Below are 144,179 nucleotides of genomic sequence, written 5' to 3'. Positions count from 1 at the left end.
GTATCAACAGCGCCACCAGGAGCAGTGGCCACTGCCAGTACTGCAAAGGCCTCGGACCCAGGCCCAGCGTTGGAAACCCAGAGCCAAGGTAGATGAGGCAGAGTTGCCAGGAAGTTGTCTGGAAGGCCCCGGCGAGAGGGGGGTCGGGTGTGGGCACTCAATCCAGGGGAAGGGGGATCCCGGGGGTAGAGTATTTCTCAGTGAGGACTAAGAATTGCCCATGAAGGAGGGATTCCCCCGCCCAAGCCCGCAGGGAGGGTGTCTTGTTTTCCAAGGTGTCCTCCCCGCATGTTGGAGGCTCCCCCAGCCACTGGTATGATTCCAGTGGTGGAGTGAAGAGGCTCTTAATTGGCCATCAATAGGCAACTTAAGGTCCTCAATTGGCCTCTGGACAGGTAGGTCGATATTGGCCTATCCCACCCCCGGGAAGATCAGGTCTAGCAATCCCAGCATCGGGTTCCATGGTGGCCGCTCCTGCTCCAATTCTGCGCCCCCCCCCCCCCCCGTCCCCCCGCACCGCCTCCCCACTGCCACAGAATCTGACGCCGGGACGCCCTTTTTTATTCAATCCTGGCAAATGTGTGAGTAGGCCATTCAGGACCTCGAGCCTGTTTTGCCATTCAATTAATTCATGGCTGACCTGTACCTTAATGCCATTTATCCACCTGTGCTCTGTGTGTCTTCATAGCGTTACTTAATTAAAATGAGCATACAGATGTGAAACTTTGGGTCCTGACATCTTGGGCTGGATTTTACAAGCCCCTCCGACATCGGGGGTCACGGCGGGGGAGCCCAGAAAATACTTCTGGGAGATGCCCACCATGGGCCTAGGTGCCGGGTAGGCCCCACCCCATTTTACCGGCGACAGCAATGCCTCAGGGCAGCCCACCCGCCACTCAGCAGTGAAGCCTTAATTTAAATATTTAATTAAATTATAATGACTGCAGAAGCATCTACCTTGTCCCAACGGCCGTCCCATGCCGATATTCGAGCCGGTGGCCGGAAGTCTCGCGCCTTCGGATCTCCATTTGGAGATCCAAGGCATAACACTGAGCGGGAGGGGTGAGGAATGAAATTTTCAGGGCAGGGGGCAGGGAGAGCAGGGAAAACTGTTTCTGTTAGCTGAGGGGATGTTGGGAAGGGGTTGAAGGGCAAATGTAATGAAGTTCGGGGGGGGAAAGTTTGGGATGGGAACAAAATTTTGTTGAGTGGGGAAATAATAAGTAAAATGTATGGTCATTGGGGGATGGGAGGGAGCCTTCAATCTTTTATTAAATGTATAAATTTTCATGTTACATCCATTTCACTTTAAAAAGTAAAAATACCGGTAAGGGCTTGAAGCCCTTTAAAAATGGCGCCAGCGCCTTTGCGGAGGACGCCATTTCTGGGGATGAAGCACCCACCCCCTCTACGTCATCGGGGGCGGGCAGTCCACCCTCTCCATGTTAATGAGCCGCCACGCAAACTAGTACGGCGGCTCCATGGCGCACGTCTCGTGCGTGTGCCGCGTACTTATTGAAGCTCAGCTGATAAAGATCTCTGGTTGAATATTGGTATTGTAAGAGTGAGAAAAATAACCTACACAAGAAATCCAGTTTGATAGGACATTTATTTGTTGCCGTAATTAGTGAAACAATGCTATCAATTGATTAAAATATCTAATTTATATTGGCTGTAGTTTTACCAGGCCACTTAGAATGAGTTCGGAGGCGGGGGACCATAAAATGGGAACAGGACACATTCAGCTGGAAGTCCGACATCTTTACATTGCTTCCGAATTTTACCAACGGCGGCGACCATCAATGTGGTGGGAGAGCAATTAAGTTATATAAAAGGTCAATTAACCAGAATTTTACAGCACATTTTGGATTTTACTGATGGCATGGGAGCATGGGCCTTCAGAGCCTGGCCTGGTTAAATGAGGCAGCAGGAAAGCAGGATCTCAGTGCTGGCTCTTTCAGCCAGCCATCAGGAGACCCAGCATGCATGGCAGGAAGCATGCTGCACAAAGGGCATTGCCAAATAACAGCAGAAGGGGAAAAAAGGTTCCAGCATGGAGGGGGCATGCTGCCAGGGTCACATCAGGATAGTGGCACTTGCTCCAAAGAAACGACTAACGGAAGGGATTAGGATGGGTTTGGACGGGTAGGGGAGGGCATCTAGATAAAAGGCCTTGTACTAGGAGAGAGAACACCTGCCATGGGCCTCATCCACCCAAGCTTTGGGCCCCCATTGAGGACGAAGTGCAGCTTAGAGGGAGGGAGCTCCAGGCACAGGTGGGGGCACATAAGGAACCTCAGGACCAGCAAGAAGGCCAGCCTTGGAGTTGGTCATGCCAGAGAAGGGCACAGAGGGACATGCCAACAGCCTCTTGTGCACCAAAGAGGCTATCCCCAGGAGAGAATGTACCACCAAAGGCTGAACTGTCTTCAGTTCTCAGAGCAGCAGTGTCAGCGAAGACTGTGGCTCTCCAGGGAAGCCATCACTGATCTCTGCTCCATGCTGCAGGACGAGCTGAGACCCTTGGGAGTTGGTGGACACCCATTGCCAGTGGCGCTGAAGATCCCTGTGGCACTCAATTTCTATGCCTCTGGGTCTTTCCAGGGATCCACTAGGGACACGTGTGGGATCACCCAGTCTGTGGTCAATCAGTGCATCAAGGAGGTGACCAATGCCATGTTCCAGGTTCTCTGGATAATTCCACAACTGCTGTCCTCCTCTACAATCTCCATCCAGGCTTGCTTGGTCAGGTGGGCCGGTCTCCTCTTCCCATCCTTGGCAAGTGGACCTCCCGCCTTGCCCTCACAGCCTGGAGGAGAACCTGCAGGGAGGCATTGCTGAACTCTGGGGCCTCCCAGGGTATTCCTTCTGCCATTCTTGCAGCAGGCTTCTGGTCAGCTCCTTGATTGGAGGCAGCAGTCAAGCAAAGGAGTCGTCTGAGCAGGCAGCAGTGAATGCAGGGCTGGCTGCCCTTTAAATATGGCACCAGTACCTGACACGTTATCTGCTGATGCCGACTTCACCGCCTCACTTCCCGTTTCTGGCCTTCAATGGGACGGGCCTTGCGTCTCCTGTAAGTTAATTGGCCGGTTGCTGTGAGATCACATGCAGTTGGCTGCTGAACGCCCAAGTGGAAATGGCATGCCAGGACCTATGGCCTAGCAGCAAAATCCAGCCCATTAATTCATTTACAATCTTCTGAGTAATTCCTTTTGAACTGCTCAGTTTGCATGTATTATTAATATTACTTTTTAAGAGCTGGTTATAGATTATTTTATAGTAAACTGAGCAATGCCACATGCTGAGTTATGCCTGAGAAAATGGAGTGTTATTAAACTTTTCTTGCATGACCAACACAGGAATATTGTAACTAATCTCAGGTTAAGATGGAGTTCCAGGGTTAATGCTAATTTTAAACTAAGTTTTGGTAACTACACTCACAACTTTGTAATAATCTTATATCTGGAACATCAAAGGATCTGCAGGATAGAAAGTCAAAAAAGATGGCATTTCACATTAAGGGAAAGTGATTTTTTTTGCTACAATGTATCAGTTTTAAAGCTGTCAACAGTAAAGCTCTAGTTGTATTTCAATTAAACTCATTTCACACTTGTCATAGTGTTTGTAGCGTCCTTGACAGATACATCAGCTTAGTATTTTCAGCTTTCCAAATATAATCTTAGAGATAAAATAGAGTAAATGTATACCTTATGGCCAAATCTAAAGTTGTATCATATCATTTCTGGGTAAATATTGGATGATGGACAATAAGAAATTTTGCATTTGAAAGTTGAATCTAAGCATCACAACACTGACTTTGCTTTGCACCATAAAGGATATTGGAAATCTGGAATTCTCTTCCCTCAAAAAGCTATTGAGGCAGGGTCAATTGAAAATTTCAAAACTGAGATTGATACATTTTTGTTAGGGAATGGTATTAAGGAATATGGAACCAAGGCAGTTGGATGAAGTTAAGATACAGATCAGCCATGATCTAATTGAATGCTGCAACAGGAGCTGAAAGGCCTACTCCTGTTCCCACGAGAACTTTGGCAGTCTATAATTTCTATCCACATCAGCTGATACCCAGGATTTATTTTATATAAGTTATATAATTTGGGGAGCTTATGGAGATATTTCTGATGCCTCCAAGTTTCTAGTATTGGGTTAGTGGGTGGGTAGGGCTGGGGTTGTAGGGGTGGGGAGGGGAAGAGAATGCTTATTGTGTCTGTCTTACCTACCAAAAATTTCAGTAATGTCCAACCAATTAGACTAGGCAAGGGAATACTCTACATTTAAACTCCCACAACACCCACACTCCCTGACACTTCCTTAACAGCACTGGATATGGGTTGGAGGGATGTGGGGTCAGTGCTGCATGGTTTAAAAATAATGTTTCTAACATCCAGCATTGCTAAGATGCAAATGAGAGGGAAAGAACATGATATGACATGTTCCTGTCATTTATCTTTTAATATGCCCACCCACAATGGCACTGGCAGAACAGGTCCCTAACTAAAATCAGATGGAATGGGTTAAAAAAAATTGATCCCCTTTTTTTAAAAACATGTAGTTTAAATGCACATTACTTCTGATTTTAAAGAACTTCAGCAAATCTTCAGGAATAAGCTTTGGTTGTTATGTATAACATCATCAGAAAATTCTGTTCGATTTCTGCTAGATATCCTCTGGTCAGTATATCTAGTAAAATTGTAATCATATCTTCAAAAGGAAAGTTTTTATGATTTCACTGGAAGTACCAGTCAAAGAAAATCTTCCTGAATTTTAGGATGTTGCTGTACAAAGAGGCGAGGAAATCGCCCCAAAAGGTCACTTCCCATTTTATGGAACTTAATGAACACGTACCAAAATTGGAAAGACAATCTAACGGAACTGTCTTCTGTTCAGAGGAAAGAAAATAATAATTAATAATAATAGCATAAATATACAAAGGAAACTGATACCTAAAGGAAACTAAAACTGAACAATCTGAACTAAAACAAAAAAACAGTTCCAGAATTATTCTATAATAATTTGTTCAACAACCATATAAAATATAACTACACTTATTAATTCAGTTATTTTTGCTCAACAAATGGATTATCCACAAATTCAAATTAAGGAAATTAAATAAAACACAGGAGACGCTTATTGCCCCTAAAAATTGAATTAACGGATAATGCATAATAAGGAAATTTGATTGAAATGGGTACATTGTGATAGCTTTTTGACTCCATTGTAGGATGTTGATTTTTTTCTTGAATGTCAATGTGTGAAGCATGCTGAGAGTCAACTACAGGCAAAAAAGGTTACAAATAGAATGGTGGGGTGGGGGGGTGCAGGGGGGAAACAAATGGATTCATTGGCAAAACTCGATCTTGTGGTATATGAGCTCCCCTGAACCTCTCAATTAAATTACATTGCTGTTGTCATGTAGACCCCCACCTGCCAAGAATGAGGCATATTAATTTTGTCATATGAACATTGATTTTAAACTGTTGTTGGAATGAAGAAAGGACTTGTTAAAAAATTCACCAGACACTTGGCTGGAAGGACATTTGCATATTAACAGACAGTGCTTATGGAGACAAAGGACTATTCCCTGATCCACTTAAAACACAATGGACTTTGGTCACCAGACATTGAAGGTGAGGCAGCTCACATTCCAGGATGTCTGCTAAGATGGCAGAATCCACAAACAGAAGTGGTCAAACCAGCTAGTCACGTGACTAACCTTCTGGGCAGTCTGGGGGTTTGTAGAATTTTGCCATAGAGAAAGAATCAGAAGGCTGTTTGAACTGGAACCTGGAACAAGGAAGCCTCTCTCTCTCTCTCTCTTGCTTTCTCCAAAGCCACTGGACCCACAGAAGACATGTAAACCTCAAGAGAGCAAAGACTCCGACCTCAAAACAAGTTGAAGTGTGCACTGGGCCCCAACGATTTTGCTAGTCTGACCATCAACCAAAGATTTCACAGCAAAAGTCAAAGGACAGTAAAATAGAAACCCATCTATTGCCTCAAACTTTTCCCCTTTATTCTTTTCTGTCTCTATCTGCATGTGTGTTTATCACGTATGCATAATAGCATGGTTGTATGGCATATTCATAGTCCGCAACTGGATTAGAGTTTAAGATTAATAACTTCCACCTTTCTTCTTTAAAATCTAAGAAAACCTGTCTGACTTGATTTCTTTGCCTTACAACTTGAAAGCGGTGATCAAGCATTCACTGAGGGGGAGCTAAAACACGGTGTTTTTAAAAATTAAACCCTGTTACGGTTGAACCAGGCAAAGGCTGAGAGGAAACCCCGAGACTCCTCTCACCTGGTCCTAACAGAAATTTGGGGGCTAGCATCCAAATTTGACCCACAGACAAATGAGAAATTGGAACTGTGAAGCCAAATTGTTCCCGATCAAAAAAGAGAAAAAATTTCAATACAGGTTTTCTTGTGGTTGTGTGTGCTGGAATACTATCACGACTGAAGCTAGTAGCTCCCCAAGCCAGGGTGAAGTAACTTGGGATATGTTAAAAGCACTGTCTATGGAGAAGTTGAGGAAAATGGCTGAGCAGTGTGGGACTACTGTACGTGGCAAGGCTAGGAAGTCTGAACTCCTATGACTAGTGGCAAATCATTTTTCCCTTGAATCTGAAGAAGCAGAAACAGGGTTAGAAGTAGACTCTGACAGGGTATTGCTAGCAAAGATACAATTAGAACAGAGGAAGCTTGAATTAGTAGACAGGGAAAGAGAAAGAGAGAGAGGAGAGAGAAAGAGAAAGAATCTTCCAGAAAGCATGCGAAGAAAAAGAGCTAAGGCAACTTGAGTTAACTAGGGGGCGACAGAGTAACCCAGTGGAAGCATGGCCAATATGGAGGAGCATAATTCAGGGCTGGGTACAAAATTGTTAAAATTTTCCCAACTGATCCCAAAATTCAATGAGGGAGACGTGGAAGAGATTTTTGTGTCTTTTGAAAAACTGGCAAGGCAGTTAAAGTGGCCAGATGAGGCTTGGACTCTGTTGTTACAGAGCAAATTAGTAGGAAAAAAGCCCATGAGGTTTATTCCATGTTGCCAGATGAGAGTTCATCAGATTATGAACTGACCAAAAAATGCTGTCTCGGGGCCTATCGGCAAAAGTTTAGAACCCTCAAGAAGAAAGCTGATCAAACTTACCTGGAGTTTGAGAGAAATAAGCAGCTGGCTTTTAACCAGTGGCTGAGGACTCTTAAAATACAGCTCAGCTATGAAAATCTCAGAGAAGTAATTTTGTTAGAGGAATTTAAACAGTCTCTCCCGCTCTCTATAAAGACCCATGTGGAGGAACAAAAGGCTCATAAAGCCCAGCAGGCAGCAATCCCAGCTGATGAGTTTGCTGTCATTTATAAGTCAGTTTCCCAGAGAAAAACCTTTCCTAATCACCCCCACAAATCCTAAAAGTACAAGGTGTGGGAAGGTGATAGAAGCCCAAGCAGTCCTGGGAAGGCAAGAAAAGTGGGAGACACAGGGGACCCTCCTCCAGCCAAAAAGGATGGTGCTGCAAGCAGGAGTGAGACCCGGAGACCCGTGTACTTCCATTATAATAAAGCAGGGCATCTAAGAGCTGACTGCAGGAAACTAAAGGGAAAACCTGTAGGGTTAATCAGGGCACACCCACTGAGTGAAAGAGAAGGGACCATGATGGGAAGCACAGCAGAACAATCTGTGGCTTTAACTGCAGTAAAAGTGAGACCCAGAAAGCTTACGGCTGCAAGTGCAGGAAAATTTAATAGGATTCCTGAGGGTTATTAGGGTTTTGTGCCTGAAAGGAGAGCAACCCCATACCCCTCAAGTGGGGCAAGCAAGCCCATAGTAATCCTCAGGGACGCAGGGGCCACTAGATCCCTTTTACTGGGAAAAGGTCTGACCTTTTCCCCAGAGAGTGCAGTAAACTCCAGAATGGTGGTGAATGGTTTTGGAGGGCAGTGTATGCCTGTACCTTTACACCGGGTGCACTTGGAATGCAACCTCGCTTCAGGACTGGTGACCATAGGGATTGTCCCTAGTTTGCCTGTAGATGGGGTTAACCTGCCCCTAGGTAATGATCTAGCAGGGATGAGGGTGGTAGCTTTCCCAGTAGTGAAAGAGACACCAGAGGAGGTCAAAGAAACAGGGCAGTGGCAGGAGATGGTCCCTTGCAGTTTCCCTGAATGTGTAAAGAATCAGGCCATGATCAAACCAGCTCCCCCAGAGGAGACTCAATTGGCACTGTAGGCAAATGACCATGAGGTCTGTCTGTCCGAGACTTTCTTTGGAAAGTTAGAAGACTCAGGGAATGAGTTAAATGAATCTTCCCTAGCGGAGGCTCTGCGAGCTTACCCAGTATTGAGAAAGTTAGAACAGGCTGCCCAATCTGAAATTGAAGCAGAGGGAGTCACTGATAGCTACTATTTAAAGAATGAGGTACTGATGAGGAAATGGAGTTCTCCTCACAGACCTGAGAGCAAGGAGTGGATAGTGGTTCACCAGTAGGTGATGCCGCAGAGGTACCAGAGAGAAATAATAGGAATGGCCCATGAGACTACAGTGGCTGTACATGTGCCGGTATACAAAAGAACAAAGCCCACATAAGACAGCAGTTTGACTGGTCAAAACTCCACAAAGATGTGGGGGAGTACTGCAGGAGTTGCCACACATGCCAGGTTGAGGGGAAACCCCAACCTACAGTGAAATCTGCACCCTTAAGTCCTGCATCGGTGTTTGGATGACCCTCCAGCAAAGGACCGCTGAACTGTAAGGGACCCCTGCCAAGAACAAAAGGGGACAGGCAGGCACAAGGCTGGAAACAGATTAGAAAGGAAAAGGGACCAAAAGGGCAGGTTAAAGGAAGTCAGGACGGAATCCCGAATGAAAACCCCTACTGTCCAGTCAGCCAACCCCAAAATGTTTGAAAAATTAGACCCCACATCCACCTAATTAAATGCAGACACTAGAAGCACCCCACCAGAGTTGCTAACAGCATTTACAGGCACCTGTAGAGACAAAGAAAGTCCTTAAGAGGGCAGAGAAATCATGAGAGTGAGGCCTCACCTAGTCAAATTACCGCAGGGGAGTGCAGCAGAATCTGGACAAATACCTGCAAACAGGAGTGTCCCAGAGGACAAAGAGAAGATTAGCAAATAATTCTTCCACACAGTTAGGAAAAAAGGGAACCAGTCATCCCCTGAGGTGAAAAGCCCTTGCATGACTCATCAAAGCACTGAACGAGAGTTCAGAGTGGAACCACCCACTGCCGCTGCCCCTGAACAGAACTCCAACCTAGGGCTAATTAAACCTAGCCATTCCTCACCACCCACCCCCTCCCCCCCCCACCCTGCACTGCAGACTCAATAAGAACAAAGCCCCCTTAGACAGTCATGGAAATGTGCAAACTGAAAAAATTGCCCCAAAAACCTTATGTTTATTGGGATGCCAGAAAGGGACGTTTAAAGCAGTATGGCCACCAAGAAAAGACAGGCTACAACAATTGTTAGGATTCTGAATGAATGAGAGAGATGCATTTGTGTTTTCCTGTCCTTATCTTCTCTCTAGTCCCTTTTAATGAAATGCTATTTTTAAAAATCACATTTCATTCTGCTGGGTGTGGAGGTGTCATGCAAACCCACACCTGCCAAGAATGAGGCATATTAATTTTGTCATATGAATATTGATTTTAAACTGTTGCTGGAGTGAAGAAAGGACTTGTTAATAAAAATCACCAGACACTTGGCTGGAAGGACATTTGCATATTAAGAGACCGTGCTTGTGGAGACAAAGGACCATTCCCTGGTCCACTTAACCCACAATGGACTTTAATCACTATTGAAGGTGAGGCAGCTCACTTTCCAGGATGACTGCAAACAGATGTGGTCAAACCAGCTAGTCACATGACTAACCTGCTGGACAACCTGGGGTTTTTTGAATTGTGCCACAAAGACTCAGAAGGCTGTTTGAACTGGAACCTGGAACAAGGAAGCCTCTCTCTCTCTCTTTCACTTTCTCCCAAGCCACCAGACCCATGGAAGACACGTAAACCACAAGAGAGAAAAGACTCCGAACTCAAAACAAGTTGAAGCGTGCACTGGGCCCCAACAAATTTGCAAGTCTGACCATCAACCAAAGACTTCACAGCAAACTCAAAAGACAGCGAAACAGAAACCCATCTATTGCCTCAAACTTTTCCCCTTTATTCTTTTCTACTTTTCTGTCTCTATCTGTGTGCGTGTTTATCACGTATGCATGCTAATGTGGTCACATCACATATTCATAGTCAGCAACTGGATTAGAGTTTAAGAGTAATAAACTTCTACCTTTCTTGTTTAAAATCTAAGAAAACCTTTCTGAATTGATTTCTTTGCCTTACCATTGGAAAGCGGTGGACAAAGATTCGCGAAGGGGGAGCTAAAACACGGTATTTTTAAAAATTATACGCTGTTAGGATTAAACCAGGAAAAGACTGAGAGGAAACCCCTAGGCCCCTCTCACCTGGTTGCAACACTGTAAATTCATCGTATGTATCTTTATTCTCTATAATCGACAGGTATGGAATAAAAGGGATGGCAGCAACATGGACACGAAATTGGCTGAGTGACAGGAAACAAAGAGTAGTGGTTAATGGATGTTTTTCGGGCTGGAGGAAGGATTGCAGTGGAGTTCCCCAGTGATCAGTTTTAGGACCCTTGCTTTTCCTGGTCTATATTAATGACCTAGATCTTGGTGTACAGGGCATAATTTCAAAGTTTGCAGAAGATACAAAACTTGGAAGCATTGTGAACTATGGGGAGGATAGTGTAGAACTTCAAGAGGACATAGACAAGTTGGTGGAATGGGCAGGCAGGTGGCAGATGAAGTTCAATGCAGAGAAATGTGAAGTGATTCATTTTGGTAGGAAGAACATGGAGAGACAATATAGAATAAAGGGCACAATTCTAAAGGAGGTGCAGGAGCAGTGGGACCTAGGTGTATATGTGCATAAGTCATTGAAGGTGGCAAGACAGGTTGAGAGAGCGGTTAATAAAGCATACAGTGTCCTGGTCTTTATTAATGGGGGCATATTACCAGAGCAAGAAAGTTATGTTGAACTTGTATAAGACACTAGTTCGGCTTCAGCTGGAGTATTGTGTCCAATTCTGGGGACCACATTTTAGGAAAGACGTGAGGGCACTGGAAAAGTATAGAAAAGATTCACGAGAATGATTCCAGGGATGAGGAATTTCAGTTATGAAGATAGATTGGAGAAGTTAGGACTGTTTTCCTTGGAGAAGAGAAGGCTGAGAGATGATGTGATAGAGGTATTCAAAATCAAGAGGGGTCTGGATAGAGCAGATAGAGAGAAACTGTTCCCACTCATGAAAGGATCGAGAACAAGAGGGCACAGAGTTAAAGTATTTGGTAAGAGAAGCAAAAGTGACATGAGGAAAATCTTTTTCATGCAGCGAGTGGTTAAGTTCTGGAATGAGCTGCCTGAGAACTTGGTGGAGGCAGGTTCAATTGAAGCATTCAAAAGGCAATCAGACAGTTATATTTTTTATTTTTTATTTTTATTTAGAGATACAGCACTGAAACAGGCCCTTTGGCCCACTGAGTTTGTGCCGACCATCAACCACCCATTTATACTAATCCTACACTAATTCCATATTCCTACCACATCCCCACCTGTCCCTATGTTTCCCTACCACCTACCTATACTAGGGGCAATTTATAATGGCCAATTTACCTATCAACCTGCAAGTCTTTGGCATGTGGGAGGAAACCGGAGCACCCGGAGCACCTTTTATATGAAAAGGAAGAATGTGCAGGGTTAAGGAGAGAAGGCAGGGGAATGGGACTGAGGGAATTGCTCTTGGAGAGCCGGTGTGGACACGATGGGCCAAATGGCCTCTGTCTGCACTGTAGCGATTCTGTGATTCTGTAAAATTATGGGGCAATACATAGAATTGCACAAGATACTTCAGTTCTAGAATTAGAATATTAGTCGTAGAAAATTAAATAGTTAATGAGTTTCAAAGGGTTTTGTTTATTTTGTGCTACAATCCATTTCCTCTGTTAACAGAAGAGTTGGTGCCGTATCGCACTGAGACACCTGTTCCCCCAAGTCCGACTATGTTCATCCTATTTGTACTTTGTACTATACTCATCGGTCCCTTTTTGGAAAGATTCCTGTACATAACTAATGAGGCCATGTGAGATAATTTTCTACTTTTTTAATAATGCCATCATGCCACAATTAAAGCTATCTTGAAGGATTTTTCTTTTCCTTTGGGCATCGTAAAGGCAAATTTATCTAAGATCATTTTCCGTCGTGAGAATAGAATTTTCATTACAAATCTGATTACAAGGATAAAATGATTCATGATGTTCAGAAAGTCAGCAAATTTTTAAATCTGTAATTAACCATGGAAATATTCTGTGCCCTGAATGAAGGTCAGGTTGAATCTGGAGAATCTTAATTACAAATGGTAGGGAGTCGCTGCCTTATGGTACAAAGGTGCCCTATTGCCTTCCGAAGCTCCAACATAAAACTTCACATTTTCACTTTTATAACCATTGATTTGTAATATATGCAATCTGTGTTATTTGGGACTGTTTAATTGAATTAGTTTTCTTCTTCATTAGAAGTAAACGTAGAAATGATCTGCAGTCAGGTATAAGGTCATGAAGCATTAACGTTATAAATTTTCTTCTTTAAGACTAATCACATTTAATTTTACACCAGTGTAGTTTTAAATTTGAATTACATTTCCCGAATGGCCTCAGTCTCAGAATGGTGTTGTAAGATGCTTCCTTATAACTTATAGCATTCAGCATTGCAAATTAGAACACCTCTTGGAAGAAGTTGCACCAGAAATGGAGATTTTGTCCTTGATATTTAAGGGGAGCTAGGGAGAGCACATGTCTGTGACTGGGAAGCCCAGAAATACCAGGAGTATGAATGTGTTGCCAAATTTAATGGCAGGACGTAATTAGAATTTTCTTAATCTATTTCCAGCCCAACAGCCAGCCAGATTGAAGGCACCTGGCAATCAGAGAAGATTGAAGCTTGTTACTGGGGCTCACAGCATGGCAATGAGGGTTAAGAGAGAGGAGAAATCACAAGGTGGTGAGATTGCAGATGGGTAGAGATTGCAGAGAGAGAGGCCCATCATGGGAAGTCTGTAGGTTGTGTTTGGCGGGGTGCTGGCTGGTCAGTCAATCGCTAAGAGAGGGAGATTGCAGCAGGTTTTCTTGAGGGACAGGGAATCACTGCTTTCTCCTCTTGACCCACAAGCAGTGCCAGAAAAGCACTTACCTGCTCACTCTGGCAGCTCCTGCATCCCTTCAGCTGCCAGGTTTCCTGAGCCATGGGTAACCTGGCCTGTAGCCATTAAATGCAAATGACTCCCAAAATCTGAGGAACGGAGCCTTGTTTAAATAGAGCGGGTTATTCGTGCATCCCCAAAACCAAAATAAGCACATTTATCGTGAGTTGGAGTCTGGTTTCACATATTTACAAATTTACCCCTCCGACACTCTGTCACTTGTTGTGACAGGGTGACAATTACTCCATTTATCTCTCTCCTATGTCCCTTCTGTTTGACTATAATTTTTCTTTCCGTGTTCATTTGCCATGGTTTTCTTGTGAGGATCTCAATGAGATTGTTAAGGTGAAAAGAATGAGATATGAACCCCCAAACCAATTTTAAAAATTAGACAAGATTTCACATTTTAAGACTTTTATTATAACAACTAAATTAAAAGAAATCCCCATGAACTAAATCATACGTTGTAAGTAGCCGATACCCCAAATTACAAAGAAAGGTGTTTTCTTTACTTATTAAAATACTTGGGAACCTCACATCACACGTATACGTTACACAGTCCTCTTTAATGGCAAAATCCTTGAGGTGAAAAGTCCCAAACTTTGTTGCCATGGTTTGGATCTCCTAAACGTTTTCAAAAATTAATGGCCCTTTGCTCACTTCTCCAAGCACTTCTTCCAACTTGGACATCCGTGAATAAGACGATTCCTGGTGATCCTGCTGATCTTCCACGTCTCTGCAAGTATCAACTGTCAAAACAGGTTCAAGTCTTCACAGCCTTTCACTCTATCAGCCGTCAAAAAATCTGTGAAATGTATCTGGACTCAAAAGTCAACAGCTTATTGTCCTGTTCCAATATGCAAAGTCCAGAAGTCTGGTTTCACTGAGCCACATGGACCTTCCATTGTTCCCAGGTGTTAACAGCTGTTTGGTACATTTGCACCTTCAGAATCACTGACTCATTGGGCTGAATTTTATTAGTGCACTGCACAGCATGGCGGCACGCATTGAACTGGGTGGCCTTCCGACACGGAGACACTGCCACTGAGCCCCCGCAATATTTCATGCAGGGGCTCATTTAATTGGAGTGGGCGAAGCAGCCGCCCCCGATGACATAGAGCGGGCATCCGCACTGTCCCTGGCAACGGCCTCCGGTGCCACCGCGCAGGCACCGGCGCCATTTTCAAAGGACTTCAAGCCCTGAGCAAAAAATTTAATTTTTAAAGGTATATAATTTCATCTGCTTATAAAAAATAATGAGAAAATGGAGGCCCTTTCACAACCCCCCAATTGTTTTGTTAATTGCCCTATATTCAAAAAACTTATTTTATTTCCAATGCAAACTTGCACCCCTCCAACCTTCTCATATTTGCCCTTCAACCCCTTCCCACCATACCCACAGCCAATAAAAACTGTTTTCCCTGCTCCCCCCTCCCGCCCTAATAATATCACTCCTCCCCCCTCCCCACTAGTGTCCTGCCTCGGAACTCCAAATGGAATGGTGTTGGATGGCCGCCGGGACCAGGTCAGTTCATTTGCATTTTGTTTTAATTAATTTAAATGAAGACCCCGCCGTGGGCTGCACCGAGGCCTCGCTGCCACAGGTAAAATGCGGCGGGGCCTTCTCAGAATCAGGGGTCATGGCGGGCCACTCCCGCGAGTATTTTACAGGCCCTCCCTGCTACGACCCCCGACATCAAGGGGCTGGTAAAATTCAGCCCATTGTTTTATCACCTGAAAGTCTGGGAGGGCGAAATACATTATTCTTCAGGTGCTACCCAGCAGTCTCTTTTTTTTTTACAAAAAAATGTCTTTCATCTGTCCTGTCCATTAGCAGAGTGGAAATGAGATCATCTGACTTTCTGGACTCAATCTTAAACCTTTAAAAATCATACTTTTTAACACATAATCATGTTACAAAGTGCAATGTTCACAACAATGTTACTTTTTCTTCTTAGTTTTATTACTATCTATAGTTAGTCACCTGATTCTGTTCTGTGATCTTTTGGTTCAACTGCCAGGCATATATTATTTATAATTCCATTTCTTTTTACAGTATCACTAGCAACATACTTTAAAAATATGACCCTGTGGGGCTGATTTCACAGCAGGAGTGGAACGGGCGCTCAAACTGGTCACAAAAATCAAAGACCACACCAAGAAGCATAGTCAGGAAACAGAGCAGGGAAAAGAAGTGTGGGCATTAATTTGACCTGAGTGTTACAGCTGGCGCATGTCCAGTCATATTAAGGGAAAAATTGCTTTGTGTAGCAAGATTATAAATCCATTTGAAAAGAATATATTCACATTACTACAAATAGTGACTGGAGCAATTCTTCCCCATTTATCAGTTAGTGTTAATAGAATGGTGTGAACGTTTGTGCACATTCCTGGGCAGAATATGTATTAACATATTATTGAGGCTTCAGTGACTTTTTTATGCTTGTTAAGTAATTCTTAAGCAGAAATTGATGCAAATTTACTCAGGATTCAATTGATTTGCATATCACATTAATTTTGCACAGGAGGTTCACCAGCATGTGAGAGGGACCTTCAGGAATCAAAACTATCCAGTGCTCTGTGAGTGCTATCAAACTGCCCTTCACTTGGATCTTAGTGAGGAACAGCACTTAAGGAGGCTGCTCTTTGTCAGGGACACAATCTCTGATTTGGACACAGCTCCTGAAGGCAGCTGTGTAGTTCAAGTATAACATCCAGCCAGCACGCTCAGTGGAAGTGAAAGTCATCATTGAACTAAACTTCTGCACTACAAGACCCTTCCAAGCACCAGCAGGAGACATCAGTTAGATGAGCCAGTGTACGATTTACAGCTGCATCACAAAGGTAACAAACGCCTTCTCTCACCACATGCCTGCATATATCACTTTCAACATTGGCATGCAGCACCAGCTGAAGAGGCAGACTCAACAGAAACCCTGACAAGGTAGCACTCCTCAATATTCTAAGGTCTAGGAGGGGCGCTTGAATCTACTACCTTGCAACTCAGAGAAAAGAGTTCTCCCAGCTGAACCAAGTTGACACATGCTGTGTTTAGAGCAGAGAACACTTGCTTCACAACATTGCTCAGCTGGGTGGCAGAATTCAAAACTTTACCCAGACCGTCTCTCAGCATCTTGGGTAATGAAACAAGTAACTTGCTAATCAATGCATTCTAGAAATATCTTCCATTTTGTTGATCACCCCATGAGGCTGGAATCACAATGTGACACAACGGGGCCTGTAGCCATGTGGTTACCTCTAAACAGCAACAACCAGCCTTCTTAAGTACCATTTGTGTTGGTTTTTCACCTGTGTTCAGCAGCTCACCATGAGTTTATCCCTCAAACTCATGGACATTGTCAGGAATCATAGAAGCTTACAGTACAGAAGGAGACCATTTGGCTGAATGTGCATGTGCCAGCTCTTTGAAAGAACTATAACTAGTCTCACACCCCCTGCTTTTTCCCCATAGCCCTGCAAATCGTTATTTTTCAAGAGTGTATTCAATTCCCTTTGAAAGTTTCTATTGAATCTACTACCACTCTTTCAGGCAGTGCATTCCAGATCATAACAACCTGCTGTGCATAAAAAAAATTCTCCTCATCTCTGTTCCGGTTCTTTTGTTGAATATCTTAGATCTGTGTCCTCTGGTTACAGATCCTGCTGCCAGTGGAAATAGTTTCTCATATTTATACTATCAATGGCAGCCATAGCCGTATGCCATCAGTGGTAGCACTCTTCCCTGTGAATCAGAAGTTTGTGTGTTCATGTCCCACTCCAGGACTTGGGCACAAAAATCAAGGCTGACATTCCAGTTCAATACTGAGGCAATCTGTACTGTTGGAGATGCTGTCTTTTGGATGAGACAGTAAACTAAAGCCTCATCTGCCCTCTCAGGTAGACATTCAAGATCCCATAGCTCTATTTCAAAGAAGAGCAGGGTATTTATCCTCAGTGTGCTGACCAATATTTATCCCTCAATAAACATCATAAAAAACAGATTATCTGGGCATTATCAAATGCTGTTTGTGGGAGCTTGCTGTGTGAAAAATTGGCTGCTGCATTTCCTATAACCATTGGCTGTAAAGCTTTGGGATGTCCTGTGGTTGTGAAAGGCATGATATAAATTCAAGTCCCTCTTCCTTTCTGTCAGAAATGCTCATAATTTTGAATGCTTCTCTTAAATCTCCCCTTAATCTTCTCTGCCCTAAGAAGAACAATCCCAGATTCTCGAGCATCTCCATGTAACTGAAGTCCATTATATCTGATAAAATCCTGATAAATCTCTTCTGCCCTCTCTCCAAGGTCTTGGCATCCTTCCGAAAGTGTAGTGTCCAATACTCCAGCTGAGGCCTAACTAGTGATTTATAAAGGTTGAACATATCTCCAATACTTTAGTGGTCTGATGTGTACTCCTGGGATGTTGTCTGCTTTAAGTAATGTAGAAACAAGTGACAGTCCCACAGGACTGGTTTCCTCCACCTTGACTTTCTGTAGAAAAAAGGATGAGCATATGGAAACTGTTATGCATAGTTGTCTTGCAGTGACATTACATGCTGTGTTTCATGCCACAACACAAACGCTGCTTTGAACCTGATGGCTCCGCATGTTGCTGAAGCCTCCGCTTAATCATGGGTTTGCCTTTCGAACTGGTAAAGAGCAATTTTGCCATCTCCTTCCACCATTCACCATGATCTATCGGGTTTCTCCAGCTATCCTCATGCTTTCTCCTTTGTTGCTCAAATTTACACATTCCACAGTTGGATCAATGTACTGACTGCTCTTTATAGCATTTGCATGCCGACTGACAGGTTTCCAGGTGATTCAGTAGTATTATTGAAGGTAAAATCTGAAACAGTCAGAAAAAACACCCTAGGGTGTTCCTCAGAGTGCAGTAAAAAAGGGAAAAAATTAACTCATAAAGTGTATAAACAGTGCCAAGAGCGCAAAGAGGCCCTTCCTCCTGTGTAAAAAATGGAAGGACAAAGTTCTGGGTTAATAAAAAGGAAAAGGACCTGCAGGAGAAAAGGGAGATTAATCTTATAACCATAGATTGGCAGGAACTTACCCTTGTGGTGTTACTAATGGATCTTTATCCCCTGCTTTGAAGTAGAATAACGTTTAGAATGTGATACATTACCAGTTGAAACCTTAGTAAATTTTATTAGAATGCTGACACTTGAACACCACATTCTGAAAATCCGACAGTCATTATACTGGATAGTACTACTGATGTAAATTGGTGCATCTACTCATTATGAACAGTTTGTTTTGCTATATTGGCACTGATTATTCTTAATTTTTAATGAATTGTGCTGAAATTTAATAAATGTAAAGTTAACTAACAACACTGAGTCTTAGAATAAGAAGTTATCCATTTAGGACTGAGATAAGGGGAAATATATTCACTCAAAGCTTTGTGGATCATTGGAATTCTCTAGCACATCGGTCATGGATGATCAGTTGTTGAATATATTCAAGATGGAGATTGATAAATTTTTGAATACTAAGACAATCAAGGGATATGAGGATAGTGAAAGAAGTTGGAGTTGAGGTAGAAGATCAGCCCCGATCATATTGAATGGTAGAGCAGACTTGAAGGGCTGAATGGCCTACTCCAGCTCTTATTTCTTATGTTCTTGTTGAATCGGGGGAAAGTGTTTTTAAGTGGAATAGCATGTTGATATCAGGAATTCAATGTCAAAGAAATGAGTGAGAAAATATCCATATCTGGATAAATCACCATTAAAAGTGAAATGAAATATATTAAAGTAATCCTTCATCACTCTCCACACCCAAAAGCAATATTTTTATTCTTTACTCCATCAAAGCCTTAGTTTATATTTGGTCCCCACCCTCAGCAGCTCATTCAGCTCCATATTGAAATATCTCCACTTAGAATTTTGTCTTTTAAAGCACCAAATAGTTTCATCAATGATCCCAGATCTTCTGAGAACATTTAGCTCTGTGTTTACATTCCCAAATGACTTCAATGGACAAATAAGATATTTGGTATAGTACTAAATAACATGGACTCAGAAAGTCCTAGGTTCAGTTCATAATATGTGCTAAGTTAACTGATCTCAACCTGGGCAACATTAGGCATGCTAAAATTAGCCTCAACATATCTGAAGTAGAGAGGGGTGGAAGTCGGCCAATTTTTCTGCTTCAAATCACTACTCAATGGCCAGTGCTTTAATATCGGGTAGGAGTTTGAAATGTAAATTGGGTTCAGATGTGATGTCCTCCATGGTGAAATAGACAGCCAACACTCACTGGAATAATAGACACTTGGAAAAGTTGTGAATAGTCTGTTTTTAAAGGAGGTGTCAAGAAAATTGTATATAAAAATAATTACAAGTTTTATTGCACAGTGCTTCACAGGACTCCAAATATTTGGTATCCAACATTAGTTTTGTTAGTCTGATGGAAATCAAGAACAAACTTATGCATGTAACAGAATTTCTTTTAATGAAAACCTTGTAAATGATATAACTTTTATCAAAATAATCTTCAAACAAGGATTCTTTGAGATCATCTCATCGGTAAAAAAATAAATCTAACAGTACAAATTTAGATTAGTCACATTTCTCTCTTCCTCCTTCATATATGTCAACTCTCTGTGGAGTTCCAATTCTAATTTCCAGAATTCAATGCACTTCTTTGCTCATGCACAGTCTTGTCACAGTAAATAGAAAGTGGGGTGTTTGTTAAGATTTTCTCGATGCTTGCATGTTTTCCCTTGAAAATGTAATCACTAATCAGTTCCAGTTGAATCCAAAACTAATTATTTGTGCAGCCAAAATTTCACCCACGAGGTAGGATAAGTTAAAATGTGTAAAATGACAGACAAGAGTATCTCGGCTGCTTACAGAAACCTCCTGTGGGAGGTTAACCAACAGATCGGAGCGAGCAGTTGCTACATAATCAAAGGTTCTTTGGGGAAGAAAGCATCAAATTCTAACAAGAGCGCAGATAAGGTGGAAATACCCTTGAGCTAACCTCAGTGTTCCAGATGTTGCACAGGGAGGAAAAGAGTTTGAAAAACTGATTCAGCTTAAAGGATCCTGGCAGGCAGATCAGGGTTCAAATTTCTTTACATTTTAAAAATTAACAGCAAAGGGGAATGCCAATCTGCTAAATGCAAATCTTCATTATTTCATTTAAGGTGGCCTTTAGTCATTGTAAGGATTCATTTGTCCTACAATAAAACCAAGCTGCCACATTTACAAGATTTCAAACTATATTTGATACATATACATAGTTTTCCCGCAATGTTGTAGAATGTAAGAGGGTCAAGTCAAAAAAGTTTACATTTTTAAAAGTCTTGATGTACAGCTGAGGGGGGAGGGTGGGCAGCTAAGTTGGAGAGTTTTTATCTCCTTTACAAAATATAATATTTGGGCCAGCAAGTACAATCATTGCCAAATTAAGAGTAATTACAGTTTGTATCTGGTTCCATGAAATTATAGTTCTTCTTTGTTTGAAAGGAAGTATGCAAAGTAACTGTAAGAGTACCCTGTTTACAAGGACCATTCTTTTTCTACTCATGGCTATATTTAGGGGATCACAAACTTTAAAAAAATGAAAAATGAATCACAAATAAGTTGTTTGTCATGCAATTTGAGACACTGAATGGAGCAGATTTTTGTCTTCACTGCCTAGTTAGTCATCTGGCAGAAATCAATGGAAAAGAAGATTGGGTGGGTTTGATAAAGAGTGCGTGATCCGCTCCAGCAGATTACAGTCCAGGCACTGAAGGCAAAAGCTACCCCAAAGAGTCTTAAAGTAACAAAACAAATCCTAGATATAACAGCAAAATAATGCAAATAATTAGTGAGCAAGGAAAAGGTCGGGTAACCACCTGGATGGGTGCAGCTATAAAACACTCCAGAAGCTTGAACAGTATCCCTCCTGCTGGACTCATAAGCCATTCTTTCTACAACTAGTGCAATATGACTGCAGTATATATCTACAGGATGCACTGCAACAACTCATTGATCTTACTTTGAAAGCACCTCACTGTGGTACCACCAAGAAGGACAAGAAGACTAACACTATTGCCTTCAAGTCACACACCATTCTTTCTTATTTTATTCATTCAAGGGATATGGACTACAATGGTAAGCACAGCATTTATTGCCCATCCTAACTGCCCTTGAGAAGATGGTAGTGAGCTGCCTTCTTGAACCACTGTAGTTTGCATGATGAAGGTACTCCCACAATGCTGTTATGGAGGGAGTTCTAGGATTTTGACCCCGTGACAATGAAGAAATGGCGATATAGTTCCAAGGCAGGATAGTGTGTGACTTGGAGGGGAACTTGCAGGTGGTGGTGTTACCAGGCACCTGCTGCCCCTGTCCTTCTAGGTGACAGAGGTCGCATGTTTGGGAGGTGCTGTCTCTCTCTGGTCTCTGAGCAACCAGGGATGAGCAATAAAAATTTGGCCTTGTCAGAATCACCCACGTCCCAAGAACATTTTTTTAAACTTATACAAGTACAATTGCTTATTGTACATTCAGTGCCAGTGGGTGGACCTGACTACTTATTTCATAAGCATGTTACAGCAGCATTCTTTTCTGTCTATCTCATTAATTATATTTCAGTCTCTGTTGCATGTTGTTTTTCCAAAGGAAACTATATGGAAAATCTAAGAGATATGAGTCTTGTATGATATGCCAAGCTTTATAAATTAAATTGAAGAGCACTGGTGGCAATTTACAGATAATTATCCCTTCCAGCTGTATATATTAAGCTTTTTGGTATTTGCTACTGATCACAGTAACTGCTAATCTTCTTATACTTAAGGTGTCAGGTTTTCTTTTGATGTTATAAAACATGTTGACTCTCGTTTTTGGTTGGACCAACATTCTAGGTAACACAATTATACTGTTACATTTTTTAAACTGCATTCCCCACAATTTATAATTTTAATTTGTGGTGCATTCAATAAAATAATAATGTCTTGAAAAATTGAGAACAAAAGCAATACAATTTTGAATGGGCAGTCCACTATCTTAAAATATTTAAAGTGTGCTAATGTTTTATTCAGACATTGACTGATTATGTCTATCCTGAATATATATAGAAGAAAACTTTATATAAGAAACCTGGAATGAGAACGGCTAGACATGTCCAATTGTCCATTTGCTGAATTCAAATGAATGTCTGGTACTAATATGATCCCACCACAATTATCACTTATGTATAAAATATCTAACTTTATATCTTCAGAGCTGCATTTTTTTAACAGAAATTCATTACTTCAATTAATATTCCAAAAATAAAATTTAAAATGGTGCCATAATGTACCATTCAATGAGGCAGGAAGATGTACAATTTAAAACAACAATTCCCCACAGAATGAGATCCCAATCTCTACTGCAAAGGCAAGATTCTTTCCCAACAGTAGGGAGAGAAAATTGGAGAATGGGCACCTAAGAACCCACTAACAAACACCTCTCATTGATGACCTTTTGAACAGCATTCCTGGGGCTCTGAGAATGTCTAGACTGGTGATAGTGTGAGGTAATACATTTGGGGAAGGCTAACAAAACAAGGGAATAAACAATAAATGGTAGGATACTGAGAAGTGTAGAAGAACAGAGCGACTTTGGAGTGCATGTCCACAGATCCCTGAAGCTGGCTAGACAGGTAGATAAAGTGGTCAAGAAGGCATACGGGATACTTGCCTTTATTAGCTGAGGCATAGAATATAAGAGCAGGGAGGTTATGCTGGAACTTTATCAAACACTGGTTAGGCCACTGCTGGAGTACTGCATGCAATTCTGGTCATGGAACTATAGGAACAATGTAATTGCACTAGAGAGGGTACAGAAGAGATTTACGAGGATGTTGCCTGGACTGGAGAATTGGATAAGCTTGGGTTGTTTTCTTTGGAACAGAAGAGGTTGAGGGGAGACCTAACTGAATTTTATAAAATAATGAGGGATCTAGATAGAGTGGATAGAAAGGCCCTATTCTCCTTGGTTGAGGGGCCCATAAACAGGGGGAATAGATTTAGGGTAAGAGGGAGGAGGTTTTGAGGGGAAATCTTTTCACCCAGAGGGTGTTGGGGATCTGGAACTCACTGCCTGAAAGAGTGTTAGAGGCAGAAACCCTCATAACATTTAATAAAGTACTGGGATATGCACTTGCAGTGCCTTAAACTACAAGGCTACAGACCAAGTGCAGGAAAGTGAGATTCAGCTGGATAGTTCCTTGTAGACCAGTGTGGACACGATGGGCTCAACTGCCTCCTTCCGTGCTGTAAATTTCTACAATTCTACTGGGTGTGCACCTTGCCTTGAGTCTGGAAAGTTGCTCTGAAGTATTAGAACACCCTCCCATGCCATTCATGATGCACTTTATGGCTGCTAGTTTCTCTTTGCTATTCTTCTAAATATTTGTAGCTATTTCAACGAAAGAGATTGCACAAAATTAATTTGTAATTTCTTCCTGGGTCTTGGGGGAGGAAACATGATTGTTTATTCAAGGATCATTAATCGACTTTGGGCATCCTTCAAAAAAAAAAGGACTGATCCTTCAAATACACTTTCCTAATCCTGCCAGCCCATATGGATCTTAAGTGAAGCAGTCGTGCTACTTTCCTCCAGCATAAGTGGCAGCTCTCACTTTAATATAATTAATGTTCTTTATAAGGGGTTTCTGTGCACCTACACTCTCAGAACCACACTGTAGCATAACAGGTAGCAAATCAAAAGCTTGATTGACTGTTTTAATGAAGTAGCAGAGAAAGTTAATGAGGGTAATGCAGTTGATGTTGTGTATATGGACATTCAAAAGGCATTTAGCAAAGTACCACATAATAGACTTGCTAGCAAAATTAAAGCCTCTGGGACTAAAGGGACAGAGGCAGTGAGTTCCAGATCCCCACCACCCTCTAGGCACAATATTGGCTGAGGAACAGAAAGCAGAGAGTAGTGTTGAGGAATTGTTTTTCAATCTGGAGGGAACTACACAATGGTGTACCCCAGGGTTCAGTATTAGGACCATTGCTTTTTTGATATATATTAATGACCTGGACTTGGCTATGCAGGGCATAATTTGAAAGTTTGCAGATGATATGAAACTCAGAAATTTAATAAACAATGAGGAGAACTGTAATTGACTTCAGAAGGACATAGATAATTGGTAGATACATGGCAGAAGAAATTTAATATAGTGACATGTGAAGTAATTCATTTTGATAGGAAGAATGAGGAGAGGCTCTATGAACTAAATGGCACAATTTTCAAGGGAGCCAGAAACAGAGAGAGCTGGGGTGTCTGTACACAAATCTTTGAATGTGGCAGGACAAGTTGAGAATGCTGTTCAAAAAGCACTTCTGATCTTTGGCGTTATTAATAGAAGCATAGAGTGAAAAATCATGGCGGTTAAGCTAAACTATTATAAAACCCAGGTTAGCTTCAGCTAAAGTATTGAGTTCACTTCTAGGCACCACACTTCAGGAAAGATGTCAAGGTCTTGGAGAGGGTGAAGAAGAGATTTACTGGGGTGGTACCAGGGATGAAGGGCTTATGTGGAGAGGCTGGAGAAGCTGGCATTGTTCTTTCAAGAGCAGAGAAGGTCAAGAGGAGATTTGATAGAGGTATTCAAAATCATGAATGGTTTTGATAGACTAAATAAGGAGAAATTGTTTCCAGTGGCAGAAGGGTCATTAACCAGAGGACACAGGTATAAACCGATCGGCAAAAGAACCAGCGGTGACATGAGGAAACATTTTTTTACGCAGTGAGTTGTTATGATCTAGAATACATTACCTGAAAGGATGGCAGAAACAGATTCAATAGCAGCATTTAAAAGAGAATTGGATAAATACTTGAAGGGAAAGAAATTACAGGGCTAGTGGGAAAGAGCATGGGAGTGGAATTAATTGGATAGCTCTACCAAAGAGTGGCACAGACATGATGGGCCGAATGGTCATCTTTTGTTCTCTTTCATGCTATAATTTTATGATTCTAGGATAATGACAAATCAAGTCCAATTATCCTTTAATTTGTTTAATGCATGAGTACAGTGGTGCTCTCTCAAGATCAAGCCTTAGATGCAAAATAAATTGTCAGTGCTTTGTTTTCTTAACAACTTTCCCTCTGCTTTTACTGTAATAATTAAACTACAAAACAAAAACCCTTGAAGCATGTTTCTCACTTAGGGAGTCAAATTCCTTTTCCTGATAATTTCAGCAAAAACAATTAAGGCTACAAATTGGGAAATCTGGTTTTGTGCTAAAATTATCAAAGGTGGAATTTCACCCTTTGGGTTTCATTAGTTCATTTTGTGAATATTGTATTCCAGAGACATCTAGTGACAGTTTGTGGGTACAGCACCAATTAAGGCCTGTTAAAAGCACAGACGGATTTTGCAGATATGTTTATTTTTGGCACATCGCCTTTGCCAGTCAAATGCATGTATCCTAGTTATGAAATTATTATCCATGCTATTCACACTTTACTTTTACATTAGCAGCCCACAGGTACTGGATAGCAGTTTTGTTATATCGGTTACATATATGCATTTAAGCATTAGAAAAATTATAGCTTACAATTAGTATTTTTGTTCTGAAAATATGAGCTATTTAGCTATCTTAAGGACTTATTGCAGCCATGCAGATGTATTCACAGAATGATTTAACTAGCACATTATTGTGGTGCAGAAAGCAGAGCAAAGAATTCAATTTTAAATATGTCGAAAAATGTTGGTGCCCATTAAATATGTAAGATTATTCATGAGGGAACTGGACTTCATAACTTATGTGTAACAAGCCATGAGTACCAACACAAAAATATATTTTCCTTATTATATGGACTCCAATGCAACATTTTACTTAGGTCCTATCTGTAATTTTAGTTTTCTACTTTATACTACAGTGTATCACTGCGATTTGATGCTACAGTTGATCATAAAAGTGGATTCTCTGTCACCTTACATAAATATATCTTGCTCTGCTTTACTGAAATATTTTGGGCCAGCCATAGTCATGCAGTTATTTTCCAGCAGACGCTGTCATATTATCCTACAGTATCTTTGGGAGATTATTGTGCTTGGTTCAAACCTCTCTTTGTGCTAGTTTGATATTTAACTAGCAACCAAGCACCAGTAGTGAATGGTTCTTTCAAACATGTTCCTCATTTTTGTTTTAACTCCACTGAAATACCATGATCTTATTCTTCTATTCAGAACACCCTGTTCTCATTTATTTAGGTTGTGTAGGTTGCCACTGACATCTATTCTTCCTACCATGAGAAAACAATGTCACCTTGGACATACAGTTCCTATGTAAAGTCAGCCCCTATTACGTCATTCTTGTTTAAATAATGAAACTGTTAAGTAGACTTCACACACAACTGTCACATTATGATTATTCTTATGACCTCCAGTCCTCCGATATTCAAGAGCCTGACTCTATTTTAAAGGGCAAGCAGCATAAGATTAATACTGTGAAGCAAAGCTGCGCTCATTCAGTCATAATATTGTATCACCTTATATGTTACAGATGCAGTCATACTGCAACTACTGACTTTACACTGGTATAATTTTGTGATCAGTCTACGCCAACAGTAACAATATTACCCATTTACAATACTCTCAAAATGGGATAAACAGAGCTATACATCTGTGCCTAAGTGCCTGCCCAGCTCTCTGTTTACTGGTTGGTGGAATTCTTTCCTGTTAGCAAATAGCCGACATTTCTGTCAACTCTTTTTTTTAAATAAGAAACATGCTCCATATTTTCTTCTTCACTATATTTAACAGAATAGTAGAATGGTCTAAGATAGTTCCTCTGCTTGATAGACACCTTTACTTTTTTGCTTACAATAAGTGAACAGAGGAAAATAAAGCCTTTAAAAACTGCATTTTTAAAATATATTAAAGCCACTTTCACTGCAGCCGAAGCTGAATGGGCTGAATTTTACCAGCTCTCTAGGGGCAGGCAGGATGATGTGGAGGCCCATAAAATAGCGAGGGAAGGTGGGGGGTGGAGCGCCGGGCACCTTCCCGATGCCATTCAAAACCAATCAAAAGGTTTTTCCCTGCTTCCACCGGCTCCCGCCCTGAAATTTTCACTCCTCCCCCCTCCCCACCAGTATCGGCATGGGACAGCTGCCCAGTCCAGGTAAGTTCATTAACATCTTTTTTGAATAATGAAGGCCCCGCCGCTTGATGGCGAGGGGTGCGGGCCGCACCAAGGCCTCACCGCTGCCGGTAACATGCGGCGGGGTCTTCTTGGCATCGGATGTTGTGGCAGGCCTCTCCTGCAAGTATTTTATGGCCCCCCCACAACCCCCAACGTCAATGGGCTGGTAAAATCCAGCCCTATGGCTCTGAAGATGCAAGGCCAGTGCAGTTAGAGAAAGCAATGGCAAGTAGAATACTAGGATGAACAGCATGAACGATCAGTATGAAGCTAAAATAACTAAAGTATTATTGTACATGATTTCAGTTAGAGCTCATCTGGAAAACTTTGTTCTGTTTTGGTCCCCTCACATAGGTAAGGTTTAAAGGAGAGCCACTAGAATGATTCTTAGTTTAAAATCCCTTAGTTATCACAATAGGTTTAGGGAGCTGGGTCATTTTGCTCTAGAAAAGTGTAGGCTTTGTGAATATTTAATTAAAGTGTTTAAAATGATGAAGGGACTGGACTGTGTCTGTGTCTGTATCTATGTGGACCAACTATATGAACTAGATAGGTGAGGGAAAATGAGGGGTCATATGTATTTATATAAGCATTGGTCTAGGTTCGATGTCATGAGGTTTTTGTTTACACAGAGGGCTGTTTATACTTAGAACAAGTTACTAGCTCATGTGATGAGTGCAGATTCACTGCAACAGTGCAAAAGTAGCTAGACATATTCATTACTGCGACTGATACGATTGCATGAAAAAGGTAGATGGAATGTTGGGTATGTGCTTCATGTTCAATGTGATACCCTAGAATTTGCTTGGATTGCCTCCAAGGGATTGGAGAAGGATTCCCAGCTTTTTTTCTTACTCTGAATTGGCCCAAGGTTTTTTAATCTGGATTTTAGTCTCTCCCAGCAGATGACATGACTACAGGTGGGAGGTAGGAATCATGATGTTTAATTGCATCAAAGATTTTGTGTTGCTGCAACACAAACTTTACAGTAACTGATAGCATGAATTGTATGAATAGCATGATTGTAACTGATAGCATAATTCAATGGCATAAAATATATCAGGTATTTTGAAGTTGACATTATTGAGTAATGACATTATCTCCTCAAAACTGTTCATCTATGATATATGAAAACAAGGACCTACCTTGTATTAAAAGGATATTATTAAGGTCAATTTCAAGCTTGAAACTTGCGCTGTCTTCAAATATATTGGTATTCTGTCCCTTCAACAGAAATTTTCTATTAAAAAGGTAAATCAAAATCAATTTATTTTTAATCAATCAAAATGCATGATGTTGTGAGCCCTCCTACTCCCATCTCTAATAGAGATTCAATCATTCCATATCTTCTTCTCAAAATGCAACATCTTTTTTATAGTTGTATAGAAAAAAATCTTGCTTTTTCTTCTACTCTCTTTGCCCCATGTATCTTTTTTAATTCTGTTTTATAATAGAGTCAGTAACATTTTATATTTGAAGATAAAAGTCCCACTTTTCATCAAATGAAGCACAAATCAGATTTATCCCATTTAGTTTCAGCTACTAGACATGAAAAAATACATTGTGGTTTTGTCCATTTCTCCTTCATGTAGAAAAAGATGCAATTTGCAATGATGATGATAAAAAAAATTTAAAAATTAAAAAGGCTTCATTGCCTTAAATAGTTAATGATCCTAAAGATACACTCTAATTTATAGGTACTGTGAATTTTTGCAAAAGAAAGATTCAATTTTTATCTGCACATCATTGTATTATTTCAGGCTTTTTAATTGAATAAACTGCAATTAGTGGTATTCCATTGCTATATACTTTACTGAATCATTGGAATGCATTGTAATTAACAGTACCATTAAAATTTTTGAGTTATTATAATGTTGCAATTATAACTGCAGCCTATCTAATGTTTTTGTATGTTTCAGATTTCATGGTCATTCTCTACAATTACTCCAGTCAGTTATAACACTGAAGATGATATAGATTCATGTGCTGAGAACAAAGTCTTTTGCCTGTGATGAAATTATTAAGAATGGATAAAATTGTACAATGTAACCTATTGAGATAAAAGGATACTATTATTGTGCTGGATAATTACATAAATTAGAAGAGGATAGAAAATGGTTTCCATACCACAAAATCAAATGGGATTTACAGTTGGACATAGATTTGTACCTGAGATTCTCTAGGCTACATCCTAATCTTAGCCGAGCCACTGAAGGAGGGATGTGTAGAGGTAAATTTGATTCTCCAAATGGAGAGATAATCTAGATCGTTGGCCATGCCCACTCTCTTGTATTTGCAAGCAGCTATTTCTGGCGATCCATTGATCAAAGCCAAATTCTCATTAGAATGATGCTTGGAACTTGGGAATCAATCAGTGGAAAAAATAAGTTTTAAAATATTACAAATATAGTAAAACACTGCAATTATTCGTTACAGATTGCTTGAAAGAAAATATTCCTTTTTGAAACTGTAATTCAACAGCTTAATTGAAATCTCTTCTAATTATATATTATAATTTATATTATAAAAGAAAAAGACTTGCTTTTATATAGTGCCTTTCATGACCACATCCCAAAGTGCTTTACAGCCAACAAAATACTTTTAAAGTGTAGTCACTGTTGCACTGTAGGAAACACGGCTGTCAATCTGCACACTGCAAGCTCCCACAAACAGCAATGTGATAATGACCAAGTAATCTGTTTTTGTGATGTTGATTGAGGGTTAAAAATTGGCCAGGACACGAGGAATAACTCTCCTGCTCTTCAAAACATTGTTATGGGAACTTTTACACCCACTTGGGTATAGAGAGGACCTCAGTTTAATATCTCATCTGAAAGACAGCATAGCAGTCCTTCAGTATGACATGGGAACGTCAGCTTTGATTTTTCTGCTCAAGTTCTGGAGTGGGACTTGAACCTACAACGTTCCAACTCAGAGGCAAGGGTGTTGCCAACTCAGCCACAATTGACCTTCAGTTATAAAATACTATCATACATTTAAATTTCCCAAACTCTGGAAGTCAATATTGTACAGCAAAGAAATAAGTTTACAAAGTTGGCAGCAATAGAGATGCATATTCTTATATTTGATTCCAGCTTCTGATCCTGTTTCTGCAGTTCCATATATATGTTTCTCTGCATATCAGAAAACACAGATTCAATCCTCCTTCCCGGAACACTATTAGTAAATATGACATCTACTCACCTTTTCACAGCACAGACACTGCTCCTCTAGGTCTGAACAACTTATCTATACTCCAGGGAAAATGTCAAGACCCATCTGCTAGATTGCCAAGGAAAATTGATTCATACTGTGCCACTAGAGCAACAGCAATGACACAACCCTCTGAAACCATACCATCTGGAATCAGATGCTCTCTATTAGATTAACAAATATATTAAAAATATTCAATGTGCCAATACATCTTCCAATCAAATGGCAAAGCATTGAAAATTACACCCCTGTTGCTCCCTAAGTATGTCCAAATCTGAAGTTACTCAAATTAGGCAACTATGGATCATGCCAAATGTAACTGAAATGGCAACAATTTGGCCATTTATATATACTTTCCTTTGCGTGAAAAGGATAGTTGCGTTCCCATTTTAGACTTTTCTTGCCATAAACATTTGAGAAAATTATAGATCCTTGCAACTAACTCTACACTGTGCAGCATTACTTAGTACTATCAGAGAGAACATTCGTACTGTTTCTGGTTAAAACTGAATAATAATTTCCTTCAGTCAATGTTCTAACCAATTACCTGCCAATCTGATAACCTAGATAAGCAATTAACCTTTTGCCATGCCGCAGATGAGGATATTTGTCTACAATTAGGTATGAGGAGCTGATAATGACCCACATTTTGCAGTGGTAATGACAGCTAAACTGTCAACGTTCACCATCATTACTCCTCTGATACTGAAACCAACTTCTGGAGTCTGCACGTGTGCAGGTAAATATGGAAATTCAGAAGTTGCTGGCAGTGATTCTATGCTTCTCCCTATGCTGTAGTGTTGACTGCAATCAATTAGAAATCACCTAACTGACAAAAACTTGCCCTTTTACATTGTTCATCTCACTGTAAAAAGCACTTGAAAAAGTTGAAAAAGTCTCCCTCCACCTGGACCCCTCTCTCTGACCGATTGCCCACTCTTAATCTTTTCATTGAAAACTGTCGGAGAGACATCAGCCGTCTCAATTTCTCTGCCCCCCTCACTCACTGTAACCTCTCTCCCTCTGAACTTGCTGCACTTTGTTCTCTCAGGTCTAACCTCGACATTGTCATCAAACCTGCAAACTAAGGTGGTACTGTTGTCTGGCGTACCGACCTTTACCTTGCAGAGGCTCAGCGCCAACCCTCAGACACTTCTTCCTACTTCACCCTGGACCATGACCCCATCACCGAACATCAAGCGACTAACCATAGGACTGCCACTGACCTCATCTCCTCTGGAGATTTTCCCTCTACAGCTTCCAACCTCATAGTCCCGCAACCCCGGACAGCCCGCTTCTATCTCATTTCTAAAATCCACAAACAGGATAGTCCTGGCAGACCCATTCTCTCAGCCTGTTCCTGCCCCACTGAACTTATTTCTTCCTATCTTGACTCTATCTTTTTTCCCTTGGTCCAGTCTCCTCCCACCTACATCTGTGACTCTTCTGACGCCCTATGTCATTTTGGCAATTTCCAGTTTCCTGGCCCTAACTGCCTCCTCTTCACTATGGACATCCAATCTCTCTACACCTCCATCCCCCACCAGGATGGTTTGAGGGCTCTCTGCTTCTTCCTTGAACAGAGGCCCAACCAGTCCCCATCCACCACCACTCTCCTCTGTCTGGCTGAACCTGTTCTCACATTGAACAATTTCTCCTTCAACTCCACTCACTTCCTTCAAGTAAAAGGTGTTACTATGGGTACCCGCATGGGTCCTAGTTATGCCTGTCTTTTGGTGGGATATGTCGAACATTCCTTGTTTCAGTCCTACTCAGGCCCCCTCCCCCAACTCTTTTTCCAGTACATTGATGACTGTATCGGTGCCGTTTCCTGCTCTCGCCCCGAACTGGAAAATTTTATCAACTTTGCTTGCAATTTCCACCCTTCTCTCACCTTTGCATGGTCCATCTCTAATACTTCCCTTCCTTTCCCTTCCTCGACTTCTCTGTATCCATCTCTGGGGATAGGCTGTCGACTAATATTGATTATAAGCCCACTGACTCCCACAGCTACCTCGACTACACTTCTTCACACCCTGCCTCCTGTAAGGACTCCATTCCATTCTCCCAGTTTCTCTGTCTCCGCCGCATCTGCTCTGATGATGCAACCTTCCATGACAGCGCTTCTGATATGTCTTCCTTTTTCATCAACCCAGGATTCCCCCCCAATGTGGTTGACAGAGCCCTCCACCATGTCTGGCCCATTTCCCTCAGCTCTACCCTCACCCCTACCCTCACCCCTTCCCCTCCCTCCCAGAACCGCACGTCCTCACATGTCCCCACCAGCCTCCACACCCAAAGGATCATCCTCCGCTATTTCCGCCACCTCCAGTGTGATGACATTACCAAATGCATCTTCCCCTCTCCTCCCCTGTCAGCATTCCAAAGGGATCATTCCCTCAGTGACACCCTGGTCCACTCCTCCATTACTCCCAACACCTCATCCCCTTCCCATGGCACCTTCCCCTGCAATTGCAGAAGGTGTAATACCTGCCCATTTACCTCCTCTCTCCTCACTATGCAAGGCCCCAAACACTCCTTTCAGGTGAAGCAGCGATTTACTTGTACTTCTTTCAATTTAGTATACTGTATCTGCTGCTCACAATGTGGTCTCCTCTACATTGGGGAAACAAAACGTAGATTAGGTGACTGCTTTGCAGAACACCTCCACTCAATCCGAAAGCTTGACCCCAAGCTTCCAGTTGCCTGTCATTTCAACACACCCCACTGCTCTCATGCCCACACATCTGTCCTGGGCTTGCTGCAGTGTTCCAGTGAACATCAATGCAAGCTCGAGGAACAACGTCTCATTTACCGATTGGGCAGCTACAGCCTGCTGGACTGAACATTGAGTTCAATAATTTCAGAGCATGATGGGCCCCCCTTTTTATTTTCAGTTATTTTTTTCTTTTTTCTTTTATTTTAGTTTGGTTCATCATTCTTTTATCTTACCATGTGCCTGCCCTCTGTTTTTTTCATATTTGTGCTTTGGGCCAGGGCTATTCATTTTTCTGTCCATGAACACCCTCTCTGCACTAACGTTTTGTTTTTCAATGCACCATTCACATACCGTTTGCCTTTGCACCATGGCCTTCTGGTCAGTTATTCTCTGTGACCCTGTCCTATCAACACCTAAAGCCCCACCCCCGCTTTATTTGCTTTAAACCTTTTATATTTCTAACCTTTGCCAGTTCTGATGAAGGGTCACTGACCTGAAAAGTTAACTTTGCTTCTCTCTCCACAGGTGCTGCCAGACCTGCTGAGTATTTCCAGCATTTCTTGTTTTTATTTCAGATTTCCAGCATCTGCAGTATTTTGCTTTTATTATTATGAAAAAGTTACACCTTGTTGACTGAGATGTAACTGGGTTTTTAACAATGTGCTCAATTCATAGTTATTGCTGAACAGCCTCATGATCCTTGAAAAACTAATTTTATATTTGTGGAATGTCAATTTTTTCAATTATGATCAAAATAATTCACATCTTAAAATAGTTTTTTAAATAATTTGTTTATGATATTTCAGCTTCTACCTTAATGTGTATGTCCCAATCATTTATTTCACTCTCTAGTAAATTTTAATTACAAGCAAAAAATTCAATGCATTTTACATCCTGGTTTGCTGTCTATGAGAATATTTCAATAAGATTGGCTGCTTGCCTTGCTTGATAACATCATTGTTGCTGGATGCCTGAGATTCCCTTGACTTGGCGCACCAGAGAGATCACTAGATCTTTATGGGCAGCTTTCTTCAAGATTAGTAGCAAGCGCTGTCGCTTTGCCATTGACCATGAAATCCCAGCCAATAAGTCCACTCTGGGTTGAACATATTTTTACACATCAAAGATTGATCTGTTTGAGTCTTGAATGCAAATGTCAACAACTTTCCAATTTTTGACTTTCCTTTGGCACACAAATTGTGGTTAGTTTATTCTCAATGAAATCCTAGATTTTTGTAAATCATTCTAATGTAGATCTAATAGGTGGGAGAAGAAAGAAAATAATAAAATAAAATTGTTCTTAGAGGAACAAAAGGGGTCAAATTAGATAGATTAGGCTAGATTTGACTTAAAAGTTAAAGTAACAAAAATAGGAGAGAGAAAATGGGGAAAAGGAAGAAAGGATGCCAGAACATTAGGGGAGCAATTTGTTTGCATAGCACTGCTTCTAGCAGCACTATATAGACTTAACGTCGATTCCCTGATGGCAGGCAACTTTCTTTGGTATCATTGAAAAACACTGCACAGGTAACTGCCCTGTCCAGAGAACAGAGGTGAGTCTGCATAGCGCCACTCGAAGTGATGCTACATGAACAAATTTCTCCCATTTAATGTTTAAAATGGATTTTAAAAAATTGTTATCCAATGTATATCTTTGTAAGTTTCTGTTTATATCACTATACTAACGCCTTTATTACTGTAATATTAGTGCTTGCTTCAGCTTCATGATGTGTAAGCTGAAAATTGAAACAAAAATGATGGACCCTGGGGCATTTGCCACCCTCTTAAAGCAACATGATGCTTATGTTCGTAAATATGGCTAACTATCAGAAAGTCCATAATTGAGCCATGGCTGTGTATAATCTGTTCTAGCGTATGTAAAGATGAGCAAAGTGACAGGCACATTTTCTAAGAGCCTTGGGGTAAAATCCACCTGGACCAGTGTTATCAGTGGTATAATAAAGTTGCTTTATACTTTGAGCCCCGAAGTAGTGGTGAATGGTTGTTTTTTGGACTGTTGGAAGGTATACAGTGCGGCCCTCAGGGGTTGTTACTAGGACTACTGTTTTTCCTGATATATATTAATGACTTGGACTTGGGTGTACAGGGCACCATTTCAATATATGCAGAAGACACAAAACTTGGAAATGTAGTGAACAGTAGGGAGGATGTAGTGAACAGTGAGGAGGATGGTGATAGACTTCAAGAGGACATAGATTGGTGGAATGGGCGGACACATGGCAGATGAAATTTAATGCAAAGAAGTGATACATTTTAGTAAGAAGAATGAACAGAGGCAATATAAAATAAGGGTTTGCTTGGCATGGTCCCCGTGTGGCATCCGCTGCTGGGCTAATATTAGCGGGGGTGGGATGAGGCCCTTAATTGGGCATTAATTGCCCTCTTAAGGGCCTCAATTGCTGGTGGGGTGGGAAGGGCATTCCCCCCACAGACATAATTGGGGTGGAAGTGCCCCCCGCCACCATCCCACCTGATCAAATGCTCTCCTCACTTCCAAATTCACGCTGGGGGTGAGCATTAAATTTCCTCACACTTCCCCCCCCCCCACCCCCATATCCCCAATATGTGTCCAATTCTGTGCACCACACTTTATGAAAGATATGAAGGCCATAGAGAGGGTGCAGAAAAGATTTTTGAAAATGGTTCCAGGGATCAGGGACTTCAGTTATGTGGATAGATTGAAGAAGCTGGTTTTGTTCTCCTTAGAGCAGAGAAGGTTGAAAGGAAATTTGATGGAGGTGTTCAAAATATTGAGGGGTCTAGGCCGAGTAGATTGAGAGAAATTGTTCCCATTGGCAGAACGAGCGAGAACCAGAGGACACAGATTTAAGGTGATTGGCAAAAGAACCAAAGATGGCATGACAAAAACCTTTTTATGCTGCAAGTGGTCATGATCTGGAATGGACTGCCTGAAAGGGTGGTGGATGCAAATTTAATCGTGGCTTTGAAAATGGTAAGTACTTGAAGGGAAAAATTTGCAGGGTGACAGGGGAGTGGGACTACTTGGATTGCTCTTGCAGAAAGCCAACATGAACTTGACAGGCTGAATGGCCTCCTTCTGTGCTGTAACTGTTCCATGATTCTATTATTCTATGAAGAATGTTCTGATTGGCAAATATGCCCTTACTGCAATAAGAAAATATTTGCTCAACTGAAGACATTAGACTTGTGATTTCATCACCTCACTTTTGACACAAAAAAAGTCTTAATCACTGCTGGTAATTTAAGAACATTTAATAATAAATAATGTAGCATTAATAAAATATTAATAAGTAAGTAAATCCCTAACCTAACAGTCCTTTTTAAAATCTGATAGTTAATGGATCCTCATTAAAATCTAATATTCAAATGTTCCATATCTTGAATCTAAACTATTCCTCTTTTTGTCTGAACTGTTTCACTGGTAACTCAAGGGATATGATTGAGATTCATCGCATTACATTACCAGTAGATTGACTGAACAATGAACATATATTTGACAATAAAATTGAAGGGACAATGCATGCAGTATTCCGAATTTAAAATATTCTAACAAAACGTTTTAAATAAGGGCCCATACTTATCAGAGTGTAAACAAAAAAGGCTGTTAAAAGTGTTTAATAGTGATTATGGTGCAGGAATACACAAGTTCAACTCTGTAATAACAGACCTTGAATTAATTACAATGCAAACAATTAGTTCCTTATCTCCTACTACAGCAGAGAACTTTTGTGTTTCTATCTACTGTGCAGACATAAAAAGAAAGTTACATTTATATAGCAACTTTCATAACCTCAGGACCCCCAAAAGAACTTTACAACCAATGAAGTCTAAATCTAACAGGCTACAGGAAACGTGGTAGCCACTTTGTACACAGCAAAGTCCCAAAACAGCAATGAAACAAATGACAAGATCATCTGCTTTAGGTGTTGGTAAGAACAGTGGGAAAAATATAGGGCTGAACTTTACCAGCTCCTCGACACCGCGGGTCATGGTGCACGAATAAAATTAAGGCCATAGAAACTTCTCATTTTGCTCAAATGTCTTGGCCGGTGTGGTATCGAATCATATCTATAACATATTAAAATAAGTAAGTGGGTCAAAACATTCCATTTCAGAATGAAATGAAAAGTCATTTTCAGAATCCAGTGAAAATGCAATGACTTAATGAACTAACCCACTGACCCTGATATTTACGAGGAGTCAGGAAGGGAGTGAGGGCACACCATAGTAGGGAGCAGAAAGTCATAAATTCTAGGGTTGAGTAGGTCCTGACAATATTATCAGCAGGACCTCACTATTGTTTTCTTAAATATATATATATATGTATATATATTTAATGGTCTAAGGGCGGCACAGTGGCGCAGTGGTTAGCACCGCAGCCTCACAGCTCCAGAGACCCGGGTTCGATTCCTGGTACTGCCTGTGTGGAGTTTGCAAGTTCTCCCTGTGTCTGCGTGGGTTTTCTCCGGGTGCTCCGGTTTCCTCCCACAAGCCAAAAGACTTGCAGGTTGATAGGTAAATTGGCCATTATAAATTGTCACTAGTATAGGTAGGTGGTAGGGCAATATAGGAACAGGGAGGGATGTTTGGTAGGAATATGGGATGAGTGTAGGATTAGTATAAATGGGTGGTTGATGTTCGGCACAGTCTCGGTGCTGTATCTCTAATATATATATATATATATTCTTCTTCTGTTTCCTGCCTGCCAGCTGGCCATATTGACTGGTGGGCAAGAGAGCAGCAGAAGGCCACATCGAGGCTGTTGATGGTGGTCTCCAGCAATCGGGAGAGATCAGGGGTTGATGGGGTGGGCGTCAGAACCCAGCAATGGGAGAGAGAGATAGGGGCTTGGTGGGGGGATTGCTGATCACAACAGCAAGGAGAGGCTACAATAAAGCAAAGAGAGAAGTGAAGGCTTCCTTGAGGGGCCAAGGTGATGGGCTCTTGCTCCTCCTGGTTCACTGGAGTGCTGTAAAATGCACTAACCAGCTGGGGCCAGCAACTCTAGCCTCCCTTTTGCTGTCAGGTTTCCCAAGCTATGGGAAACCAGCACAGCAGCAACTATTAAATTTAAATCAGACATTCAGCTACACTGTGGGAGCCTGATTTAAATATGATAATCAATTGTCTCTCCAAGCCGTGACATACGCACACCAGGCAACCCGTTGTCGTAAAAATTGCATGTATGCAACGATTGAAGATGCGTTCTCCGATTATTAATATTTAACATCCCTCCCAAATCTCTTCCACCCATCATGCGGGTATTAATATCAAAGCCATTATAAAAGTATCAGATTTTTATCTGTTACACCTGTTCATGGCATTGTGATAGGGCGTTTAATATTGCCTGTCACATAATGTTAGCTGCTAAAACAACAGTTGCTTTATAGTATATTGAGGGTTAACACCAAAATAACAGGTTTACATGTAGTTACAGCTCTGGACACTAAGTGAAGAAGCTAGGTTTGTGTTTGCCGGTAAACTTGTTAACACTGGAAAGTAAACCAGGTATGTTTTCAAGTTTATAGGTAAAATTTAAACTTTTTAAAAATTCTTTGTCCACTGACACTGTCTCTGGAGTTGCTTACACCTCACCCCTATGTTTCTAATGTCGCACCTTGATCACCTCATTGAATCATAGAATGGTTAGAACACAGAAGGAGGCCATTCGGCCTGTCGTGTCGTGCCGGCTCTCTGCAAGAGCAACTCACCTAGTCCCACTCCACTGCCTTTTCCCAGTGGCTCTGCAAATTTTTTTGCTTCAGATAATTATCCAGTTCTCCAGATAATTATCCAGCTCTCTTTTGAAGGCCTTGATTGAATCTGCCTCCACCACACTCTCAGGCAGGGCATTCCAGATCGTAACCATTCACTGTGTAAAAAAGTTTTTCCTCATGTTGTTACTTCTTTTGCCAATCACCTTAAATCGGTGTCCTCTGTTCTTAATCCTTCAGCCAAGGGGAACAGTTACTCCCTATCTACTCTGTCCAGACCCCTCATGATTTTGAACACCTCTATCAAATCTCCTTTTCATCTTCTCTTCTCTAAGGAGAACAGTCCCGGCTTCTCCAACCTATCCACTTCTAGGGATGAAGTTCCTCATCCCTAGAATCATTCTCCCATTTTCTGCACCCTCTCTAATGCTGTAACATCCTTCCAAAACTGTGTTGCCCAACACTGAACACAATACTCCAGTTCAGGCTGAACCAGTGTGTTATACAGGTTTACCATAACTTCTTTCTTTTGTACTCTATGCCCCTATTTATAAAGCCCAGTATCCAGTATGCTTTATTAACCACTTTCTCACGTGCCCTGCCATCTTCAATGATTTGTGCACATATGCCCCTGTTATGGCCAGGTGAAGAGTGGGTCCCAGGCTCTCCTCTTTGACCTTCCTCTTATTTGACTGCAGCAGGGCTTATTCCTTTTTTAAATAGTGATTGTGCTGACCACCTCAGTTAATGTTTTACCTTTAATGTGATTGTGAAAGAACCAGTTGGACAGGTTTTCTTGAATTTAAACAACAAAGAGGTGAGTTTATTATACATAACACTCTAAAATCGATCTAGAAAAAAAAATTACACTACACATTCACACGTGTCTCACACACACACACAAATAGATTTCAGAGGGAAAAATAGATTTTGTAGTTGGATTAGAGTCCAGAATAAATGGAAATTAAAGACATGGTCTGTGAAGTTAGATGATTCGATGGTATTCCAGCTGAGATTGTATTCTTGAAGTCCTTGGCTGGTCAAAGTACACTTTATGGCTGGCCCGCTTGGCTCATGACTTCAATTAGAGCAAGCTATTGTTCTGGGTCCATGCTACTCAGACCTTTGTCTCTGGGTGGGTCTTTGGAATGTGAAAAGGTGTTTCAGATGCAAATTGCGGTGGCCATCTTGGCTTCCAGTTATTTTTTTTAAAGTTAACTGCAGGATTTTTCCCATCAAAAGTTTAATGTAAGTTTCCAACCGATTAATTAATATTCCCTTATTTGGCGTATCGTTTTTCTTGACACCTGCACACCATGTGGAATGAAATGTGACGATAGGAACATTTCATTAAAGGTGGGGAAAAGAAAAAGAAAACACACATACATTCTCAACACTCACTCCTCAAATTCACTCATTAATCTTAGAATTTCTGCATCTGGCTTTGTCTGCAACAGCGATACCGATTTAATTTTTTTTTTGGAGTTGGTCTGGGATGGTTCTGTGTTGGGTTAGACCTTGGTCAATGCGTCAGTGACTACATTGTTTTTTCCTGCAATGCAGCTTTAACCATCCAGGTTCCAGCACCTTGACAATTTTTCCCGCTATAGTGGCAGTGGGTAATAAATTGGTTTTTAGCCCCTGTGAGGTGTCTGAGATTTCCTCTGGGCCCTTGTCCTTGCTGAATTCTCAATTGAAATTGTTTGGGTTTGGGACCTGATCAATGGGTTCTTCAGTGGTAGATCTACAATGACCTCACTTTTAGTTTTCTGCTAAGTCACACAAGTGCTGTTTAATTTAAGGCATTTTTCCTTCACTTTTCCCTTTACTGTGGGGAAGCCCTCTTTACTAATCTGCCTCATGTCCTCTGGGACATTACCAGCAGGTGTCTGTCCGGCTTTCACTGCACTCCAGAGTGGCACTTCAAGTAGGTGAGGCATCTCCCTCATTGTTGGTTGGCCTTTGTGGGAACTTTCCTTGTCCCTGCAGGGTTCTGTGAATGCTGTTAGCAGCCTTGGTAGGGTGCTTCTTTGGCCTGCATTTACATAGGGGAGTGTGGGGTCTAATTTTTCTAACATTTTAGTATTGTCTAACCAGGCAGTAGGGGGTTTAATTTGGGAATCCTCCCAGCCCTCCTCTAACCTGTCCTCACTGTCCTTTCCATCCCCTTCCTGCCTTACTGTCCAACAGACTGTGCTTGTCTGTCCCCTTCCCAGCTGTGATATTGTTTTAATATGTTAATGTGGCACAGCCTTTTTTTTTTACCTCCATCTGGGGCGTCAATCAAATAATTTGCTTGGCTAATCCTTTTTGCAACTTGGTGTAGGCTACTGAACCGGGCTTTCAGGAGTTCATCCTGAATTGGGAGCAGTACCAATACATCGTCTCCAGGCCGAAATGTTCTGGCCTCGGCATGCTTGCCTTTTGGGTGCTTCTGAGCCACTCCCGGAACATGGAAATGGAAGACTCATCCCTGTGTCCCAAAAAGTCTCCTTAATTAGTTTAAGAGGATCTCTCACCCTGTGTCCATAAACCAATTCAAAGGGACTAAACCCAGTGGACTCATTGGGTGAGTCCCTGGTGGCAAACAGGAGAAATCCCAGCTCTTTGTCCCAGTCATGGGGCTCCTCATAGCAGAATGCCCTGATCATTGTCTTTAGGGTCTGGTGGTACCGTTATAAAGCCCCTTGTGACTGTGGGTGGTAGGCTGAGGACTTTAGCTGGGCTATGCCCAGGTTACCCATGACCTTTTGAAAGATCCCAGACAAAAAATTTTGTGCCCTGATCCGATTGGATCTCAGCAGGCGGCCCATATCGGGTAAAGAATTGGGTTAGCCCCTCCACCACTACCTTGGCAGAGATAGTTCTTAGGGGAATGGCCTCTGGGAATCAGGTAGCCACAACCATAACGGTTAGAAGATACTGATAGTCCCTTTTGATTTTGGCAGGGGTCCCACACAATCCCCCAGCATTCCGCTGAAGGGTTCCCCAAAAGCCGGTAAGGAATTGGGGATGCAGGTTTTATTGCAGGTTGAGGCTTCCCCACAACCTGGCTAACGTGGCAAGTTTTAGAAAACTCCACCATATCTTTGTGGAGTTTTGGCAGTCAAAATGCTGTCTTTTGTGGGCTTGGGTTTTTCGTATGCTGACATGTCCAGCTGTTCGAAGTTCGTGGGCTATTCTTAGTATTTCCTTACGGTACCTCTGTGACAACTATCTGGTGAACTGTTGTCCACTCTTCATCTGCAGGTCTGTGAGGAGGTCTCCACTTCCTCATCAGAACCTCATTCTTTAAATAGTAGCACTCTGGGACTCCCTCTGCTTCAGCTGTGGCTTGGGCAGTCTGTGCTAACTTTTTTAAGATGGGGTCGGCTTGCCGAGCCTCAACCAAGGAAGTTCTGTTTAACAAATTCTTTTGCCATATAACCCGTCACTTCTTCCCCTTTCTCCCCTTCCCATCAGTGACATCATGGCCCATTCTTTATCTCTCACTGAGCAGGATCTCGGTCCTTTTCATCCCCTCTCCACTGAGGAGCAAAGTAAGTTGTTCCAGATCACATAATTTCCACGGTATTGAGCATGGAATTTGTTGCTGGCCCACTGCCAGCTAAGCACCAACTGGGAAGAAAAATTAAACTTGCCCCATTCTAATGCCACTGCGCACCCACACACCCCCCTATACTGAGTAGAGAAATCCTCCCTAGCCTATTGACCCAACCTTATCCAAAGAACATTAAAATGAGGCCTATAAAACTGTTTTCCTCCCACCACTAATCATTCAAACATCCTACATCCCTCCAACTCCATCTATGAACATTATAATGTAACACATAGTTATCCTCAAACAGCAATTCAGATGCCTTGACAAGTCAATGATGTGCTCCAATACACTCCAACACAAGACACTTAGATCATCATGCTCTGCTGTATGCTATACAACTTTGCAAAGCAATGAGACATAAGCCTGAAGCAGGTGAAGGAGGAGGACAACCAACCACAAATTAGGAGATGAACACTAAGCAAGAAAAAACAGATGATATACATGCAGAAGCAACTTTGCAGGCTGTTGGTGCCACTCTTAGGTTCTTAGAAATGAGGGGCTGAATCTTCTGTGCCCGCCGCTGATGTCGGCGGCGGGTGAAAAAAACAGCAGCCCGCACATGTCGCAGAGCCACCGCAATCTTCCATGCGGCAGCTCATTTAAGTAGCCAGGGCGGGCTGTCCGTCCCCGGCAATGGTGTCAGCTGCCTGTGCACAGGTGCTGATGCCATTTGAAAAGGGCTTTCAGCCCTACCATGACATTTAAATATTTAAAGATAAAGTCAATAAGAATAGAGACATTTCTTCTGCCCCTCTCCCACCCCCCAATAACATTTAAATTATTATTTGCCCTCCCTTCAAAACATTTACCTTGTTCACCTGACCTTCCCTCCCCCACACCCCCCCAGCTGCATAAGCTTTAAACTCCTACTGTTCCCACCATCCCCTACACTCATGATGTTACTTTGACCCAATTCACCCCTCTCCCACATTGATAAACTTACCTTCTCACCCTTCCCCCCAGTATGGTGCCATGTTTCCCCGGACAGGGATCCAAAGGCACGGGAGTGCCGCCAGCAGCACGAAGAGCACAGCAAGACAGCAAGCGGCATGTAAGTATTATTTATTCATTCATTTTAATTTATTTACATATTCAAATGCGGCTCCTGGCTCTAAGTGGCGGCAGGGCCGCCACAAGGCCTTGCCGACGACGACAATATCGGGCCAGGTCCTCCTGGTGTTGGGGTGCATGGTGGCCCTCTCCCACAGGCATCTTCAGGCCCCCTCCCACCACACACCCCAATGCCAGGGGGAGAACAAAATCCAGCCTGAGATCTTTTCATGAATACCCATCCACTCAAAGCATTGAGTAATCTCTACTTCTTCACTGTGACATGCCCAAATACGCCCCTACTTACATTGCTAGTTGCTACATCTAAACTGTCATGGGTTACATTACTTCATTCTGCTGAACTACTATCCAACAGCACACCAAAAATACTACCTGGAATGCAGTTAAACTGAAGTGTGTGTGTGCGTGTGTGCGCGCGCACGCCTAATATCCTGAAGCTTCTGTTTGGTGTATGACCTACACGCTTTAGTCCTTTTAAATGACATATATTGGGTACTGCTGTGAATATTGTGAAAAATGGTCTCTTGTATCACTTGTAGTATGACAGCATCCATTGGGAGTCATCAACTTGATGAGGTTTGGTACAGACAAGCTTTCACGTTCACAATGGACAGCAGTTACTTTCTGGAAAAAGTGTCAATCCATTTTAATACCTGACTATCCACACATTATAACCCCTCCCAAAAAGATGGCACTTAATATTTCACAATTTGGAACCTTAGACAATGATGTGCTTACATTAAGATTTTTTTAAACTACACAGAAATGTTGTCCTATTTCTAATGAAATTTTGGGGGTGAAGCTTTTCCTGGGTAGTAGCATCAAATGAACGCTTGCACATCAGCAGCCTTTTTAACACGCCACCTGATTTGATGCTTGCATGGTTCTGGGTTTCTGAGGAAGGTTCCATATCTAAAACACCTTGTCCATCCTCTCCATAGATAATGCCTGACTTGCTGAGTGTTTCCAGGAATTTCTGTTTTGGTTTAAAATATTTTGCATTGCATGTGAACGGACAACATGGGGGTGGAGGAGGGAGAGGATAGGGGAATATCAGCATTAATTCTTTTGCAGAATTTTCACATAATCACAGCAGCATTTGTTCTAAAGTGAAATTTACTGTAGCTAGTAGAACCACCCATCATACTCTGTCCTCCAATTTCACAGTTAGCATCTATTCTGCACAGCTGCAAAGTGGTGGCTCCTTGGGACCAAAAATTGAGTGAGACTAAAACAAATAGTATCTTCAGTAAAGAATAGGAAAATAGTTTAAATGGATTTAATTTCTTTTACTGCCGAAGTTCACCACTGCATAAAATGTGGCATTTATCATTTTGGTGCAGTTATGAAGAGGAGTAAGGGGTAGGCATATCTTTATTAATAGAACTCTGAATAAACTGAGTATCACAGATATGCTGCTGAAGGCAATATTACGTTCATTCATTCATATGCAAATGCTACACTTTTCATATTCTTTGCAATAAAAGCACACTCATTTGAAATGCTTGTAGTATTGCTTATCCACTCATGGCTTAATCAACTACATTAGACACCCCACTACCATAACTTAAACTCAATTAATGTTTTATACCAGACTGCATCATTCTCATTTGGCCTCCAAAGGCTCTTTCATAAAATAAGAATATCCACTAGAGTCTGGTTGAACATGCTAATCTTAGAAAACGTATTCATCTTTCTTTAGAATTCATTTTTTTAACATCTACATATTTTTCTACAGAAACTGGACAAAAGCATAAACCACATAGCCAAAAGCTGCTCTGCATCTGTGTCAACTTCACTGATAACGTTAGTCTGCAGAAATGAAAATTGGGGAGTTTCTTTTCTGGGCAGCTGATTCACACTGGCTTTAGGCCCAAGCGCTAAGTGTGTCTTTCTTCATGTAATGTTACTTAAGTTTTCAAAAAAAATGAATGTTGAAGCCAGCTATTTGTCTCACTTGTGTTTTGCTGACTGTTACAAAATGTCAGTGTTGATGGCTTACACTTGTGCGAGAGAAATTCTAATTTCAAACACATATGATACATAGGGGAGAAGAGAGAGAAAGAACATACGAACTAGGAGCATGAGTAGGCAATTCAGCCCCTCGAGCCTGCTCCGCCATTCAATACGATCAAAGCTAATCTCATCTCGGCCTCAACTCCACTTTCCTGCCCGTTCGCCATAACCCTTCAACCCATTGCTAATTACAAATCTGTCTATCTCCTCCTTAAATTTACTCAATGTCTCGGCATCCACCGCACTCTTGGGTAGTGAATTCCACAGATTCACGACCCTTTGAGAGAAGTAATTTCTCCTCATCTCTGTTTTAAATCTGCTACCCCTTATCGTAAAACTATGACCTCTCGTTCTAGATTACCCCACAAGAGGAAACATCCTCTCTATGTCTACTTTGTCAATCCCCTTAATCATCTTATATACTTCAATTTGATCATCTCTCATTCTTCTAAACTCTAGAGAGTAAAAGCCTAAACTGCTTAATCTCTCTTCATAAGACAAGCCTCCCATCTCTGGAATCAATCTAGTGAACCTCCTCTGAACTGCCTCCAATGCAATGACATCCTTTCTCAAGTAAGGGGACCAAAACTGTACGCAATACTCCAGGTGCGGTGTCACTAATGCCTTGTACAGTTGCAGCAACACTTCCCTACTTTTATACTCCATTCCTTTAGCAATGAATACCAAAATTCCATTTGCCTTCCTTACCACCTGCTGTACCTGCAAACTCGTTTTCTGTGATTCATGCACGAGGACACCCAGATCCCTCTGCACTGAAGCACTCTAAAGTTTCTCTCCATTTAGATAATATATTGCCTTTCTGTTCTGACCAAAATGGATAACCTCACACTTATCCACGTTAAAATCCATCTACCAAATTTTGGCCCATTTATCTAATCTATCCATAGCCATTTGCAGATTTCTTATTTCTTTATTGCAACTTACTGTCCCACCTATTTTAGTGTCATCTGCAAATCTGGCTATAATACCTTCTATCCCTGCATCCAAGTCATTTATATAGATTGTAAATAGTTGGAGCCCGAGGACCGGCATGAAGAGAGGGAGACAGAGCCAGGGGGAGAAAGAGAGAGAGAGACAGACACAAATAAAAAGTCAGACAGGTAATGTGGGGGGATATGAGCGATTGCAGGAAGAGATAGGAAGAGAGCAGCTGAGATAAACTCCACCCACTCCACTCCAGCCTGCACTGAATGATGTTTCCTTACCCTGTCCCACACTTTGCCTCCATCACCCAATCAAAAGAAAGAAAAAAGCAAAAGGACGGAGAGAAAAACAGGTGGGCAGAGAACAGAATCACACACAATCGTTACAGTGCAGAAGGAGGCCATTCGACCCATTGTGTCTGCACTGGCTCGCTGAAAGAGCAACTCCTTCAGTTCCATTCCCCTGCCTTCTCCCCATAACCCTGCATATCCTTCCTTTTCATATAACTGTCTAATTCCCTTTTGAATGCTTCAATTGAACCTGCCTCCACCACATTCTCCGGCAGCACATTCCAGATCTTAACAACTCGCTGCGTGAGCTTTTCCTCATGTTACTTTTGCTTCTCTTACCAAATACTTTAAATCTATGCCCTTTAAATCTGTGCCCTCCCGTTCTTGATCCTTTCACGAGTGGGAACAGTTTCTCCCCATCTACTCTGTCCTGACCCCTCATTATTTTGAATACCTTTATCAAATCACCTCTCAGCCTTCGCTTCTCCAAGGAAAACAGTCCTAACTTCTCCAATCTATCTTCAGAACTGAAATTCCTCATCCCTGGAACCATTCTCATGAATCTTTTCTGTACTCTCTCCAATGCCCTCATGTCTTTCCTCAAATGCGGCACGCAGAATTGGACGCAGTACTCCAGCTGAGGACAAACTAGTGTCTTATACAAGTTCAACATAACTTCCTTGTTCTTGTACTCTATGCCCCTATTAATAAAGCCCAGCATACTGTATGCTTTATTAACCGCTCTCTCAACCTGTCCTGCCACCTTCAATGACTTATGCACATATACACCTAGGTCCCTCTGCTCCTGCACCCTCTTTAGAATTGTAACCTTTATTCTATATTGTCTCTCCATGTTCTTCCTACCAAAATGAATCATTTCACATTTCTCTGCATTGAACTTCATCTGCCACCTGTCTGCCAATTCCACCAACTTGTCTATGTCCTTTTGAAGTTCTACACTATCCTCCTCATAGTTTACAATGCTTCCAAGTTTTGTATCTTCTGCAAACTTTGAAATTGTGCCCTGTACACCAAGGTCTAGGTCATTAATATATATCAGGAAAAGCAAGAGTCTCAACACTGATCCCTGGGGAACTCCACTACAAACCTTCCTCCCGCTGACAAACATCCATTAACCACTACTCTTAGTTTCCTGTCACTCAGCCAATTTTGTATCCATGTTGCTATCGTCCCTTTTATTCCATGAGCTACAGGTTTGCTCACAAGTCTGTTGTGTGGCACTGTATCAAATGCCTTTTGAAAGTCCATGTACACCACATCAACAGCATTACCCTCATCAACCCTCTCTGTTACCTCCTCAAAATAAACTCCAGCAAGTTAGTTAAACATGATTTTCCCTTAAGAAATCCATGCTGGCTTTCCTTAATTAACTCACATTTATCCATGTGACTATTTATTTTGTCCCTAATTATTTTTTCCAGAAGTTTTCCCACCACAGAAGTTAAACTGACTGGCCTGCAGTTGCTGGGCTTATTTTTCAACCCTTTTTTGAACAAGGGTGTAACATTTGCAATTCTCCAGTCCTCTGGCACCACCCCTGAGTCAAAGGAAGACTGAAAAATTATGGCCAGTGCCTCTGTGATTTCCACCCTCACTTCCCTCAATATCCTTGGATACCTCTCATCTGGCCTTCGTGCTTTATCCACTTTAAGTGCAGACAGCCTATCTAATATTTCTTCTTTATCAATTTTAAACTCCTCGAGTGTTTGACTTACCTCCTCTTTCAACATTGCCTGGGTTGCATCTTCTTCCTTGGTAAAGACAGATGCAAAGTATTCATTTAATACCTCATCTATGCCCTTCGCCTCCATGTGTAAATCCCTTTTCTGGTCTCTAATCAGCCCCACTCCTCCTTTTATCACCTTTTTACTATTTATATGACCATAGAAAACTTTGGGATTTCCTTTAATGCTAGCTGCCAGTCTCTTTTCATGCTTTCTCTTTGCTTCTCTTATTTGCTTTATTACTTCCCCTCTGGTCCTTCTATATTCAGTCTGGTTCTCAATAGTATTTTCTACCTGGCATCTGTCACAAGCACACTTTTTCTTCTTTATCTTAATCTCTACCTCTTTTGTCATCCAGGGAGCTATAGATTTGTTTGCCTTACTTTTCCCTTTTGACTGTGCCTGAACTATCTCTTCTTTGAAGGCAGCCCATTGTTCATCTACCAGTTTTCCTGCCAACCTTTGACTCCAATTTATTCGCCCCAGCTCCATTCTTACCCCATTGAAGTTAACCTTCCCCCAGTTAATTATTCTTACCCTGGATTGCTCTTTGTCCTTTTCCAATGTCAGCCTAAACCTTATGATACAGTGATCACTATCCCCTGAACGCTGTCCTACTGATACTTGATCCACTTGGCCCACCTCATTCCAAAGAACCAGGTCTAGCAGTGCCTCCTTTCTCGTTGGACTAGCAACATACTGTTGTAGAAAATTTCCCTGAACACACTCTAGGAACTCTTGCCCCTCATGGCCCTTTACACTACTACTATCCCAGTCTATGTTTGGATAATTATAACTACCCTATAATTTTTGCACCTCTCTGTAATTTCCTTGAAAATTTGTTCCTCCACGCCCTTCCTAGTGGCCTATAGACAACACCGAGCAATTTAACTGCACCTTTTTTTGTTTCTTAGCTCTAGCCAAATTGATCCTGTCCTCGACCCCTCTGGGACATCCTTTTTCTCCAGCACTACAATGCTCTCCTTAATCAATACTGCCACCCCTCCCCCTTTTTTCCCTTTCCCAGAATGAAAGAACTCACATTCATATAGTGCCTTTCACAATATCAGGACATCCCAAAGCACTTCCCAGCCAAGTCTTTCTTTGAAGTGTAGTCACTGTTGTAATACAGAGGAATGCAGCAGCTCAGAAACAATAATGAGATAGATGACCAGATCATCTGTTTTCAATGATGCAATATGCAAACTGTCATATCTTCCAAGGACTTGCCATTGCATTATGATGGCATGTAGGTATAATAGGCTTGATTAAATAGAATTTGAAAATAGTGTATTATACCTTTTATAGTTAAAGATTGAATGGATGGTCAGTTTTCAGAACTCACTGATATTTCCCTTTAAGAAGGTAGAGTTAAATATTTCAAGGTCCCTGATAGGATAGAATTTCTGTTGCCAGGGAATCGGGAGATAAATGCACACATTGAAATATCCTGTGCGACATCAGTAAGAGGTAGCAATAAACTTAATTAGTTTATGGGGTTGTTGATGCAGACAAATCGGCTCTGGATGTTGCTTTGGGGTGCCATGGAAAGGGCATTTAACAATAAATGGAATGGACTTACAGGAACAAGAGGTCAAGTAAGCACAATTATAAACATTTTGACCAGATAAAGGCTCACAACTTCAAAAAAACAGCAAAAAGTTTCCAGTAAAACATTAAGTGGCGAGTTAGTTCATGATACTGTCAAATATGGATTTTAAAAGGAACACAGGAAGGTCACATCTAAATGCAGAAGTCGGATGACACTTCAGAAATAATATAAAAATAAGAGGTTTTGAAAGCAAAGTTTAGAGGTGTTGTATCCTCAAACAACACTTCTCATCCCAGGCCTTATTCAGGGGATTTAAGGCAAAAGTTTACTTTAAACTTTGTTGGATATTCTGGATATTCTAAGATAATTTTGCTGTAACATTAGCAAGGTTAAACTTTTGGGTTCTATGATAGAAATAAGAATATGTGTTACATCTCTAGTAATATTTGATATTGTGATATACTTATCCACTTGAGAAGTTTACTGCATGTTAAATTCTTTAATAAATGTATAAAAGTTAATAAATCATCTCACGTAGTATTCTCTATACAATGACAAGAACCCCCTCTCTATGTCTCTTTAAGTGGAGAGATATGTATTGAAGAGAGTTTCCCAGACCCTATAATATCTAGGATATTTATGACTTAGCCATAATATTAAAAATCGGCTATACGAAAGATGGTAATATTCTCTGTTGGTTTTCTTTCTTTGAGGGAAAGCTAATACAATTCTTCAGAACCAAATAAGTGTCTGAGAGTGTGTCTGGTTTGAACTTGATTAAAGGAAATTCATAGGGATGTACTCTTGATTTGGTTTAGTCCCTATAAGAGGTTAAAGTCATAAATCACTTCAGCATCATTTCTGCTATTTTATTATTGTCCATTTTTTGGTTGCAATAAAGCAGTCAAATGATGCAAATGAGCAGTTAAATTACTAAATTGCATCATTATTCAGTACAAAAGCAAAATACTTCAGATGCTGGAAATCTGAAATAAAAAACAGAAAATACTGGAAATCCTCAGCAGGTCAGGCCTGTGGAAAGAGAAACAAAGTTAACAGCCAGAATTTTAAGGGATCATTGGATTCAGGAACAGAGGCAGAGATGGGGGCATAAAATAGGGAAGTCTGACGTCTTGATGTCCCTTCCGGATTTTACTGTTGGCGGCTGACATGGAGGGCAGACTTCACACATCCACATGACGGGTAGGCAATTATGTTAGTTAATAGCCCAATAGACAGCAATTTTATTCACTGGGTCTGATTTAACAAATGGCACCCAGGAACCATGTGATTACAAAGCCTCGTCTGGTTAAAGGAGGCAACAAGGAGGCTGGAGCTTAGTGCTGGCTTCACTGGGAAGCCATTGGGTGAGTCAGCATCACTTTGCAGGGAGGGTGGAGGAAGGAGGGCATCACTGTCATGAGCGAGGGGCCAAGATGCCAGCTCTGTGGGGGAGCCACACCAAGGTGCCATTGGGGCTGTGCTACTTCATCAGAGGTGGCAAGTGAGGGAAAGGGGTGGGGAGGGATGTTTGCTGTGAAAACCTTGCAGTCAGGGAGGAGCAACTTGTCATGGACCTCATTTACCCTGGCTACGAGGCCCCCATTGAGGAGGAGGAGCAGCATAGAGGAAGGGATTTTTAAATTACAAGATGAAGATAGAAAGGGATTTGAGAACAGTATAGACGACTATTTGAAAGAAACACCAAAGTGGATGGTGTTGACAAATGCGCCACACAAATGTTGAGACATGCCGAGTAAAGTGGAATCTAAAATCAACAAGAGTGGCATCAGCTTTCTTTTATTTGCAAGATGGAGTTTGAATATTGCATCCAGTTTCAGCTAATATACCTCCAATGGGCATTGATGAATATAAAATGAAGCAAAGGGCAGCTACATTTTCAGTAGAATCTATGTTTTTTTCAAAAGGGAATCTGATTAATTTACTTTGCAAGAGTCTAGAGTGGAAGAAATTTAAATCTAAAGGAAATTTTGAACTAGGATCCAGTTTCAGGAGAGCAAGTCTGTGCTGCATTCTCCAACTTTTACATTTTAAGAGGGGAACCAACCTTCATAAGGTAAGCTCTGTTTTTTATATGAAGATAGCAAACGTATGGTTACATTGCCCTGCGCAACCAACCCCCCGCCCCCCTCCCCGCCACCCCCCCACCTTTAGCCTAATGATGGAATTATAGACCCATATTTTCCTGGGTCTGCAACGTCAACAGGACAAAGAAGCCAGGCTTGTTTACACTATAGAGTGTTGCCAATGGAAGGAGCCTCAGCTCAGTTGGATACATTCATATAAATGTAAATTTACCCATCCTGCATTCCAAGCAGAAATCAGCACTCAAAGGAGAATGGATTGGAGGATTGGCACTATAATGTTGTTGCCCTGTACCAAATCCCATGGCCTCCTTGAGCATGGCTCCTTATTGGAAGCACAGATATATTTTCTTTTTTTTCAATTCATTTTGAGAACGTGGGTGTAACTGGCAAGTCTGGCATTTATTGACCATCCATCATTGCCCTGAAAAAGTAGTGCTGGGCCTTTTTTTTGAACAACCGTATTTAGTATGGTGAAGGTTCTTCCACAATATTGTTAGGTGGAGGGGTTCCATGTTTTTGTCCCAGCAATGATGAAGGAATGGCAATACATCTCCCCATCTTGCTGGTGTGTCACTTGGAGAGGTACTTAGAGATGATGGTATTCCCATGCACTTGCTGGCCTTGTTTTTCTAGGAGGTCTATCAAAGATTCCTTAGAAAGTTGCTGCCCTGCACCCGACACACTGCAGCCATGGTATACTGGTGGTGGAGGGGGTGGATATTTAGGCTTGTGGATGAGGTGCCAAACAGGCTGCTTTGTCCTAATGGTGTTGTTGCAGGTAAGTATTCCATTGTAGTGTTGTAGTGTTTTGAAATTGCATTGTGCATTGTGTACTCTAGAGGCTGCTGTAGAACACACATGCTAGCAAAGGAAAGTGAAACTAAAACAAAATAAAGAAGCTTTTGTGTTCAACAACATGCTGTGCCTGTCTTTGCCTCATACCTTATACTAAACTCAGCTAAACCTCACTCCAGTTCCCAGGACATCACACCATCATACTCCAGATTTGTGCCTCTAACCTATGCATCACCAACTCGTTCTTTCACACTAAACCCTGTCACCAGGTTTCATGGAGGCACCCAAGGTCGCGTCGTTGGCACCAGCTAGACCTCATCGTCACAAGGCGAGCCTCCTTAAACAGTGTTCAAATCACACGCAGCTTCCACAGTGCGGACTGCGACACCGACCACTCCCTGGTGTGCAGCAAGGTTAGACTCAGACCAAAGAAGTTGCATCATTCCAAGCAGAAGGGCCACCCGCGCATCAACACGAGCAGAATTTCTCACCCACAGCTGTTACAAAAATGTCTAAATTCACTTGTAACAGCCCTTCAAAACACTCCCACAGGGGATGCTGAGACCAAGTGGGCCCACATCAGAGACGCCATCTATGAGTCAGCTTTGACCACCTCGGCAAAAGTGCGAAGAGAAATGCAGACTGGTTTCAATCTCATAATGAAGAGCTGGAACCTGTCATAGCCGCTAAGCGCATTGCACTGTTGAACTACAAGAAAGCCCCCAGCGATTTAACATCCGCAGCACTTAAAGCAGCCAGAAGCACTGCACAAAGAACAGCCAGGCGCTGCGCAAATGACTACTGGCAACACCTATGCAGTCATATTCAGCTGGCCTCAGACACCGGAAACATCAGAGGAATGTATGATGGCATTAAGAGAGCTCTTGGGCCAACCATCAAGAAGATCGCCCCCCTCAAATTTAAATCAGGGCACATAATCACTGACCAACACAAACAAATGGACCGCTGGGTTGAGCACTACCCAGAACTGTACTCCAGGGAGAATGCTGTCACTGAGACTGCCCTCAATGCAGCTCAGCCTCTACCAGTCATGGATGAGCTGGACGTACAGCCAACTCAGTGATGCCATTGATTCTCTAGCCAGCGGAAAAGCCCCTGGGAAGGGCAACATTACCCCTGAAATAATCAAGAGTGCCAAGCCTGCTATACTCTCAGCACTACATGAACTGCTATGCCTGTGCTGGGACGAGGGAGCAGTACCTCAGGACATGCACGATGCCAATATCATCACCCTCTATAAAAACAAAGGTGACCGCGGTGACTGCAACAACTACCGTGGAATCTCCCTGTTCAGCATAGTGGGGAAAGTCTTTGCTCGAGTCGCTCTAAACAGGTTCCAGAAGCTGGCCGAGCACGTCTACCCTGAGGCACAGTGTGGCTTTCGTGCAGAGAGATCGACCGTTGACATGCTGTTCTCCCTTCGTCAGATACAGGAGAAATGCCGCGAACAACAGATGCCCCTCTACATTGCTTTCATTGATCTCACCAAAGCCTTTGACCTCGTCAGCAGACGTGGTCTCTTCAGACTACTAGAAAAGATTGGATGTCCACCAAAGCTACTAAGTATCATCACCTCATTCCATGACAATATGAAAGGCACAATTCAACATGGCGGCACCTCATCAGACCCCTTTCCTATCCTGAGTGGCGTGAAACAGGGCTGTGTTCTCGCACCCACACTTTTTGGGATTTTCTTCTCCCTGCTGCTTTCACATGCGTTCAAGTCTTCTGAAGAAGGAATTTTCCTCCACACAAGATCAGGGGGCAGGTTGTTCAACCTTGCCCGTCTAAGAGCGAAGTCCAAAGTATGGAAAGTCCTCATCAGGAAACTCCTCTTTGCTGACGATGCTGCTTTAACATCTCACACTGAAGAGTGCCTGCAGAGTCTCATCGACAGGTTTGCGGCTGCCTGCAATGAATTTGGCCTAACCATCAGCCTCAAGAAAACGAACATCATGGGGCAGGACGTCAGAAATGCTCCATCCATCAATATTGGTGACCACGCTCTGGAAGAGGTTCAAGAGTTCACCTACCTAGGCTCAACTATCACCAGTAACCTGTCTCTAGATGCAGAAATCAACAAGCGCATGGGAAAGGCTTCCACTGCTATGTCCAGACTGGCCAAGAGAGTGTGGAAAAATGGCGCACTGACACAGAACACAAAAGTCCGAGTGTATCAAGCCTGTGTCCTCAGTACCTTGCTCTACGGCAGAGAGGCCTGGACAACGTATGTCAGCCAAGAGAGACGTCTCAATTCATTCCATCTTCGCTGCCTCCGGAGAATCCTTGGGATCAGGTGGCAGGACCGTATCCCCAACACAGAAGTCCTCGAGGCGGCCAACATCCCCAGCTTATACACACTACTGAGTCAGCGGCGCTTCAGATGGCTTGGCCATGTGAGCCGCATGGAAGATGGCAGGATCCCCAAAGACACATTGTACAGCGAGCTTGCCACTGGTATCAGACCCACCGGCCGTCCATGTCTCCGCTTTAAAGACGTCTGCAAACACGACATGAAGTACTGTGACATTGATCACAAATCGTGGGAGTCAGTTGCCAGTGTTCGCCAGAGCTGGCGGGCAGCCATAAATGCGGGGCTAAAGTGTGGCGAGTCGAAGAGACTTAGCAGTTGGCAGGAAAAAAGACAAAAGCGCAAGGGGAGAGCCAACTGTGTAACAGCCCCGACAAACAGATTTTTCTGCAGCACCTGTGGAAGAGCTTGTCACTCTAGAATTGGCCTTTATAGCCACTCCAGGCGCTGCTCCACACACCACTAACCACCTCCAGGCGCTTACCCATTGTCTCTCGAGATAAGGAGGCCAAAGAGAGATGGTGGAGTGGCTTTGGGGAGTCGTAAATGAATCACTCGGTGCTAAATGGCCAGCCTCAGACCCGCTCCAGTAGTCACAGCATTTATGTGGCTGGTCCAGCTGAGTTTCTGGTCAATGGTGATCCACCAGACATTGATGGTGGGGGTCTTGGCATTGATAATGCCAGTCAATGTTATGAAGAGCTGGTTAGGCTCTCTCTTGCTGGAAATGGTTGTTGCCTGGCACTTATGTAGTGCAACTGTGACATGGCTCTTACCCCAAGCCTAGATGTTGTCCAGGTCTTGCTACATGTGGGCACAGACTGGCTAACTTAGTCAGTTACAGTACTACTGAGCCATTCTTGATGATAAACATTGATGTCCCCCACTCAGAGTACATTCTGTGCCCTTGCTTCCTTCAGTGCTTTTTCCTCATGATGGTTAACATGATTCATTAGCTGATTCTCCAACTTCTGATGGGACAGGATACACCCAAGACCAACCACATCAGCGTGGAACTGTCACATATTGGCTACACCAGGTAAGAATGCCAGGTTTCTTTCCTTAAAGGGCATTAGTTACCGAGTTGGGTTTTTACGACAATCCGATCGCTTTAGGGTCACTTTTACTGATTCAGCATTTTTGTATTCCCAGATTTTTTTTAAATTGAATTATAATTCTCACACTATCATGATGAATTTGAAATTATATTCTCTGGATTATTCGTGCAGGCCTCTGCATTGTTATTCCAGTAACAGAACCATTAGTCTATCATACCCCTATAGAGTAAAAACACCTTAAGCAAGACCATGCCTGAGAATAGCAGATCTGAGAATAGCAATGGATGGGTCTTTGATTACTTTCCAATGGACTAACAAGCCTGATGTACTGAATGGCACATTCTACAAAATCTTATTTTTAATGAATCATTGGGATCCTGTAGCATCAAGGAAAATCCATAATTTTTAAATGAGAAATACATGGAGCAGAGAACAGTAAGTTGCTGAAAGTGTACCAGGATCATTAGATTTAGTATATTTTCTACAAATAGCTCCACTATTTCTATTCACGCACATCTATGTTTATTTGGGAGGGGGTACATACCAGTTCATGCTTACTTATAATTCTTCTGCCAAGCATAATTTATGCATTGACTAAATGAGCTGCATAAAAGCACATCTGAAAACATTCAAATTTGTTTAGAAATGACATTTATCAGTTAAAGTAGCCCTAGCAGGTTTATTAATAAGAGCTGAAAGCTTCACAACCAATATCCACAAACCCCCATATCATTTCCAGTTTTGCTTATCGAGCTTTCTAAAAAAAAACGTGGATGGAAGTAATGCAAAATATTGTTCTGATGGTCTTCAATCATTTTCAATATACTTAAAATTAGAATAATGTTTAAGTTGTATGTGAAATAGTACTACTGTAGTGGGTGTAAAACAGCTGTTCTTATATCTAGTAATAATGACAGACACAGGTATCAATACATTCATCTTTGCCACTTTAATCTTTGGTACCAGCAAAGATTACTCCTTCATGTTGGTTTAAAACATTCTGCAGTGACTGTATTGGTCGTGTCTCAGTCACCAGCACTGCGTTCCTGCAGTTGAATCGTGTGTCATTTTATTAACATAGTTCTATTGCTAATGTTGGGTTGGTTTTAATTACCCATAATGATCAGGTGAAAATTACTGAAGATATTGAAGGTATATAACAAGGACATTTGTAAGCTTTTTCCAAGCTGTTTGTCAGTTTCTGCTAGCCTTTGGGGTTGTACTTATGTTTACTTTGTACTCCTCTGGCTGCACCACTGTTATACTTTTGATTTCCTATGTTATTTGAGTGGACTCCCATTTAGTTATGAATTATGGGCAGTCCCAAAATATGGACTCATGCTTCAGGCTAATGATTTGTTATCAATCAGATGCCAATATTTTCACTGCACCTGAATGTTTTAGGAGAAACTCTTATAGTCAGACAGTGCATCACACATCATACATGAAGTGTAGAAATTTGCAGCATTTCTTATTGGATGACACACCTGTCATGAGTTTCTTTGTGTTATCTTAAGCAACACAACCAAGTATGTGGATTCCAGTTCCTTGAAGATCTCTAGAAGGTTTATTAACAGCTAAGCTAATATACACAATACACAACAAACTATCTACAGGACCTTTGACCAGGGTATTACACTGCAAAGTGACCATGGCTTCTGGTCACATCACTACATCCTGGTACTTAGCTCATTAGCATACTGAGTTCTTAAAGGGACATCACTCTTAAAGTGATCATACAACACTGATATTCTTACTCAAACCCACTGCAATTGGGTGGTGACTGGGAAATTGTATTTTTTTTAATGCAGAGTTTTCCCCACTAGCATATTAACTCACTTGCAGAAAGAAAGCATGCAGTTGCTTGTTCAGTGAATTCAGATATCTGTTCAAGTCACACAGTCAGAAGGTCAATTTAGATACAACAAAAGGCAAAGTACTTGAATTACATTTTCTTTCAAACATTTCCCTGGCTTCAAATTTTCTGCTGGCACATTATCTATCAACTATTACCTTAAGCAGTATTTCAAAAATTCCCTTTTAGAATCTTTAGAACCAAAATCTAATACAGGTTTTCTTCAGGCAGTTTGATATTGTCTGCTAATAGTTCAAATGGTGTATTTCATATGCAGGATTTTTTTGGTAAGTGGGGAGAGAGTTACCAAGATAATAATGAAGTACAATGTAAAGTAATTGCCCAGTTTGAGATCTTGGTTTCCAAGTAGCATTCACAGTTATTTTAAGACTTGGAGCTTTAAAATATGCTAATGAAGCTATATTGGCAGAAGTAACTGAAACTCTTTCAACATTAATGCAAAATATGTTAGACAGAATCATCTAGTTTCAGAGGGTCTTGACACATTGGCAGACCTCTAATTTATTTACTGCACCAATTAACACCACACAGATCAGTGCCTGCTTTGCAAGATAGTCTTTTCTTACTTTAGAATCAATCACTCCCTATTTTTAAACTTACTGACAGCCCTGAATGTTGGCATATGAGTTGGTGAGCTGCCTAAGGACTCCAAATCAGAGGGATAGCATGAGAAAATAGAACTGGACAGAAATCAAAGATTGTGCAAATACAGTCAAAGGATGGAGAGCAAAATAGAAAGTAGATTTTAGGGATAGAGCTTTGATAAAGAGAAACAACATGGACCAGAAGATTGTGAGTTTAGACACAGGAAACGACGAAGGTCATCAGCAAGAGATGGAGATGGAAAAAATAGTGCACTGGGAGTTTGAGAAGATAATAAACCATGAGGAAAGAGAGATAGAGAGAAAAACAGTGACAATGGAGTAATAAAAAGAAAGGATTGACATAAACATGAAAAGATTAAGAGATGAAGATAAAAGAGAGAAACTAACAAGGAGAAAGGGGAGAACAGGTAGTATCAGTAAATAATTAGAATAAAATTGAATTTAAAAAAGAAACAAACCAGAAATATTTTTTTTACATCATATCATTTCATCACAGAATCACACAGAGACAAGAGCCTCAAAAACTTAGCGGTAGTCAGACAACCTCTATAGGGGATATAGACTATTGCCTTAATTGTTGGGTATATACAGGCTGCTAAACAGTATTTGTATTGAAAATCATAATATCCATAAAGTAATTTTCCTGAATGCTTACAATAACCTTGAATTGATGATTTTTTTTCCTTGAAAACATAAAACAAGGAAAATGTCAAAAAATGCAATATATAAGTTGAATATTTACACCAATTCTCTGTCTTACAACCATAATAAAGTGGCTTGTACACTTTTCCAACAAAAATACATTAAAATACAAAAGCAATTTATTCATGTGTAATTTATTATATAACGTTACAAAATAATATACACATGCAACACATTCTGGTAAGAAAACTTTGCAGCTATCAATAAAGAGATAATCAATATAAAAATAAATACAACTTGATAGCATAAAAGGATACTGCATTTCGTGTCATAGCAAATGACTTCTTCAAGGTTGAATGTTCTACTGTTTGATCAATATGAAGCTACTTACAAATCACATGCATTGATCACTGTAATCATCCAAAGGAATGTAGGGCAGTCACTAAAACGACATGCACTTAGTCTTAATTGCCCACATTAAAGCAATTATGCCTGCAAACTATTGCTGTCTAACATTATGCTTATTATTAATACCAACTCTACTTATATTGACATAAACTGTATTTACTGGAAATCAATCAAACCCTGCTCTCTGCCACACATTCAAGCTGCTGATGTTCTGAAATATTACTGCAGTAATAGCAAAAATGCCTTCTTCCTCTGAATGTCAAAATATTTCTGGCAGTTGCAGTGATAGCTCTGTTAACTGATAATGCACAAGCATTTTTATGAGCTTCTCCTATAACTCTTGCTTTCTGCGATAATAGCACTACCAGAAACATATGACCTTTTAATGAACAGACTGTAAAACCATTTAAAATTTAGAGAATCGTTTAGTAAATGAACTCTTCTATATTTCTTCCAAAAAGAATGATCCTAACCTTAATAGGCGCTCCTGTTTTGTGTATATGTGTGTGAGTGTGTGAGTGTGCAGGGGTTAGATTTGTCTGAATGAGATGAAAGATGTCGGTAATGCCATTTTAAAAATTTTTTGCATTAATTATCAGCATCAGCCACTCCCTATTCTGGTACAGCATGACCCTCTATACTCTGTAAAAAAATGTGCCTTCATCCCAATATCAGAGGAGCACTGCCCTATTGCACCAATGTACTTCTCACAGCTATCACCATTGTGAGCATTCCCAAACTAGACAGCAGTGTTCTAAAGTTATTGGAGCACTACTGCTTTTGGAAGCGCAAGGGACCATCTCAAGAGGTTCCTATCAAGTCAGTTCCAGCAGTGGTCAAATCAGAAACATATTGGTTCATTTGGCTGGCTGTATTGGTCCATACTATAGAGCTCAAGGGCCATATATAAATGCTAAATTAATGTTACTATTATTTTGCATATCTCCAAGCTGTTGACACTAATATAACTGGGTTTTCAGATTTTGAATTTAGCCACCAGTGGGTGCATGTGCTAAAAACAGTCCTTTCTAAACTTCCTAGTACATAAAATTTAAACACGACAAACCTAAAAAATAGAAGTAAGTACAAATAGGTTGGAGTTTCCTGGGCTTTGAGGCCCAGATTGGAGAGCACAAATGCTGCAAGTGGTTACAACATGACTGGTTAGACACACTCCACTAATGCATGCTGATCAAATCTTTATTGGCAAAAATCACAAAAATTTAGCTTTTTTTAACTTTAAAATGCTATTATTTATACAATGTTGTCATGAGCCAGAAAACCACTTACAATTTCTGAAATCTAAAGTAACATTTTCTCTTTTGACAAATGACATAAGATCCATATCAAGTCTACTGAAAATAGTATGTACAAATCCTTCATGTTAGAAAATACTCCAATGTTTTCCCCTTTATTTAAGCAATAAAACTGCTTTCTAACAATTACAATTGTAGTGGAAGTGCAGCATAAGTGTATATTTACACAATATCCTTAGTGTTGCAGTGAAGCACTTCACAGCCACACTGAAGATTGTGCATAAACAGAGTAGCTGGCAAATTGAATTGCTCTCCAAACCTATTCCTAATACATGACATTTTCAAACCTGAACTGCAGGTCCCAGACTCCAGCATAATTGAGGTTACTGCATTTTGAGTTCAACAGAACTAAGAGGGAAAAGAATTAAATTAGAAAGAATCCTCCATAGTTCGTCCCTCCTGAGGATTAATCAGCAAATAACTTTAATTTTTTTTTAAAATTAACTCAAGTGTTTGGTGTATGAAAATTGTGACATAATGGCATCACCATCAAAGGAATCCCCACAAGCTATCACGTTTCAGTGGTGCTGATGTGATTGGAGAGAATTTGGGAGTGAATGGATATGAGTTCCACAGACAGAATATAAATGCATTCTTGGTGTATTACAGGGTAACACAAACTAAAGAGTTATAATAATGACATAAACAGTGAGAGCAGAACTTGAGCAGTTAATTCTTCATCTGAAATATTGGAACACTTTCCAGCATATTATTCTCTGCAATGCAATGGAACAGTTAGTTCTTACCATTTTATCTTTTTTTCATTTTTTTGCTGGCAGTTGTATCATAGCAGACTCAATTGATGGCAGGCTGCTGTGAATAGATGACATAATTGGGCTTGAAGTAATGTTATATCATCTCATTAGATAAGAAGTGATATTGGTATTTATTTTGCTACCTGAAACAGACAAATATCATAACTCCACATCATAGAATATTTATTATATCATGTCCAAAACTATACTGAACAGTGTTTATCACATTATGTTCTAAATGCTATGAAATTGAAATGTATTTATTTAAGCATGCTTTGCTTTGTTGAAAATGAGCAGCAGTGCTTGCAAAGATAATCAGTATTTCTTCATCTTTGATACATCTGACCTGCCTTCTGTTGTCACTTTAGTCATTTTTTAAATTTATCGCTTAGTTGTGCCTTTTCTATTTTAAACCTAAAGCCTTTTGTCAGTTTGTCTTGCACCTTATCCTATTACTTCATTTAACCACTTCAATAGTCAAAGTGACTGGGGGCCGAAAACTGAGCAGATCTCTCCCTGCAGCACCTTTCCTCACGTTTCTCATTTAACCTCCTATCAAATCATCCTTTGTATCACTAGTCCCCTCATGTTGCCTCTGTTATATCTAAAAAATTAACAGGTCACATGGGTCAGAAGGAATTAGAAGGAGATCATACTAGAACTGTTGAATTGAGTTTTTAACATCTATGAATAGACCAATGCCACCATTTGTCATTACCTCATATCACATATACGACTCAACCCAATGATATCAGACAAGCTTCCATTTAAAATAAAGTGTATTTCCTTCTAGCTTTATTTTCTATGCAATTTCTAATTCTCTTTGGAAATTTTATCTTTTTTTCTCTTATTCTTACATTTTGCCATGTTTCCTTTGTATTCATTTTCCTTCAGCTAGTCCCTTTAGGTGCTGCTTTGCTTATCACTTAATTTTCCCAATTTTGTCTCTTTTTCATTATCTTTCTTTCTTTGTATTCGGCATAGTCTTTACTTCTCTTTCGAATCATACTATTGCTCCACTTCAGCTGAAATATCATTGCAGTTATTGCACATGCCCAATGGATGTTGCAACATCTTGTGTTTTTCTTTTGGCTTTCACTGGGTTTGAATCTGACCCAACCAGCAAAATGAATGGGGAGATTTAAAAGGAACTTTAAAGTGGCTGAAAGAGAGAGGGTCTAAGATAAGTGGATTTGAACAGAGAAGGTTCAGACAGGCCACAAACATCTTCAATCAGTGGGGGAAGGGGTTATGACACAGGGTAGAAAGGACTTAAAATGCCAGAGCTGGAACAACAGTGCTGAAAAAAATTCTGTGAGTAACAAGGAAATGGACAATAAATTCAGAAGTAGAAGCAGTTGTAAAGTTTGACTGCAGAACCAAAAATGGTTGCAGGAGGCATAAATGCACAGAGCGACTGAGAATGAGGAGAGGTGAGTAAGGATATAAATGGAAAAGACAAAAATTGCAAATAAAAAGTAAAACACAAGGGCAACTGGTATATGCATATTATACATAATATATTAATATATAAGATATATATATATATACCCTATTAATCCAATACCATACTGTTACTCAGATACTGAATGTCATGTTTCTGGCTATTCTCTATATGCAACAGACACTACACCAAGAGAACATAATCACACTCCTATTTGATGAGCACTAGGGCAATAAATTCATTAATCATCATTTTATGCCTCATCAAACCTTTTCCAAGCTGCTCCATGGGAGTTATACAAATTAGCCAGTGAAAAGCCAGTAATTTTAGTTTAGCTAGGTAAGTGCTTTTTGATTGCCTTCTTGAACAATGCTTCCCTTGACAAGCTAATAAATCAGTTCTTTCTAAACCAGAAGCGCAGCAAGTGTGAACAATAAGTTCACATAGTTTTGCCACTGATTTCAGCTAAAAAAGACCTAAGTGAATGGTCTAAGATCAAAGTCCCTAAGTTTATTGCAGAGTAAGGTTTTCTCCATCAAGGACAGCTAGTGAAGAGAAAGATTTTGTTTTATTATTAATGAACAGGAGAAAAAAGTCTGGTGACAAAAGGAACAACTGTATGTAGCTGAAATTGCAGCATTTGACCCCTGTGTTTTGTGGGCCACCATTCAGACTTATTGTCTTGCTATTTGTAAGGGTAGAAAACAGAAGCAATATTGCAACTGTAGTATTAGGTGCCCTGCTGAGGTCCTGAAATATCTCCATTCTCACGCAGTTGGACAGGTGAGGAGGAGTGGTTTCATACAGCTAGGAGATACTATTGTCAGGGTAACAAATTACCGGAGAAACTGGTAATAGAGACTGCATTTAATCTGCAGCCAATTGATTGCTTGACTGTTTCAGGTACTTGTGGTGTAGGTCTTGATTTGTTGGGTGGTTTACAGTAATATGAACGAAGCCTTGCGGGTGTGCTATCTTGTCTTTTTGAATTGCTGCCTTGACAGTATCATCCTTTCTGTTAGGCTGTAAATCATCTCACTAATCAGCTTGCACTAAGCCAACATGCATACGTTGGCACTCAGCCGGAGAATTTGTTTTGGAAGGCCTTTAGCAACAAAAACTGTGTTTGTATCAATAACTGTCTGTTAATGGCTCATGCATATGGATGTAAACCACAGAGAAAAAACAAGTAAAGACAGTGATATAGGCATTTTTGTAATAATTGCTTTTGCAGTTGATGTCTGATTGCACACTATGAGGTGAAGTGATTGCTTGAAGCTGCGACCAAAGAGCAAAAAAGTGCACACTGATGAAACTTGAAACAGCATTTTAATTCATCAGGTATTACCAAAGCATCATCTAGAGAAAAACTGGTCTCTCCATAGTTGCCTGAGATTCTCTGTTATTTCAGTAATGTTTAGCAGATATCCTCCACAAACCACCACCTGTTCCACTGAAGGGCATGTCAATGCTTCTCTCAAATTCTCCTACATGTATAAAAACTCCAGGCTTCCTTTCAACAAGTCTAGACCCAAGGTATTTTAAGTACAGTTTGTCTCTTTGCTTCTTCATTAACTTTCACTACACACATCACTGCATGCCTCTGAAAATAACTTGGCAAACTGGGAGCCGTTTATCTCTTTTATCTTGGGACCTGATCCAATTAAATAAGTGCGCATTTACATTTGCATCCATCAAGCTTAAGCAAAGAGTCTGTGGTTTGCTTTCAGTGAATAAAAGCCTATTTATTTCTTTTAGGAAAAGGGATGTCTGGGCAAATTGTGCCATTTTACCATGAAATAAAATTGTTGACTTTTATCTCTAAAAACTGTAAAATAATACCTCAAAACAGGTGTTAAGAGACAGGTAGCGAGATGGACATTTATGAAAGCACAAAAATCAAAATGATCCTTTACTTAAACAATAGACAGTTCTGCTATCAAATCATTTCAGGCACTGTTGAAGTGTGTACACATGCACAAATCATATAATAGATTCACACATATACAGGGAATGCTGTAACAGTTTGTCTTTGTGAGGCAAGTGAAGTACACATGTATATGCAAGCACTAATTCCTCATTATAACTGTAGCCTACCCTCTGGGATGGTAAATGTTATTTATGGTTCCATTCCCTAACCAACTATGTACAACAGCCCTTCAATGATATCCCCTTTGCAATATGACACATTTTATGGTGCTCCCTAAACAGCTTTATAGAAGGAATCTAGTTTGTGTATTTATACTACATGTATAATCTCCAGCCACATTGGCTAGCTGATAGTTTATGGAACTCATACACAATTGTTGACACAATTTGCAATGTTTACTCACTGCGTCCTTACAAAGATTGGTCCTTTCAGATTCATGTACAGCTAAAACATCTTTCCCCAAGATGAATTAAAATGCAACCACAAAATAGAATGAGAGATAGATGGAAAGAAATTAGTAATATTATATTGGCACATAACTCATTCACTATCTCTTGCCTTATCAGACTTAGCTTCTGGTTCCTATATACAATTTTCTTTCCATCACAATCTGCATCCTTCATTATGATTTCCAACTGTTCTGATGAAGGGTCACTGACCTGAAACATTAACTCTGCTTCTCTCTCCACAGATGCTGCCAGCCCTGCTGAGTAGTTCCAGCATTTCTTGTTTTTATGTCAGATTTCCAGCATCTGCAGTATTTTGCTTTTATTTAAATATTCTGGGTTGTTGGATGTAGTTTTGCAATTAATGATTGCCAGCTCAATTTTAATTTTATGGCATATGTTCTTTTTGAAAGTTTACTTCCATTATTTTATGACTGTTTTACTGTTCTTGAGGCATAAATTCACTTGCAGAGCAGCAACTGAAAAGAAATTGATATGACTGAAGTTAGACAGTTATTATTGCAGATTGTCCGCTGTCACAGTTAGGAACCTAAGAACATAGAAATTATAAAATCAACCCTATTTGCCCATTATCCAATTGAAATTAGTGGAACCTAAGGTCATTCCATCACAGAGGGTAAACATGTTTCGAGCCTACTATCATGTAATAATACACATGACACAGCACATTATATCTGTAAAATCTCACAACAATTTGCTTTAATATAACACCCCTAATGTAGTACAACATCCCAAGCTGCTTTACAGGAGAGTTATCAAACAAAGTTTGACACATAAGGAGATGTTAGAACAGGTGGCAAATGCTTGGCGTAAAGAGGTAGGTTTTAAGAAGCGGCTTAAAGGAAGAGAAATATGTAGAAAGACAGGGAGGTTTAAGGAGGGAAATGCAGAGTTTAGGATCCAGCAGTTGCCAATGGTGGAGTGATGAAAATCTGGGCTGTGCAACAGACCAGAATTGGAGGAGCGCAGCGATCTTGGAGGATTGTAGGATGGAGGAGGTAATAGAGTAAGTGAAGGAGTGAGGTCATGGGATTTGAAACAAGGTTGATAATTTTAAAGTCAAGGTATTGACTGACTGGGAGCCGATGTTATTCAGCAAACATAGGGCTGATGGGTGAATGAGACTTGGTGAGAGTTAGGATATGGGCAGCAAGAGGTCTAAGAAAGAAGGCAGCTGTTCTTCATGTCATAACATAATGAGAACTATCTTTACTTAAAATATAATGCTAGACTATAAGTATTTTAAGTATTATTTAACCTACGGCCTCAACTGAAGGCAGTATGAAGAAGAGCGGATTTCTGAGCGACCAAACAGTACAGATGCGCTTGCACCCATGTGCACAGTTATGCGCCTCAGCATCCGAATACCAGTTAATTTTTAATGTTAACAAAACAATGGGACAGTGAGTTCTTTGCTACTGTTAAAAAACGAAGTCTGTAAACTTACCACTCGATCAGGTGGCGACTTTTCGAGGTTTGCTTTTTTAAGGTTTTACCTTACCCAAAGTGGTGCCGCTTGTATAAAGGTAGTTTGGGAAATTTCACACCTAAATTATTCTAGGCAAGGTGCCTCTGCGAAACCTAAACCAGTTTGACGTAAAACGCGTAATGCAGCTGATCTATAAATGCACCCAAATCCCAAGCAAGCCCTATGTAATCCATTATGTGGGATGCATTTACTGTTCTCGGTTCTGTATACCCTTGATATATCTATGAGCATATCAATATTTACAATGCAATGCTGAGTTGACTAGTTATAGACTAGTGTGATTAAATAAAATGAGGAACTAAACCTTACATTCTTGGGGAAGAAAAAAAACCTATCATAAGATCTTTTAAATTCGAGCATGCAATGTCCATTGATAGGATCTGACTGGATCAACAGTATAAGGACTGTACAGAGTGTTATCAAACAGCTGCAAGAATCACAAGCTCACGTTTTCCCCAGAGACTTTTGGAAGCACTGGAGAAACAAGGGGCATGCCTATTTGTTTTCGTTACTTTTTCGTTGGTTTCCAAGCCTCCTTTTTTAATAAACGTAGACTGTTCCTTAACAAACCTTGTGTTTTACATATATGTATATATATATTCCTACTTTGGATAGGTCTGTATACAATTGTAAATCATATCGTGACAATCCATATCTAGGTCAGTTTACAATTTCATCATAAATATTTAAAAGGCTTTTAACATTTAGAAGTGCAAAATCGTTAATAGGTAACAACTCGGCTGGACAGTTTTGTACTGTACAGGGTGTAGAAATCTAGAGGACAATAAACTATCCGTCATTAACAGGTTCATTTTCACCAAGGAGTATCATTAGGAAGTGATTTATGCTGAATGTGCTCTCGCAGTTCTCAGCCCAGAGTTTGTCTTTCTCCACTCGAGCCAGAGCCAAGCTGAAGAAACAGCTGGGCTGAATTTTTAGCGCCCATAATTAATTAAGAGCTTCATTCCGGGATTTGATGATTAAATAAAGCAAGACCCTTATCCCCTCTGCGATTTCACTGAAAGTCTACTGCAGTCCAACTCTACTGATCCCACGCCGGTGGCGCATTATAATCCCTTTTTGTGAGGAAAATGCCACAAGATTGCTTATAGACACACACAAAAGGTAAATTCAAAAACAGCCACTTGTTCTGCAACTGCTTCTGTTTTCTCTCGATAGCAGCATTTCTGCCAATTTTTCCCCTCAGAATCGAAGGGGAGGGCAAGGATACTCACAGGAATTAACATATTGTTTTTTGTTTTGGTTGGGGGAGGGGGGGAGGAGGGGTTGGGGCAGCAGGGTCTGTTTCTGGCAATACTTGGTATGCTGCCAGTCACAGATGTCCTTACTAATAATCTAACTAGGTCAAATAATAGGATTCCCTTTACATTTCTTAACTGAATTTGATGTTGTTGAAGTGGCAGACTCACTCTTGTCAGTGCCTCTAGTGGTTTGTGCAAGCTGGTATAGCAGAACTTGACTTGTACATCTGGATAATAACAATAATTAACAACGTATCACCTCGTTTGTCAATAGATTCCTATTACATAATGAATTGCCGGGCTGTTTTATTTCTTCTTAATCTGGAATCCATTTATATTTCTTCTCCTTAGACAAGCGTATAGGCGAGAACAGAACGAGCAACAACAAAAAACTACAAAGGCTGGATAAGGCAGAAGGAAATGATGAAAGACGCCAAGCCTAGATAAAATCAGGAGTTTGGTATTTAATTTTGGAATATTTCTCAAACAGTAAAGAATAGAAAGAGCTTAGCAAATTCGCTCCTGATCCCCTGGAGAGTTGGGCTTTCTGGAAGCTTGCATTCAGCATGGTCTTCCAATAGGTCCGGCCTCAGCATTTCAAACAGCGTGGATAATGAGGCAATAACGTTTAAGAAGTTTCAATAATCCATGTATAGAACCAGAAGTAGGCCATTCAGCCCATTGAGTCCGTTCCCGCATCCAATTAAATCCTGGCTGATCTGTGCCTCAACTCCATTTACCCGTTTTTTGCTGTGGCAAATTAAGCAGATAAACTACCCTTGCGGTGCAGTTAAGCCCCACTAAAGTCGCTTTATTTGTATAGAAACCTACACAGATTCATGTTATACATGTGTGGTCGATACGCCTTAATACTCACCCTTATAACCACTAGAAAGTGTTATGTAGCGCTATGATGTGCTTTACAGCCGTTAGGATCTGTTAAACTTTAATTTGCGTTTAATCCTACAGTCAAAAAGCGCGAGATTAGAAAATATCATTTAAGATTATTTTCCAACATAAAGAGCAAGCGGATACACACACAACCAAACACAAACCGTTCACAAAATATTGACTATACAAGCATCTATATATTGCTCTCCAACAGAAAAAATCCGTAAGAACTATATCCGTGAACCTCTTCGATTTAAAAATTGCACGTTTCAGCATGAAAGTTTTTGAATCCGATAGATTTGTTGGTTAGTCTTCATTTAGAGATAAGTAATTTACAATAATATCACGACAGCCCACAAATTATCCACCAGTATTTTTGCAGTGCCCATAATTCTCAATTGGACCAGAGAGACTAATATATAACGCACTTAAAATTAGTTATTTTTATATAATCAAATCTATTGGTTTTCCAAGAAGCCTGGGGTCTCCGGATGGCGCAAAGCTGATTGTATGTGCAAGGCATTTTAAAGCAATTAGGAAAACAGTTGAAGAAGTTATTAACTCTCCACTATGTAATTTGATTTACTTACGTTAGTGATGACCATCCATTCATTACCACACTAACAGGGCTACACTGACATACGCAATGCAGAGGCTTGCAATTCATTAGCAGCCGGCACAATTTTCCCATCCGCGGCGCCAGCCAGTACTTCAAACAAAGTTGGTATTTGTTTTTAAAAAAAGTCTCGTTCGCTATCCCATCCTTTCTGCAAAAGTATTTTGTATGCTTTCTTAAAGCGGTCTCCCTGTTGGGTTCATGTCAAGGGTTGGGATCAGTGGAGTTTTTCTCTCTAGGTACAGAAACCAGTTTCCTAAATATGCTCTCAGGACACAGACAGACTAACATTTTAGCCCAAGCAAACCAGGGCCTTTGATCATCTCGATCAGCTCCAGATGGACTCGATTTGTAGGCCATTTTTTAGGTTTCTCTCCATATGATTATTTATGTAGTGTGCAAACGGCACCTTTTGCTCCCTGACGCAGACAAAAGAGTACAAAGCTATCAGCTCACACCTTGTCCGGATACTGAAGTTTATTTGGAGGCGGCGGCGGTAGATTAAATAGGCAACTAAATTTAAGAGTATGGAGAGAGAGGGCATAGCCAAATAAGAAACAGCTTCACAAAAACGGAACCGCTTGTACCACGTTTGCATAACAACTTGGAATTGCATTTTGTACAGATTTGATGAGCACGATAGCGAATGTCTGAAGTGTTTTCAGGTGATAAGGGGGCTCCATATTTAAGTGCTAAGTAAGCTTCACATTTAGTGTAAGCCTGCGTAAGAAAAACGCGGGACACCTTTATAACTGTTCTTTTTTAATTTCCGATTGCGTTTATAACAGCCCATCATGTACTGTAATTATTCTGTACATTAACAGTAAAGCACGAATCCCTTGACAATGAGCAGGGCTGCTTCGAATTTTAACTTTATTCTTTAGAAAAGAAACTAGAAGTATGTAAAATATCGCGCAAGACCATGTATTGATCGAACTTTTTCATTCTCTTTCATGATGTTGAGCCGCATCGTTAGATAAACACATTTCGAGATCAAGAGTTTTAAGTTTTTAAGACGACCGGTGAAGAATGTGGTTTTGATGATACACTTCTAGACTTCACTACACTTCACCACACTTCAAAATACCGTGAACAGCCAAGCTTTTTCTGCACGTGTAGGGATGCGCTAAACAAAATTATACTTTAATATCTCCAGGACCATAAGAAATGTTCCCCCTCCCATGGTGATTTCAAACAAACTCTCCCTTTGTTTCATTAACAACGGTGCTGGAATTGTCCCGCACAAGAAGGATGGAAAATGTTACTGGCCCGTTACTTTCAGCGATAGACGACTTGCTGAGCCGGTTAAGGAAACCCAGGGTTTCACTGAGCCAACTGGGGGTCGCTGCCATGTTAACTCCTTGACACTATTACCTGCCAGGCGCGAAGAAATGAACAGTAATGCTTGATGTTTCTTTTCCTTCTTTTCTGCCTCTGCATGGCTGGACTGAAAGCGATTGCTGTCTGCTTGTTGTTACTCCACAGTTTTTTTTGACCATGTGAAGGGAGGAATGCCAGGAATTCACGGCTGGGAAGAGGACACAGACTTTTCACCTCTTCCCAGTCAATGGGGCGAACTAAGGACAGACTACGGAGTGTGGAAGGGGTATCACATTCTTATCTGGTCTGGAATGGAAGGGGATCATTTCGACGAGAAAATCAACATCCCAGTTTAGTTCCAGAAGTTTCAGGAACATGTCATTGTTCCATTAATGCTTTGCTCTTGGTCACCTGAAATATATGATTCTCCAGGGATGGAGCGACATTCAGTGTTTTGCTTCTGTTTTCAGTCCGTTTTGCATCAATGCAAGCACTTGTTTGTGTTAATAGTGCCCATCTTGCTCATATCTTGTATTGATACTTTATTTATAAGTATATTGCGTGCATTTTATGGTCCTTCCATATTAACGAATAATAAGGTCACGCTAACAGCGTGGTTCTTTTTATAAACATGAGTATGTCTTCATATCTACATACATCATTTTGTTGGTGATAAAAGTGCCTTTTCAAAACTTGCACATTTCCCTATGTACCCAGGCTCACTCTTTTCCATATATTGGGCATTTCTCAAAGTAAAACTTCCGAATTTGCAGTTGTGAGAACAAATTTTATTTTCATGTTTTTCTTACCTGTTGTATTCAACAGAAATTGTCTGAAGACCCACATCGGCGTTTAAACAATACGGTTGGTGGGGGAGGTGTTTTCAGATATTTACAATGAACACCGACATCGTTATCAGCACTCCCAAAAGTATACAAGGTACTTTAAAGTCACAGCAGTTACCAGCATTTTTCTCACATTCACTTGTCCGTTTTGTGTAAAATGAATTACGTCTTTTTGATTTTGGGAGGGAAATGTGCAAAATATTTGCAGCAACCTTCTGTTACTTTAAGAAGTTTCAAAATACTGTTTATTGTAAATAAGCCGACACAACCAGAGGAAACAGATAAAATACTGGTGGGTATTGGCCAGAGTTATAATGTAGGAACAGGTAGGCACATGCACACATACATACAGGTGTATATGCATGCATGTACGCAGTTATGTCCGTGAACATATCCATGCTGTATCAGACAATCAGGCATGCCTGTCCATGTGTGTGTATCTGTGCATGGTCTGCTGAAAACTGTGGTCAAATAATAAATATTCTAAACAGTGAGGAAAAAAGTTTGCGGAACTCAGAAAACCAGTTATGCCATTAATTGTTTTCATTTCTAGAGAAAATAGAATATATCTAGGCAGCAATAATAAAAGCATAGTGAAATTATATATAGCTAAATATTAATACATTCGGCTATCAGTCCTCTTTAATGTAAAGGCTGCCCTGGAGGAAGATTCGTGTGTGATTATACAACAGCAAATTGCACGCTGGCCACCAAGCCCTAAAACCCATATCATTTAGTGGAAACCACAAGGTAACTCGGACTAGTATCTGGTGCGCATGGTACTGGGTTATGTAGAACATTGGAAATAGTATTTGCAAATCTGCGCTAATGCACTTGAACAACTTATAAAAGATCATTTCTTTATGAAAAATATAAAAATCAGCTTATGACTAATACCGCCTTTAAGTCTCTAATCCTTTAAAATTAAGTAAAGATTAATTTAATTCCTAAAATAGACACCATAGTCACACTACTAATTTGCATAAGGTCCATGAAATAAAGTAATTTACTATTAATTCCTTGTTTGAAACTGATCATAACTTTAAGCTGCAGGTTATTTTTGTACATTAAAAAATTACATTGAAGAAAGCCAGATGAGGAAGGAGGCGAGGGGAAACTAATAATTATGGTGCTGCCTGATGATATATTGCAATCACGCCAGTGCAGCTAACACTTTAGCACCAGATAAAAATAGAAGTTCTGATTTGAATGTCCGGGAGACTCTGAGCATTTTAGTACCATTACAAGGGTATTTATATTCGCCCCCTGAGACACTTTCCGACAATTTACTGAAAGACTAGAAAGATGAAATTAAATAAGATTAATGGAAACCCATCTTTTAACACTCCTACTAGAGAAACTGTATATTAAAGACAACTGATAAATAAAGCCGCCTTTCTTCTGTGTTCCGCATTTAATAAGGTCGAGGGGACTGGTAAAGGGAGGTGTAATCACTGTGAGTCATTTTATGGACAATTAACAAATAATATCGCAAAATGCTTCATTTTGGAATAAAACTCTGTCCAATTCGTTGCGTATACACACAAGTGATGTGTGTGTTTTAAACAGCGAGTGTTGCTTTGCACCTGAGTATATTTAGATTCTGAACTAATCATATGTTTATGGCAAGTAACGTTTTAAATGTGTAATGGGTTATAATGGCGCGCAGACAGAAAAATCAAACCCTATCCGATGAAACTTTTTTTTAAAGTGTGTTTTTATTCAGTTCTTAATTGTGAAAACATTTGAATTGTGATAAGTTATTGTTGCAGTTGGTTGGAAAATTCGCTAAATATATGGAACACACGTGCCGGCGTTCCATTTAGCCTGACAGTCAAGCGTTTTCTGTATTATTTGTGCTGAAAGACCGTTGGAAATACAAATAGCATTAAGTAATTTTACATTAACAAAATATATACCTGTCAAGTACAAAATTTACATCAGTTAGTTTCCACCCAGCTAACTTTAAATTACGCACAGATTAGGTCGAAATGTGGAGTCGTTGTACAATATTTAATGGGCTCACTGACTAAATTCAATTGAGAGAAAGGGGACTGACATCTTCAATTTAATTGCCACTATAAATGAGCTTTTTTTTCGTTTTCCCTTTTCTGTAGCGGGATCTGTCATTAATATTTAATTTCTCAATCTGATGGTCTTCTAAATTAGGATAGTCGGGCTGAATCAATTCTGCAGAAGCAAAAATAGGAAGCATCAAGACGTATTTGGAAAAATCAGGCTGAGATTTTATTTACAAACATTTCCGAGTCCATTGTTTTTGCAAAAAAACAGCCGCATAAATTAGTAAAAGCTCTGGGTATAATTCTTACAAAAATACAATTCAAAGATTTTTTTGTCTCCTACTTCCAGCACAATCGATACACCGAAGACAATATTTCACAAAAAAATTAATTTCTGCTTTTCATCGCATCACACTTCGAGGTACGGTGACATGTTCAGGGCATTGACTGTAGTGAAATTATTCGCATCAAATACTATGAGGGTGGTTTATTTTCCTTTTGTAAAGTTTCACGTTAATTTGATAGTCCCTGGTATGTGAATTTGCGGGTTTTTGTTGCAAGGAGTGCTATTTGATTCTGATTTTTTAATATATATTAAAAAGCCTTTTTGGCACTTAGTTGAAAGTCCGATGGTTTTCTGTTCGGAACAAGTGTGACACCTACCTGCGAATCTGAGAAAAGTTCAATTCAACATTTTTAACTGAATGGCCTCCAGTATCGTAACACTGAAAGTGGGGGAAATATGAGCAGCAAAAAAAGCCTAAGAAAATCTTGCGGCCAACACCGGAGAATTAAGCGAATTTACATGGTAAACGAACACAACTTGAGGGGGGAGGGGGGTTAGGGGCGGGGGTGGGGTGTGGAAAGTCGAGGCGAGGTTATCTTGTATGGATGTCAGCATGCATTCAGCTCTCTCTGCCTCATATATAGCACTGCTGTGCTTTTTTGCGATTGTAATGAGGACTAAATTTGGCATAAAATCGAACTCATTAGCAAAGTTCACCAGATGATTGCTTTGCATAGAACACGACACTGATTGGATGTAATTAGGTTAAAGGATGGCACTTTAGTTTTAGCCTTATTATTCCAGCCAGTTCTTGCACTCTACCAACTGCGCAGTGAAAGTGCCACACTCTTTCTTTCTGGTATCAATTTTCTTTAAGATACAAGTTCACCACTTTTTGAAAACAAAACAAACCAAGCCAAACAGCAATGATCGCCTGGATGTGTAAGCCGAAACTGTGTTTTAATTAAATATTTACATTTTGCTCAGCAGCGGCCCTTGAATTTATTTTTCCTCTAGTAAGTCTAATTTGTGTTTTGTTAAAACCTCCCCCCCCCACCGCCCCCCCCCCAACCCCACACACCCAGAGAAAACAGCTTTCGTCTTAAATTAAATTGCCATCGTCTTAACTAGGAAACATTTCAAAAACACAGATTTATATTATATATGTGTATATATTATACGAAAGAACAACAATAATATCTGTACAAGAGACTCGTTTCATAATTTACTTCAAAGAGGGTGTATTATCCTTTTTAAATACAAAACGCTACATTAAATATACAGAATTAGTTTTAATACAAATTAATTCGTGGTTGGGGTTAAGACATTCTTTTCAGATGTTACATTTTGAACAGTTTGCATCAACCGTTTCGACCGTATCAGAAACTAAAAATCTTTGTTACTTTATACCATCTTGACGTAAAATACTTTGCCATGGCAAAATAATAAATAGTGTCCAGAGATTCGGCGAAGAACCAGTATTAAATATTGGACATACCTTTCTTCAAATCATAAGACGATGTGTCCTTGCAATGATCTATTTGTACCGGGCTCTTTGTTTTAGTTTCTGTACAGAGTTTTGCCAGAGCCTCTGCTCTGCTTAAGACAGTCTGACTTAATCCATTGGAACTGAAGTGTGTTGTGCTACTACCTCCATGGTGGCTGTGAAGGTGTCCGAAGCTGCCATAGTTCGTGTAGCCCGTGTAGAAGGGCGAGGTGTAGTAGAGAGGCCGACCCAACACAGCGCTGTTCGGGTAAGGGCAAGGGGAACGGGACGGAGACGAGGCGCTGGCCGACACGGCGCAGCCTTGACCCGGGCACGCACTCTGCAGCTGCTCGCTCTGTTCCTTCGACTTGTCAGAAGTGGCGATTTCTGCTAGAGACCAGAGTTTGGGCTTGGAGCTTGTTGCCGGGGGGGAATGGATGACTGAAGTCACATTGCAGTTCGCTGTGTTACTCGGAAGAGTGTGAGTTAGGTTTGTATGTGCATTTTCTAATTCGGAGTCGTTGCTTTCGTGCAAGAGCTTAGCTCCATGAGGCACAACCAGGGAAGAAGTCGTGGCTTTGGGGGAGTGAATGGTCTCTCTTTCCTCTGTATCCTTTAACTCCGAATCGCTCAGGATCTGCCCACTTTTTTTGCTCGGATCTTGTTCCTCAAATCTTTCACAAGCAATTTCTACTATGTTCGTTTTCTGATTCCCTGTTTGAATCAGTTCAAAAAGAGAAAAACAATCACTTATTCTATTCCAAAATGTAAAATACATCCAACATTTTAATTATAATCTAATTAATGATATTATGTTTGCTTCAAAGGAACTCAAAATGATGATATTCCGATTTCTTGATTCCGCTTAAATGTTGTACTTCGAGACATTATTTATCATAGATTTTAGAGTATTGCGTTTTTAAAAATGTCTCAACAACACGTGTAGCGAAAATTACAATTCAAACGAAAATCAGTGTGTTATTTGCATTTGTGTGCTTTATAAATAATAAAGCAACAATCAACTCCGCGCCCTTATTGGAAATGATTTCACTAAAATATTCATTAATATCTTACCTGACTCTGGTTCCGACGAATTTTCCTTTTCCAAAGATTTCTGCGGCTCGTCGTCGTCGTTTTTCTCCAGATCTATGTTCTCTTCTTCCTCCTCGTCTTCGCTCCTATTTCTCGGGGTCCAGGTCATCTTATTCTCTTTCTTCAGCCTCCTCCTGGCGTTTGCAAACCAGGTGGACACTTGAGTGAGAGTCATTTTGGTGATGATAGCCAGCATGATCTTCTCGCCTTTGGTGGGATAAGGGTTCTTTCTGTGCTCGCTGAGCCAGGCTTTGAGGGTGGCAGTGGCATCTCTGGTGGCATTTTTTCGGTAAGCTGGGTCACCATAGGGATAAGAGCCTAAAGGAGCAGCGTACGGGTGATATCCTATAGATCCAGCCATTCCCGTCGAGTGATCATAGGGAGAGCCCTAAGACACAACAAACACCCGTCAAAATCGCGTTTTGTACCAACCGCATTCAGCTGTAAATCCTTTTACCTAGTGAGATAATATATATATTTTTTAAAATGCGAGCAGCTGAGTGCAAAGCTCTGAGCTTTTGAAGATTGTAATAAAATCAAGCTTTCCTAATATCCATTTTATCAAAGTTTTTCTTAACAAGAATCAAATTGCATTAAAATGACAGACTGGGACGCCTGAAAAGTTTGTAAAGAGATCTTTGCAGAAACGATCTCAAAGAGGCACCATTGTATTCAGCAATAGTTATGAATGCATTATAATGGTGTCTAGAAAACAGAACTTACCACGTAGGAAGTGAAGGCAGCGGTCGGGTCTGTACCGTACTGGAGGTGGCTGTTATAGCCTGGGGAAGGGGCTGTAAAAGCTGTAGATCCGGCGTACGGGCTGAAGGCAGATCCCGAAGAAGATCTCCCAAGTTCATCCGTCCTGGGTCCCGAGATTACGCTCGTGCTGTACGCTGGACACGAGTAAAGAGCTAAAGAAGCTGACGGTTGATACAAGTAGCCCTGAGGATACGACATGGCTAAGATTATGGTTTTGAGTGTGTGTGTGTGTGTGTGTGTGTGAGAATCAACCCCCTATTTCCAAAGCTCTTGTGTGAATTATGTGATCTGGAGTCATACACCGGCAGATTGTCTGGGTCTGCGCTGTCAGCTGCTCGCTGACTCTCCCAGTGTTTACTTGCTTGCAGAAGTTTTCCTTTGGAGAGGGCTGCTTGGAAAAGGTCCTGCAAGATGCAAGTTAGAAATTCAGGGTTTCTGACGCCTTCTACGCACTCGCAGCTCCTCCTATCAGGGTGTTGTCAATAGAAGAAAGGCAGCAGCCTGATGGGGTGCCACAACCAACATAATGAGAGGCTGTTTTCTCTCTCTCTCGAAACAAGCCTCACTTCAAGGCTCAAGTGCGCCGGCCCCTGGATGGCAATCTTTTACCAGGCTCCAGCAACTTAACTTTAAGTTTGCTAATATTATACGTGACAGAAGCCTGGCGAATCACAGCACATATAACCAGGAACAAATGTTGATCTTACTGGAAATGCGTGCCAATCAAATACTCTCAAAGATTTAATACTCTATTAATTATAATTCTATCGTGTGCGATATTATATTTTCAGAATATTACAGGTGTGTATCCATCAATATAGTGATATGAATCAGGAGCCTTTTCAAAATCAGTTATTGTCCCAAGTAAAATAGAGAGGATATTTAAATATCTGGCTCTTTAACCTCGGATTCAGATGATTTCAAAATGCAACTCCATTCTCCACCCCCACCCCACCACCCCCCGCCCACGTGGCTCAGCTAATTATCCAGTGAATAGCTAAATCATAATAGCTAGACCAGAAAGGTACAAGGTTCGATTCCCAGTCAGTGCTGATGTCAGATGAGGAGCAGTGGCATTGGCTTCATCAACCCTGGTTAGGTAAGAGGGGGGAGGGCGGGGGGGTGGGTGAAAGCAGTAGTGTTCTCCATCCTGGTCACCGTCCAGTGGCCGTGCTAGAACAAGATGTGTGTGTGTTTGAATCTTAGGTGAAGCCAGGATCTGGCTCGGCTGTGATGTCACGTCACCAGTACTCACTGTCACACTTGAATAAATGACTACTTGGGCAAGGTACTGGAGGATGGCTGGGTCTCGTGGAGCCTCACCCCAGCATGGGGGGGGGGGGGGGGGGGTGGTTGATGGTGGAGGAGAGAAATCAGTATGAAAATAAAAAGTTTACAGTTGCCAGAGGTTACATTATTGCCTTGAAATCACTCCAGGGTATTGGCTATTTTTTATATTTATATTAATCAGTTGGGGTGATTTGATTCAATTCTAAGTCTGTCTATTTTTGTTCTGACAGGCGCTGTCACTGCAGTCTATAACATTAATACAAAATGAGATTCACAGTGAAAGATCAACAATTGTGATGTCATTGCTGAAAATTTATTGAGAAATAATTTGCAGTTAGTGCAGAGATACACTGCGGCTGTGTTCAAACAAACACCCCTTCCATTTTATATAAACTTTAGAAATAAATGTTGCACATGATGGTTGAAGAGTGGGAGAAGGTAATTTTCACTGTTGGCCACTAATTCACACCAGTGAGTAATAGCCGTTAGTAAGCAATGCCAGAAGATGATAAAGCAGACTCTGCGTGCATAAAATGTGTGGAGAGAATTACTGCTGTAAAAATAGACTCAAGTCCAAGTGCATAATAAAATAAAAACCCTGACATGCAGTTTTTCGACTACTAAAATAAAATCTATTCCTCTTGGGTTACATTAGTACTCCTGAGTTTATAGGAAAACATTGCTGCCTCTCATTTAATTATGTTATATGCTGAGAAATGGGGTTGAGTTATTGGAAATTAAAAAACTTTAGATTTTGAAAAAACTTTTTAAAAATGATCATTTGTTGACCCATATTAGTGAGAAAATTAAGTTGGAGGTCCAGGCAATGAAGGAATGCCTAACCCTAAAGTTTATACAGGGTAAAGGATTCCACCTTTTGGAGACAGAGTATGTGCGAAGAATATTTCCATATTTTAATTGTTGATATTTTTGATGACTTCCATTCAGTTAATGGTGAAATGGTTTGGCTTTATATAATTTTATAGTATAATCTGCAATAAAGAACACAATACACAGACCTTAAAAAGGGAGGAGCGCTCAAATGAATTTAGAGTCTGAAGTGACCTACATTCCATCGATATGGGCTGATTTGCTGAATATCTGAATTTGGGCTCACTTGAAAATTTTGTGTTTGGATGTCTGGACTAACCTGTACTAAAACTAGAGCACTCAGATGCTCAGATATCCCAATTGCCCTTTGCATCTGCCTGTTACCACTTCTCCGGTCCTCCAATGTCTTTCCCTGTTGTCACAGTGGATGGCATCTAAAAGGTTGCCAGCGGGAGCCTCAGCAACATTTTTATTTTCTAATTTATTCAATGTTTTGTTTTAAATATTTCTTACCTTGCATTTTTTCTTGGAATATGTGTCCATTTCATTAATTTTGAAAAACATAGAAAAATGATGAAGCCTTCAGAAGAGCCCTATGTACATTTGTTGTCGACATCTGTATAATCTGTGGTAGGTTGACGGACCATGGTGCATGGGAGAGAGCAAAGTTGAGATGATTCATAATAACATTGCCCTCTTTGTATCTAAAATGTCATATCATAACTCTATAGAAAAAACTTCCCTGTGCTAAGAGACCATATAATTTTGACTTACATATTACAGCTTCAACAATTGGAATTCAGAAGGTCAGAACTCAGGGCCTTCAGGAGAGAATCTCATGCTTAATATATTAACTTATTTTAAAAAAAATTGTGTAGAGTGTACACTTCCTGTGCACAACCCTTCCTTCCTGTTAAGATTTTGCCTACACTTTTGTGTCAATATTTACAATTGTAAATTGCTAAGTTAACATTTTCCATTCAATTCCACTATGCCACCTATCATGATAATAGTTGCAGGCTCTGGCCACTAGTGGTTTGGTGAAACACATTTTTGAAGTCTCCCAACTGTTATCTTGTATATATAATAAACTTAGATTCATCAACTGACCATGGGCAATGTGAAGGGCAATTTGCTAGTAAAATACAATTGCTAATTTTGAGAGCTACAGTAGTAAAATATTGAATCTTGGGCTAAACAAGTGACTGACTATATGTTACAATGGCTAAAGCTGAAGGTTAAGAACACTGTGCACTTAAAAGTAGTTTTGTAATGTGCAGAGCAATATTTTATCTTACATTTGTAGTTATTATTTGATTTATTATACCCATAGGAGCTGCTTTCATGTTCTATATCAGAATTTTACATTATTATTCTTTACTTGGGACATTTGAGGTTGCACAAATCCACCTGGATGAAATCCTAAAGCTTTTCCAATAGATATCAGAAAATATCAGCACTGTAACAATTCTGAGAACAGACTGAAGCCACAGAACTTCACAATGGCCATGTAGTCATCAGTAAGGATGTTGAGGGTCACAAGAGACAATGCTGTTAGATGCATTGCAGCTAAATGTAAACTATACTTTAAGAAGCTATTATAATCTATGCTTTATATTTCTTTATTTGTTCATGGAATGTGGGCATCGCTGGCCAGGCTAGCATTTATTGCCCATCCCTAATGGCCCTTGAGAAGATGATGGTGAGTGGCCTTCTTGAACTCCTGCAGTCCTTGGGGAGTAGGTACATCTACAGTGCTGTTAGGAAGGAAGTTCCAGGATTTTGACCCAGCGACAGCATGGAGTGGAACTTGCAGGTGATGGTGCTCCCATGCATCTGCTGTCCCTGTCCTTCTAGATGGTAGAGGTCGCGGGCTTGGAAGGTACTGTCAAAGGAATTTATGATATTAGGTTTTATTATTTGCTGATGTAACCCATTGAAGCCTATTACCCATTTGAGGTTAGTTTGCTTTTAAGAACCAAAACTGTTTTCTCACAAGTGGTAGTTTTTCAATCAATCAGTGCTAGCGTCCAAGAGCAGAATATTCACAAACATACATAAAAGCCATGGATCTCAAGAGAAGGCCTGAGACGAGTAAATATGTTTGCTCCATGCACTGATTTTCCACTTACACTTTTAAACTCTTGTTTTTCTTTAGCTATGATGGACATAAACTGGTTGTCCTGTTTGTCAAGTTTGTTTTTCCGTTGTCCAAAATATATGCTTTATTGCACTATCTACCATTCTATATATTGTCCTTCTTGAAAGCAAATGGACAAATAACAATTCCTAACAACAACATAGACAAAGTTTTAGGCAGTGTGTGAATTTCAGACGACAATTTTTCCTGGTCAAACTACACTTTTTATTGAAAAATCTGAAAGAAGTTCAATGCAGTGCTTCCCTCCAGCTGCTGCATAGTTGTAGAATAGCTGCTGACTGCGGATTCTGATGTGCTGCATTTGCTGCTGCATTTTGGTGTTTGATGGTTCATAGTTTTGATGACCATGGTTGTTGCTGCTTCCTCTTACTGTGTACGCGCGATTTCAGCTATTGCAGTCTTAAAAGCTTTCGCCTTCCAAGTTCGTGTGTGGCATGCGACCTGCTTAGTGCTTGTGATTGTTGGACATAATGTTGGAGATGAAGATTTCCAAGGAGACAAACTGGATCAAAACATGGTTCAAGGTTCTATGTTACCAACAGATTTGATAATAGTGTTATCAATCCTAGCGGTGGTATTAAATCAGTATAGTAGGAATAAACTGTCAGAATTCAGACTTGGCACTTCTAATGGAACAGAAGTCTGAACTGAGACAAAATTCAAGATCTTTTCACATGTAATAAGCCTAGAAATTGCTGTTGGTTATATTAGCAGCGGAACAGTTTTATAATTAGTTGCCTAATTTAGTGACGGTTTTAACTTATTCATATTATTTTAAATGGGGTAACATCTCTGTTAAAATTGCAGTAGAATCTCATACCAATGGATTAAGTGCCAACATCAACAGTATTTTTTAGATTCTAGTGTCCAATAGGGAAACCCTTTGGTGTGTGTATTTAGATCACAGGCTAAGTGTTCATATCCATCTCACATGCTGGTGTAAAAATCAAATTTGGGGGCCTTTTAATTAGACTGAAGCCCTTATTTAGGAATTTTTCAAGATGGCATCTACACATCTAGAAAGAGGCCAGAAGTGACTAATTTGCCATTATGGGGAAGAGACAAAATACTCCACTTGTTTGTAAGATATACTTTTAAATGTAAATAAAATATAATGTATGTAAAAGTGAAAACTATATAGATGCAATTCACTGCGTTATAGTGGCATATCTAGGTTATTGTGCTTTCGGAGAAAGAAACAGAGTTAACCTTTCAGGTCGATGACCTTTCGAAGTTCATCGACCTGTAACGTTAATTCTGTTTCTTTCTCCACAGATGCTACCTGACCTGCTGAGTATTTCCAGCATTTTCGGTTTTTATTTCAGATTTCCTGCATTCGCAGTATTTTACTTTCGTGTCATTGTGCTTTTGATGGAAATCGTCATGCATTGCTGATTGGGAGGGGAACGAATATTTTTAAATTATTGATTTCTGGAGTTGCAGGTCATAGAGCGAATACACCGCCTTACTTGCCTTTTATCACGTCCCGCATGGATTTCAACCAGCTAACTTGAATTTGTATTTGAAATATAAATTGCCACTAATTCATTTTTCCCATTTAATTTTAACCGCAGAACCATGTGAAGCACCTTCCGAAATTTAACGATTATTAGCTCGACAGAGGTAAATCGTGTTATTGGGGTTGTCCGCAAACACTGTTATTTTAAGATGTGAAAAACGTTGCTCTTAAAATAGGATGGGGAAGAAGTATAGCTCGATTCATCATTGAGTAAGGTTTTATAGTATTTTTTAAATAAATTCTCGAATAATATCAATTACTTGTACCATTCGCAATCTGTAGAGGAGCGTCGCTTTACGCTGTAGTACATACCAGCTGATTCGCTGTCTCTCGCACTCTAAGCTCAAAATGATTGTTTACTGGTGGATATAAGCGAATAAACGAACCAGGTATCCCCTCTCCAAAACTCATAAAAGGGTAGAAGCGAAAGCAGATTAAAACCATATGAACTGGGATAAATCCCTGCCGATCAACGGATGTAATCTCCTTTGATTCCACCAGATATATTTCCCAACACGAACATATCCCGGTTTATTTAATTCTCTTTGTCTGCTTATAGCAGCTATTCTGCTCAAGCCCATATCTCAGCGGGCAATCTCGTAAATCGATAGTTTCCAAAGTCTTTTGCCCTGCGAAATTAATCAGCGAATTGAATGTTGTATTTAGTCCCTCAATATAATAACGTCTTTTACTGTACAATGCCATGCACTGATAATATTATTCTATGTTAATGGTTGATTGAGATGTTTGTTCTTGCTCTCATCTGTTTATAATCCGTTCTTGTTACTTTCAATTACTTTTTTTTTGCGTGGATTAAAGGCTTAATTCTACATCTTTCTGAAATGATCTTTGGGTAAAGCTGTATTTATATAGGCGAATGACCACTACTATTATCAAGCAGAGAAACAAGTCAAAATGTGGACGTTGCTAAAATATGCGTATTAAAATTTCTATAACACGGTACTTTTACAGACAATGAACACGTGTGTTTCTGTCCATATATACATTTTAACTACATAATGGTTAATTTACTTTGAACAAGAAGTTTTTTTTTAACAAATCACTGATATACAGACAAACGCATTTCTGGATTTTACCAAATGCAAGATGTAACCGAGTTTTCAAATTATTCACGGATCAAACTGTAAATTCTGCAAAGAGGTATTCATTTTCTTATCATAATATCCTACACTTGCCACGGCAAATTTGATAGGTGCATTGGATCTTGGGTTTTGCAATCGCGCACCGGTGCCACCTGAAATAGGATACATTGCGTTTGATGTTTGCACACGATACATTGTTAAACCACCATCTTTTCTATTTCTTAATCATCCATGCGCCTGCACTATACATAAAGCAAACCGAAAGGAACCGCTCTAAACCCTATGCAGGTAGCGCTACTCTCACTGCTCCTGTCGCCTCGAAACACTTCCAGCGAAGATTGAGTGACAGGAGTACCTGTGGGGCGCTAGGTGTTCTGGGAGATGTCGTTCTAACGCGGCAGGGAGAACTGCAAGTCCCGAAGTGCAGTGCGAGACTGCGCTTCTTGAGGAGGGTGAGAGTTGACTCGCCTCTTCTCGTTGATTGGTTAGGTTGCTTACTTATTTGCATTGTCTTTCAACCAGTCGTGGAGATGCGGTTGTGACTGACGGTCGGGTCGGAGGGGGGAGGTGGAAATGTTAATCGGACAGTTCACGCCCAGCGAGTTTGGACTTCCTCTACGTCACTTCCGCTTCGCCCTTTTCGGTTGTCAAGGTAGCGTGCCGGGCGACCGGAAGCGTGGTGCGGGCGAGCACCGTCCATCACCCTTGGAGACGGCAGTGCTGACCTCGGCGGCGTAGGAGCGGATTTTATTGCAACTCTCATTCACCACAGAGGGGGCAAGGTGAACTAGTTAACGCCTTTAAAGCGGACAGGAGCGCTCAGCGCCGGACCTGTGGGGTAAGTCACTCTGTTTATTTTTGGTCCTGGCGTTTTAAACGCTCCGTGTACTTCTTATTTATTTTATTTTTCTTCTAGTACAACAGCAAATTGCTTAACATTAGAAAATGGACAGTCAATTTTCTTAAAATGTCGAATCCGGGAGAATTATTTATTGCATTGTGTTTATAGTGTTTGTCATTTTTTTTAAAAGTTGAATGCGGTGGATGTCCTCACTCCCACATTTAAAGTTTTCTGTCTTTGGGGTGTGACGTTAGTAAAAATGTTATAACGGAATTCCATAGAGATAATGGATTTCTTATTACAAAAGGAGAGTCAACAATTATGTTCAGTCTTGGAAACAAGGCGTAGTTTTACTTGCGACACAATTATCACAGTCACAAGTGCAATACATGGCTGTGACCGAATGCTAAGTAGCTGAGACGGTGCTGCTGCTTCTTTTCACACACACGCTCAGGGGCCCAGCCGTCAGAGGAAACTTACTTCTTGATTTGAAATTCGTGACCTGAAACTGATTGCGATCGGCAGGTTTGCTTTGATGAAGCTGGCGCTCGTCGGCACCTTTTTTGTTAACAACCAAATAAACAGACGGTGCCGTGTTAGGTTTAAATGCTGGACAGTCTGGTTTGTCCCTCTCCGAAAACAAAGCAAAGATTAGGACCCTGGTTGGCATTTAGATTAATTAACCGTGTATCAGTACATTTTCTAAATAACGAGTGTTTCCCGAAAACTTGTATATCAAAAGTAATTCGTTGCAAATGTCTGTATTAAATTAATTCAATGTTGATTATATGTTGTATACGGTTATACTTGAAAAATATTTCTTGAAGGGAATGAACGAACAAGCATGACATTTGGCCCAAAACATAATGCTACTTGATGGAATTTTTTGTTGCATTTATTTTGTCAATCTATTCATAAAATACATAATCCAAAACAAAACTATTTTAAAAAAAAATCTACCTTGAGGACACAGTTGTGTGAATCAAATTTTGTCTTTAAAAACTAACCTTTCAAACATACCTGGTAAGCACCTGCCATTTTCAGGGTGCAATCTTTTAATTATAAGAATGAATTGTTATTTGCCATTGATCCTGAAAATAGGTAGTAACACGGATATATTTAATTGTTAGATTATAGCCTGAAAAAGTGTTTGTGTTCCCACCATTCTATACAGTGCTTGGATTATAAGGATTTTCAGTGAAATTAATGCATGATTTTAGAATTGCTATCACACAGGTTTTACCTGGTAAGGTTTATTTTGCAAGATATGTATGAGACAATAATTAAAATTGGGAGTAGTCATTCGTATTGCATCTAGATTTATTTATCTATTTTATTGTGACAATTTTGATTGGCGAAATTAATTTCCATATGTAGTATTTGTCCTAGTCTGTAGATAGAATTACTGAACAAAATTAATGTTACTTCTATACATTTTCATAGTCAAAATCTATGTAATATAATATAGGTCATTAATTACTGTAGAAGTGCAATGAATTTCTTATCAGTCTGGAAATGAAATTGTTATGCAAATTAGAGATAAATACTGTGTCCAGACAGTGCCCCTTGACTTGAAATTTCACTAATTTTGACAGCGTCTTTCACATTCAAATGGATACAGGGAGAAGAAATCACTATTAAAGGAAGACAAAATACACTAGATATTTGAGTCTTTTTTGTACTGCTGTAACATTTATTTTAGTTCTATAATTACAAGTTGTAAAACAAGCAAATATTATTGCAACACATCACATAGTTTTCTAATTAGAAGTGTAAACTTTACTAATCTCTATATTTCTTGGTATATATAGTTCAAAAAGATTCAAATAGAAGTACTGGATTTATGAAAACATTTACTGATTCTAACTTTATCCCTCAGTAAGCATACATCTATTTACACCAGCATTTACTTGTGTAAATTGCATCTTTAAATCTGTAACTTGGAATTCTGTAGCAAAGATGTACAGTGATCAGGCATCATTGTGGTGGTAGAAGTATCTATTAACCTATCACAGGTAGTAGAATACTTGTCTCACAAAAGAATGGCAGTAGGTTCAAGTGATAGTTATGCCTGTCAATCACATTTGCCTGCCACTACTCGAGCTTCATCATTTCTCAGCTGGGTACCACAGTACTGCACACAAAGATGAGATGCTCTATCTTGGGGCTTCAAACTGTAGACCAACATGGTCTAAGTCCTTGCACACCTTGCTCTGGCATCTGAAATATACAGGATAACATCAAAGCACTTGAGAAATAAGAACAAAATAATTTAACCAGGACTGTATAAAATATAAAATTCCCATAAAACGAATAGCTTTTTTAAAAATACTCATGAAAACTGTGGACAAGCTTGTTTGAATATATATTTTTATCCTTTTAGACAAACAGAAAATATTTCAAAGATGTGCTTACAAAAGTTGGTTTTATCAGAGAAGAGGAGGTAAGGCTGCTCCACTGAAACCAATTTGTCTATTTTAGCAAATTTGCAGTATCAAAAAATCTCCATATTGCCATATGAAATATATGTACTTTTAAAACTAAGTGTTTTGAATATCCAGTAGTACTTTACTGCTATATTTTTTCCCTCCACAATTGTCAGATCCCTTTGAAATTTAATTTATTTTCTATTTGTTACTAGTGGTTAGTTTTTTTTATATAAATAAAACCCCTCTAATTTTATTGCTTTTTAACTTATTTGTGCAGTTTTGAGATGGATCATATTTTTACAGCAGAATAGAAATATCAAAATAGTCTGAACATCGAATGTATTTATTCTTGTGTGATTAAAGTCATTTAGAGGTTTCATAGCTTTTAAGCATTTCTGCTACATTGCGTGCAATACTATAGAAACTCTATTTTAGCATATGAAAAACTAAACTTGTTTTAAAATATTAAGTTTTAGCCTTGGAATGAATGCCACCACAAAGTTATAGGTAACTCTTGTAATTTTCATTATCAAGGTGTGTATTAATTATGAATAACTGTTAAAAGATATTTACTGTATTAAAATTAAAATTACTAAATGTTTTAGTCTTTCAAAGTACAATATAAAGTACGAAGTACATTTTAAGAACAAACACAGCTTTGTTTCTAATACGGCTGAATTATAATTCTGTTTTCAGGTTTCTCCATAATTTCTTTTTGTAAGACAATTGATCATTACATATAATTCACAGCAAATTATACAAAACTGTCAAACTTGGTGTATTACAGTACTGTACAAACAAACTAGCAGTGCAATGAGTTGTTTCCTACATTTTTGATCAAATTTGATGCACTTTACACAAAGATGTCTCTTTGACTTGCTTTGCCATGCATATATGAATGACTCTGTAGCATGCTTATTTTTTTTTCTTTTGTCGTTTATAAGTATGTGCTCTTTTAGAAACTCTAGATTATAATTACAGGTAAAATTCTGTATGTGGATAATAAAATGGTGGTTATCATCCTTTAATTTGCATTCCAGAATTTGCAAGTTTACAATTTGCTGCTTATTAATAGGGTATTTTTGTTCATCCTAACTGGGGAATTTGAAGAACCGTTCAGTTAGTTTTTAGAACATCATAAAAGTTAGGGATCAGAAAGGGTCATTTGATTCATTAAATCTCACTCCTCTCAATCTGCCCATCATGACATCTATAGTAATCATATTTTGAATAACACCAATGTTTTTGCCTCTATAACCTTATTTGACACATTTTTTCCAAATATTACCACTCTTGAGTGAAGTGTTTGATCCCTGCTCCAAATTTTTTCATTTTATTTTCAATTCTATATTTAGTTCTACTTCAAAGTAATAATCCGGTTTACCTTGTCTATACCATTTAATGTATATATTTCCTTATGAAATGTATATATTTCCCATATTTCCATATGGTCTCCTCATGACATCTTTGTATACTGTAAGCCTTTTTTAAATGTTTGCTGATAGCTCATTCCTTTAATACTTGGGATCAATCTTGCTGTTCTTCTTGTACCCTCTCTAACAACTTTTTGTGTCAAGGTGTTGACATCCAAACACAGTACTCTAAGTATGATCAATCGGTGAATTATAAAGGGTTGGCATAACTTTTGTACACCTTATGTGCTGCTGTTCCTGGTTACACCGCACTAGCATATCACCATGTGCTGATTCACTTCCATTCCTTGCACAATTAGGGGCATAGAAGATTAAGTGATCAGGTGGATGGAATTTAATGTGGGGAAGTGTGAGGTTTTCCACTTTAGATCTGAGAAAGACCAATTGGAGTATTTTCTTAATGGTGAGAGACTGGGAGTTGTGGAGGAGCAAAGGGATTTGGATGTCCATGTGCCCAAATCACCAACAAGCTAGTGTACAGGTACAAAAAGTGATCAAAAAGACTAAGAAAATCTTGAGTTTTATCTCAAGAGGATTGGAATACAAAATGAGGAAGTGATGTTTCAATTGTACAAAGCCTTGGTCAGACCCCAGCTGGAGAACTGCATTTAGATTTGGGCATTGAACCACAGGAAAGATACATTAACCTTTAGAAGGGGTACAGAATCAATAGAATAACACCAGAGCTTGAAAGGTGATCATTATAAACTGTTGAAGTTCCAGTCTTGTGGTATATGATGTCATCTAAAACCCTTATGGGATTACTGTTCTGAAACTTTTATAAACTGACCATTATTTTGAATTTAAGGAAATAAGACAAAAAATACAAACGAGGAAAAGCTCTCTGGTCCATTGAAGGTCATTCCTAGCTCACCCAGCACAGCACAGATTCTAATTTGAATGCTCCACGTTTTGATGCTGTTACCTTCCCTGATATGTTATTCTGAATGTTTAGCACCCTTTGAGTGAAGCAACTTTGCTAATATCTGTATCGTATTTACTTTCCATTAAATTAAATTTATGTCTTTTGGTCCTATCTGCATGAATTCTTTAAAATACCATTCAGGGTTCAGTTTATCTATCACTTAATGCTTAATATGCATTGATGAGGTTTCCCTTACCATCTGCCTTGTAGATTGAATTTAAAGGGGAAAAGCACCTATCAAAGAAAGTTATAATCTTCCAAATGTTTCTTCAGGTTTTTTTAAAATGTGCATATTAGCTCAAGTAGGATTTTCTTCCCTGCAAGGCCACTCTAGTAATGTGGAGTGTCTGGAGTAACTCCATTGGAAAAATAGGGAAAACGATGGAGCTGCACAACTGTAGGAAACCTTGCTTCAGCTTGATGCACTTACTTTATGTACCATGTTACTATATTGGTTTTAAAACAAAACTATCAGTTACAGAACAGTATTTATTGGTTGCATGGCAGGATCATTGCATTAAATGCACAATAGGACATTAGTTAACTATAATTGGACATTTGCTGCATCAGAGCCATGGTTCTTCAATATCTCAAACATTTATTTGTTTGAATAGGGCTGCCATGTCTTAGATTTTGGAGCAAACAGATCTCATGAAAACTAATTTATTACGTACATTTATTTGGACATTGTATACTCCAGCAATTGACCTAATGCATATAATGCATTACTGGCAGCAAATCATTCATTGAAAAGTTATGCAAATATTTAGAATAATCGGTACTTGGAGCTACAAGTGTTTCATTTTAATTGACCATACAACACTTGGTATGTTATTTAATTATACCAATCAATATTAACAGTATGAGTTTTCTTAGCAGCCTCTTAAGACGTCATGAAACAACCATGTAGACCCAACATAAAAATAGCACACAGAAATAACAGCAAAGTTGTATTATCACGGAGCGATGTGTATTTATGTTTATTTAAGCGATTATGATTTATAATGCTGTCTGGTCTTGGAATGCCTATTAGGTGTTCATAATTATTGAAATTAAGCACATGCATTGTTGTCTTTTAGTATGTGTTGTGAAGGTAGGAATATTATGAAATTACTTTTTGCTGCATCTTTTTAAAAACCTATTTTTGCACTAAAATTTTAAAATGAATTAATTTGCAATTTTTGACAGTTATTCGGCTGCTTGTCCAAGTGCCTATCTACTAACTTATGAAGTCTAATTTGACATCTCAATATTTTGGAAAGTTTTTTTTTGGCATTTCACAACATTTATCCTCTTATTAAACTCAGTTTGTAAAGAAACATGAATATGATGGCACTATCTCTTTCCCCATCCATTAAAATGGTAACCTGCCAACTCAGTAATTCAAAAATGCCATAGTACGCTTTTACTAGCCTTAATGGATGCAAGTGCTGTCATGCATTTGTATTTTAAAAGTAATTTTCAACTTTTTAATAGTTTTCAGGTTTTTTGCAGTACAAACTACAATGATAAAAGTCTTGCAACTGTTGAAAAGGCAATGTCCACAAATAAAGGCTTTGCTATCTATAAAGTATCATGTAGTTCTGTGTTCTGTCACATTGCCACATTTCTACTGCTTTTTGATCTTATACGTGTTTTGTTCTGTCAACCATTATGTAAATTTGTAAATCCAATATCACTATTTTAAATGATTACAGCAACATATGCTTCATGAAGTACACTGGATTCTAAATATTATATCCAGTAGAGATGTTTTGCATCTTGGCATTGTTTTCTTTCTCCTTACCACCCCTCCTCCTGCAAAATCTTTTCCAGATGTAACTGTCAAGAATTTAGTATCATAGCATGCATAAGTTGCCTAGAATGGTGAGTACTACGGCCATAAAAACACTTTCAAAATCGTTCTTTTTCATACAGTAATTTAATTTATTTAGCACCTTTTCTCCTGTTCAGGACTTTCCAAAACACTCACTCACTGACTGTCAGTTACTTTGGAAGTGTGGTCGCTGTTGTTTTGTAGGTAAATGCAGCAGTGGGTTAGACACTAGCCTTTTGCCTCTGGGACCCAAGTTCAAATCCAGCTCAGACTGATGGGATGAAAGTCCCCTTCTCAGTTTGGTGTTGAGGAATGATGGGGCAGATTGGAGAGAATTTCAACCTGCATTTGGCTGTGCTATACCTGACTGAGTATTTAATGTTGGTACTGGATGCCTGATTACCAGTATTAACATCCCTCATCTCGATGAGCCCAAAAATAAATTAATGATGTATATTGCCAAAGATCTGTCCAGGCACTGAATGGGTGCAGTATACCTGAAGTGTGTTGTTCATGTGTAAGCTAAGATGCACCTGAATTTAATGGGTAGATCATGTCCCCAGGCCTTGCAATGAGGATTGGCATTTAGAGAAGCTTTTCCAATAAAAAAAAATTCTATGATTTTGCATGAAAGAAAATATTCACACTGCTGAATACAAAACCATGTCAAACTATTTACAAAAATGTTGCATGAAAGCTAGTAACAAGCTGTTATTTTCAACACTAATTGTTATTCCCAAATTTAATTCACATTATTTATGCTTCCATTTAAATATTTAAAGCTGCAGAATATATATTGTATAGATGGTAGAAATCCGTTATCAAACATGTTTGGCTAAAGATGCTACATATATCATTAAAGGTGGTGTATTACAAAACTATGCTCCATAGTTGCAAGAACTATGCCATGAATTATTATATAATACTTATCCAGATAGCTTACAGTTTCATGTACCTTGATAATTTAGCTTGCCAGATGTATTCAGTTAAATATCAATATTATCTTTGGCATTACTTCTGTCTGCTCCACTCCAATTATGTTCAGTTACTAAATGTAATTTTCTTTTCAATAATGCTTTGTTATTACACTTAGTAACATATATGCACCTTTTAAGTAGTCAGCATATTACATCTGTTACAAATTTGTTGTGTTTCTATGCAATAATCTCACCTATGTAGTGGCATTTACATTATTTTTGATGAAATTTAAAAGAAAATTATCCTGTTTCATCAGCTAAGTGAGCCTGGCCATTATTGCAAAAATTAAATTTTTATACATAGAATGCAGGATGCTAATTAATTGCCACAGTATATAAGAAGCATGAAATCCATGCATCTAGAATATTTTTTACAAGCTGGATTGCAAGTGTCCTAATGATTTTTTTTAAATTAAGCAAAGTACTTCTCTGACCAGATTGACTCATGAGATTAGACCCAGGTTTTTATTAGTTTAAGTGAAAGAAAAGTAGTTATTGGAAAAGTGCCATTATGATGTGTTAACTACTGGAAAACATTTGGACTTTTGATGAGTCATGTGGTCATTTACTGTATTGCAATCCGCAAAGTGGAAGATATATGTATCTGTTCAGTTTGACAATTTAAATTAAACTGAACAAATTATCATATCTAAATTGCTTATTAAATGTTTGATATATTTAGATCCCAAATACATTCTTTTTTAATTCTGTGATTATTAAAGGATGTTGATGTTGAGGAATAGAACACTTTTCCAATTCAGCACACTATATTGGCACCAACCACTCCCAAATCAGTTGTAGCACAACCAGCTGCAGAGTAAGGCTCCCTCTAATTTTAACATCAACAATTTATTTTTTGTCTTCACCTCTTCTGGAACAGAAAATTTCCATTTTCTGCACCAGTCATATCTGCTTGGGATTGCAAATTTCAAGAGTAAATTTTCACCATGGTTCCTTACCCATTAGGAAATGGGCAGAGATTATTCAAACTCATGTCGAAGAGAGATGTTCAGCGCATGGATTTGATCCTATATGCTACAGGGAAAGGGCAGCATGCTTACCTGTCCACTCAGACCCCAGAATTTTCTCTTTCTTTTCGTGTTCAAATTTAGTGCAATGTTGTACACTTAATATAGACATGAGAGTGGCCTGTCGACTGTGGAAATAACTTTATTTTAGCAGTTAAAATGCGGACACTAGCCTTACAGGAGCTTTTTCTGTACAAAACAGTCTAGCGCATTACTGTTCCCTACTTGATGGCTGCCTTTAACTGCTGCTTTCCTTGCACAGGCCACCTGGACTGTTCTTTCATTCCCAGAGCTCCCCAGAATGCTCATTCTCTCCCTGATGAATACTCCAAGTTGCCATGTCACCAATTGAAATGACTTTCATAATGGTTACAACTGTAATAATAATGGAAGATATCCAAAATTGATGTTATAAATTTTGCAGTCAGCAACGAAGTGATGGCGCTCACCGCTGACCTCAAAGAAAGCTACCCACACAGGTTTAGTGATCTCTGTGGTGTGAAATTCCCCTTTCCCAATGTCAGTTTTATCTGGTTCCAAGTCAAGGGGATCTCCAGGAATCCAGCAACAGTGATGCTATCAAGCAGGGTAAGTAACCATTCACATTGAAGTATTCTCAGACCGCAAAGTCAAGTGCACTGCATTTTCACTTTTAATTAAAATTTTACAGAAAATGAAATAAATGATTTGGCCATACATGAGATTAAAGTGGTAGCTGAAATATCATAAACTCTAGAAACATTATTTTAAAAATGTGTTTTTTTTATCATTCAGAGGAATTTGCCATTTTACAATTACAAAATTAGTTTTTCAGGGCCAGTGAGGCTATTCAGCAGTAATTATGAACTTAGTATGCCATCAAAAGCCCAGTTCCATCTCATTCAATAAGGGGCAACATTCTCTAGGATTCTTACAGCAAGACGAAGAGCACTAAAGGACAAGTTCTCATCAGTTGAGTGATTTCTATTTGATTGCAGTCCAGGAGGACTCTAGCAGTGCACCCTAATAGGAAGTGTAGAATCACTGACAGCAGCTTCTGGATTTCGACATTTAACTGCGCATGTGTGGACTCCAGAAGTTGCTGTCAGTTTAAAATGAGTAATGGCGGTGAATGCTGACAGTGTGGCTAATGTGGCCCTTTAGCAAACGAGTCTGCTGTATCACTATAACAAAATTTTGTTTTTCTGTTTGGAAAGAAAATATGAACAAGTCAGACATGATTATTTTTATTTTCATTTGAGGTTGACTGTAACTCACTTTATGTTGCTTGAGAATATATAGTCAGCAACTCTTGTGACAATTAGAATATTTCACAGTTTGACTTGAATGAACATCTCCCTCCCCTTCCCTCTTTTTCTCTCTCCTTCCATATCTGCGCACACATTGGCAGCATCTTTATTACAAATCTAAAATTATGTATCTTGTTACAGTTACGATCTGAAGGATGTTTACAGTGTTGAATAAAGGTTTTACAGTAGATTGGTACTTTTTAACTAAAATAACTGACACCATTGTTTATCTGATTAAATACTGGAATGTCACTAATTAATAATAGGTGGAAAAATTATGGCTACTTGGAGTTCTTTGGTGTCTTGTTTTCATCCAATCAAAACATTTTTACTTCAGATTTTCAGATAGTGAGGAAAACGGGAACAAAGAGTTTGGGAGGAAATAAAATCCCCAATGGGGGGAAAAAAAAAGCCCTGCTGTGAAACTCCTTAATCCATGTCAGAGGAAACTGTGTGCACTATACAGTATCTATCATAATATTCTGTACCATGCTGTTCACGCAACCTTTAGTACTTTAGGTAGCTGGATAATAGTCATCAGTCCAATACATTTGCCCCAAGGCAATAGACAGAGGCTTTTTCATCATTTTCCTCCTTTGGGTATTGAAACCTGTGACTCTAGAGGTGAAAGACTATGTTCTATTCATAGTGCACTGGATTATTATACTGTACATAGATACATGCAACCATGTATAGAGTGCTATTGTGAATTCATATATTCATTATCAGATTAAATTGATGTGCCACACATGCACTACAGATATTTTTATTTTGTGAAGAAGAGAATATGGAAATAGATGTATTCATAGTACGTAGGAAAAACATTTAAGTAGAATTCTTACTTGTATAGAACCTATGCATATCAAAGGCTTTAAGTTCCTGCAGGAGTTTATTTACAGTGAAATTGCTCATGTGCTTCATGTGAGGCATACATAATTGATTAACAGGAAAAAACTGCTATGTAATATTGACAGGTAGTTGGCCTCATTTATACAACTGGCTAATGTGCAAACCATTTAAGTTAAATGTTTGTTTATATAACAATGATGGTTTTTCTCCTTCTCATGGTTTTCCCATTCAACGCTGTAAGCTGCAGTTGCAGTGACTGTTAAGTGTTTAAATGATGACACCATTATGTGAAATGATTTTGAAATGAGGGATTTCACTGGAAGATTGCATCTGCTCCTTTCCCTCCCTATATCTCACTCCCTGGCTGTGCAGATTATGATTGATTTGTTTGTGACAGATTGCAGGAAACAGTCATTGATTTTTCAATATTTTACCAAAAAATTATTTACAGTTGTAACCATGGGGAGGTATTTCCATGGGCTGTCAGCCCTTGAAAGACTGGGATAATATTCCCTGCTCCCTGACAAGACAAATTACCTGTAATGAGTGCAATAGCTGAAGGGTATACTTTTATTTTAAAATATGTCAATAACCCCAGTGACTAAACGAATATTGATTCAGCATAATGAAGCCTGAGTAATGCGAAAATGAGCTCTTCAAGGAGCCTACTAAAGGGTTCATTCAGCTCATAGCAGGAGGTTTTCCATTCTTCACTGCTGGGTCATGAAATGCTGATGCTTATGAACAAATCATTAGAAAATTCAGTGCCCTACCTCAATGTGAGGACTGCAAATAGGCCTACTGTAAGTGATAGATAGCCTTGCTCTCCCATGTTTTTACTCCAGCATTTATATTATGTACACATAAAACAGCTTTAATATTAATGCAAGGGCTGTTTGTTCTGTGAGGTGTTGCCAAAAGTCATTGAGATCAATGCACACCTTTTAATCATTTACGTTTATGGAATAAAATAATTTTTTTATATTCCAGGTCATTTAAAAAGATTATTTGTCAGAGAAGAGGAGGTGAAATGCAAGAAAAGTGACACAATATATGATTGAATATTTATTTCACCTTTGCTTTGAGGAAAAGTACAAAAATGCTGTACACACTTTTAAGAACATTCATACTATTGTTTATCTTGTTTTTATGACAATCCAGCAGCTTGATGGTAACCTTTACAGATACTGTACCAGACTGGTTTTAAACTGAATTCAGATTCTCAAACTGCCATGGCAGGATTTGAACCAATATGCTATAGATTATTAGTCTAGACCTCTGGATTACTAGTCCATTTTTTTTAAAAAGACACTACCATAGATTACATAAAAGTTGCATGGTCATTTCCAGTGGAGTCTGGCAGAATATTGGACTAGGCAAAAGCAGGACTTGCAAGTTAAAAAATGTTTTATATATGTTCCTTTGTGTATTCCAACAGGAATTCCTATTTCTATAAAAAAAAATTATATAAAATTTACAGAATAAAATGTAATAGAACCATGGTAGCTTTGTTCAGATATTATGTTCACCGTACATAAGTGATTCATAAATTAGAAATGGTGGACCCATTTAATATGCTCATTGCATGATCTGAGTCCCAGTTTTACTGCTTTTTTCAGTACCATGTTTCATTGGAACTGACTATGAGGAACTTGATGTCCCCCTAAATGCATTGCTGGATGCTTGCCATGAGGTCCCTACAGTAATTCCCATACTTTTTGTTTTCTTCTAATAACAGCTTCCAAGTAATCTGTGCAACAATGCACAGGTGGTCGACACAACCCAGTTAGAAACCAAGTTAAAGTAAGTGGTTGATGTAAGCAATTGCTAATTGGTCACTTCAGTGCATGTTGGGTAAAAGGAAGAGGGCATTGGAGCTGATTGTAGAAACTGCCTGTGCTTATGCCAGTAGCAGCTTTGATAAGTTGAGAAAGAATCATTTGCGATTTTAGAGGAATTAGATTATCATTGAAACTGTTGTCAGAGAAACAGGTGTGTTGCTAAATTTTAATCTTTATTTACTAACTAATCACCACATTTGGAAAAGGGACTCTGTTATTAAGGAACACTCCTAAAGCAGAAATACTGAAATGTTTTTAAGAATAGAAAAAAAATATTCTGAGGTAGATTATTTCAACATTGCACATAAGCATCATTTCCCTTTGTACATTCTTTTTCAGATAATTATATAAAGAAAATACTTTTTTTTAACCCATTACTAGAACCGTAGATCTTTAAATGCAAGTAAGTGTTTCTTGCCTGGGCCTGGTAATCCTATCTGGCCTGGCAATGTCAGCTTGGCTTTGAGTCAGATGGTTAGGGATTTAAGCCCCACTACATGTAATCTAGGTTGATATTTTAGTGCAATGCTGAGGGAGCGCTGCATTTTCAGAATTGCTGTCTTGTCAGGTGAGACAAGTGAAACGCCCTGGGCCTGCTCAGGTAACAGGCAGATGCAAAATTGTAACAGATCCCACAGTGCTAATCAAAGAAGAACAGAGTTCTCGGTGCCTTGACCAACATTCCATCCTGAATTGTTACCATCAAAAACAGGCTATGTGGTAATTTATTATTTTGCTGTACATAGGAGCTTCCTATGTGCAAATTGGCTGCTGCATCTGCTTATATAACATTTATAAAACTTAAAAGTAATATAAATAATTGCAATTCAGAATGTTCTGAGAACATCATAAGACACCATGTAAACATAAGGTATTTCTTTTGTTTGTTTTCAAATTGGCTGCCATTTTTCTGTGAACTTCAGTCTTTTAAAAAAAGGTAAAATATATAAATTGAGTAAAGCAGGACAAACACTCTCTTCGCTCCGCTGTCGTCCTGTCCACTCTGAACCTAACATCTGCCTTTGCTCATAAAAGCTTCTCCCAAGAATGGGTGGTGAGTAGGGTTGTCAACTCTGGGCATATTCTAGGAGGTTTTGTCACATCCAACTGCTCTGCTCCTTGCTCCTGCCATTGGTCACCTGACATTCTTGCAGAGCACTGCTTTCCCATACCAATTAGAAAGTGAACAAATTCTTAATTACCCACATGGATGATTCTTGACTCTGTCATTGCCCCTCCCTTCCTTCTTCCTTGGCTCCCTTCCTCCTCCCTGTTTTCCACCCTTCCTCCCTCCCTTCTTCTCTTCACCTCTCCCAACTCTCACCTTCTCAAGTCCAAGCCTGGGCTTTTGGGAGAGATTAAGGTCGACTAGTTGTTATGATCAGGTGAGAAAGGGGTCTAGGGGTTCCCTCTCAGCCTTTACCTGGTTTAACTGTAACAGGGTATAATTTTTTTTAAAACGCTGTGTTTTTAGCTCCCCCTCAGTGAATCCTGCTTTACAATTTTAAGGTAAAAAAATCAACTGGACAGGTTTTCTTCGATTTTCAACAAGGAAGGTGGAAGTTTATTAACCTTAAACTCTAATTCGGTTAATGACTACGAATAAGCGACGCGACCACGCTAGCATGCATACGCAATAAACACACACCCAGATAGAGACAGGAAAGTAGAAAGAATAAGGGGGAGAAGTTTGAGGCAATAGCTGGGATTTATTTACGGTCCTTTGTGTTCGGTGTAGAGTCTTTGATTGCCGGTAAGTCTTGCTGTTTTGTTGGGGCCCGGTGCACGCTTTAAAACTTGTTTTGATGTAGGAGTCAAGAACAAAAGAACAAAGAACAGTACAGCAAAGGAACAGGCCATTCGGCCCTCCAAGCCTGCGCCGATCTTGATGCCTGCCTAAACTAACACCTTCTGCATTTCCGGGGCCCATATTCCTCTATTCCCTTCCTATTCATGTATTTGTCAAGATGTCTCTTAAACGTCGCTATCGTATCTGCTTCCACCACCTCCCCCGGTAGCAAGTTCCAGGCACTCACGACCCTCTGTGTAAAGAACTTGCCTCGCATATCCCCTCTAAACTTTGCCCCTCGCACCTTAAACCTATGTCCCCTAGTAACTGACTCTTCCACCCTGGGAAAAAGCTTCTGACTATCCACTCTGTCCATACCGCTCATAACTTTGTAAACCTCTATCATGTCGCCCCTCCACCTCCGTCGTTCCAGTGAAAACAATCCGAGTTTTTCCAACCTCTCCTCATAGCTAATGCCCTCCAGACCAGGCAACATCCTGGTAAACCTCCTCTGTACCCTCTCCAAAGCCTCCACATCCTTCTGGTAGTGTGGCGACCAGAATTGCACGCAATATTCTAAGTGTGGCCTAACTAAGGTTCTGTACAGCTGCAACATGACTTGCCAATTTTTATACTCTATGCCCCGACCGATGAAGGCAAGCATGCCGTATGCCTTCTTGACTACCTTATCCACCTGCGTTGCCACTTTCAGTGACTAATTTCTCTCTTGAGGTTTAAATGACGTCTGTGGATCTGGAGATTAATGAGAGAGAGAGAAAGAGAGAAGTAGCCAGGAGAGAGGCTTTTTCTTCCAAGTTCAGTTGCAGTCTGACCCGAAACAGTCCTGTGAGCAGTTCAAAACTAAAAACCTGGGCTAATCACATGACTAACTGTTCTAACAAACTCCTGCGTTTGTGGATTCTCCATATTAGCAGACACCCTGGAATGCTGGCTTGCTTACACATTCAGGGCTGAATTTTATTCGGGCACCGCGTTGCATGTCGGCGCCCTTTTGAACTCAGCGGGGTGCCCGCATTTAGCACCCGCCGCAAAGCCCCTGCGTTATTACGCACGGGGGCTCATTAGCATCACGGTGCCGAGCCGTCCTCCCCATATTACGTGGGGAAAAGCGGGACTTTTAGTGCAGTGATAGAACTTTTGACAGCTGTGCAGCAGGTGCTGGGGCCCTATTTTAAGCTGTCAAAGAATACTTACCTGACCGCTGAAGAGTGGGCCTGTTGTCAATCTTGCAACAAAGCAGAAAGTGCTGCAGAAATCCAGCAGGTCAGGCAGCATCTGTGGAGAGAGAAGCAGAGTTAACTTGTCCAAGTTCACAGACCTGAAAATTAACTCTGCTTCTCTCTCCACAAATGCTGCCTGACCTGCTGAGTTACCCCAGCACTTTCCGCTTTGCTGCCACATACTTAGACTGCTGTGTCCCAGTGCCCTGTGAAGTTGCGATCCTGTTCTTCCACTCAAGTGTAACATTCCTCCTTGTAGGCATGCTGCACCGGGGTGAATAATCTCAATTTTGCACATTCCAGGATGTGAGACTTAAATATACCATAAAAGGTATTAGAGGTTTACAGAGAACACTGACACAAATGGGAATGCAAGGGTATCACAGCAATGTAAATATATCTTTCACTAAATGTTCCTCACCAACATGTGTGTCCTTTTCTCTGTATGAATGATGTTTGCCAGCATGTAGCGCCAATGTCACATCCCTATGCACCGTTGGCCCTTCAAGAGAGCCAACATATGCAATAACATCATTGCCATGCCACCATTACTCATGAGCGCCTCCACGGATGCAGTGACATGGACATTGGCTCAGTTAGTTACTACCTCTTATGGTTTGCACAGGGATGCTGCAGATGTGGACTGGTGCATAGTAGGTGAGCGAGGGTGATGTGTGGCTTGCAGAGCTCATGTCCTTTCCTATGGAGCTGACAGCCTTTGTCTGATAAGCCACTGCTGTACATCCCTAGCTCGCTGCTAGCCCTGCGTGCAGAGCCTGGGTGCCATTTCCCCTTCCATTCATCTTTCATCATGTAGGTCCTCAGCATCCTTACAGTCCGAGGAGAAATCCTGTTGATGTCTCTCCTCATCATGCCAGTCCTGCTTCTATTGGGTGCGTAGTTTTGCAGAGCAGCAAAGAAAGGAGCTGGTCTTTTCGGCCCATAATACAGGGCATCACCCTATCCATTGGAAGTGCTTTTTTAGCATGTCGATCTCCTGCTCAATGGTGGCTCTTGTAACTCAGTAGCTGGCGTCATATCTCTTCAGCAGTGGTGTGGTCTCTCACTGGTGTCGGGAGCCATGTCTGCAGGGGATAGCCCTTATCTCCAATAAGCCACTCCTCCATCTGAGCTAGTTCAGTGAGCAGTGGTGGCAGCTGGGACTGGAGCAGGTCCCTGGTGTCATGGGAGCTGCCTGAGAAGCGATCACAGATTTGCATGAAGCATCTGCAGTGATCACATACCAGCTTCACCTAAATTGAGATGATTCCTTTAATGGTGATGTCTGCACGTGGTAGCCTGGCGGGAGGCCTAATGGTCACATGAGTGCAGTCTATGAGCATTACAACCTATGGATCTCCGGCAATGGTGCCGAAACCGATGGTTTGTGAGAGTCCATCCTGAAGCGGACATACTCACTGGCCCTCCGGTGCAGGGCATCGGTGAGCTCCCTGATGCAGCGGTGCACAGCTGACTGTGTGACCTCACAAAGGTCTCTGGTGGGCCCCTGAAAAGCTGCATAGATGTCAAGCTTGAGAATCACTGCCACTATGAGGACCAAAGGCATAGGATGTCCACCGAAGCCCATGGGTTGCAGGTCATCTTTGAACAGGGCACAGAGATATGTCATCACCCTCTCTTCATGCGCAGTCGCCTCGGACACTGGTGCTCTGACATCTGATGGCATGTCATGTGGGGCCTGTAGATGCACAGCAATCGTAATGGCGAGCTCCCATTGGGGGCTGGTGCTCATGACCGGGGGCCTCTACGTGGATCACACCTGCCTGTTGATTTTGCCTCTGGCGCATATGGATCCTCAGGAGCAGAGGAGCACACAATGTAGGAGGGACCATACCTATTTCCATGTGATAAATAAAGTTGAACCCTTCATGTATTCGAAGGGCAGGGATTGGTGTTGACTGGTATGTCAGCTGCTTTCATGGATCAACTATGTGGTGTGCCATGGCATTGCCCATCTTGGCTAACACTGAGTGGCACAGCATGACCACATCAAGATCCTACCAGCTGAATTGATTGCCCCCACCATCCATACAACCTTAATGCTCCTACCCTTTCTGGCACCCTCCCCACACGCAGGGTGACTAAAGTACGATTGCTCCTTTGCAAACACGAATAAACGCAGCACATACACTGTTTTACATCCGAACATACGAATTAGCAGGAGTAGGCCACTTGACCCCTCATGACTGCTCCGCCATTCAATAAATTCATGGCTGAACTGATTACTCCACATTTCCATCTACCCCCGAGAACTTTCCACCCCGTTGCTTATAAGGAATCTATCTACCTCTGCCTTAAAATACACAGACTCTGCTTCCACAGCCTTTTGAGGAAGAGAATTCCAAAGACTCACGACCCTCAGAGAAAAAATTTCTCCTCATCTGTCCTAAATGGGCGACCCCTTATTTTTAAACAGTGACCTCTAGTTCGAGATTCTTCCATAAGGGAAACTTCCTTTCCACATCCACCCTGTCAAGACCCCTCAGGATCTTGTATGTTTCAATCAAGTCCCCTCTTACTCTTCTAAATTCCAGCGGATACAAGCCTAGCCTGTCCCATCTTTCCTCGTAAGACAGGCCACCAATTCCAGGTATTAGTCTATTAAACCTTCTCTGTACTGCCTCCAATGCATTTACATCCTTCCTTAAATAAAGAGACCAGTGCTGTACGCATTATTCCAGATGTGGTCGTTTACGGAGAGAAGGTACACAGTACCTCCCTTCATGCATGCAGAGCTTTCCCTCCAGTAATCCCAGACCACCCCCCCCCCCTCCCTTCTAGTATGCAGAATGAGACCCCTGAATATCCCCCTCCCTCCTTCCTTCCAGTACACAGAGTGGGACTCCTGTAATCCATGCCCCCTCCTCCCTTTAAGAATGCAGAGTGAGACCCCTGAAAAGGAACTTGCCTTCTGTCACGAAACCTTCTGCATCTGAGGACCTTTTCAAATCGTGAACAGGACAGCACGAGACGGCCACACATTCTGTGAAAAATCCGGAGGCCTCCATGAAGAGGCGGTGGGCTGCATAATCTGTAGAGGTAGGCACCAATTAACATACTGTAATTGGGGTGTCGCCGGCATGCGGCAGGGGGCCCGCACCAAGGTCCTCTCACTGCCGGTAATCTGCGGTGGGCCCTTCTCGACGTCGTGGGTTGCAGAAATTTGCTGGCCCCTGCACTACAATCTACAGTGTCAAGGGGCCAGTAAAATTCAGCCCCCAGTGTTTGATCAAAATCCATTTGGGTTAATTGGATTAACCATTCTGTTGTCTCCAGGCACGGTCTCTTAGTGTGCAAATGTTTTCCAGCCACTGCTGATCTCTTTAAGCAAGTCATTTCTTCATTCCAGCAACAGTTTAAAATTAATATAAAAGCAAAATACTGCGGATTCTGGAAGTCTGAAACACAAACAAGAAATGCTAGAAATACTCAGCAGGTCTGGCAGCATCTGTAGAGAGAGAAGCAGAGTTAACATTTCAGGTCAGTGACCCTTCATCAGAACTGACAGATATTAGAAATATAAAAGGTTTTAAGCAAATAAAACGGGGGTGGGGCAAGAGATAACAAAAGAGAAGGTGTTGATAGGACAAGGTCACAGAGAATAACTGACCAGAAGGTCATGGAGCAAAGGCAAACGATATGTTAATGGTGTGCTGAAAATGTTAGTACAGAGAGGGTGTTAATGGACAGAAAATTGAGCAGCCTGGCCCAAAGCACAAATATGAAAAAAAAAACAGTGGATAGGCACAGTAGAAACAAACTAAAATAAAATAAGCACACAAATACAATTAAAAATAAAAAGGGGGGCCCATCATGCTCTGAAATTATTGAACTCAATGTTCAGTCTGGCAGGCTGTAGCATGCCTAATCTTTTTTATTTTTTGTAATGTTCCAAAATTCTCAATTTTGGAATGTTTCTTTAGATTAGAAAATTGTGCATGTCACTCCGCTATTTTCAAAAATGTGATGGAGGTTGGGGGGAGGGGATGCTGGTGGTGATGGGGAAACTGAGGCATTATAGACTAGTTAGCCTAATATCTGTTGTCAGGAAATTACTAGTCTATTATTAAGAGTAGAGTGACTGAACACCTTGAAAATTTTCAGTTATCATATGGCCAGTATGAATTTGTAAATTGTAGGTCATGCCTGATGAATTTTTTGGAGAGGTGACTAAAGTAGTGGCCAAGGGAATGTCTATGGATGTTATTGATATGAACTGCCAGAAGGCATTTGATATAAAGTCCCCTATAAGATACTGTTAGCTAAAGTTGAAGCTCCTGGAATTGAAGGGGGATATTATTGACGTGGTTAGGAAATTAGCTGAGTGGCAGGAGACAGAGAGTAGGGATATTGGGCAGGTGCTCGCATACTCAGCATTAGGGGCATTTGCTTGTGCTCATGATTTTGCCCAACATTTTGTTTTGGTTTGCGAACATGCTTTTTCCACTTTCTTGACAAGAGGATGTCAGTACCATATATTTATTATGGATTAAAGTCAGTATATTGGGCATGTGTTTCACTGAAACCCACTTTAAGGGGGGCATTTTATGCTGGCGGTGGGGGTCTGGATGTTAGGGGAAACCGATGCTGGAATCCCAGCATCGCTTCTTGTACAGAAGGACAATTTAGGACCCCGTCGCCAGAAGTCCCAGCCTTGCCGAGCTGCTGGCCAATCAGAGGCTGGCAGCTGCAGTGCACCACAGAGACAGTGGCCGTTGCTGTAGCTGCAACGACCAGACACCAAGGAGCGGCGCTGGATCCAGGCTTATGGTAGGTCAGGCTGGGAGGAGTCTGTAGGGGTTGGGGGGCGGGGGATCAGCATCAAGGGCAGGGGGGTGGCATCCAGCAGGCCCCCACCCGCCGCCTTGATGCCGGGTCCCTCGTTCAGGCACTAAGTGCCTTTGAATGAAGGACACCCCCTGAGCTGGGAAGCAGCCGCACGGTTTTTTGTGCCATGCTTCCCATGCGGTGACAGGGCCGCCCGCCACATGGGTAATTGCAGTTGTGGTGGGAAGAGAACCTTAATTAGGTATTAGTTACCCAGTTTGCCTCAATTGGTGGCAGGGCAGGAAGGTTATTCACAGGCCTCACCAGCCCGGACTAAATTTGGGTGGAGGTGGGATGATAGTGGGGGCCCCCCCCCACCTCACCCCTGTCACCATCCCACCTGATTTTGTGCTCTACCCACCTCTAAACTGACTGTGGGGGAGAGCATAAAATTCCACCCTAAATATCTGCAGTACCTATTTTGCTTATAGGTGGTGCTGTGATAAAAATATCAAACTTTTCTCACAAAATCATTCTTTTCTGTGATAAAGTAGTATCTGCTTTATTAACATGGGTGTTCAGCAGTCTATAATTGAGCAGTCTTGGCATCAGGTTCTCAGATTGCCCCAAAAGGATTACTGAAACTTTTGCTTTTTTTTTTGTGTGGTGTTAGTTGTCACTCAATTGGTAGCACTTTTGCTTCTGAGTCAGAAGGTTCTAGGTTCAAGTCCCAGTCTAGGACTTGAGCGCAAAAGTCAAGGTATAATTTTGTTGGCCATGAAAGTAGTAACTACTCTCATTGCACGTGAATGTTCTCATTAAAAATATAGCAAATTCGCAAAATGCCGCTGGTAAGCACCATAATTTTAGTTGGGAAACCAGTTCCATTCTCAGCATGCAAAGGTATTATGAAGTGCATTAATACTTTATTGTCTCTAGAACGCAGGGGACCTGGCTTGGAGGTCCAGAAGAAGGTGCGCACCTTAAAGAAGTTCCCAAAGGGAAGGCATGAATGATGCTGTAGAGTGCAGGACATATTTGCATGAGGGAAAATAGTAGCAGTAAAAGATATATGCAAAAGATCGACGAAGCAAAATTATGAACCAAAATATTGTAAGATAAGAGAAGTGAAAGCAGATTGTGTAAATTTATGTTCTATATCCCATGACAGGAGAGAGCAGGAAGAAATTTCAAGGGTCTAATTCATCATCTCTCAATCTCCACTGGTCTTCGGTTTAAACTCAGCTCGCACATTAGTGTATAACATTCAAAAGATATTGCATGCTAGATCTGAAGGAACTGACATTCTATGAAGGATTTTCTGATGAGGAACAGTTTAAAAGGCATTGGGATTGTGGCAATTGGAGGAGAAGACCGTACTCGCGATAAGTCCCATATTAGATATTCTACGATTTGCTTGATATGTTACATAACCATGTATCTACATACTAGTTGTACACAAGCACACAATATTGTATGTAAAGACAATGTACCACACTAATGGATAAATATACTGCATACTCATCAGCAGTACACACTGAGCACAGAATGACTATGCATCAACTATCGTCACTGCCACTTGAAGCAGGCACCAGCACAGCTGCACATATTGTGGTGATTTAGGTATTAATCAGGGTGAGAAAGTACTGAAGTGGTGGAAATGACAGCAGTAGTAGTGGTTGATGAGGAGCCAGCTGATTTAAGAGCGAAATCCTAGCATTCTGTGTGGCCCTACTCAGTTTTATAGTGCTGCTTTCAAACAGACATAGAGCACAAGATCCATTTTGTGGAGTCACTTTCTTCCTTGCACATGACACTGATAGATAGCATGAAGGAGTTCAGGACCCAGATATGCAAGAGCAACAAAAGTCAATTGAATAAATGTGAATGGAAAAAGATTACGGGGCAATGGGGAAAGAGCAGGGTGGGGGAAAGTGGGATTAATTGGATAAATATAAATGTACCAAAGAGCCAGCGCAGGCACAGGTCTGAATGTCCGCCTTCTGTGCTGTATCTATCATTCTATAATTCAATGACTATTACGGAGCGGAGTTGTCTGCAGTCTGCTTGTGAGCACATGACAACATGAATGGCATTTGCTGTAAATTCCCCATTTATGCAACTACAGTAGGAACATCTCATGGATATTTCAATTGCTGCTGCATTCTCACTGTTGCTGCCGAGGCTTTAGGACTAATACTCCAATATGAAGTAACGGCTGGCTTCAGCTCAGTTGGAGAATATTTATTAACAACCATGACACAGATTCTGGAATTTCAGTGACTCCTACTGTTCTATATTTACACACTGATGGACAGCTTATGGACATATCCTCCAGCACTGGCATACACAGAGTAGCATAGGTGCTGCCAACTGGCATTCATGTCAGTGAATATTTTGTATCATCAGACAGACCTTTACAAGTGATGAGCCTTGCCTTTGTTAGCAGCGAGTCCACAACAACAACAGCATCAGAGACTCCAAGCACAGATGCAACAGGATTAGTCACAGAATCGGATGATGGGCGTTCTAAATCGCTGCGTCCCTCAACTAGAGTGTGCCTCCACCATCGTATGTCCACATGTGGCATAAAGAAGTGTAAAATGTGCAAGGGGCAAATGTGGGAACAAATACATTAATCAGGTATGCTACTGGCACTAGACAATTTGACAAAATAATTCACCTTTAATACATCTTGCAATTTTTCCATTATGCAGAAAGTGAAGTGTCAATTATTCAAAAGCAAAATATTTGCAGTCTGCAGCAAAAAAACTGAGCAGGGACGGTAAATAGCAATTTATAATATATTGCAAATATGTACAAAAGAAAACAATAGTGCCCGATTTGTAGAGTTCACCAGAAGAGCCAAGACCCTGGCACAGCTGATTCCTGCATAAAGTGGCTGATGACTGCTGCATACTATTCCACTTTGCCCAGTTTTCCATAGTTGTAGCTCTTCACCCAGTTCCATGATAATGGTGTATGGCATACCACTTGCTATAATGTTGTAAATATTTTTATATGGGACATATTGTAAGGCCTATTTCTTAACTAGTCCCAGTATTTATAATATAAAAGCAAAATACTGCAGATGCTGGAAATCTGAAATAAAAACAAGAAATGCTGGAAATACTCAGCAGGTTTGGCAGCATCTGTGTAGAGAGAAGCAGAGTTAACATTTCAGGTCAGTGACCTTTCATCAGAACCAGCATTTTTAACATTGGTTTTCCTTTTTGTATATCTGTTCAATGTAAGCCTTGGTTTTCCCTTGTGTCTGGTTTAGCTTTTCTCTGTTTGGGTATGGGGTACTGCCGTGTGAGCTACCCCCCCCCCCCCCCCCCCCCCCAGCCACAACCAGCATCTCAACTGCCATAGCTGTTTTTATGGCTTTAGTTTCCTTAAGCAGATTGAGCCTCATGAAAGGAAATTTGCATCTTGGGCCAGGTCTAACAATTAACCACTATTCATTGAAAATAGAATATTACCACTGAGCCAAGGCTAATACTTTAGAGGGAAGAACAGAGAGCAGTGAATGCTCCTCTTTTTGTAGTATTCACTACTCTCTGTTCTTCCCTCTAAGGTATCAACCTTGGCCGAGTGGTAACATCCTCAACACTAAGTTACGAGGGTGGCACTTCAATGCAGTACTGAGGGAGTGCTGCAATGTCAGAGGTGGCATCTTTTGGATGAGACCTTAAACAGAGGTCCTATCTGCTCTTGGGTAGACATCCGAGATCACATAGCACTATTGGAAGAACTGGGGAGTTCTTTTGATGTTGTGGCCAACATTTATCCCTCCACTAGCATCATTAAAACAAATTTTTGGGTTATTTTTCTCATTGCTGTTGGTGGGACTATGCTGAGTGTAAATTGGTTGCCATGTTTGTTTGCATTATGACTGCATTTCAAAAGTACTTCATGGGCTGCAAAGCTCCGTGCCTTCCTTCCTTCCTTTCCTATCTTCCTTCCACAAGCCTAAAGAAGTTAACTTTGCCCTTTTCCTCTTAACCTTTGGCTTACATTTTTACTCGTGCCTTTTGAGGGGCAGTGAGGCTCAGAATGGCTCTGAACAGGGAAAATTCAACTGTTGGCACTTTCACAAGATTCCATTGCCTTTTACTCACAGCCACTTTATTGCCAAGATTAATTTGCAGATGGACATCAAGGCCTATGATTTTTCATTTGATTGAGATCAAGTGGCCAAATAGATTTTCGACTGAAAAATAAAGTTTTTTGGTTAATATTGTAAATCATAGGCTGGTGACCAACAGACATTCTGACTCCACTATGATTACTATACTGCCTGCCCGTAATGTGTTTCTGAGTCAGAGCTGCCTTGAGTTTAAAATATGGTTGAAGTAAAATTACTACTTTAGCTGTACATGATTCAGTAAATGGTGCTTGTACACTTCCTGCATTATATTACAGTGATATTATAATTTATGTTGATCTGTTTTATGGAGTACGATATATATTTCCACACAACAAATGATAAAGTACAAAATTATACCATAAGCAGTTATTTTGTACATCCCTGTTGACATTGCTGATTATGACGCACGGACAATTACTGTAAATTTGTATGATAGCGTTTCTTTTTAAGCAGCTTTTTACTGCCTTAGAGTTCTGAATTTTAAAAATGTTGAATAAATTTGTGACTGATAACTGCAAAATATATACAACTAATTTGTTATCTAACAGCATTATTAAAACTATAAACAGGTTTGTGTTTTCTTAGGTGAGATTGATGGGCTAGGCTTTGGGTGGTATTACACAAAACATACAGCTTCCAGAACAAAGAAAATTACAGCACAGGAACAGGCCCTTCGGCCCTCCAAGCCTACGCCGATCCAAATCCTCTATCTAAACCTGTCGCCTATTTTCTAAGGGTCTGTGTATCTCTTTACTTCCTGCCCATTCATGTATCTGTCTAGATACATCTTAAAAGACGCTATCGTGCCCGCGTCTACCACCTCCGCTGACAACGCGTTCCAGGCACCCACCACCCTCTGCGCAAAGAACTTTCCACGAATATCCCCCCTAAACTTTTCCCCTTTCACTTTGAACTCGTGTCCCCTAGTAATTGAATCCCCCACTCTGGGGAAAAAGCTTCTTGCTATCCAACCTGTCTATACCTCTCATGATTTTGTACACCTCAATCAGGTACCCCCTCAACCTCCGTCTTTCTAATGAAAATAATCCGAATCTACTCAACCTCTCTTCATAGCTAGCGCCCTCCATACCAGGCAACATCCTGGTGAACCTCCTCTGCACCCTCTCCAAAGCATCCACATCCTTTTGGTAATGTGGCGACCAGAACTGCACGCAGTATTCCAAATGTGGCCGAACCAAAGTCCTATACAACTGTAACATGACCTGCCAACTCTTGTACTCAATACCCCGTCCGATGAAGGAAAGCATGCCGTATGCCTTCTTGACCACTCTATTGACCTGCGTTGCCACCTTCAGGGAACAATGGACCTGAACACGCAAATCTCTCTGTACATCAATTTTCCCCAGGACTTTTCCATTTACTGTATAGTTCACTCTTGAATTGGATCTTCCAAAATGCATCACCTCGCATTTGCCCTGATTGAACTCCATCTGCCATTTCTCTGCCCAACTCTCCAGTCTATCTATATTCTGCTGTATTCTCTGACAGTCCCCTTCACTATCTGCTACTCCACCAATCTTAGTGTCGTCTGCAAACTTGCTAATCAGACCACCTATACTTTCCTCCAAATCATTTACGTATATCACAAACAACACTGGTCACACGTCTCTATTTTGAGAAACTCCCTTCCACTGCTACTCTGTCTCCTGTTGCCCAGCCAGTTCTTTATCCATCTAGCTAGTACACCTTGGACCTCATGCGCCTTCACTTTCTCCATCAGCCTACCATGGGGAACCTTATCAAACGCCTTACTGAAGTCCATGTATACGACATCTACAGCCCTTCCCTCATCAATCAACTTTGTCACTTCCTCAAAGAATTCTATTAAGTTGGTAAGACATGACCTTCCCTGCACAAAACCATGTTGCCTATCACTGATAAGCCCATTTTCTTCCAAATGGGAATAGATCCTATCCCTCGGTATCTTCTCCAGCAGCTTCCCTACCACTGACGTCAGGCTCACCGGTCTATAATTACCTGGATTATCCCTGCTACCCTTCTTAAACAAGGGGACAACATTAGCAATTCTCCAGTCCTCTGGGACCTCACCCGTGTTTAAGGATGTTGCAAAGATATCTGTTAAAGCCCCAACTATTTCCTCTCTCGCTTCCCTCAGTAACCTGGGATAGATCCCATCTGGACCTGGGGACTTGTCCACCTTAATGCCTTTTAGAATACCCAACACTTCCTCCCTCCTTATGCCGACTTGACCTAGAGTAATCAAACATCTGTCCCTAACCTCAACATCCGTCATGTCCCTCTCCTCGGTGAATACCGATGCAAAGTACTTGTTTAGAATCTCGCCCATTTTCTCTGACTCCACGCATAACTTTCCTCCTTTGTCCTTGAGTGGGCCAATCCTTTCTCTAGTTACCCTCTTGCTCCTTATATATGAATAAAAGGCTTTGGGATTTTCCTTAACCCTGTTTGCTAAAGATATTTCATGACCCCTTTTAGCCCTCTTAATTCCTCGTTTCAGATTGCGCCTACAATCCCGATATTCTTTCAAAGCTTCGTCTTTCTTCAGCCGCCTAGACCTTATGTATGCTTCCTTTTTCCTCTTGGCTAGTCTCACAATTTCACCTGTCATCCATGGTTCCCTAATCTTGCTATTTCTACCCCTCATTTTCACAGGAACATGTCTCTCCTGCACGCTAATCAACCTCTCTTTAAAAGCCTCCCACATATCAAATGTGGATTTACCTTCAAACAGCTGCTCCCAATCTACATTCCCCAGCTCCTGCCGAATTTTGGTATAGTTGGCCTTCCCCCAATTCTGATCACATGCAGTCAATAGTTTTAGATCTGAAGCTCTGATTTGTGAATAATTGTGGTGCAGCTTATTAAGACCAATGTATATGAAATGTTATTAACATAGGGTCCTGTAGCATCAAATTTGAAAACCTCTTTCCCATTCCACATAGTTTCAGTGTATGCCTGATTCATCTGTGCATCCCCAATTCCCCTTTTTATGTTGTTGTAATATATTGGGTAGGAGAACAAGGTGCACCCAGAAGCAACTATAAAGAGGACCAATGCCTCATCGATTTAATACAAAAGCAAAATACTCTGGATGCTGGAAATCAGAAATAAAATAGGAAATATTTAGCAGGCCTGGCAACATCTGTGGAGAGAGGAAACAGCGGTTAACGTTTCAGGCTGATGACCTTTTATTGCCTCACAGCTTAACCCTAATGGTGGTATTGCTGTGATCACAGAGATAAGTGTCATTACGGCACAGGAGGAGGTCATTTGGCCCATCCAGCCCATATTGGCTCTCTACAGCCATCCAGTCAGTCCCATTTCCCCGCTCTATTCCTGTAGTCCTGTGAGTTTATTTCCCTGAAGTGCCCATCCAATTCTCTTCTGAAATGATTGATCATCTCCATTTCCACCACCCTCGTTGGTAGCAAGTTCCAGGTGATAACCACTTGATGCGTAGAAAAAAAGTTCTTCCTAGCACCTCCCCTATATCTCTTGCCCAAAACTTGAAATCTGTGTTTCTTGTCCCATCAGCTAATGGGAACAGCTTTTCTTTGTCTACCTTGTCTAAACCAGTCATAATCTTGTACACCTTTATCAAATCTCCCCTCAACCTCCTTTGCTGAAATGTGAACAGCCCCAACTTCTCCAACCGAACCTTGTAGCTAAATTCCCTCATTCCTGGAACCATTCTGGTAAATCTCCTCTGCACTCTTTCAAAGACCCTCACACGCTTCCTAAAGTGTGTTGACTAGAACTGGACTCCATACTCTCGTTATGGCTTAATCAGAGCTTTATAAAGGTTCAGCATAATTTTCCTACTTTTGCACTCAATGGGCAGAATTTTACAAGCGGCGGTGCGCTTTGAAGATGGCGGTCCACCTGCGTGGATCGCCCGTCACTGAGCCTCCGCTATATTAAGTGCGGCGGCTCATTATCACAGCGACGCGACGCCCCCACCCCCCAAATATTACGTGGCGGGAGGCAGGACATCAGCGCCGGCCGCGATGGGTGTTGGTTCAGCTGCGTAGGAGGTGTTGGGGCCCTATTTAAAGAGCCCCAGAACCTGCTTCCTGACAAGCTGCCAAATAAATGCTTACCTCACTATTGAAGAGTGGGGATACTGGCAATCTGGCAGCAAAGCAGAAATTGCTGGAGAAACTCAGCAGAACTGGCAGCATCTGTGGAGAGAGAAGCAGAGTTAATTTTCAGTTCTGTGACCTGGTCATTCCCCCAGCCAGCCGGGGCCCTCCAGGCCTCGTGTGCACAGAGTACGACTGCCAACGTCGTCCACAGCCAAAGGGCAATCTGATCAGCAGCCCTCCTCCAGTCAGGCTGCTAGTGCAGAAGGGGCACCGTGAAGAAGCACCCGCAAACATTTCCAGAAACCAGTATGACACAAATGGGTCTGCATGGGTGACACAACACTGTGAAAAGTTCAATCTCTAAATCATCTTCTCGGACATGTGTTGCTTTTACTGTGTGAGTGAAGTGTTCCCGCATGTATCGATCGTGTCTCCTCCCATTACATCATTGGCCTTTCAGAACTGCCAATGTATGGAATAACATCATTGCCATGCCGGTATTACTCACGTGCGTCTCCATGGATACAGTAACATGGACAATGGCTCAATCTGTTGCTGCCAGTAATGGTGGAGACAAAGATGTTGCAGATGCGGGGTGCTGCACAGGTGAACGAGGGTGCTATGTGGCTTGCAGAGCCCATGGTGGTTCCTATGGCGTGGAAAACCTTTTGATCAATAAGGTGTTGCCGTGCATCTCTTGCTCGCCCTGCATGCAGCGCCTGGATGCTTCTGTCCTCCCGTGCGCCTTTCCTGCTACAAGTCTTCAGCGTCCTCATCGTCCGAGGAGGATTCCTGCTTGCATCTGTCCCCATCCTGGAAGGCCTCCCCCAATTGAGTGCGTAGTTGTGCAGAACACAGAAAACAGCAATGATACGAGTACCCTTTCCGGCTCGTACAGCAGGGCACCACCCAATCTATGCAGGCATCGGAAGCGCATTTTCAGCACGCTGATCGCCTGGTCAATGGTGTCTCCTGTAGCTCTGGCTGGCATTGTATCTTTCCTCTGCAGCAATGGTGGGGTGTCTCACTGGTGGCAGGAGCCATGTCTGCAAGGAGTAGCCCTTGTCTCCAAGAAGCCACCCCTCCAGCTGAGCCAGTTCAGTGTGCAGCAGCAGCGCCAGCTGGGACTGGTGCATGATGAAAGTGTCATGGCAGCTGCCTGGAAAGCAGGCACCGATTTGCATCAAGCAATAATGGTGATCACATACTAACTGTACGTTGAATGAGTGGAGGCCCTTACGGTGGAGGCTTGCTACCCAACCTGAACCCGACGACTTGTGTCTGGTTTGGGTCGGAACGGGCCCATCTTCAGGGTACTGCTTTCGGGCTTGGGTTGGGTCGGGCCGAGTCCAGGTCGAGTTGGGTCGGGTCAGGCCGGACACACATGGTAAGTGCTCTGCTGGTAAGTATTGAAATTAAAAAAACTTACCTGAGCTGGGAGTCTGGGACGAAACTGAGTCTGTGCAGTGAGTGAGTGATGTCACTGTGACATCATCGCGCATGCACTGCAGCTTCGTGGAGTTTCCCAGTCGGGAGGTAAGTAAAGGGATGCTCGGGTTGGGTCAAGTCAGGGCGGGTTCGGGTCGGGCCCAGGGCAAAATCGGAGGGTCTCTGGCCGGGTCGGGTTCTTTTTTTCCCGACCTGAGCAGGCCTCTACCTTGCAGTTTACTTATGCAGCTGGTCACCTGGCGGGAGTATTGATGGCCACATGGGTGCAGTCTATGACCCATTGCACCTGTGGGAATACCATGATGGAGCCAAAACCGATGGAGCCAAAACCGATGGCCCTTTGGGCCTGGCTCCCAGGATCTGTCATGAAGTGGACATAGTCACCAGCCCTCTGGTACGGGGCATCGGTGATCTCTCTGATGCAGCGGTGCGCTGCTGACTGGCCCCACAAAGGTTTCCGGTGGGCCTCTGAAGTGATGCAGAGGTGTAAAAGTTAGGAGTCGCTGTCATTATGAGAGCCACAGGCATGGGATGTCCACCGAGGCCTATCAGCTGCAGGTCATCATTGAGCAGGGCACTCACGTGTCGCTGCCTCTCTCGACATCTGCAGTCGCTTCTGACATTGGCGCTCAGACATTTGCAGGTATGTTATGCGGGACCTGTAGATGCGCGGCGATCTGTAGTGGCAAGTTCTCCTTGGGGGCTGTGGTTTTGCCTGTGGCACATATGGATCCTTACGAGAAGTGGATCAGACGATATAAGTTGAACTATCCCCATCTCCACGCGACAAATAAAGTCGTATCCCTCACCTCTTCAGAGGTTCCTAACAAGGCAGGCATTGTTGTTGACAGTTACATCAGGTGCTTTCATGCATCAGCTATGTGGCGTGGCATGGCATTGCCCGTCTTAGTTCCCACGAAGAGTGGCAGAGCATGACCACATCAAGATTCTACCACCTGCATCGATTGCCCCACCAGCCAGGTAACCTTTACACGCCTACTGTTACGGGCAGCCTCCCCACTTACAGGGTAACTGGAGCGCCATTGCTCCCTCACTCACACAAACAAACAATGCAGAGCGGCCTCCCTTTACAGAGGGAGGGCATGCAGTACCTCCCTTCATGCCTGCAGAGCTGTGTCCCCAGTAATCCGATACCCCCCCCCCCTCATCTCTCTTCAAGTATGCAGAGTGGAGACCCAGGTATACAGACACTTACCTGCACTGTCTCTGATTTGCTCCCTCTTCTGTTGTCCCGCCGGCTTCTCATTTGTGAATGGGACAGCACGTGACAGCTGCCCGTTCAGCGAAAAATACAGAACTCGGGAGCGACGAGCAACGGGATGCATAATAAGGTAAGTAGCGCTTAGCATATTTAAATTGGGGTGCTGCCACCGAGCGGCAGGGGCTGCCATGCCGAGGTTAAAAAATCGCATGGTACTATTTTGAATAAGAACAGAGGTGTTACCTCTGATGTCCTGGCCAATATTTAGCCCTCAATCAACATCACAAAAAAAAACTAGATTATCTCGTCATTATTGCAGTGCTGTTTGTGGAAATTTGCTGTATGCAAATTGGCTGCCATATTTCAATACTACATTACAACTTCAAAAGTTGGCTGTAAAGCACTTTGAGACGTCCGGCAGTTGTGAAACATGCTATATAAATGCAAGTCTGTCTTTTTTTAGGCATTAGATACATTCACGACAATTTTCCAAGTTGTTGTTCAGTATGTAGCAGTTGCCAGTTTACAAATTAAACATTTTAGAGGGATATTGTTTGGGCTTCTCTGATAGCTGATTGGCTAAATGCATCATAGATGTGGTGCTAATCTATACTGAGTAGGAAATCTTCCAGTTGAATTCCAGATCTGCACTGAGTTACTTTCTTCAGTTGGAGCAATGCACCTTACTCACTCTGTGCAGCGGAGGGAAAAAAAATTGGCTATTTTCTTACCCCTGATTGCTATGCAGTGTTCCATGCAAGAAAATATGAATTTGTGGCTGTCAGGGCAAGATTGAGTTTGGTTTTGCAATGATATCTGATATCTTTTTGCATTATAGATAAAGAATGGCAGCTGCATTCCATCATAAATTGCTATCTTCAATAAAACATAGGAGAAAAAAAGCCTATTTTTTGACTGGAGAGGAGAGGTATATAAGGCAGTTCTTTTTTTTTCAAAAAAATGTTCATGATGTGTGATCAAAACATGCAAAACAGTTTTACATTACTGTAGGTTGTTCATAATATTTAATCTCAATGACCTTATCTGTAAAACACAATAATACATGCTAAAGTACTGAAGCTTATTTCCTGCATAACCTGGGACTGGATTGTTTATGTTGTATATTTAATAAGAAATGGAGTAAATAATAAAAAGCTCCTGTAATTACTGAGTGTGCTGATTCTAGGAATGCAGCAGTGCTTTAGAAATCCTGAGGGAGAAATTATGATGTAACAACTACTTAACAGATTGCCACATGAAATGCAGAGAGTGACCAGAGGTCTCACTGTGATGTAGTTGTTATTTACTGCTGTGCAGTCAAGTCATAGTGGGATGAAGTCACATGACCCAAATAAGACCATTTTGGTTGATCCAATAATTAAAATATCTGGTGTATAGCAACAAATTAATCATGCAAATTATTTATTCTGGATGGTACCAAAACAGAATCCATGTGCATGCAATAATGTGAATTATTTCATATTTTACGACTCAATGCATCACAAGATATGATTTTAATACTGTCTTATTTAACATATCTCTTAAATATAATTTAAAATGATTGTGCAGATTTGGTGCAATTATTTTCATTATGCTTAAGAGCTGAGGAAAGTGCATTTTCATGCACTAATATTGGAAGCACTTTTGAAAGCAGTAGAATTATGAGCAATGTCCATTACTTAGCAAAACAGTATAATCTAATGAAGAAACAAGAAAAATTGAATTAATGTGAATTGTTGCAATGCTGACATATTGCTTATTGAGTTAGAGCATTGTATGATTTGGTTAAGTGAAACTTTTATAATTATATATTCATACCATTAACTAAATGAAACTTAAAACCAGTATGTTGAGGTCATGCTACAGAGGTCAGTGAGACATTTTTACTTCCACAAATGAGGCAGACCCAATAACTTATGACCAGCAACAATTCAAATAAATTATGACCTGTCTGAAGAGTGGAAATAAAAATCATAATTCATTGACCTTTGCTGCATGTTCTATTTATAACACTCATAATTAAATGTTTTTTTCATTAATTTAAGTTTGATTTAGTTTTAATGAGGAGTATTACAAGCACAATGGCGTTTCTGTTTTCACACCAGCCAGTAGGTTATGAGATCTGCCTCTCGGCTCTTAAGAGGTGATTAACCCCCTTTATTTCACTAGTCAGTTTATTTGCTAATGTGAATTTTTAGCTCCATGGTTCATTTTGTAAGATCAAAACCTGTATGTATTTTTTCAGATACTTTATTAATCACTTGAAGGGAGATTCAATTGCATACAACAGTGAAAAAGAGTAGCACCGCTTTCGTAAACTATATGGATATGGCGGGAAAGCAATTGCACATACCTTCAGCAATAATACATGATCTCTGGTTAAAAATACAATAGTGGATGATGAAGTAGGTCCTGTGGAAATAGAATGTAAATTTGTGTTAAATATAGTGTTCCCCCATTTTTTTTTTCTCTGTACTATTTCCCTGGCTGAGAAGTGGGATGGGTGGCTTGCTCTATGCCTTCTGACCATGTCATTCTTAAGGCATTTGCTAAAAGGTATGCTGGAATGATGCAAGCTGATTCTTTCTTCCTCTTTTTTGGGATGCTTTTTACTTTTAGCACTTCCTTCACACAGCACCTTTTTGAGATCAAGAATTTCCATCTAATATATTTTTCAGAAACTACTGGACTAAGAAGGCAAATTTTCAATTTAAACATATATTCAAACATTTTTTAAAACTGTTCTTCCATGAGTAGTTGAGTGAGTATATATGTAAATACACCAAGTGCAGCTGGTTGTAGCACTTCCAGCTCTAGAACTGGTCAGCTAAGGAAATAGATCAACAGAAGAGGGGAACACAATTCAAAACTTCGTGATTAGGTCTTCTGGAATTAGAATATTGATATAGAAGTTACACAAACTTCCCAGAATACAGAAGACATAAAGAAATCTGTTGGCTGAGCCTAACTAATTTGATATTGATTAATGATTGACACTTTGTTAGTCTTGAAAATTTCTGTCATTGTTTTTAGGTCAAAAAGAAACAACCATACTTAATTTGAAGTCTTCATAGGTTGGAGAAAGGGTTGATTGGTTTGTAAATGGGGCTCTTTTTTTCCTTCATGTTAGTGCTGGGGAATGGGACACTTTCCTGTGTGACTGTGACAAAGATAAACTTTCCCTCCTCATCCTTCTCGACCAATCTGCAGTCTTTGACACAGTTGACTACACTATCCTCCTCCAATGCCTCTCCACTGTCATCCAGCTGGATGGGACTGCTCTCATCTGGTTCCATTCTTATCTATCTAATAGTAGCCAGAGAATCACTAGCAATGGCTTCTCTTCTTGCTCCTGCACTGTTCCATCTGGTGTCCCCCCAACAATCTATCCTTAGCTCCCTCCTATTTCTTGTCTACATGCTGCCCCTTGGCGACATCATCCGAAAGCATGGTGTTAGTTTTTACATATATGCTGATGACACTCAGCACTACCTCACGATCACCTCTCTCAACTCTTCCATTGTTGCTAAATTATCTGACTGCTTATCTGACATCTAGTACTGGATGAGCAGAAATTTCCTCCAATATTGGGAAGACTGAAGCCATTGTTTTCAGTCACCACTCCAAGCTCTGTTCCTTAGCTACCGACTCCATCCCTCTCCCTGGCAACAGTCTGAGATAAACCAGTCTCTTTGCAACCTTAGTGTCATATTTGACCCCGAGATGAGCTTCCGACCTCATATATTCGTGCCATCACTAACACTTCCTATTTCCACCTCCCGACATCACCCCTGTTTCAGCTTGTCTGCTGCTGAAACCCTTAATCATGCCTTTATTACCTTTTCGACTTGGCTATTCCAAATCACTAAATTAAAAGCAAAATACTGCAGATGCTGGAAATCTGAAATAAAAACAAGAAATGCTGGAAATACTCAGCAGGTCTGGCAGCATCTGTGGAGAGAGAAGCAGAGTTAATGTTTCAGGTCACTGACCTGAAACGTTAACTCTGCTTCTTTCTCCACAGACGCTGCCAGACCTGCTGAGTATTTCCAGAATTTCTTCTTTCTATTCCAAATCACTCCTGGCTGGTCTCCCACATTCTACTGTCTGTAAACTTGAGGCCGTCCAAAACTCTGCTGCCTGTGTCTTAACTCTCACCAAGTCTCAGTCCTCTATCAGTTTTGTACTTGCTGATCTGCATTGGCTCCTGGTCAAGCAATGCAGACAGTGCCTTGGTTTAACATCTCATCTGAAAGACAGCACTCTGACAGTGCAACAGTCCTTCAGTATTGCATTTTTTGTGCTCAAGCCTTTGGAGGGGGACTTGAACTCATAACCATGTGCCTCAGAGGCAACAGTGCTACCAGCTGAGCCTTCGTATAAACATACGAATTAACAGCAGGAGTGGGCCATTCAGCCCCTCGATCCTGCTCTGCCATTTGATAAAATAATGGCTGATATGAGTTTGGCCAACTCCACTTTCCTGTCTGCTCCCCATAACACTTGATTCACTTGTCTGTCAAGAATCTATCTAACTCAACCTTGAATATATTCAATGACCCAGCCTCTACTGCTCTCTGAGTAAGTGAATTCCACAGACTAATAAACCTTTGAGAGAAAAAAAATTCTCCTCATCTCTGCCTTAAATGGGAGACCCCTTATTTTTAACTGTATCCCCTAGTTCTGGTCTTGCCCAGAACTGGAATATTTAGGTCCCAGCCATGGTCACCTTGCAAGCCTGTATGATTTTGTATTAACTTTCTTAAATTAAAATATTCTTAGCTTTCACTCTGGTCTGCTAAGATTTTCCCTTTCGATGCTTTATGTTCTTTTTGGTCCATCAGCTGTTGTTTTTATAGACAACGCGCAATCAAGTTAATTCTATCCATTCTCCTAATTTTATGAAAAAGCCCTAGATTTTTTTCCCTGTTCCTTAAAGGTACAGCATGTAAAAATCAAGAATTCTTCGTTGATACATATTTCATTATATATTACAGCAGATATTCCCGTTGATTCAATTATCTTGCTTTTGTACTTGTGTTTATAGCACTCTGTTTTGGTCCTCACAGAATATTCATGCTGCATTTTTTTAAGATATTATCTTTCATTAATTGCTTTATTTGGGAGTCTGCTCTACACATTCCTAACTCTGAGTGAAATAAGAATGGCCTGGATTTCGTGGTCAGTGGCGCAGTGACAATGTTTGCCGCTGACCTTGAAGAAAGCTGCCCTAGCAATCTTTGTGGGCATGGATTTCCCCCTTTTCTGTTGCCAATTTGAATCTAGTGCCAAGTCAAGGAAATCTCCAGCAACAGTAATGCCATCAAGCAGACTAAGCAGCTAATCACATTGAAGTATTCTCACAGATAGCAAACCAGGAAGTCAAGTGTGCTGGATTTTTCACTTTTAAAGTAAAAGAAAATGAATGATAGGGACATACACCTAGGATTAATGTAGAAGCTAAAATACCATAAACAAAATTTTGAAAATGTGAATTATTTTGTCATGGAGAAATATAAAATTAGTTTTTCAGGGACAGTGAGGGTGTACAGTAATTATGAACTTGGTACACTGTTTAAAAACCCAGTTATACCTCATTCAACAAGGTGTAACTTTTTCAAGGGTTTTTATAGCAAGAATAATTGTGTGAAAGGGCAGGTTTTTGACAGTTTTGTGATTTCCACTTGATTGCAGTCTTGGGGGACATCAACACAATCTTGGGGAAGTGTAAAATTACTGACTGTAGCTTCTGGATTTTTGTGTTTAACTGCACGTGTGCAGACTCCAGGTATTTCAGTCAGTTTGACGAGTAATGATGGTCAACACTGAAAGTTTCACTGTCATTACTACAGCAAAATCCGTGACATTATTCTAAATTCAAGTTTTGCTTGCATCATATACATTGGTAAACCTACCTTCTTGGTCAGCGTCCAGAGTATATTTTAGAAATCTGGATTGTATTTCCATTTTTTTTTTAAATCTTGATCTAGTGGGCATCAAGCTGTCATGGTTGATTTATGAAACATTATTTGGTACTTGAATTTGGCTATCTAATATTGTCTCATTGAAATTCCTTCAGAGAAATGGAAGTGTCAAATTCTTTCCATTAATTTCTTTTAGCACTAATTCCTCAGCCTTTTATTGTGGATTATGCTGTGTGAATGGATTTCCTTCCAGCTGTGGTGTAATCTACCAACTAGATCGAACATCTGTTATATATGGGCATAAATTGCATTTGATAAAGTAAGTAACCCCTACAATGACCAATAAGATGGGTTAAGCAATGCATGTTATTTTCTGAGGTAAATTGAGAACTCATTCTGGTCAAACCATGGCCATATCCTGGACAAATAGCAGAAGATTTGTGCACAACTCCATTTGCAAGCTGTTTAGAGCAATTCTTCTAATGCATTTATCTTTTATATATATATATATATATACCTGAAAATCAAGTCAAAGGCAGTCCATCCTCGTGTTTCAGCATTTCTGCAACATAATCCTAAAGCATTTGGATAATAAACAAGTAAAGGAGAAATTAAGACTTCCTACCTTTGGTATGATCTTTGATATTTTGCCTCTTAATGTCCAACACTCATCCTTCTTCCACATTGTTTCTGGCTCTGATTTGCCAAATGTTATTTAATTGTGGCAAATTGCCTCCAATACTTTGTAAGTATAACCAATACTCCTGGCTGTTTTCATCTGAACTGAAAAGAAGATTGGTCTATGGACAGGGCTTTTGTCCAGTCTGCTATAGTTAAGTCATACTCTGGTGCCTCCAAAAGAGTATAAAACCTCTGAAGGAATGCTGTCCCAGTTTTCCCATTGATATTGCATCCCTACAGCCATGACTATAGTGAAAGCAGCCCAGAAGTCTGGCAGAGAGTACTGACTACATCTAGGAGTAAATGTGGTACTATTATAGTCATTTACAGCTCAAAAGGCAACCATTCGGCCCATCAAGTCCATGCTGGCTCTCCGCGGAGCAATCCAGTCAGTCCTACTCCCCCGCTTGATCCCCGTAGCACCAAGTTTTTTCCTTCAAGTAGCCATGCTGTTTCCTTTTGAAATTATCGATTGTCTTGGCTTCCATCAACCTAGTGGGCAGCGAGTTCCAGGTCATTAATACCTGCTGCATTAAAAAGGTCTTCCTCACATTCCCCCTGCATCTCTTGCCCAAAACCTTCAATCTTGTACCATGCGTTAATGGGAACAGTTTTTCCTTGTCTAACTTATCTATGTCTGTCATAATCTTGTACACCTCGATATTAAATTTCCCCTCAATCTCCTTTACTTTGAAGACAACAACCCCAGCTTTTCCAACCTGACCTTGTAACTAAAATCCCTCATTCCTGGAACCATTCTGGAAAATCTCCTCTGCACCCACTTGAGGACACTCGCATCCTTCCTAAAGTGTGGTGACCAGAACTGGACACAATACTCCAGTTGGGGCCTAACGAGAACTTTATAAATGCTTAGCATAACGTTGCTGCTTTTGTTCTCAATATCTCTACTTATGAAGCCCAAGATCACAAGAACACAAGAAATAGGAGCAGGAGTAGACCATGTGGCCCATTGAGCCTGCTCCACCATTCAATACGATCATGGCTGATCTTAGGTTTCAACTTCGCTTTCCCACCCGCTCGCCATATCCCTTGATTCCCTGAGAGACTAAAAATCTGTCTATCATAGCCATAAATGTATTCAATGATGGAACATCCACAGTCCTCTGGGGTAGAGAATTCCAAAGATTTTCAACCCTTTGAGTGAAGTAATTTCTTCTCATCTCAGTCCTAAATGATCAGCCCGTTATCCTGAGACTCTGCCCGTGTTTTAGATTCCCCGACCAGTGGAAATAATCGCCGGAATTTGACGCCTCCTCTGTCCACACCCCACCTCAGCGGGAGTGGGCTGGAAGTAGAGAGTGGGGCGTAAAATTGAGTGGGAGGTGGAGGGTTCCTGCTCCCACTGCAATTTTACGAGCGGCAGGGGAGGTGACAAACTTCCCACCCATCCCAGCCCAATTGAGGCCCTTAACTAGCCAATTAATTGCTACTTAAGGGCCTCCTTCCACCACTGCTGGTATATTATTAGCGGCGACAGGCAGCTCAGGAGGCTGCCCAGTAAAACCGGGCAGCCTCCTTCTGGACTGGGGGGGGGTCCCCAAAGCCACCCCACTGGAGCATATTCCTCCAGCACCCCCACCCCAACCCAACCGACTCCCCCCTGCCTTGCCAGGGCCCAGCTGATTGTCCCCGGCGAGGCCCCACACACTTATCTTCAATTCTGGGTTCATCTTCTCTTGCTGGGTGCAGTCCCATCAGTGGCAACCTCTCCCAGTGGTGCTGATTGGCTGGCAGCTCTTGGAGGTGGGACTTCCTGCTTCAGAGGGGCGGAAGTCCCACTCGAAGCCAATTAATGGCCTGGACCATGTAAAATCACTGTGGCTCCCAGGCTCGACTGAGGCGGGCTTACCACTGATCTTTTTGGCCGATGGGGCCTCTGCCCCAATGTAAAATTCGGGCCAATCTCTGTGACTACTCTGTCCTTAACTCCAAAGAATATAGGCTCAATTTACTCAGCCCCTCATTCCAGGGACTAATTTAGTGAACTTCCGCTGTACTGCCTCCAATGCAAGTATATCCTTTCTTAAATGTGGAGACCAAAACTGCACACACTACTCCAGATGTGGTCTCACCAAACTCTCTGTTTGATACAGTTATATCAAGACCTCTTTATTCCTGCACTCCAATCCCCTGGCAATAAAGGCCAACATGCCATTTGCCTTCCTAATTGCTTGCTGGACCTGCATGCTACCTTTTGTGTTCCTTGTACAAGCACATCTAAGTCTCAATGAACATCAGCACTTTTAAGTTTTGCACCTTTTTAAAAAAGAAATTCTGCTTTCCTATTCTTGTGACCAAAGTGAATAACTTCTTTCTTCCCTATATTATACTCCATCTGCCATCTTGTTGCTCACTCATTTAACCTGTCTATCTCTTTGCAGCCTCTCTCAGTCCTCCCCACAGCTTACCTTTCCACCTACCTTTGTATCATCAGCAAATATAGATACATTACTCTCTGTCTCTTCTTCTAAGTCATTAATATAGATTGTAAATAGCTGAGGCCCCAGCATTGATCCTTAAGGCATTCCCTATTCATTGCCTGCCAACTTGAAAATGCCCTGTTTTTTCCCACTGTTTGCTTTCTGTCCATTAATGAATCCTCTATCCATGCTAACTTAGTACCCCCCAATTCCATGAGCCCTTATCTCACTTATTAACCTTCTGTGTGGCACCTTTTCGAGTGCCTTTTGGAAATTGAGGTAAATTACATCTACTGGTTCCCCTTTATCTACCCTACTAGTTACATCCTCAAAAAACTCAAATAAATTTGTCAAACAGGATTTCCCTTTAGAAAAACCACATTGACTTGTTCTAATCATACTGTGCCTTTCTAAGTGCATTGTTAAGACTTTCTTAATAGATCCCATATGGTTTGCTAACCACTCTCTCAGTATGTCCTGCCACCTTCAAAAATCAATGCACTTGCACCCCGAGTTCCCTCTGTTCCTGCACACTGTTTAGAACTGTGCCATTAAGTATATATATTGCCCCTCCCTATTCCTTCTGGAAAAATGCATCACCTCACACTTGTCAGTATTAAGTTCCGTCTGTCCATTCTGTTAGCCAATCTGTGTCCTGTTGCAGGCGGTTCATCTCATCCTCACTGTTTGCCATACCTCCAAGTTTGGTATCATTGGCAAATGTTGAAATTCTACTCTGTATTTTGTCAGGCAAGCCCTCCACCTGCCAAGACTGAGGCACACATTATTTTGCCACCTGAACATTAAAACTTTAAATTGCAAACCCCTGACTGGAAAGATGTTTGCATGGTAACAGACAGTGTTGGAACAAGGGAACCCAGTCATTGCTTCCCCAATACACACAAGAATTGGTCAGACCAGTTTTAGTCACATGACTGACTGATGGAGTTTTTTTGAATTTGAACTTCCAACAGGGAAAGAAATCAGAAAGCACTTTTCTCCTTGACTGAGAACACCTCTCTCCTGTCTGCTCTCAGCTTGCTCTCACCAGCTTGAAGACACGTGAACCTCAGAGAAAAGTCTCCTACGTTGAACAAGGTTTAAGAAGAATATTGGACTCCAATGGAAAGTAAGAGCTGCCTACAATCAAAGACTCTACAGCGAGCTGGAACCACAGAAACAGTAACCAGAAACCCCCTTCAGAGACTGCCTCAAACCTTTCACCTTGTATTTTCCTCCTCTTTTCTGTACCTATCTGCATGTGTGTATCGTGTGTGCATGCTAGCGTCCATAGGCGTTAACCGAATTAGAGTTTAAGTGGTGAACAAGGATTCACCAAGGGGGAGCTCAAAACACAGTGTGTTTAAAATTAAACCCTGTTACAATAAGACCAGGTGAAGACAGCAAAAGACCCCTAGACACCTTTCTCACCTGTTTGTAGCAATTCCAAGATCCAAGTCATTTATATATGGTGTTTCTGATTGAGAAGTTTGCATATTTCTTTGTCATTCTCATTGAATCAGTCTTGGTGCCTGTAAGATTCAAACCTGACAATCTGGGTACATGTCTCTTGGATCGCAGATTTGATCTTGTCCCAAAGCCCTTCCACACTGGCATCATTGGAGCCTTTGAGAGCAAGATGGGAAGAAAGTTGCACCTGGAATTGTTCTTATTTTTATATCTTTGAGGGTAAGGATGTTAAATCTTTTCCTTGATTTCTTTGAGGATCATTGTCTGGGTGCCAGGTGAACCCTTATGGTGGAGCGTACAAGTCTGTGGTCTGTGCAGAAGTCGTCTGTACCTCAGGTGGTGTGCACATCATTCTGGGTTCAGACAATGACATAGTCTAGGAAGTGCCAATGCTTGGATCGGGATGTTTCTACATTGTGATGGTGGGCCTTTGTTCAGTGCACTGGGTGAGGAGGAGGAAACCATTAACATTTGATTTCCCCACTCCTTTTCTAATGGTGCCCTCCCAGAAAATGTAGCTGCATCTGACTATGGCATTAAAATCTCCCAGTAGAATCAGTTTGTCTTGCTTTGAGACAACTGCCGGTACAAAATCCAGATCTGCATAAAAGAGTTCTTTGATTTCATCAGTAGAATCGAGAGTGGGATCATAAGCACTGATGATTGTGGCCCATTGGTTGCCACAATGCTGAGCCTTTCAGTCATGAGCCTTTCATTAATGCCAGTTGGAAGTTTCATAAATATATCTGCGAACCTAACTCTGTGGATATGACAATCCTCTGATTTCCCCTTCCAGAAGAAAATGTATCCTCCTGCTTCCTCTCTAAGCTGGCCGACTGCAGGGAGTCGGGTTTCACTGAGAGCTGCAAGATGGATATTATATCGAGCAAGTTTCCGAGAGCTGATGGTTCTCCTTTCAAAGCATTCGCTGTTTTGATTGTCCATAAGGATACACACATTCCAGGTACACAGATTCATGCAGTTTTTTGCTTGTGTGTGTTTTCAACCACAAAGATGATGATCCCACTGGGTGTGGTTCCCCGGTCAGGACAGTTTAGTACAGTCTATGTTTGAGTCATCTTTTCTAGCACTTTCCTCAAGTGAGGTGAGTAGAGGGGACCCTAAAAAGGATTGCTCAGTCGTGGATGCTGCTACCGGGGAACTATTTCTGTCCCAAATCCAAGAGCTTAGCGAACATCAAGCATCCACTGCCTAAATGCAGATTTGTGACTAGAGACCTCCAGGTTCACAGCCCTATCTCTGATGCCACTCATCCATCGCTGTAGTGATTTGTGGTGTCCCTGGCATTGAACTGCACATGTCATCTTTTAACGTGAGGAAATCGGTGCGCAGTCGCCAACCGCACAATCTTGATGAACAAAGAACAGTACAGCACAGGGACAGGCCATTCGGCCCTCCAAGCCTGCGCTGATCTTGATGCCTGCCTAAACTGACACCTTCTGCACTTCCGGGGCCCATATCCCTCTATTCCCTTCCTATTCATATATTTGTCAAGATGTCTCTTAAACGTCGCTATCGTATCTGTTTCCACCACCTCCCCTGGCAGCATGTTCCAGGCACTCACCACCCTCTGTGTAAAAAAAAAAAAAAACTTGCCTCGCACATCCCCTCTAAACTTTGCCCCTCGCACCTTAAACCTATGTGCCCTAGTAACTGACTCTTCCACCCTGGGAAAAATCTTCTGACTATCCACTCTGTCCATGCCGCTCATAACTTTGTAAACCTCTATCATGTCGCCCCTCCACCTCCGTCATTCCAGTGAAAACATTCCGGGTTTTTCCAACCTCTCCTCATAGCTAATGCCCTCCAGACCAGGCAACATCCTGGTAAACCTCCTCTGTACCCTCTCCAAAGCCTCCACGTCCTTCTGGTAGTGTGGCGACCAGAATTGCACGCAATATTCTAAGTGTGGCCTAACTAAGGTTCTGTACAGCTGCAACATGACTTGCCAATTTTTATACTCTATGCCCCGACCGATGAAGGCAAGCATGCCGTATGCCTTCTTGACTACCTTATCCACCTGCGTTGCCACTTTCAGTGACCTGTGGACCTGTACGCCCAGATCTCTCTGCCTGTCAATACTCCTAAGGGTTCTGCCATTCACTGTATACCTCCCACCTGCATTAGACCTTCCAAAATGCATTATCTCACATTTGTCCGGATTCAACTCCATCTGCCATTTCTCCGCCCAAGTCTCCAACCGATCTATATCCTGCTGTGTGCTCTGACAATCCTCATCACTGTCCGCAGCTCCACCAACCTTTGTGTCGTCCGCAAACTTACTAATCAGACCAGCTACATTTTCCTCCAAATCATTTATATATACTACAAACAGCAATGGTCCCAGCACTGATCCCTGCGGAACACCACTAGTCACATCCCTCCATTCAGAAAAACACCCATCCACTGATACCCTCTGTCTTCTATGACCGAGCCAGTTCTGTATCCATCTTGCCAGCTCACCTCTGATCCCGTGTGACTTCACCTTTTGTATCAGTCTGCCATGAGGGACCTTGTCAAAGGCTTTACTAAAGTCCATATAGATAACATCCACTGCCCTTATCTTTACCCAATGGCATAGCAAGCCATGATGACTGGAGAGTATCAATCCCGCTGCAGCCTTCATCTGCCTTCACAGCTGTTGATGTGCACAAGTGCCTTGTTTGTCCACCTGTTCCACTGTTGAGGATTTGAAAAGCGTGTTTTTATTGAGGTTTGCCCCTCTACATCTGCCCAGATCAACGTGCCAGGCTCACCTTGTGCAGGGTGTTAGCTGAGGCGGTCTTGGTGGAAAGGCAAGCTGTGAGCAGAGCTAGATTTGTGTATAATACAAAAAAAATGTAGGAAAGCAAGGTGTGAGGAGGACAAAGTGTCTGCAAAGCGTTATAGATAGGTAAAGTGTGTGGGCAAAAAAATTGCAGATGGAGTACAATGTGGGAAAATGTGAGGTTGTCCACTTTGGCAGGAGCCTTGGGACATAGACTGTCCCAAACTGCCCTGACCGGGGAACCGCAACCAGTGGGATCACTATCCTTGTGGTTGAAAATACACACAAGCAAAAAAACGCATGAATCTCTGTAGCTGGTAGGGGCCTCAACTTTTTACAATTTATATCAATGACTTTGATGAGGGGAGCGATGGCATGGTAGCTAAATTTGCAAATGACACAAAGATAAATAAGAAAGTATGTTATGAAGAGGACATAAGGAGCTTGTAGACCGATATAGATAGGTTCAGTGAGTGGGCAAAAATCTGGCAGATGGAGTATAATGTGGGAAAATGTGAAGTTGTTCACTTTGACAGGAAGAATAAAAAAGCAGAGTATTACTTAAACGGAGAACGACTGCAGAACTCCGACGTGCAGAGGGATCTAGGTGTTCTAGTGCAGGAGTCACGAAAGTTAGTACACTGGTACAGCAAGTAATAAAGAAGGCTAATTGAATGCTATCCTTTATTACGAGAGGAATTGAAAATAAAAGTAAGGATGTTATGCTTCAGTTATACAGGGCATTGATGAGACCGCATCTCGAATACTGTGTGCAGTTTTGGTTTCCTTATTTAAGAAAGGATGTGAATGCGTTGGAGGCGGTTCAGGGGAGGTTTACTAGATTGATCAATGCAAGCTCGAGGAACAGCACCTCATTTACCGATTTAGGCACGCTGCAGCCTACCAGACTGAACATTGAGTTCAATAATTTCAGAGCATGACTGCCCCCCCCCCCCCCCACCCACCTTTTCTTTTTGTTTTACTTTGTATTTTTTTTTAATTTCATTTTATTTTAGTTTGTTTCATCATTTTTTTTAAACCATGTGCCTGCCCACTTTTTTTTAATGTTTTGCTTTTGGCTAGGTCTTTCATTTTTATGTAATTTAACACCCTCTCTGCACTAACGCTTTGCCTTTCACCACACCATTAACGCACTCTTTGCCTTTGCCTCGTGACCTCCTTGTCAGTTATTCTCTGTGACCCTCTGTCCTATCAACACCTTCCCATTTGTTCTCTTTTGCCCCACCCCCACTTTATTTGCTTAAAATCTATTCCATTTCTAACCTTTGCCAGTTCTGATGAAAGGTCACTGACCTGAAACGTTAACTTTGCTTCTCTCTCCACAGATGCTGCCAGATGCTGAGTATTTCCAGCACTTTTTGGTTTTATTTCAGATTTCCAGCATCTGTGGTATTTTGCTTTTATTTTACTAATTGATACCTGGAATGAGTGAGTTGTGTTATGAGGAAAGGTTGGACACACTGGGCTTGTTTTCATTGGAGTTTAGAAGAGTGAGAGGAGACTTGATTGTAGTATATAAGATCCTGAATGGTCTTGACAAGTTGGATGTGGAAAGGATGTTTCCTCTTGTGGATGAGACCAGAACTAGGGGGCACTGTTCTAAAATTAGGGGTTGCCATTTTAGGGCAGAGATGAGGAGAATTTTTTTTTCTCTGAGGGTTGTGCGACTTTGGAACTCTCTGCCTCAGGGTGGTGGAGGCAGGGTCATTGAAAAATTATAAGGATAGGGTAGATAGATTCTTGTTAGGCAAGGGAATCAAAGGTTATCAGGGGTAGATGGGAGTGTGGAATTAGAGACACAAACAGATGAGTCATGATCTTATTGAATGGCAGAGCAGGCTAGAGGTCCGAATGGCCTACTTCTCCTAATTCATATATTCGTATGAATGGAGAGAGACTGCAGAATTCTGCGGCACAGAGGGATCTGTTTGTTCTTCTACATGAATCACAAAAAGTTAGTGTGCAGGTACAGCAAGTAATTTGGAAGGCAAATGAAATGTTGGCATTTATTGTAAGGAGGATGGAGTATAAAAGTAGGGAAGTCTTGCTACAACAGCGCAGGGCATTGGTGAGGCAGCAGCTAGAGTACTGCATACAGTCTTGGTCTTCTTACTTAAGGAGGGTTTTACGGAGAGGTGGTAAGGGATATGGGTAGTTCCCAGTGTTCACCTCCCAACTGACCGCAATCATATTTTATTTAAAATGATGAATTAGCGCCTGAGTGTTTTTAGTGTCAAATAAACAGGCAAATAACAGGTTTGCTCGGAGGTTAAAAAAAGACTATTTTTACAAAATTCCCAAAATGGTCGCAACCGCGCTCTCGCACATTCACTCACACACCTACACACGAATAGATAGTGAGGGAAAGGGTAAGTGGCTAAAAGTGAGGTAGGTGTTCGTGGTTTACGGGAAACCTATTGAATCTTCTAAGTAGGTCGGTCTCTTTTAAAGCTGCAGACCTGGGTGTTTGTCGTCTTTAACTTGTTGAGGTGTTGTAGATTTCTGGTGATTTAGACTTCAGACTGGAGATAGTGGTCACTTTAAGTTCTCTGTTGCAGCAAGTTGAAGGGTAGAATTTGCAGCAGGGCTGCTTCCTTGCCTGGCTGGACTACTTTCTACAGCTGCTGGCTGGATTGCTTTCTGTGATATTGCTTGATCTCCCCTTCTCTCTCCAGAGGGTTACCTTTTTAAGGTCAAAATCCTTCCAATTAGAGTTTCTGTTAGTTGACACATGACCCCCTCCCTGGTGTGACCACATAATGGACCAGGATGTGGAATCCATGGTTATCTATTGATGTCTGGATAGGTATTATCCTGGTATGATGTGGCTACTTCACATCATCTTTGTCTCCAGAAGAACGTATTCAATTCAGGAATGTATCTTGATGGTTTCAGGATGGTCGTAGTTAACACCTCTTAGTCTGGAATGTATCTTTTTCTGTCCTTTTGTGACAGTGAGGCAGTTTTTGAATACAGAGGCCAGGTAATCTGACTTTCGGACATTTTTGCAGCACATTGAAATTGACTTTGCCTTTTTTTTAAAGTGGATAAAGAGTCCCTATTGAATAAGGTTTGTATCTTAAAACTTAGAAAAGTTAGGAATGTGATGTGTCTACTAGGCTGCACGAGAAAAAGGGAATCTTGATTACACTCTGTTTCTCTCTCCACAGATGCTGTCAGACCTGCTGAGTATTTCCAGCTTTTTCTGTTTTTATTTTACATTTTTTTTACATTGTTTTCAGAGTAAAGTAAGAGAAAGGTGAACACACATTCAGCATTCATTCTGAGATCCACACCTCAATAGGAAAGTCATTCAGAAAGGAAATAATGAGAGTTCAGGTCCAACATGTTCCCATACAGGTGAAGAGTAGGACCAACAAGTTAAGGGAACCCTGGATGTCCAGGGATATAGAGGATTGGATAAGGGGGGAAAAAAAGGAGACTATGGCAGATTCAAAGTGCTGAAAACAGCAGAGGCCCTAGAGGAGTATAGAAAATGTAGGGAGGTACTTAAAAAAAGTAATTAGGAGAGCGAAGAGGGGGCATGAATAAACACTGGCAGACAAGATAAAGGAAAATCCCAAGGCGTTTTATAAGTATATTAAGGGCAAAAAGATAACCAGGGAAAGAGTGGGGCCCATTAGGGATCAAGGAGGCAATCTGTGTGGTACTGGAGGACATAGGTGAGGTTTTGAATGATTACTTTTCATCTGTGTTCACTATGGAGAAGGACGATATAGGTGTAGTTATCAGGAAGGGGGATTGTGATATACTAGAGCAAATTAGCATTGAAAAAGCGGAAGTATTAGCTGTATTAGTGGGTTTAAAGGTGGATAAATCCCCAGGCCCAGACAAGATGTATCCCCGGCTGCTATGTGAGGCAAGGGAGGAGATAGCAGGGGCTCTGACACAAATTTTCAAATCCTCCCTGGCCATTGGAGAGGTATCAGAGTACTGGAGGACAGCGAATGTGGTACCATTATTCAAGAAGGGTAGCAGGGATAAACCATGGAGAAGACTCGGAGGGCGGAGTTCCAGACCTGTAAGTATAAAAAACGTACTTCGAGGATTCGCGGCCTTCATCCATGGAGAAGACTCGGAGGGCGGAGTTCCAGACCGGTAAGTATAAAAAACTTGCCTCAGGTAAAAAAAAAACTGAAAAAGTGACGTCACAGGAAAGCTATGACCTGATTGGCTGGTAGGGAATTTGTACTGAATTTGAAAATAAAACATTGATTAAAAATTGATTAAAACCCTAATTAACTAATTAGTAAGTAGCGTAACAAAACCAGAGGGAGGAGATTACTGTATTTAGTTAGCATTTAATATTTATAGGAGAAATCTAGCACTAGGGACCGTATAGTTAATTGTAACATAATTTAGTAAGGATTTAATAAGTATTTATTTTAAATTAATTTATTAATTAGTGCTAGAAATGTCAGCGGGGTAAAGTGCTTCACCTGTGAGATGTGGGAGGTCTGTGACAGTTCCAGCGTTCCGGACGACTACATCTGCAGTAAGTGTACCCAGTTGCAGCTCCTCGCAGACCGCATGGATCGGTTGGAGCAGCAACTGGATGCACTTAGGAGCATGCAGGTGGCAGAAAGCATCATAGACAGGAGTTTTAGGGAAGTGGTTACAGCCAAGGTGCAGGCAGATAGATGGGTGACCGCTAGAAGGGGCAGGCAGTCAGTGCAGGAATCACCTGTGGCTATCCCCCTCTCTAACAAGTATACCGTTTTGGATACTGTTGGGGGGGATGGCCTATCGGGGGGGAAAACAACAGCAGCAGCCAGAGCAGTGGCACCACGGCTGGCACTGTTGTTCAGCAGGGAGGGACAAAGCACAGAAGAGCAATAGTTATAGGGGACTCTATAGTCAGGGGCACAGATAGGCGCTTCTGTGGACGTGAAAGAGACTCCAGGATGGTAAGTTGCCTCCCTGGTGCCAGGGTCAAGGATGTCTCTGAACGGACAGGGGGCATTCTGAAGGGGGAGGGTGAACAGCCAGAGGTTGTGGTACACATCAGTACCAACGACATAGGCAGGAAGAGTGACGAGGTCCTGCAGGGGGAGTTTAGGGAGTTAGGTAGAAAGTTAAAAGACAGGACCTCGAGGGTTGTAATCTTGGGATTACTCCCTGTGCCACGTGCCAGTGAGGCTAGAAATAGGAAGATAGTGCAGCTAAACACGTGGCTGAACAGCTGGTGTAGAAGGGAGGGTTTCAGATATCTGGATCATTGGGATCTCTTCAGGGACAGGTGGGACCTGTACAAGAAGGACGGGTTGCATCTAAACTGGAGGGGCACAAATATCCTGGCTGCGAGGTTTGCTAGCGTATCTCGGGAGGGTTTAAACTAGTGTGGCAGCGGGGTGGGAACCAGAGCAGTTGGACAGCAGGTGAAATAAATGAGGGGGAACTAGTAAATAAGGCCAGTAAGACTAAGAGGAAGAGCAGGCAGGGAGATGTTGCGGAGCACAGTGGGACTGGTGGTCTGAAGTGCATTTGTTTCAATGCGAGAAGTATAACAGGTAAGGCAGATGAACTTAGAGCTTGGATTAGTACTTGGAACTATGATATTGTTGCTATTACAGAGACTTGGTTGAGGGAAGGACAGGATTGGCAGCTAAATGTTCCAGGATTTAGAAGCTTCAGGCTAGATAGAGGGGGATGTAAAAGGGGTGGGGGAGTTGCATTACTTGTTAAGGAGAATATCACAGCTGTACTGCGGGAGGACACCTCGGAGGAGTCATGCAGCGAGGCAATATGGGTGGAGCTCAGGAATAGGAAGGGTCCAGTCACGATGTTGGGGATTTTCTATAGGCCTCCCAACAGCCAGCGGGAGGTAGAGGAGCAGATATGTAGACAGATTTTGGAAAGATGTAAAGGTAACAGGGTTGTCGTGGTGGGTGATTTTAACTTCCCCTATATTGACTGGGACTCACTTAGTGCTACGGGCTTGGATGGGGCAGAATTTGTAAGGCGCATCCAGGAGGGCTTCTTGAAACAATATGTAGATAGTCCAACTAGGGATGGGGCTGTACTGGACCTGGTATTGGGGAATGAGCCCGGCCAGGTGGTCGAAGTTTCAGTAGGGGTGCATTTTGGGAACAGTGACCATAATTCCATAAGTTTTAAGGTACTTGTGGATAAGGATAAAAGTAGTCCTTGGGTGAAGGTGCTAAATTGGGGGAAGGCTAATTATAACAATATTAGGCAGGAACTGAAGAATTTAGATTGGGGGCAGCTGTTTGAGGGTAAATCAACATCTGACATGTGGGAGTCTTTCAAACGTCAGTTGAGTAGAATCCAGGAGCAGCATGTTCCTGTGAGGAAGAAGGATAAGTTTGGCAAGTTTCGGGAACCTTGGATAACGTGGGATATTGTGAGCCTAGTCAAAAGGAAAAAGGAAGCATTCGTAAAGGGCTGGAAGGCTCGGAACAGACGAAGCCCTTGAGGAATATAAAGACAGTAGGAAGGAAATTAAACAAGGAGTCAGGAGGGCTAAAAGGGGTCATGAAAAGTCATTGGCAGACAGGATTAAGGAAAATCCCAAGGCTTTTTATACGTGTATAAAGAGCAAGAGGGTAACCAGGGAAAGGGTTGGCCCACTCAAGGACAGAGGAGGGAATCTGTGTGGAGTCAGAGGAAATGGGCGAGGTCCTAAATGAGTACTTTGCATCCGTATTCACCAAAGAGAAGGACTTGGTGGATGATGAGCCCAGGGAAGGGAGTGTGGATAGTTTCGGTCATGTCGTTATCAAAAAGGAGGTGTTGGGCGTCTTGCAAAGCATTAAGGTAGATAAGTCCCCAGGGCCTGATGGGATCGACCCCAGAATACTAAGGGAGGCAAGGGAAGAAATTGCTGGGGCCTTGACCGAAATCTTTGCATCCTCATTGGCTACGGGTGAGTTCCCAGAGGGCTGGAGAATAGCCAATGTTGTTCCTTTGTTTAAGAAGGGTAGCAAGGATGATCCAGGAAATTATAGGCCGGTGAGCCTTATGTCAGTGGTAGGGAGATTATTAGAGAGGATTCTTCGGGACAGGATTTACTCCCATTTGGAAACAAACAAACTTATTAGCGAGAGGCAGCATGGTTTTGTGAAGGGGAGGTTGTGTCTCACTAACTTGATTGAGTTTTTTGAGGAAGTGACGAAGATGATTGATGAAAGAAGGACAGTGGATGTTATCTATATGGACTTTGACAAAGTAAAGCCTTTGACAAGGTCCCTCATGGCAGACTGGTACAAAAGGTGAAGTCATACGGGATCAGAGGTGAGCTGGCAAGATGGATACATAACTGCTCTGTCATAGAAGACAGAGGGTAGCAGTGGAAGGGTGATTTTCTGAATGGAGGGCTGCGACTAGTGGTGTTCCACAGGGATCAGTCTGGGACCATTGCTGTTTGTAGTATATATAAATGATTTGGAGGAAAATGTAGCTGGTCTGATTAGTAAGTTTGCGGACGACACAAAGGTTGGTGGAGTTGCGGACAGTGATGAGGATTGCCAGTGGATACAGCAGGATATAGATCGGTTGGAGACTTGGGCGGAGAAATGGCAGATGGAGTTTAATCCGGACAAATGTGAGGTAATGCATTTTGGAAGGTCTAATGCAGGTGGGACGTATACAGTAAATGGCAGAACCCTTAGGAGTATTGACAGGCAGAGAGATCTGGGCGTACAGGTCCACAGGTCACTGAAAGTGGCAACGCAGGTGGATAAGGTAGTCAAGAAGGCATACGGCATGCTTGCCTTCATCGGTCGGGGCATAGAGTATAAAAATTGGCAAGTCATGTTGCAGCTGTACAGAACCTTAGTTAGGCCACACTTAGAATATTGCGTGCAATTCTGGTCGCCACACTACCAGAAGGACATGGAGGCTTTGGAGAGGGTACAGAGGAGGTTTACCAGGATGTTGCCTGGTCTGGAGGGCATTAGCTATGAGGAAAGGTTGGATAAACTCGGATTGTTTTCACTGGAACGACGGAGGTGGAGGGGCGACATGATAGAGGTTTACAAAGTTATGAGCGGCATGGACAGAGTGGATAGTCAGAAGCTTTTTCCCAGGGTGGAAGAGTCATTTACTCAGGGGCATAGATTTAAGGTGAGAGGGGCAAAGTTTAGAGGGGATGTGCGAGGCAACTTCTTTACACAGAGGGTGGCGAGTGCCTGGAACTTGCTGCCGGGGAAGGTGGTGGAAGCAGGTACGATAGCGACGTTTAAAAGGCAGCTTGACAAATACATAAATAGGATGGGAATAGAGGGATACGGTCCCCGCAAGTGCAGAAGGTTTTAGTTTAGGCAGGCATCAAGATCGACGCAGGCTTAGAGGGCCGAATGGCCTGTTCCTGTGCTGTACTGTTCTTTGTTCTATGTAGGCCTGTGAGTCTAACATCAGTGGTAGGGAAATTATTGGAAAAAATTCTGAGACAGGATTAATTTCCACTTGAAGTGCCAAGGATTAATCGGGGATAGTCAACATGGCTTTGTCAAGGGCAGATCGTGTCTAACAAATTTGATTGAATTTTTCAAGGAGGTGACTAGATGTGTAGATAAGGGTAAAGCATTTGATGTAGTCTACGTGGACTTCAGTAAGGCTTTTGATGAGGATCCACATGGGAGATTGGTTAAGAAGGTAACAGCCCATGGGATCCAGGGTAATTTGGCAAATTGGATCCAAAATTGGCTTAGTAAAAGGAGGCAGAGGGTGATGGTCGAGGGTTGTTTTTGCGATTTGAAGCCTGTGACCCGTGGGGTACCGCAGGGATTGGTGCTGGGACCCTTGCTGTTTGTACATTAATGATTTAGACCTGAATATAGGAGGTATGATCAGTACGTTTGCAGATGACACGAAAATCGGTAGTATTGTAAATAGTGAGGAGGAAAGCCTTAGATTGCAGGACGATATTGTTGGGCTGGTAAAATGGGTGGAGCAGTGGCCAAGTGTGGGAAAATGGGATTAGAATGGATGGGTGTTTGATGGTCGGTACAGATGCCTTGGTCCGAAGGGCCTGTTTCTGTGCTGTATAACTCTGACTCTATCTTACAACTGCTACAGATGGCATTGGCTGCAACAGCCATTTCCTGATCAGTTTTGAGTTTCTCATCACCCTTTTTGGATGAGGCACAATTGTCATGGAATCTTTATGTGGGCATTGAAGTTTGGCCCCAGGAAAGCTTGTGTTTAGAAAACCTGGTGTCTTCTATCCATTTCCCACTTTTAAATCCCAGTTATGTGGTGTCGAACGGGGTTGGATTTTTCTAGCATCTGTTTGCAGTACTTTGGGAATTTTAATACATACAGACAAATGGCTTTTGGTGTGTTTTGGGCTAAGTGGAAACTCGAGTTGGACATTTGAGTCCTTAATGAGATCGACTTTCACAGGCTACTGTAGAGACATCTTTTCTGTTCCAAGGTTTTGTCATGCTAGGCCGCCACCTACCAAGAATGAGGCTCATCAATTTCGTCATGAACATTGATTTTTAACTGTTGGAGCGAGGAAATGACTTGTTAAACAGATCAGCCGTGGCTGGAAAAAAAACATTTACATACTAACAGACATCGAAGGTGAGGAAGCACATTCCAGGGCCTGCTAAGGAGGATACAATCCACTCGGGCCAGGACTGGTTAGACCAGCTGGTCACATGACTAACTGGCTGTTCCAGGGTTTTCTTTGAACTGACCACAGAGTTTTTGAACTCAGACTGTTTGCTGCTGGACTGAAGATCTTTCCTGTCTGTTCCCAACTCTTTTTCACAAGCTTCTGAATCCACTGAAGACACATGAACCCCAAGAGAGAAAAGCCTCCTACAGTGAACAAGGTTTAAGAAGAATACTGGGCACCAATGAAAAGCACGATCTACCTACAATCAAGGACTCTACTGTGAGCTCGAAGAACCGTAACAAAAACTCTTCAGAAATTGCCTCAAGCTTTTTCCACTTTATTTCTTTGGCTCTTTTCTGTCTCTATTTGCATGTGTGTCACGCATGCCTGCTAGCGTGGGCACGTCATGTTTCCATCGGCATCAACTGAATTAGAGTTTAAGTTCAAGTTTAATAAATTTCAACTTTTCTTCTTTAAACCTAAGAAAACCTGTTTGTGCTGGTTTCTTTGCCTTATAATTGGAAAGCGGTGAACAAGGATTCACCAAGGGGAAGCTAAAAACATAGTGTGTTTAAAATTAAGCCCTGTGTAAGACCAGGTGATGGCTGAAAGGGCACCCTAGACTTCTTTCTCACCTGGTCGTAACAATTTGTTATATGCAAATTTCCATGACTGCATTGTATCTGGCTTTTGTCAAATTTCACAGCCTGTACAGGCCATAACCCTTAACTGCTGATTCTACAACACATGGATTTAATAGTTCAAGTTCTGGCACATTGATAATTCTTATCGCTAGGCCGACAGCAGGTGATAAATTGTTTTTTATTTTAGCCCCTGTGAGGTGTCTCGGTTCTCCTTCTGCACTTTGTCCTTAGTGGGTTCTGAAACTAATTTGCTGGATTTAGTTAGCATTGGATTTAGAACCTGAGCATCTTGATTCTTCAATAGGCAAATCCACGCTGACCTCACTTTTTTATTTTTCTTATAGCTTTCACAAGTGCTGTTTACCTTGGGGTATATTACCTTACCTTTTCCCTTTACTTTGGGGATGGGTTTTTCCCCAAGCTACCCCATGTGCTCTGGGACACTACTGCTCGCAGCTGGCTGTCCAGTTTCCACTGCACTACCCTATGCACTTCAGCCAGGTGAGGCATCTCCGTCACTTTTGGCTTCCCTGTTTGGGAACTTTCCTTGACCTTACTTAAATCTTTAAAGAAGATTTCTGCTAACTATACCTTTGGTACATTCCCTTCAACTTCTGCTATTATCTCAGCTCCTTTCCTTTTCTCTGGCTCTGTCTCAGCCTCTTTAAATTCTACTGGCTTATCATCTTTACTTTCCTTCGGCTCTGTCTCAGCGTCTTTAAATTCTGCTGGCTTTCCTTTAGCCTCTTTAATCTTTACTGGCCCTATTGCCCCCTGTGGGATTTTTGGGACTTCCTCAGCCCTCTGCAGCTGTGCAAATTTTGCTTGTTCCCTTCAGTTTTCCCAGTCTCCATGGAATGCTCTGGACCCTCTGCAAACAATGCCATGCTTCCTGCCAAGTCATAGCCCAACAAAAGGTCGATCCCCTGCATTGGTAAGCTCGGAATGACCCCGACTGTCGCTACCCTGGTGACCAATTTACTCTGTGGGTAAACTTTAACTAAGGGAACGTTCAAGCATTTGCCAGTAAGCCCTTTTACCAATACCATGGTATTTGTTCTGCTTTCGGGTGGCATCTCTGTAATCTTTGTCACAAGTAGTGTTTGAAGACAACTGGTATGACTGAGGATGGTTTTCTCTTTGCCTGGTATCTGGGGTACAAAAGGAGTCATTTTCCCTTCTTGCAAAAAGTTCTTGTTGGTATTCTGGTCCTCTCTTTCCTCTCTGCTCCTCTGCAATTGTATTTCCTCTCTTTTCAACTGAAACACTCCTTTTTTTTTTTCCTTTTGAAGCTGAAACTTTTTGTCCTTCTGAAGCTGAAACTCTCTCTCTCCCTTTTCCTTTTCAAACTGAAACTCTTTCTTCTCTTCCTTTTGAATTGCATTTCCTCTCTTTTCAACTGAATTCTAGCTAGGATTATTTTCTCAGATTCCACGCTTTCTTCGAGTTCAGGGATAAGTTTCAAATAGCTAGATAGACTCTTCACTATTTCAGGTTTCTTTGCCTTTTATTTGAAAGTGACTCCCACCTGGGCAGCTAAGGTTTTTAAATCTTCAATACTTAATTTATTGAATTCATCACGGGATATGTCTCCCTGCTCTACAAAATCTTCTGCATTAAACGTGGCCATATCTTTTTCTAGCACTGTAGAGAAGAAAAGAATGATACGAGAAAACCTGTTCAATTTTCCACAGTTTTAGGGGTCAGTTTTGCTCCCTTTTCCAAATCTGTCATTTAGTCTGATTTGTTCAGAATGTCGACATCGAGCCCCCAGTTTGTTCCAGACAGGTGTTAGGGGTGTGGGTGGTTCCCACTGTTCATCTCCCACAATTGTGTTTTGTTTGAGATAATAAGTTAGCCCCTGAGTGTTTTTAGGGTCAAATCAACATTCAGATGACAGTTTTATTGTAAGTTAAGTTCATATCTTAAAAGTTAGGAATATGATATGTCTTTACTGGGCATGACAAGGGATGTACTTGCATTGGAAGCAATTCGGACAAGGTTCATTAGGCTGATTCCTGGGATGAAAGGGTTATCTTATGAGGAAAGGTTGAGCAGGTTGGGCCTTTACTCATTGGAGATTAGAAGAATGAGAGGTGATCTTATTGAAACATAAGATTCTGAATGGGCCTGACAGGGTAGATGCTGAGAGGATGTTTGCCCTTGTGGGGGAATCTAGAACTGGGAGGCACAGTTTCAAAATAAGGGATCTCCCTTTTAAGGCAGAGATAAGAAGGCATTTATTCTCTGAGGGTTGTTAATCTTCAGAATTCTCTTCCCCAGAGGGCAGTGTAGGCTGGGTTCATTGGATATATTCACGGCTCAGTTAGACAGATTTTTGGTCTACAAAGGAGTCATGAGTTATGGGAGGCAGGCAGGAAAGTGGAGATAAGGCCACAATCAGATCAGCCATGATCTTGTTGAATGGTAGAGCAGGCTAGAGGGGCTGAATGGCCTACCCCTGATCCTATTTCTTATGTCCACCTCCCTGGGATGCGAGGACCAGTACCAGTGGAAAGATGCTGTTCGGGAGCCCTTAAGCCTAAAGGAGCTTGAGGGGAGATTTGATAGAGGTGTACGAGATTATGACTGGTTTAGATAAGGTAAACAAAGAAAAGCTGTTCCCATTAGCTGATGGGACAAGGACTAGGGGACAAAGATTTAAGGTTTTGGGCAAGAGATGCAGGGGGGGGGATGTGAGGAAGAACTTTTTTACACAGCGAGTGGTGTAAGAAAGAGCAATCAGGCACTGGTGTCCTCTGTGGCCAATGGCTTCTATTCATTAGAAGCCACATGCATCAGTGGTGACAGGTCCTCAGCAGCGCTTTGGCTCTGAGCCATTTTGAGGGGTCATTAGTGCCCTGGCCACAACCTGTCCCCTGTTCAAGAGCAGCATGCATCCTGAGGGTCCTCGGGTAGAGTGCCTGCTGGAGGATGCAAGCCCTGAGACCTGTCCCGAATTTGGGGGTTGCATTCACCTTGCCCGAGCATCTGAGCTCACTTAAATTTTTAGGGCACGGAATCCATGTTCGTCAGAAGAATAATTAGAAGGTGGCAGCTATCTCATCGCAGGCCTGTTTAATTTCAGTTGATGGCCTCCTCTTGCCACCCTCTGGAAAGATGATCTCCCTCCTCACCCTCACAGCCTCAACCATCACCTGCAGCTCACTATCTGAGAATTAGTGGGATGCTGCCCTGCCCCGGGTGCCAGGCCTTCAGCTTTCCAATGCCATCTTTGAACACTTCAGACCATCCCAATCCTCACAGAAGGTCTCCTGCTTGCTTCCTTCTGATTTAAATGACACCCACGGTAATGGCTGCCATGGAGATTTAAATCAGGCCTACACCTCATCTGGTCCACCTCTGCTCCTGCCCCTGCAGCCTCTAATTGGCCACC

General features: G+C 41.2%; 1 protein-coding gene across 1 annotated transcript; it reads right to left on the bottom strand.

The window, feature by feature from the left end:
• Positions 1–75,893: 75,893 nt before the first annotated feature.
• irx5a (iroquois homeobox 5a) lies at positions 75,894–78,749 on the bottom strand. Its single transcript, XM_068049914.1, has 3 exons — positions 78,106–78,749; positions 77,365–77,770; positions 75,894–77,004 (listed from the first exon to the last, which is right to left on the bottom strand). The coding sequence occupies exons 1-3, from the start codon at positions 78,340–78,342 to the stop codon at positions 76,286–76,288; spliced, it is 1,362 nt and encodes a 453-aa protein (XP_067906015.1). The 5' UTR covers positions 78,343–78,749; the 3' UTR covers positions 75,894–76,285.
• Between the last annotated feature and the right edge of the window lie 65,430 nt (positions 78,750–144,179).

Source organism: Heterodontus francisci, chromosome 17 (assembly GCF_036365525.1).
Source record: "Heterodontus francisci isolate sHetFra1 chromosome 17, sHetFra1.hap1, whole genome shotgun sequence".
NCBI lineage: Eukaryota > Metazoa > Chordata > Chondrichthyes > Heterodontiformes > Heterodontidae > Heterodontus > Heterodontus francisci.
This window is presented reverse-complemented; position numbering and strand designations above follow the sequence as displayed.

Coding starts and splice junctions, on each gene's coding strand:
- irx5a (XM_068049914.1), bottom strand. CDS start 78,342: ATGTCGTATCCTCAGGGCTACTTGTATCAACCGTCAGCTTCTTTAGCT. Junction 77,771..78,105: donor CTGCCTTCACTTCCTACGTG/GTAAGTTCTGTT, acceptor GTTGTGTCTTAG/GGCTCTCCCTATGATCACTC. Junction 77,005..77,364: donor TTCGTCGGAACCAGAGTCAG/GTAAGATATTAA, acceptor TGATTCAAACAG/GGAATCAGAAAACGAACATA.